Here is a 144,179-nt window from a genome sequence, read left to right as displayed (position 1 = left end):
TGTGATGAGACTGTAAGCCAGAGACATTCTGGGCTCACACTCAGTCCTTTATCACAAGTCACTCTCTCCTAAACTACTTGTGGTTCTTGCGGGGGGGGGGGGGGGGGCTCCAGTATTTCCTGTACATTTAAGTCACTGTGAGTTTGATCTTGTATATGGTATCCAACTTCATTGTTCACACCTAGATAGCCATTGTCTCAACCCATTTTTTTGAAAAGATAACTTTTTCTCCAACACAGTCTGTGTTTGGCTTTAAACTCTCCTTTCATAGAATAACTATAAACAAATGTCTCCAGCCTTCCTATCTTTGAGAATTGTGTTTTGAAGAATTCTCTGATTTTTTTTCATTACTTAATTTCTTCATTTCAACAATGTTCATGTTTTTAATTTTGAAAGGCAGAATTACAGAGGAGGAGGAAGGAGAGAGGAGAGGGGAGAAGTGAAGAGAGAGAGAGAGAGATCTTCTATCTACTAGTTCTCTCCTCAACTGCCTACAACAACCAGGGCTGGGATAGGGCAAAGCCAGGAACCTAGAATTCGATCTGGGTCTCCCAAGTACTTGAGCCACCATCTGATGCCTCCCAGGATGAATTAACATAAAGGTAGATTGAATATAAAGTAACTGGGGCTCAAATCAACATTCCGATATGGGATGTGGGCATCCCAAGCAGTGGCTTAACCCACAACACCCACCTCTTCTCTTACATTCTTTCATTTAACATTTCTTTTTTCTTTTTTCACAAGTGGTATGTCATTAAACTACTTATCCTTATCAAACTGAGCAATGAAAAAAGAGGGCAAATTACCTTGTGTTATCGACAAAAAGAGCTGACCAATTATTTATTCAATCAATATCACCTTTATTTAAAAAGGACACAAGTACTGAAAATCTCTCAATTCTGGTCTTTGTGGCTCACTTGATGCTATATGTGCAGTTACCCAGATTCCATCATCTTGTTTTCCTATGAGTCTATCATGTGCCATGTTCCTATGAAGTAGATTACTTAAGAGAAACATAACGACTCTGAATCCACTATGTAGTGAGAGCACTCTTCCACTGGGAATATGTGCATCTTAGCCATTTCTTACTAAAGTGTGTGCATCTAGGGAAAGCCTAGCTGACGAAAATCAAAGAAAATTCAAGTTATTTGGACATTTAACCATTAGCTTCCTATCTCCTTAAGTCAAATTGTATCCCTGTAAAGCGCACTGTCAAACTTTACTTGCTTGTAACTCTGTGTCTTTGTTTGGATTTCTCAATGAAAGAGACCTTAGAACACAGATCCTAGCGCACATATTTAATTTGTTTGAGGCAATCAGGGGGACAATCTCAGAAAACACAGGAAGGTGAGTAGGAAAGCCAGGCAGTGAAGTACAGGGGCTGACAGAGGTGAGTTATCAAGCAGATTAGCATCACAGATGGCTGTGTTGATTATCACCAGGAGAACATGGTGATCAGTGGCCAATATGGACCTCACAGCTATCCCTGAAGGGCTGGGGAGAGAACTGGGGCACCTCCACACCAATCACATCAGTCACTATGTGAGGGAACTCCCCACCAGGAGGAGCAATAATTCACCAAGACATCTGACCCATTGAGTACTCAGGCAAAGCATGTTCTAGGGATCTGAGAAAGCTTCAGGCAACACAGAGGCACTGTACTATCAGAATTCGTGTGAGATACAGAACCAGTAGAGTAGATATACAGAGGGGGGGCAAGGAATGGACTCACAGAATTAGTGAGACTGACACTACAATTGTGGTGCAGTGCACTAAATTGCTTCTTACTACTCCAGCATCCCATATGAGCACCCCCAATTAGTGTCTGATTGCTCCACTTCAGATCCGGTTCTCTGCTAATGTGCCTGGGAAGGCAGAAGATGGTCCGAGGGCTTGCACCCCTGCCACTCATGTGGGAGACCTGGATGGAGTTCCAGGTTGAGGTCATTTGGATGGAAGATTTCTTTCTCTGTCTCCCCCTGTCTCTGTAACTCTGCTTTTCAAATGAATAAAGATAAATAATTTAAAAAATTATGGAGGCTGAAAAGTCCTAAAATCCACCATCAGCAAGCTTGAGAAGCAAGAAAGCCACTGGTGTAATTTAGTTTGAGTCTAAGGCCAGAGAGCATTTTAAGAGCAGTGTTTTAAGTCCTGTCCTGTGTTGAGCTAAAAGCCTAACAACAAGGAGTGCCTTTGTCCAAGTATAGGGAAACATGCATGCCTCAGCTCCAACAGAGAGTGAATGTGCCCTCCTTTCACCTTATTGTGGACAAACTGGATGATGCCCACCTAAATAGGGGAGAGTCCATTGCATCACTCAGTTTACCAATTTAAACCCTAATCTTTTCTGGAAGAAACCTTAAAGATCACCCAGAAATAATGTTTACCAGATAACTAGGCCTCCCTAAACAAACAAATTAACACAAAATTAGCCATCTCAGGCACAAGTAGCAGTTGGAAGCTGAGAGATAGAAGGCATTGAAAATAAACAGGCTGGGGCCAGTTCCATGGCACAGTAGGTTAATCCTCCACCTGCAGTGCCAGCATCCCATGTGGGCACTGGTTCTAGTCCTGGCTGTCCCTCTTCCAATCCAGCTCTCTGCTATGGCCTGGGAAAGCAGCGGAAGATGGCCCAAGTGTTTCTGCCCCTGCAGCCACATGGGAGACCAGGAAGAAGCACATGGCTCTTGGTTTTGGATTGGAGCAGCTCCAGCTGCTGCGGCCATCTGGGGAGTGAAGCAATGGAAGGAAGACCTTTCTCTCTGTCTCTCCCTCTCACTGTCTGTAACTCTAACTCTCAAATAAATAAATAAAAGAAAAAAAAAAAAGAAACAGGCCAAGGGGATATCCTCAGTGCACCAGTGTGGCCTGCGATGATGACTTAAGTGTTGATTTTGCAGAACAGATTTGGATCACAAAACTCACTCCAAAAGTTATCTGTGAGTAGTCAACACGCTCTGCCTGGTGGAGGATGCCACAAAAGCCCACTTACATGTATGGAGGAGAATTCACACAATCTGAGTGGTTAAGGGCACCTTGTTCCCTACTTCACTGTATCTTTCAGATTAAAAGCAACAGATGCCTCCTTTTGGCAGACATGTGCTAAAAACAACAAAAATGATGGCAGAGTGATGACAACTGACAGTGAAGGAGACTTGAATCCATAAAATCTAGAAAGCAATGAGCATAGATCTCTAGATTAAGAAAAAATTGTGTTATATCTTTATCCTTAAAGGCAAATTATATTAAGTCCCAAAACAATAAATAATGAACATAATAGACATTCATTAATGCAAAAGTTATTGAGCACATTAGTATGTCATTTGCACTGTTATAGATGCAGGGATGTATAATTAATATTGCTATTAAAGTCACAACCTTTATGAGATTATAATTCTTTAGTGAAGCAAGATAATTTTTAAATGCATATTTAAAGCAGCTATGTTCAGAGTGATAGGAAGTAAAACTCGTGCTACAAAAAATAGACTCAAAATCGAACTTTTTTAATTTGGAGGGAATAGATATGGGCATGCTGCTAATAAAATAAAGGAAATTGTTGTTCAGAAATGTTCATCCCCTAGCAGTGACCAATAGCTCGATGCCACCGCAACCTCTTAAACCTTTCTCTGTGAAAATGATACAGTGAATACAGAAATAAACAGAGGAGAGAAAAAAACTTATGGAATTAATATTCACAGAGGACAGCTTAATCTTGGAAAATGTCATGCAATTGTGTTCAAATTTGATATATTGCAGAGAGCCTTGGAGACCAAAAGAGCTAGATTTGAGCCTTACCTCAACTATTAAGTAGTTGCTTAATCTTGGATAAGTAATAGAGCCTCAGTTCCTTTGGATGTAAAATGAACTTTTTAATAATATCTAGCTTTGCACAATTGAGAAATAGGATAGACATATCAAATGAAAAATGCCTAGCTCAGCATTTCTGGGCACACTGGTAGCAGGAACTCAATAAATAGTAATTCCATCTTATTCATATGAATATCATAGCATATTCTGCTAGTGGTGAAGGAAGATTTGTGTTGATCCATCCACGTATCTGAGTCCAAATATGCCCAGGGATGACTGCCCTTGACTCAATTTGCATGTGTGCTGTGTTAACAGGTTTGTTTGGAGGAGCTACTGACACTGGAACTCACTTTGCTGTGCTCCAAGAACACAATGCTCTCTGTAACGGTGCCAAAAATGCTAATGATCCAGAACTTGCAAACACTGATTGAGCTTCTGGAGTCACTATCAACCAGAGGCACTTAGGAGGAAAAAGAGACAGTTAAAAAAGTCTGAACCCATTCTAAACCCATAGCAGGTGTTTAAAGAAAGCCAGTTGCTAACAGTACAGGTCACATCTGCCTAACTAGCTATAATCTAAACTTATTATGACTCACAGAGAAATTAAAAAGCAACATATACATAACCTAAGAGGACTTAATAATTCTATACCCAACAGAAAAGAACAGAATGTCTTTTATAACAACATGGCAAGAAAAATTGTAGGTTAATGGACTTGTACATTGTAATATAATGGGGCACATATAGCATTAAGTTGGAATAAAGTATACAATAGAACTGTACATAATAATAGTTTATAAATAAATTTTGTTAATACTAGTTGCAATTAAATTGTCTTGTTTTAATGTGATGTGTGATTAAGATATGAAAGTCTTGCTACCTTGTTCTTGTGTGATTTGGCACCCAACAAAAATATTTTCCCCAGTTGCTGTTGTTATGAATGAGGGTCCAATTTTTTTTATGTGAATATTCTTTCTTTGGATGAATATTCATGAACAAGAAATTATTACAAGTTGGATAAACTTGTGCCCTCTTAGATCAAAAACACTGTCAGTTCTGATTCAGAATTCTCCTCTAAAAATTGTTTCCAAAGCATAGAAACTTCCATATCATCCAATTTCACTCTTCATCTATTTGCTACACCTGGGTAGATGCTGCTGTGATCAGAAATGTTATAGGAGCTGTGAGCTTGATTCTGCTAATGTGTAACACCTCCTATCCTCCCCCTTCTCCAATTCAGTCTGGGTTAGGTGTTCTTCCTCGGGGCTCCAGGGTGCAGTTCTATTCCAGCATTGTACATATCACATGCTGACCACACATTCATAGGCCTGTTTATATCAGTCCTGAAGAAAGAAGCATAAGTCCTTTGGTGACCCCAGAACTCATACTCTTTCTGAAATTGAGATACAACTTAGATATATACAAAAGAAGTAAAAACAAAAACAAAAACACAACCCCTGCATTTAAGGGACTTCAATTTAATGAGAGGAATAACATACAAATTACTTACATAATACATGACATTAGCTTCCAGTAGTGTTAAATGAAAGAGTTCTAGAAGGTGAATGGGAGGAGCAAGCAATCAGTTGACAAATAATAGGAAAGGTTATGGTGGTGGCATCCTTCTCTCTCTAGAAGTTGAAGGGGGAATCTCCTGCCACGGAATTATCAAGTCTATCTCTTCTGAAGGGTGTCATTTCAGAGTAATTATCAATAGGGAAAGAAAACCTATCGTAGTTCAAGAACATACAACTTCAATAAGAAAAAACCTTTTTTAATAAAATATTTTTAAAAAATAGATTGAGAAGAGAGGATTATGAGAAGAGCTGTCAGAGAAAGAGGGAAGTTACAAGAGAACAGAGAACTTAACACTTCTGGTGAACTGTGACTGGAAAATACGACTGTCAAATAAAATGCTTGGTTCTCCAAAGAAGACAAATTGGTTGGGTACAAATGGACCTAGGAAAACACGTAGGTATTAGTGCACTGCTCTGTACAAATTAGAGAAAAGTAGGCAAGCTTGACCATGTAAAGAACAAGCTAAGTGGATTAGGTTCTCTGAAGATCCAGTAAATAATAATCCTCCATTTCATCCTGGTTGGTGAACTACAAAGTAGGCTCACGGTGTTTAAAATATTATCTTTACGATGATAAAGTCAAAACCAGGGGGCACAGCTTAGAAGCAAAACAAATAGCTCAGCCAGCGCCGTGGCTCACTTGGTAATTCTCCACCTGCGGCACCAGCACCCCAGGTTCTAGTCCTAGTTGGGGCACCGGGTACTAGTCCCGGTTGCTCCTCTTCCAGACCAGCTCTCTGCTGTGGCCCAGGAGTGCAGTGGAGGATGGCCCAAGTGCTTGGGTCCCTGCACCCCCATGGGAGACCAGGAGGAAGCACCCAACTTCTGGCTTTGGATGGGTGCAGCGCCAGCTGTAGTGGCCATTTGTGGGATGAACCAACGGAAGGAAAACCTTTCTCTCTCTCTCTCTCTCTCTCTCTCTCTCTCTCTCTCACAGTCTAACTCTGCCTGTCAAAAAAAAAAATAGTTCTACCAAATGAACCCCAGAAAGAAAAACACTTATCAGTGCATCCAGAAGCATTGGGCCAGGGCCAGCCAGATTGGAACCAGAGTAAGAGGAGAGAGCCACCCGTGCAAAGACAACAGACAGCATCACCTCCTGGCAGGTGGTAACTACCCGAGATGAAAAGCCACGCAAATCTATCAATGCAATAAAAAATTCCAAGGTAAAGCTCATAAATCCTCCTATTTAACAAGTAGTCATTGCTCCTGTCCCATATTCTCATCTCCCTACTCCCCTGCTACCACAATCCCAAGTGATTTCCTTGCACTGCTAACTAAATTGCTACTGACTTCATGTTGCCTCTCTCCAGGGTTCTTTTGTGATGGCCTAAGAGAATGCAAGTGAACTATGCAAATTTTGAATAATCCCTTATTGTTACTGTCCAATACAATTGTTCACCAAATTTTTATTCTGTTTTCAATTTATTTCCCCAAGTAAATATTTATTTTTGAAAGAAATTCTCTTGACTCAATTGATAAATGAAAGTCTAAAGATCATCTTCAATTAAGAAGGTATTTGAAGAGTACTTCATTAAACAGGTCCCCACCAAATTCCAAGATGGCAGAATAGGGAAAGGAGGTACTGCTTTAGGCTAGGAGGATATAGGAGGATATAGTAGCAAAAAGGCAGAGGAATTGCATTTTGACATTTTGAGCTTTGATGATTTTTTATAGGCCTTGTCTCTACCATTGATGAACAGTAGTTTTTTCTTCTATTTGTTAAACTCTTTACTTAGTATAGTGTTAATTCTATGAGAATAAAGTAAACTGAAAGTAGATCATTTTAAAAATTAAGAGAGGTAATAGGAGAAGAGGAGGAGAAATGGTGGAAGTGTGGGTGGTAGGGAGGGTGGGGTGCGAGGTATCACTATGTTCCCAAATCTGCATACATGAAATACATGGAATTTGTATACCTTAAGTAAAATTAAAAAAAAAAATTGTTCTCAAGTGAAAAAAACAAAACAAAACAAAACAAAACAAAAACAGGTCCCCAAACTGCAGCTGTGAGAAATTGCTTTCAAACTTCACTAACAAACAAACAAACAAACAAAAATACTAAGAGGGATAACGTATTAAGTTGTTCATCAACAGTCAGGGCAAGGGCCGATCAAGTCACCAATTCTCATAGTGTTCATTTCACTTTAACAGGTTTCCTTTTTGGTGCTCGGTTAGTTTTCACTGATCAGGGAGAACATATGATATTTGTCCCTTTGGGACTGGCTTATTTCACTCAGCATAATGTTTTCCAAATTCCTAACAGGGATCATTTTTCAGTTAAAACTTAAACACCTAAGAATAATTGTGTGTTAATTACAGAGTTCAACCACTAGTACTAGAACAAAAAAATACTAAAATGGATAAAATATTACATTGTACATCAACAGCCAGGACAAGAGCTGATCAAGTCACTGTTTCTCATAGTGTCCATTTCAATTCAACAGGTTTCCCCTTTGGTGCTCAGATAGTTGTTGCTGATCAGGTAAAACATATGATATTTGTCCCTTTGGGACTGGCTTATTTCACTCAGCATGATGTTTTCCAGATTCCTCCATCTTGTTGAAAATGATCGGATTTCATTGTTTTTGACTGCTGTATAGTATTCCATGGAGTACATGTCCCATAATTTCTTTATCCAGTCTACTGTTAATGGGCATTTGGGTTGGTTCCAGGTCTTAGCTATTGTGAATTGAGCTGTAATAAACATTAATGTGCAGATGGCTTTTTTATTTGCCAAATTAATTTCCTTTGGGTAAATTCCAAGGAGTAGGATGGCTGGGTTGTATGGTAGGGTTATGTTCAGGTTTCTGAGGAATCTACAGACTGACTTCCATAGTGGCTTAACCAGTTTGCATTCCCACCAACAGTGGGTTAGTGTCCCTTTTTCCCCACATCCTCTCCAGCATCTGTTGTTGGTAGATTTCTGAATGTGAGCCATTCTAACCCGGGTGAGGTGAAACCTCATTGTGGTTTTGATTTGCATTTCCCTGATGGCTAGTGATCTTGAACATTTTTTCATGTGCCTGTTGGCCATTTGGATTTCCTCTTTTGAAAAATGTCTGTTGAGGTCTTTGGCCCATCTCTTAAGTGGGTTGCTTGTTCTGTTGTTACGGAGTTTCTTGATTTCTTTGTAGATTCTGGTTATCAACCCTTTATCTGTAGTATAGTTTGCAAATATTTTTTCCAATTCTGTCGGTTGCCTCTTCACTTTCCTGTTTCTTTTGAAGTACAGAAACTTCTCAATTTGATGAAATCCCAAATGTTAATTTTGGCTTTGACTGCCTGTGCTTCTGGGGTATTTTCCAAGAAGTCTTTGCCAGTACCTATATCTTGCAGGGTTTCTCCAATGCTCTCTAATAATTTGATGGTGTCGGGTCATAGATTTAAGTCTTTAAGTTATCCTTCTTAGTATTTTTTGTTTGTTTTTTTCTACTTAATACTTTTGGTTAAATACTGTAATCAATACACAGTTACTATTAAGTGTTGAAACTTAACTGAAAAGTGATCGCTGTTAAATACAAGAGTGGGAATAAGAGAGGGAAGAGATGTGCAATTTGGGACATGCTCAAGCTTACTTGCCCCAAGCGGTAGAATTAGAAACATACCAGGGGAGTCCAATAAAATCCCATCAAAGTGGCATGTACCAATGCCATCTCACTAGTCCAAGTGATTAATTTCTGTTCACAATTGATCATAATGATAGGACTAAAAGCCAAAGGGATCACATAAATAAGACAGTTGGCTGCAAATACTAACTGACAGAATAAAAAAGGGAGAGAACGATCCAACATGGGAAGCGGGATACACAGCAGACTCATAGAATGGCAGATGTCCTAAACAGCACTCTGGCCTCAGAATCAGCTCTTAAGGCATGTGGATCCGGCTGAAAAGCCCATGAGAGCATTTCAGGCATGGAAAGCCAAGACACTCTGGCAAAAAAACAAAAGACCTAAATGAAAAATCTCCGTGAGTGAGATCCCAGTGAAAAGAACAGGTCATCAAAGAAGGAGGTACCTTTCTCTGAAGGGAGGAGAGAACTTCCACTTTGACTATGCCCTTGTCTAAATATGATCAGAGTTGGTGAACTCAAAAGGCTTCCATAGCCTTGGCAACTCATGATAAGAGTGTAGGGTGATTACTGATGCCATAAACAAGATTGTCAAATTGTTAAGTGCACTTGCTCCTCATGTGGGATCTCTGTCCTAATGTGCTGTACATTGTGATTTAATGCTATAACTAGTACTCAAACAGTATGTTTCACTTTGTGATTCTATGTGGGTGCAAATTGTTTAAATCTTTAATTAATATATGCTAAACTGATCTTCTGTATATAAAGAGAATTGAAAATGAATCTTGATGTGAATAGAAGGGGAGAGGGAGTGGGAAAGGGGAGGGTTGCAGGTGGGAGGGAATTTATGGGGGGGAAGCCATTGTAATCTATAAGCTGTACTTTGGAAATTTATATTCATTAAGTAAAAGTTAAAAAAAAAAAAAAAACTCCACCAACGCCCTTCTTTCTAGGGCCCTGGATTTCACACAAATTTCATCAGTTTTCTTGGTTCAGGCACAGTCTTATCTTCCTATTCGTATACTTTTAAAATTCTCTTTCAAATAAAAGACCAGCAATGAATAATTAAACTCTAGTTCTCCTCTTCCTTACTAGGCCAGAGACAGTAAGTCTGCAGAGTAATAGAGGAAGTAGGTTCCAGAGAAAAAAACCACATGCCTTAGTAGTTACACGTGTTTCTCTTGCAAAGGTTTCACAGAGTGTTGCCTCTGTTTACATGTGCTTAAAATGTCAATGGCTGCCTTATTTAACTAATTGCAGCATTATGCTTGATCCACAGTGATAGCCTTTGGAATCAATAACTCAGGCTGTGGTCTAATGCAGTCATTAGCCCCTGGGCTCAGCCTGACTGGTGGAGGAGGACTGTTTCCTACCTAAGTTCTAACCTGTGAATGCTCCTTGGAAAATTCCTTCTGGTTTGTGGCTCCACTTATATTCAGAATTCTGGGAAAACCTTAATGTAAAGGTCATGTGAAGCCCATTCAAAGATGGGATAAACCCTGGTATCCTGAACTGACATCTTGTTCATTTCTGATCAACGTTTATGTTTTTCAGTTCACCTAATAATAACAAAATGAAATTATGATAGCTACAACTTATGCAACATTCCATGTACCATATACTGTGCTCAGTATTATACCTCATTCAACACTCATTATCACTTTGTGAGAATGATTTATTACTAACATCATGTATTTAGGAGGATGAGGAAAATGAGGTTCCACATGTACAAACTGTTTCCCCAAAGCTACACAGGCTAATGATTGGTGGTTCTATAATGAAAGTTTAGGTTTTAAATTACTGAAGCCTATGGTTTTACCTACCATGCTACAGCCAACTAGTACTTTCATCAATCAACAAGAGTTCATGGGGACAGGGACTCTAATGACCTGAGTTCTCTATTGGACACAAGATAAATGAGCCCCTACATGTTGATATGATCTGGGGCAACAAACTACACTCGTGCAAAAACTTCCTTATATGTCTGCCACGGGACAAAGATTCTTTTTAGTGAGGGTATTTTTGAAGTTCAAATCAAATGTGAGGAAGAGCAGGTTAAGGAATGGCCATAGTAACCAACAAGTAATCACCAACAAGGCATGGCAGACGATAAGCAATTAGCTCATGTCCTAGCTGGGTGCCCTAGAAGAACACTTAACACAATGGAGTGGGGGCAGTGCAATGTGGATTAATAAAAAAGCACTGGTTTAATGAAATTCTAAGTCACAAGCCTTTCACAGCAGTGCAAGATCTAGAAATAATGTCATCACTCAGGATGTGACCCAGATCCCAGTGAACTGCAAGTTACAAGAGCAACCCCAAAGCTATGAATCTTATCAATAATTTCCAGCCACATTTGGAGGACAAACATCCTCTTTGGAAGGAACCAGAAACATCCTGCAATGACTGGCCATTACAATAATTCAAACCAAGTAATTTTTTCCTCATTATTAAAAATAACCTGGAAAACACTGATGACAATCCCTACGCCTCTGGTCCAGTGCATTTTATAATGATCTATCAATAGGACCTTTGGGTGTTTTCCAGCCTACTGAATATTATAAATTTGAACTAGAAAATGAGAATTTTGCAATATTTTTTAATTTATTAAACTTTTATTTAATGAATATAAATTTCCAAAGTACAGCTTATGGGTTACAATGGCTTCCCCCCTCCCATAACTTCCCTCCCGCCCGCAACCCTCCCCCTTCCCACTCCCTCTCCCCTTCCATTCACATCAAGATTCATTTTCAATTCTCTTTATATACAGAAAATCAGTTTAGTATATATTAGTTAAAGATTTCAACAGTTTGCCCCATATAGCAACATAAAATGAAAAAACTACCATTGGAGTACTAACTATAGCATTAAATAACAATGTACAGCACATTAAAGACAGAGATCCTACATAGTATTTTTTTAAAATTAATTAATTTTCTATGCCATTTCCAATTTAACACCAGGTTGTTTTTTTTTTTTTATTTTTTAGAACTAGAAACTTTGAAAAATGTTGACAAAATTGAACTAAGGTCATTTTTTTGTTTGGGGAAATCTAAGTAGGAAAAATAATCTATTACTAGAGATAAAACTGTTCTTTGGACTGTTTTCAGATATCCTGTTCAGCCTAGAGAGATAAAAATAGTATGAAGTATAGCACAAGAGGCAAGAAATCCAGATTTTCTGTTCTTTAATATGTCAAAATAGTTACAGGAAAGTTTACCTTTTTCCCTTTTGTTTCCCAGAGACAACAATAATTTCCTTTAAAAAACCAAATACATGTCAAAGTTGACCAAGGGAAAGAGTATTTCTTTATTCCTAAATCACTCAGCTAGCACAGTAGTTTGGAATAATAAAATACTGGTGATAGTACTTACTTGGATCTTATAATTTTACAGAATAGTTTAACATGTGTTATTCTATTCAGTATGTACAATAGCCTTATGGAGTTAAGAATCCTTAACTCCATTATACAGATGAGGAAACTAAGCTCTTTAAAAAATAATTGAGACCAAAAAGCTAAATACTTAGCCCATGGCCACATGCTTGGCAAATAGCACAACCAGTACCACTTGGATCTTCAGATCCAGATATCACATCATGTACACTGACAAACAGAAACTAATTCAAATTAAGAGCAAAATTCACAGAGGAAAAGTTGACAGAGAAAGCTGTGAACACAGATATTGCTCTAAGCCACTTCTTATTTTTCTCCAAATCATATGATTTAGAATGAAAGAAATCCATCTATAACTGTGCATCTCTTGATGTTAAAAGTGATTTTTCAGACACTGCATGTGTTGTGTTGAGTCTAGGGACACACCAGAGCCAGAGACACCCAGGACACACTATAGACACTGTCATCAGTGAAGTACAGGCTTTCACTTTATAATATTAGCAACAAAACACTGGTGATGGTATCAGCAACCAAATAAGTTGGCCTCGAAGATCAAATGGAATAATATAGGATATATTGGCATAATATAATTTATAATAATATAAGAAATAAATGATATAATTTAGGAAACGAACAGAAGAGTATCTGAAATTGTATAAATTATCATAAATATTAGCTGTTAGTGATAGTAACAGCAGCAATAGTACTAGCTTTAGTAGCCATAGTGGTAGTAGTTGTAGCAACAGCAGCAGCAAGAAAAATCTTATAGAAAAAAAGCCAAAAATAGGTATGGTTATATGGGGCTGAAGAAAGTATATGGGAGACAGCATCTCAAGGTGTGGCAGGTCAGATCCAAGAGGACCACATAATATTGCACTGCTAACCCAACAGACTCAGTAGAACTAAGAGTGATACCTGAGGGACCCACCTCTGAGGGGAGCAGGCAGAGGTAGAGGTTTCAGGCAAGAGCAGGACCTAGACCATGGAGTAAACTCGGAGCTGCCATGAGGGGCTGAGGCCTCTCCGTCATCTAGGTGCCCAGCCACCTTCACTGCAGAGGCTGTGGACTATACCACAGGACCACATTGCTCTCCATCCTCCCCTGATACAGCCTCAGCTGACTGGACCATGAGTAGCATCTGAGTAGGGTTACCTTTCTATGGACAGGTCAATTTAAAGCTCAACATTCAGAATCTTACTGGGAATTTGAATAGATTGAAACTCCAATTCCAGATGATAACCTTGAGAGATCTTTGAAGGTAGATATTACCAGCAGATATGCACAATACTGTCATGAATAAATGAAGTCCAAGAGGATGCAGCGCAGAAGAAAATTAATAGCACAGATGTGCAGAGAGACCCAGAAAGATCATGAGAAAGCAGCTGAAGGTGAGACCAGCCAGTCTCCTAACTGTCCTTCTGAGGCTCAGCTCTTGATCATCCTGAGGTTTCCTGGAAGCTAACCAAGGCTCCTTGTAGCTTTTCCATGGCTTCCCTCTTCATCCCATTTTACTTACTTTTTTTAATTTTTAAAAGTTAATAAAAAGCCAAGGACAGTGATAGGAAATCAGAGGCAGAGATCTTCCATCCACTGGTTCATATCCCAAATGTCCACATCAGCTGGGGATAAGCCAAGCGAAAGCTAGGAGCCCAGAACTCCACCCAGGTCTCCCATGTGGCTGGTAGGGACCAAAGTACTAGAGTCATCAGTGCTGCCTCCAGGAAGCACATTCGCAGGAAGCTAAACTTGGGTGTGGACCCAGGAGTCGAACCCAGGCACTGCAACGGGATGCAGATGTCCTACATGGCATCCAAACACTTGCCTTTCAGTCCCTTTTATTTGCACTGTTTTTCTCCGTTTCCCATTAGAACAAAAACCCTATGTTAGTTGAGAGGAAAGATGTGAAGCAATCAACTAGGCAAAGCTTTCTTTTCCTAGTTTTCTTTAATGTTGGTTGATGAGGTTATTCAGGAAAGCCATAAGTGAAAGCACACATAAAAATTTGGGAGGGAGCAGCATGGGCAGATCGCAAGACATCTCATCTCTTTGTGGGATATTCAGCTCCTCTCTGTAGAGAAGCACCCTGGTGACTCAGTGCAGAACTCACAGTCGAGGGAAAGAAGCCAGGACTCTGCAGTTTCATGGAGCAGGATTTGAAGTAAATCTCCCATTTATTGGTTGTCTGACCTTGGATGAGTTTTATTATCTATATAAGGCTCATCTTCTGCATCTGCAAATTGAGGGTATTAATATCCAACTTGTATGAACTTTCTTCAAATTAAATATGATTGTGCATCAAACCTTCAGCATGTGGACACACAGTTGCAGGCCCACTGCAAATATAAACTGTTTTTATGGGAATAAGAAAATTACACATTTTCTTTTGGAAAAGTAACTGGGAAATAGAGTGGGGGTTCTGAAAGTCAATACATAAATGCCTTTCTTAATATTCAGTAAGTGTTAATTATTAAGTTGTGGCTACACATAATTTATGTCCCAGCTTGCTTCTTTCAGAAAAGCAGCATAGCTCCAACTGATAATTTAAGAAATTTTTCAATAGAGATAGTCTATAACTAGTCTAGTAGTTAGAGTAAAAGAAGGGTGCCATCAAGATTACAGTCTGATAGAAAATCAATGTAGCCCCAAGTACTGTCAGTAGCACCAATTACATCTCATTGGTCATGATGGAAAGTGGTTTGCATTTACTTAATACAGTTTTTTTTAAAACGTGAGGCCTGATTATATGTCACCCTAAACACTGAATCAGAGCAGGTTGACAGGAAAATAAAATATATCCCCGTCTTTCAATGGCTCAGTTAGCTGCCTAGGAATGCTTGATCTATCTATAACACAGAGTACATAATTCAAAATGACAATAAAGAAAAGCTTGCATAATTTCACACACATGGAAGGTAAAGACGGCTGACAGATTTATGGCTTATAACCTGTGGAAGACTGTGTGGAAATGTTTCACTCACTCCGCTTTGCAGACAAGCAAATTCTTTCATCTTCAGGCCCTTTGGATAAATTTTCCTCAGGAGTTGATGGACTTTAAATCTGTCAAATAGGATCTATTAAATCTGACTCGGTGCTATAAATGGTAGCAGCCTGAGGCCCTGAGTTGTAGCCGCTCTAAAGATGACACACACCTCTCCATGTGGCATTTTATGGCAGCGGACAGCAAAGCTGTTTGGATTGCCACTCGGCAGATGAGAAACTGGAAGGGATATTTGCAATTCTTGTCCCACTGAACACCAACCGTAGGCAGCTGTAGCAACTGCCTGATTGGCCTGAGCTTGTTCACTCCAATGGTCTAGAATGAGATTTCCTAACCACGTGATTCTCTCATCTCCAGGAAAAGGGAACAGTGAGTAGCATCTTAAAGAAACACTAAAAATTGATTATAGAACACAACTGAAAGAATGGGAGCAAGCAATGCTTTTGTTCCCATATTTTGCAGCTTTGAGGTATAGATATTGGTGCATTCTGAAGGAGTTAGATCTGTGAACATGTTGGCCTAATACAATCTCTTGTGCAATTAAACTGTTAAAAATCTGATAATTACAATGCTTGAGCAAACTGAGTTTTCCACAGTTGGCAATTCATCTGATTCCAGAAGTCGGAGTCTGTATCACCAGAAATTAATAAATGAAAATAGTAATGTGGTTTCTAAATGTTTAGTTAATTTTGTTTATTTGAAATGCAGAAAGATACACACACACACACACAAGGTAGGTAGGTCGGAGTGTCCAAACATTGGTTCACTCCCCAAATAGACACTCAGTTGGGAATGGGCCAGGCCAACACCAGAAGCCCAGAACGCAACCCAGGTTTTCATACAATGGTGTCAGGGACTCAAATACTTTAGCCTCTACCTGCTGTCTCCCAGGGTACAAACCGGCAGGAAGCTGAGTCAGAAGCAGCCAAGGACTCAAATCCAGGCAACCTGATATAGAATGCAGGCATTTCAAGAGGAAACTTTTATTTCTGACGATTTATTTATTTATTATTTATTTGAAAGGCGACATTACACACAGAGGGAGAGACACAGAGAGAGCTTCATCTGCTGGTTCACTCCCCAAAGCCGCACAGTGGCTGATCCAGACCTAAGGCAGGATCCTAGAACTACCTGAGTCTCCCATGTTGGTGGCAGGGTTCCAAGCCCTCGGAACACCTCCTGTTGTTTCCCAGGTGCATTAGCAGGTAACTGGTTTAGAAATGGAACAACCAACACTCCAAGCAGCGCTCATATAGCGTGCTGGCTGTTAAACTTCTGTTCCTCCCTCCCTTCCCCAGCCAGAGGTGTGGTTTCTTCAAGGAAGGTGTGATTTTTGCTTAGCAACAGAACAATAGGTGTTCAGTGAAAGGCCAGCTTCTCACACATCTGAGACTTTATGCTTCTGGCTAAAGGCTTTTCCCTAGCAGGAGACTAGGAGGAAAAGTGAGGAGTCTCAGGGCCTCTTAGTCTGCGTTTTTCACAGGTAGGCGATAAGACACAGTTTGACATGCTTGATACTTTTAATAAGAAACATCTGTGTAAGAATATTAGTAGAATTGGGATAGACCAGAGGGAGAAGTCTAACTGTGAAGCAGGTCCAACAAGGCCTTTACTAGGCCACTGGTTGGTCACTTATTGCGCCAAAAAGATTGGACTTTCATAGCCCTGCCGTAATTTGTCACTGAATATTGTCCACCCCAGAAAGTCCTACCCTCAGGAGAAGCGATTCTGCAGTGAAGCAACTACTAAAGTTGCTGAGAGTTGAAAGCTGTTTGCAGGCAGCTGGAGTACCAAAATGTCCCTTGAAAGAGCCCTGTTCCTTATCTGTTAGGCCTCAGCAAGAGAGATCTCCTTTGTTTGGACTTCTAATCTTCTTTGGATATTAGTCCCTCTGACTCCGTACCTGGTCTTCAATATTTTATGCCAGAGATGAGAGTATCTTTGTAAGCTAATGCTAATGCCTTCTCTCTTTCACTATTTTTTTTTTACATTAAAAAAATTATATAAGGTGAACATATTTCATGTATTTTATATATACAGATTGAGGATCACAGCGATACATATTACAATTCAGAGACTTCTATAACAGTACCTCCTTCCACAAATCCTGGTTTACATGCTATTTAGGGGTCAAGTGCTACCATCTGGACTCTAGCACTTTAATGCTTTTTTATCTTATTGCTGTCAGTGAGTCTCATTCACTCTTTATTCCAGCTACAGCTTCCACACCATGGACAGTCCTAACCTCTGGTAGTTACATGGGTGTCATCATGGATCCTAATGGCTTCAGTAATCAGTGTACATTCTAGGTTCACCCATGCACTATGACCTCTGCTAAGTACTGTGACCTTGTACAGTACATGTACTCCAGCATAGCCACTTCTCTGAATCCTTTAGTCCCATTATTTGCCATAGCAACTTTGGCATTGCAGTTCTATTTAGTGATGGCTGAGGGTCTTCTCACACTTCTCAGAGATACCTTAATAGTGTTTATGTAGCACCTCCCAATGTTACTGCCAACATTTTACATCCTGTGTCTTGGGAGGGTACCACTAAACCAGTTATTTCCCATATCCAATATTATGTCCAGGCTCTCTTGAAAATTTATACTCACATACTCTTTGCTTGGTAAGCTCCAAACAAACCTACAATTAGTAGTTGGAAGGAGAGCTCTGATATTTCACAAGGGGAAAAATCTAGGCCTATTTAAATGCACTGAAAAGTCATGGAACCAAAGCCAAGTTTATAGTAAGAAAGAAACTGTCCAACAGCTAAGCTCTTCCAAGCAGAGGATCCTCTCAGTGGGTCAAATCATGGCAAGGCTTCATTAAATTCTCCACTGACTGAGGCAAATACATTAAATATGTTCACCTTGTATACATTAAAATTCTAGAATTATGCTCCCAAATAGATCTCTCAAGCTTTTGATGGCAGAAGGGGTGTGGGATTCAGATCCTCATTAGAGGATGTTAGAATTGCATGAATAAATGAATCACTAAATCACATAGCACAGTCAGCTGCAGGTTTCATGAGCATTACCTTTGCTTACCATTAAAAAGATTTAAATGTCAGAAATACAAGCATGGCAAACAGAAGAGCAAAATAATGCAACCATTAGAATTACAATATATCTACATGAATGACTAATCATAATGCCCTCTCAAAATAAAGCACTGTATAAATGCTAAATGCTTATCATTTACTAGCAGTTATAACGTATTGCCAAGACAAGGCTACTCCTCAAACACTTTAGGTTTTCTGTTGTTATCAAGTTATTAATCTCATTTTAATAAGGAAATTCTAGGTCCAGATTAAAGATCAGAGGAAACACATCACAATTAAAGGTAAAGTAAATTTTGTAGTTGTAATAGTGCTTTGAAAAATGGACCATCCCCAACTCCCAACATTTGCCTTGGGTACAAATCAATCAACTGAGAGAGACATCGCCACAGTTCATCTAAAGTTTCCTGTTAGACAAGATACACATTTACCAGGAATAGAGAATAATTTAATCCAACTAACTCTGCTAAAGTATTTAGATTTCCCTTTTTAAAAGCCCAGTTAAACGAAACAAAACTTCCCTCTGTATCAGAAAAAGATGACAGGGAAGAAAACTATCCACAGTGTTCCTGTATTCTAGTTTTATTTTATTACTTATTTTATTTTTTTGACAGGCAGAGTGGACAGTGAGAGAGAGGGGCAGAGAGAAAGATCTTTCTTTTCTGTTGGTTCACCCCACAATGGTCGCTGTCCGGCTCGCTGCAGCCAGCGCACCGCGCTGATCCGAAGCCAGGAGCCAGGTGCTTCTCCTGGTCTCCCATGTGGGTGCAGGGCCCAAGGACCTGGCCATCCTCCACTGCCCTCCTGGGCCACAACAGAGAGCTGGACTGGAAGAGGAGCAACCAGGACAGAATCCGGCGCCCCGTCCCGGACTAGAACCCGGTGTGCCGGCACCACAGGCAGAGGATTAGCCTATGAGCCGCAGCGCCGGCCCTAGTTTTAAAACTGAACTCTGAGGATAAGGAGCAGAGTAGAATGGTTAGCAGTGTGGACTCCAGAGCCATACAAACCCCATCTAGACCCCAGCTTAGCTTACAGCTCAATAATTTTTGGGTAATTATTTATTAAATTTAGCCTATGATTCCTTAACTACAGTGAGGTCATGACAGTAGTATCTTTGTCAGGCTTATGAAAAAGAATATTGAGCAGGAAGAAGGAGGGAAGCATGAAAAGAGGGAGGAAGAATAGGAGGGAAGGATGAGGAAGGGAGTTAGGGAAAAGGTGAAGTTCTTCAACAGGTGAAGCTGGAGAAATCCTCTGTTCTCTGCTTAACTCATGAGCAAGACGATAGGAGCATGGGCAAAGGAGCAGCCCTAAGAGCTAGGGTCTAGAGGCAGAATAATCAAGCATCAAGCAGAACAACTGATGGTAGTGGTGGGGAGGGAATTAGTGGCTGAGTCTTCTCATAGCCACGTGTCCAGAAAGAGCATCAAACAGAAGCTCATGCTTTCGCTCTGCACCTGCAGACCCCATTGCAAAGGCCAAGCAGAGAGAGAAAGCCCACAGTGGCGTAACTGCCAGTCATCAGCCTCTGCTTACACACGTCCTCGGAACCCACAGGGGAGGCAGTTGGGTCCTGGCCCTGTTCTACTGGGAATCTTTCTCCCTAGCATTTAGCTGCTGTTTTGAGGCTCCTTCTCCCCTATCTTGCACCTAGCATATGATGGAATGGCTTTGGTCACACATTGACCCCAGTGATATAGTCTGGCCCCAAGATGATAACGCTCACAAAATTGAAAGAGACTGGCTTTGTGGACCTCTACTGTAAGAAAGTGAACACATAACTTATCCCACAAACCGAGACATTACTGAGAATTAAAAGAGCACATCAAAATTCCACAGCAAAGGTTGTAAAGCAGGACTATCTTGAGTCTGCTTATCTATACATAAATGAACTCAGATTAGATAGGGCATGAAACTAGGGCTTCATGCTGCAGGAGCCCATTCAAAAAGCAACTGTTGGAGGTCAGGTATTTTGATATAGTGGGTTAAACCACCAAATGAGATGCCCATACTCCATATCAGAGTGTCAGAGTTCAGCTCCTGCCTCTGTTTATGATACAGCTTTCTGCTGATGTGCCCAGGAAGCAACAAATGATGAATGAAGTATTTGGGTTCCTGATGGAGCATTTGGGTTGCTGACTGAAGTATTTCGGAGACCCAGATGGAGTCCTACGCTCTGGCTTTGGCCTGGCTCAGTCCCAGCTGTTGCAGGCATATGGGGAATGATCTAGTGGATAGAAAACTGAACTTTCTCTTCTCTCCTCTCCCCCCCCACCACCACATTGCCATTACTCTGCCTTTGTAATTAATTAATAATCATTGAAAAGGATCTATGGGATCTTCATTTGTTATAACTCTCCCTGTGTCTCTTTTGTCTTTTTTTCTTTTATGTCAATTTTATATTTTTATTCATTCATTTGAATTTATTTTTAAAATTTTGATTAAAAAGTTACAGCTGTATGTTATGGAGTAGAGTGGAATATCTCAACAGAAACTCATGGTATAAACCAGTAATACCTGGCAATTAGACCATCCATCTCCTCTATTGAAGGAGCACCATTCCATTCTGTGGAACACCAGAACCAATTTCTTGATATCTATTTGAAAGAAATTAATTATCATGAAAGAAACATCTACATCTCTATGTTCATTGCCACACTATTTACAAAAGCCAACATACAAAATCAAACTAGTTAACACCTCTGATCTGCAGTGGAGTGAATTCACAAATACAGAACCCATAGATATGGAAGATCACCTGGAGGTATACAAGGTGGCTGAACAGTGAAAGGTCACACTGACCCCAGCCACAGAGAGATACCAGAAAAACAAGCAAGGATCCCGTTTCCAGGGGTCTGGTTAAGACAAAGTATCAGTGGAGAATGAATACAAACAACAGAGACTCCCTGAGGCAAGGGGAGAGGACAGACAGACTTCTGCCACCTGTACTACCAGCCATTCCTTCACCTTCACAGCTGACTAAGAGAAAATTCCATGGTCTCCACTGGCTTTGCTTCTCCACTGGCTTTGATTCCAATGTGATGGAGAAAGATATGGACATTCAAATCAGGAAGCACATAGAACCCCAAGTAGGCATGATCAGAAGAGACCCTCACTGTGCCACTTTATAGTCAAACTTCCAAATGTAAAATATAAAGAAAACACCCTAAAATATGCAAGAGAGAAATGTCACCTTTAAGATGAACTTTAAATGAACTATCATCAAATTGATAGCAGATTACTCATAGAAATCCTATCAGAAAGGGAGAAAGGATAGATATATAGGTCCTAAAAGAAAAAGAAAAAAACCCTGCCAACCCAGAGTACTTTACCCAGTGAAGATCTCATTCACAAAAGAAGGTGAAATAAGGACCTTCCAAGACAAACAATATTTGAAAGAATTTGTCACTACCTAGCCAATCTTAAAAATGATATTTAAGGAGATACTACACATAGAAACTAAAAAAGACAGCAACATAAAAGAATGTGAAGGCAGGAAATCCCCTGGTAAAAGAACAAAGGAGATACATAACAAATAATTGGAATATTTACAGGAAAATGGCAGGACTGACTCATTACTTATCAATAATAACCTTGAATGTAAATGGACTAAATTTTCCATTTAAAAGACACAGGCTGGCTTAATGAATAAAAGAACAAGATTCATCTGTGTGTTACACACAAAAAACACACTTCACCAATAAAGATAGAAATAGACTGAAAGTAAAAGGATAGAGAAACATATTCCATGCTAATGAACGTTAGAAGTGAGCAGGAGTAGCTATAATTATTTCAGACAAAATAGGCCTTAAGACCATAATTGTTATAAAAGATAAAGGTCATTATGTAATGCCTAAGGGGCCAATTCAACAAGAAGATGTGACTGTGGTAAATATATATATACCCCCAATGCTAAGGCAACCACTTTTATAAAACAAATGTCAATGGGTCTAAAGGGGGAGATAAGCTCCAACACAATAATAATGGGGGACTTCAACATCCCACATTCATCAACAGACACATCAGCCAGACAAAACATTAACAAATAAATAACAGAGTTAATCAACACTATAGACCAAGTACACCTAATTGGTATCTACAAAACATTTTATCCCACAACTTCAGAATGCATATTCTTTTCAGCATGGAACATTCTCTCAAACAGTCCACATAACAGGACATAAAGTAAGTCTGAAAAATTAAAAAAAATTGAAATCATATATTTACAATATTTTCATAAGAATTCTAAATTTAACCTAGCATGGCAAAGGAAACGGAAATGAAACAAAGAAAGAAATACTGAAGTTCAAATAAATGTTTCTTTACAATAAAGAAGTTGAGTTTCTATTCCTGGAAGCTATAGTGTTTACAAGCTTTCACATCCTAATCCTTCTCTGAAATAATCCAAGTTTGATGTAGATTAAAAGTGAAGGTTGGCCCTCGGGTGAAATAGGACAGACAGTATGGCAATGGAACTGAAGGAACACCAAGATACTCATACCAAAATGTCACCTTATGACACTGGTTTGAGGGAAGGCCTCTCATCAAATACATAAATGTAGCTTAAATGATTAGTATGGTACACTTAGAAGAATAATTGGTGAAGACAGGAGATTAAAACCTTTCATACAGAATTACTGCTAATTATCACTTAAGATTTTTGATCTTGGTTGTTCTGCCTTCCCTTAGAGCTGGTGTGAAAATCAAATGGGAACCATTATTGGAAATTTTAAAAATCTGGAATGTTAAAGTATGGTTAGAACAGTAGCCAGTGAAGTCATTCTGCATTTGGAACTTTGATCCAGGAACAAAAAAATAAATAGAAGGATACAGAGGAATGAGTCATATATCTATAATTTTGATCCAGTTTCTTAAACGTGTTGAATCAGTTTCCACGCTTTTTTTTTAATGGAAATGCCAGTTAACACAGCCATGCCCCAAATGGGAAAGCCTGGTTTTGATGCCTGGTTCTGGCTTTTGATTCCAGCTTCTTAATAATGCAAATCTTGGGAGGCAGTGCTAATAACTCAAATAATTGAGCTCCTTCCACCCACTTGGGAAACCTGGATTGAGTTTCCGACTCCCACCTTTAGGTTCCTGTTTGTTGCAGGCATTTAGGGAGTGAATCAGCAGGCATGAGCGCACTCTCATTCTCTCTCTCTCTATTTCTCTCTACCTCTTAAAAATAAATAAATACTTAAAAATAAAATGGAAATAAGGAAATATCTCATAGGTTACTGTGGAAAGGAAATAACGTATCCTGTTAAAAATTACAGCAGGGATTCTAGGTCATCACAAACGTCTTATAAATGACAGCTAACAAAATATAACAAAATAGATTTTCATGAAGAAAATCATTCAGAAACAACACAACAAGGCATTTCCTATGATATGAAGACATAAGTAGGGTGTGGCAATGGAGAGCCAGGATCATGTGAAATCCAGGATAGAGTGATAGCCACTCATAATTGAAACAGGTAGACAAAGCTGCTTTCTCCACACTAGATAGTTACCCTGCCCATCTGTGTCAATCATGGTTTATATTTAACACATGCAATTAGCAAACTCTCCACAAAACACTCGTGTTAAAAAATGCGGCCGTTGGAGGACCACTGGTTCTGCCATGAAAAGTTTATGTGATCATGGGGAAGATATTTAACTTTACTGTTTCTTCATTTGTCAAATGGGAATAATGATCATCATCACACAAATGAGGGTCAGAGTATGTTTGTGATGTGTGCCCTACAGGCCCTGTTACCAGAAATAGATACTTAAGAATTGACAGTCACTTGTTTGACTAATTTTAACAGAGCCTTCCTTTAAAGAGCTTAGAACATAGCTGGAGGGCCAAGAGTAATCAAAAGTATATAAAGTAACCAACAAAAAAGCAAGGAAACTATTTAGAGCTAAGTTAGGGATTCCCTTCATTAACACATATTAACTACGTACTTTGGCAGTAATGGTATTACCATATGCCAATGTGCCAGCTACTGCTTCCAATTACAGAAACGCTGTAGAATAAAATACCAATGCTCCCTGCTGCATGGTGTTTACCATCCAGGTGTACTGGTAACTCAGCATCAGTCTTTCATGTGAGGATCCACATTTCCTTCTTCTGCTCCCCAGAATAAAAATAAGCATGAGTAGAATGTTTCTCTAGGTGTTCATTCATTCACTCACCATCTTCCCTCCTGCTTCTGACTAATACAGTCCAGAAATACTTGCTGAAATTACTGCTAATTTAGATTTGGATATTAGCTTCAAATTTTGAAACCATACAGCCTGTGGTTTGTACTCATGAATATGTAGTAGGGTGCTGCTTTATATATGTAACAGTATCTAAGAGACAATATATACGTATAATACTTTTACAAAACGAGTTATTTGAGATTAAACTATACCTAACCTGGAAGCTTTAAACAAAAAAGAGAGACTGGAGGTGGATGTTTGGTGTAGATACTAAGATACAAAGCTTTATGGGAATACCTTAGTACAAGTCCCAGCTTTGCCTCTAATTTCAGCTTCCTGCTAATGTGTACTCTGGGAGGAGAGTCAGTACCTAGGTCCCTGCCACTTATGTAGGAGCTCTGGACTGTGTTCCCAGCTCCTAACCTGCAGTCCCGGATGTTGTGAGCACTTAGGGAGTGAAAGATAAACGAATGAACTCTCTGTCTCTTTCTGTCCACTATCTTTCAAACAAATAAAAATAAACACATAAATTTAGCAAGAAAGAAACACATCATTCACCAAGGACCTACATTGAGTCAAGAAAGATTCTTCAAAATATAACTTTTAAATTGAAAAATTGGATGTAAGGCTTGTCTCATTATTCCCCCTACACAAATAAAAAGTCTGAGGATTAGAACCATTAAGCGACTAGACCAAGATCACAAGGCCAGTGAGAAGCAGAGGCAGATTACTGATCTGACTCCAATGCCAGGGTTCATTCTATTCCATCCCAGAGCCACAAGGAGTGGGCATTCTGCTGCTAACTATGACACTAAGGTGCAGCCACAATGAACAGAGTATTCATGGGACTCGGTGTCTGTGGATAGATGACTGGTTTGAGTCAGAGGATCTCTGAACTCTGCTCATGGTCTCTTCTTTATCTTCCCGTTTGGACTTGACCAGAATCATCAAAGACACACCCAAAAGCAGGATGTGCTTCTTGTAGGAGGATATGGCTGTATACAGTCAGTCTGATACCCAAGGTATCTGCAGATGATACCCTCATTAAAAAAAAATATTTACATGAAAGGCAGAGTTAGAGACAGTGAGAGAGAATGTGAGACAGATCTCTTTCATCTGCTGGTTCACTCCTCAAATGGCCACAATGGCCAGGAGCTGGGAGCTTCCTCTGGGTCTCCTACATGGCCAGGTGCATTAGCAGGGAGCTGGATTGGAAGTGGAGCAGCCGGAATGCAGGCAACCATATGGGATGCTGGTGCTGCAGGCAGCATCTTAATCTACTACGCCATGACACTGGCCCCGAAGATGCTTTTTTTATCTTAGCAATTTTGGAAGCCGTCTGGAGTATGAGTTAATAAGTTACCCTGCAGAGGTCTCTGTATACTTGAGACCATGCTTATTACCACTTAAGGCAGTGTCCAAGGGAATAAACACAGCCAACAACATCAGGCATAAATTATCTTAGAATTTATCTAACCTTGCTTAATGTCAGTTTCCTCAGCTACAAAATGGGGATGACACCTGATCTTCTCTTCTGGATCTCTTGAATTTCAAATGACAAAACTGAGATATTAAAACACTTTAAAATGATAAAAATGATCACAGCAGGAACTAGAAGAGAACATATATCCAATATAGTGAAAGGAGTAAATATATTTAAATATATATATAAACATTTATATTGAATTTTATAATTTATACCTGTTCAGATTAACATTATCTCTGTGCATTTTAATACAACTCTAATACTAAGGGCAGAGTCCACATTTTCTAGGACATTCATCTATATATACACCATTTCTTATGAAATACAAACATAAATCATAAACACTGGGCATATTTCTTATAAAAGAGGATGCTTGAAGCATCAGCAAGATTAACTGCTTTGGATTTCTAGAAGTAGAGTCTAGAGATCTACATTCTAACTCCTTTATTCCCCAACTATTCAGATCTAGGTGATTCACCTGATTCTGGAGTCTAAGAGAAAGCTGAATACTTTCTATAGTGAAGGTTAACAATACAATATCTAACCTTGCCTGGGCATAGCAAAGTAGCTTATAGAAGTTGTTGGACAGTGACAATTAACAGGGTCCATTGGCAAGGAATGGGTGGACCTTCTTTGTGTTTGAAGAGATGAGAGCCCAGTTAGTCAAGTGCCCAAAATCTTGCATGGGACAATAATTTCCTTTACTTCATATCTACTGACTTATGAGTGTCCCATGATATAAGAGTGGACCCTTGGGTGAAAATCAATAACTGTACTGTCGAGAATTTCAGACTATCTTTCAAGCCATCTAAAAAGTACAGTTGTTAAGAACGTGGTCTGTGGAATAGGAACACCTGGAACTAAATCCTAACTGCAATTATTATGATCTGTGAATGGGGAAAGTTGGATCCCTCACTTCATCTATAAAACAGGGATAATAATATCACCTGTGTTACATAGGTTATATAAATATGACCTGACATTAAGTACTCTTAATGTAGTGCCTGGCACAGAATTAAGGCTCAATATGTGCCAGTGACCTGGAAAAATCATCCTATATGTCATATGTTTGATTCCCAGACACATTTGGGAAATTTGCCAAGTAAGCAATTATAATTTTTGGATGGATATTAAGCACACACACATTTATAAACACACACACACAAACACATATACATGGGAGTTGAGACAGCATACAGAAACAGATGAAGGAACTATCACCCTAGGATTATTGGAATAATCCAGAAGAAACAAAGGCCCTCCAGTGAACTCGTGGTATTATCTTTGTCTCCCTTTGCCACAACTGAAGTCAACACCTCCAACAGGATTGCCCAGATTATTCCTTACAAAAGCATACAGATCATTCTGGTATCTCTTGATCTATAAGAGAAGACAAGAATCACCATCCATCAACCACACATTTATTGAGACTTGCCCCACATTCCAGGGATAAGTGTTCCATACCACAAAAGATTCTAGCATTTGCTTTTCACAGGATCCTAGTTAGACAGATGCTATTATCTCTACCAGACAGGTGGAGCACTTAGGACTGCACAGGCTCCTTTCAGATTGCACAATCTCCTAGAGCAGGAGACGGCCTTATCTAATCAGATTACCCTCACATAGCAAGAAAAGCCTCATACACAGATTCTACTCAATAAACATGGGTGTTGACTTTCGGAAGCTCCCCCTTCAGGATGCAGCTGTGGCCTTCTCACTCCTGCTACCCTATCTGCAGCTGCCTTAGGTGGTGATTTCCAGCGCCTGTTCTGTGCAGTCCGGAATGCATCTTTCCTAATACCAGAAGCCGTTGGGCTCCTCTCGTCTCAGACGGCTCCAATACACCTGTCTTGGGAAAGTACGAACAGCAGAGCCCAAGTGCAAACCTGTTAATAATGGATATCATGCTGCAACTGGTCTTTGAAATCACAGGTGCCTTTTGTCCCGACAGACAGATGCACATGAATCTACTTTGGTTCAGCTCTCCTAACACAAACTGCTTTTTCACACAGTCACAGTCACATGGAGGAGAAAAGCACTCCAAACATATTCTCAGTTCTCAAATTCAAGTGATAGTCGCAAACCCGTCTTTCTCAAAAATTCCTAATTTTATTCACCAGACCCTATCCAAATGAATTCAGGAGAATGGATAAATAGATGGATAGAAAGATAGATACTATACTCAAACTAAGTTCTAACAGTGGCTCTAAACATATCCAAGGACTGCTCTAGAGGGAAGGCAGTAAAGAAATCATTCCTATTTCAGTGTCTTCTTCTAAGTATTGTCCAAGAGAATCACATTATAAACACATGGGTGATTTTCAGAAAGTCTAAATTGAAAACCTCTCACCGATTATTAGGTGATTGGTAATTACTTCTCGATCTCGGGTAAAAATAGAAAATATAGGACTTAAGATTCATAAATCCCACCCTTCCCCCACAAACATGCAGGATGATTCACAAAAAAGATATGCAATTTGATTGATTATTCAGTGTGTTCAAATCCCACAAAGCTCTCCAGGTTTGCCAGTGACATATCTCAAAGATGCGCTGGGGCTATGTGATTGTGCCAAATGCTACCTGTAAAACCATCTTGTGATTTCTTTCTATCAAATGCAAATGTCAGAAAACCAATCTCAACTCAGCATTCAGATAAATGAATTCAATGACTTCCATAGCTCATAAAAATCATTTTAGATAGGGGTGGAACCAGAGACTGGAGTAACATCCAAGTGTTCCTTTCATACACCATCTCTTAGACCAGATGTTTCCATGTGACAACCCATAAAATTTGTTTTAGAATTTCTCCTTTGAGTTCAACAAAAGGGCAGCTTCGTAATATCCTTAAGTTAAGCCAAGTAAAGCAAAACACTCATTCCTGGACCAATCAGTGACACTAGAACAGGTGAATACCTCATGCCTGCCACTCGAATCACAAGGATTGAGTAGAAGGATGTTTCTCAACAGGAAGGCTCCCCTGCTGTTAACAGAAGTATGGATGCATGTTATGCAGACACAAGACATTTCACTATAGTTGGTATTTTCCCCACATAATTTTTTAAATAATATACACTTTCCATGAGTTTTTTGAAGATCCTTCATGTCCATGAATTATGAAGAATTTCGGCACCAAAATAGCGTAATATTTTAATTCTAATTTCCATGAACTTTTTGAATTACACTCGTAATGTATGAGAGGGGATGTGATAAGGAATTGACTCACGTGATTGCAGTAGCTGAGGAGTCCAGTGTTGGGTTGTCTGCTGACTGGAGACCCTAGGATGCTGGTCGCATGGTTCAGTTCAATTCCCAAGGCCTCGTAAGCAGGAAAGCTGATATGCACAATCTCAGTTCAAGGTCAAAAGTCTGGGCTCCTGGGGAGAGAGCGGTTGGTCTAAGTTCTGGGTTCTAAATGCAGAGAATTCTTCTGCTCAAAGCAAGAGGCAAGCATGCCCTAGCAGTTGGGAGAGAGGTATACACCAACTCCTGTTCTGTATCATTTCTGTCTAGGGACCAGCCAATTGGATGTTGCCGCCCATGTTGAGGGTGGGTCTTCCCCCTACTACACTCAGACTCAATTGCTAAGCTCCTCTGGAAACACCTCACAGACACACCTAAAATGTGTTTCCAGAGTGCTAGGAATCTCTAAACTAAATCAAGTCAGCACCTGAAATTAGCCATCACAAGTGGTGCCCTGTTATGGTTTTCATTTGCATTTTCTCTAATGACTAATGATATTGAGCATCTTCTCATGTCCATGTGGCCATTTGTATAACTTATATGTAACTACAGCTTTGCAAATCTATTGTCTGTTTTCAAATTGAATCACACAGTTTTTTCATTACTGATTTATAAAAGACTTTTTACATGCTTTGGATACAAATGCTTTATCAGGTACGTGAGTTGCAAATATTTTCTCCCAGTCTTTTGGTTGTCATTTCACATGTCATCAATAAAGTTTCTAGAGCAAAAGCAAATTCTAATTTTTTCCATTAATTCCTACCTATGGGCTGAAACTGTTGGGGAATAAATCTACATATTTGAGGGAACACCAAAAAAAATCATTCAAATTCCAGCTCTTCTGTTATCTAAAATCATGACCTTATACAACTATTAACTTCTCTGAGACTCTATTTTACTATCTACAAAATAGGAAGACTAAAGTGAATGATTATCAAAATCATATTCAGATATTCATCCTGTTGTTTGATATATGGTAGAATAGAATATGAATCCTGAAAAATGGCTAATTAAATATGAAAATATTCATGAAAAAATATTCTCCAGAGTCAAGGATTATGCAGGTGAATGCTGCCTTCTGGTACCATCTATCATATACTTCCTTTCTTCATTCATTCACTAGTTACTGAACACTTGCTCTTTATGCCATCTCTGTAGGAGACTAAAATTGAATCAGAATTCTCTAGATTCCTTCCTTCAACAAGGGACCCTACTTCAGCACTTAATATCTGTCTTTTTAGAAGTTTCAAAGCCTAAACATTATAGAATTAATAAGAAAAATCATTTCCTCATCAAGAATGCACACCTGTAACATACTATATCATGATGGACTAATCCTTTGAAAATAGAACTTTGGATACAGTAATATAACCAATTATAGGATGGAGAAGGGCTCTCCTAACTTTCCTTCCTTCTTTATTTTCTTTCTTTCAATATGAATTAATTTGGCTTTCCTTGCTTCCCTGAAAAATTTCCTAGCCCTCAATCATATATTAATGTCGCCCATGCTAAATTGACTTCCATGATGTATTACACTTGGATGTGGGGAGAAAATGTCATTCTTCAGGTCATATGCTTTATACCGCAGGTACTGTAGCTGTCACCAGCTTGTACAATGGTTCAAGTTCATTAATAAAACAATGATCAAACAAAATGTCCTCAGGCATAAACACAATAAGAGCAAAGATCTAGATGATGGTTTGCACTCATTTGTAATATCCTATTTTTGCAGTACACTTTAAGCTTTTCACCTTAAGCAAGAAGAAGTTGATGATTTCATAATAATTTTCTTTCTAAATATTTCCCTTTCTATTTAAAAACTGCTGACTCTATGACAGATTCTCATATAATTGCTTGCCAACACACTTCTGTAAATTTCAAAGCTCACTTCACTAATGCTTGGTTAATTACCTGGGCATTTGGTGGCAAGCCAAAGCCACAAATTATTATTACAGAAATGAAACATTCGAATGTCTACCACTCTTCTAAAACTTTTCCTTTAAATGTATATAGTACTTACTTTCTTAGAATTGTCTAAGAAATTTGCTTTGCACTAATTGTGCACTAGCTATTCAGATTAACATTTAAGAGCTTTCTGGTCTGGCAGATCTAGATTCAAATCCCACCATGACCACTGGTAATGTTGAAGCTTTCTATAAATTACTTACATGGTTAAGCCTCAATGTTCTCATCTTTAAAAATGGAATAATAGATAATGATACCTACCTTTTAGGGTTGTAGTGAGGTTTTCTGAGATACATGTTAAGATGCCATAAAAGATGGACCCAATACAAACTTCACAAATGCTTGCAGAGCAGAACTGATATATGCCACATTCTTGTGAAGTATGGCTGGGGCTATACTTCGGGGTTTTGCTACCTTCTTTATATTGGACTTATCATCATGAAAATAATGAGATACTTTGGTTCTAATAGTAATAAATATCAACGACAGAGGGACTATTTATTTATTTATTTATTTATTTTGACAGGCAGAGTGGATAGTGAGAGAGAGAGACAGAGAGAAAGGTCTTCCTTTTTGCCATTGGTTCATCCTCCAATGGCCGCTGCGGCCGGCACATCGCGCTGATCCAAAGGCACAAGCCAGGTGCTTCTCCTGGTCTCCCATGCAGGTGCAGGGCCCAAGCACTTGGGCCATCCTCCACTGCCTTCCCGGGCCACAGCAGAGAGCTGGCCTGGAAGAGGGGCAACCGGGATAGAATCTGGTGCCCCAACCGGGACTAGAAACCGGTGTGCCGGCGCCGCAAGGCGGAGGATTAGCCTATTGAGCCACGGCGCCAGCCATGGGACTTTTTATTTAACATATAAGAAGATCAGTTTACTTTCTAGGCTCTTCTCCTGATCAGGCTAATACATGAGCAATATCCCTGCACTCCTGGAATTTTTCCTCACCTGCAAGCAACAGGGCACCAGAGTACCTTCTACCCCGACTTCTTCTATCTGTTACATGATGATCACTCCTTGTCTCCTTTCCTTTTTGCTCAGATTTCAACCAAACACAGCCCCTATCCATCCTCTTCACTTTTATGAATCCTACATAATAGGTTTTTAAAATCCTTTATCTCACTCAAACAATAAATATTGGATTGTGTATAAATAAAGAGAGCCACTTTATCACAAATATTAGTCTATTTTCCACCTGGGGCTAGAAACTCATACTGTGTTTCTGAAGCACTCTTTGGAGCACTTTCAGAATCAAAGTGGAAAACTGGCTGTAATGGTCTAGAGGGAAAACGCTTTTGATAAATCAGAGATAGCCTCTTCTTGGCACAATACTAGCTGCAACAGAGGGAGACTGGAGTAAAAATAAAACAAGCACTTTTCACAAATCAAATGGATGACTCACACAATGCTTACATAAAGGTGTAAATATTTTCATTTTATAATCGATAAATTAAAATAAATTAGAAAATGATTACCAATATAATGTTTACAGTTTTCTTACAAATGCATGCATTTACAGGCCAGCATTTTGGCATAGCTGGTTAAGCTTCCACCTACAATGCCAGCATCCCATAAGAGCACCTGTTTATGTCTGTGCTGCTCCATTTCTGATCCAGCTCCCTGCTTATGACCTGGGAAAAGCGGTGGAAGGTAACCCAAGTGCTTGGGTCCTGGCCACCCAAATGGGAGACCTGGATGACACTCCTGGCTACTGGCTTTGGCCTGGCCCATTCCGACCATTGCAACCATCTGGGGAGCCAACCAGTAGATGAAAGATCTCAATGTCTCTCTCTCTCTCTCTCTCTCTGGAGCTCTGCCTTTCAAATAAATAAGTCGTGTTTTTTTAAAGAATCCATTTTCCCAACTATGGGGTAGAATTTCTCTGTGACTGAGAATCCATTGCATTTGAAGAAAACTTTTGATTCTACCTTGGAAATGCTGCATTTATACTTGATAATGCCAAGTATATGAGGCTGTCTCAAAAAGTTAAAAGAAAATGTGTCTTGTGAAAAAAATGTGCATGGATTTCAAAAAATTTTGCATCTCAGCTTGTCTTGTAATATCATTTTTCCTGTTCTTTTTAAACTACCCTCAAAAGTAATAAATAAAGCGGTAACAAATTAGGTAATCTCAAAGACATTGAAAAAAACCTTGAGAAGCCAATTCAACCTTCTAACTACACATGTAACATCCCCCAAATTACATACATAATGCTCCGCTCTCCCCCCACTTAAAATATATCACAGGGTGCTGGAAAGAGATAGAAGGACCTCTGAAAGGCTATGATAATCCTGGACTTAAATCACCTGCTTTAAGAGTTTCAGCAGTTATATGTTTCTGTGCTTCTGTGACTTGATTTTAATCTAGGTCCATCTCTGTTTACCCATAGATGGACATTTCATTGACAAAGTCTGCATCTCTTACGTAAAGATGGACCTCACTAGTGCTGATACCTTTTTCTACATGCAGACCTTTCAGCCTATCTCAAGCCATCTGTCATCATTTTGTAATTCCCTGTACTGACGAGTGCTAGAATTTGCAACACATCTACAAGTTTCCAGAAATTTGATTGATTCCCTAGTTTTCAAAATTTCCAACCCTAATGAAAGAATTGAAGCCAGATCTACTTTGTATTAAGTGCATCATTTACCAGGTTTCTTTATCAGGTAGGTGTAGTGATTCGTTTGTTTGTATGATTTTATTTATGAAACCTTTCTACACTTTCTCACTGGCTGGGTAGAAGTGGAAACTAAAATATCATCAAGGAAATACTAACACCCTCTGTTACCTCAACAGCTTTGTTAACACATACCTCCATTCTCCCAGCAATGCTATTCTAGTGAAGTAATGTAAAAAAGAAATGAATACAGATGTCCAGGTACTATATTCAGTTGTCAACTTTGACCTTTGATGGTCAGAACAGCCAGTGACAACTATGATTAATGGTATTCCCAGATTATGAGAGCTAGGAGGCACAATGACCAGTTATAACCTGTGATGAAGAGAAGGTGTGTAGTTACTAGACAGGATATGGAGAGCACTCAAACTCAGTCCTCCACCCTCTTGTCTATTATTTAATTATGCCAAATTTGAAAGCTGATTAGACTGTGGTTTGGTTATTTATTAATAACTATTTACCATATTAGTCAAATTAATTAATTTAGTTTGCTAATTTAACATAATTTAAAATTTCATTTGTAGTGATAGGTCATCCAAAAGTTTTCAGAAGGAAAAGTCAGCAGGGATCCAGATAACTGAGCATTCGCCTCCAGTCTATCTGAAAATCTGTCAACATCTTTTCCCATCCATTCCCAGAGTAGGTTCAAGGGACCATGCAGTTATGGGTATGCCAAGCACCTCTCTTCCAACACTGTGCTAGGATGAACAGGCAGCAACACTGTGAACTTTAGCATGATGTTTATGAGGTACAAAAATGTGGCTGAAATAATTTCAATGACCAATTAAATGTTGCAGCCCTAACAGACTCCAGAACCTTATAATAGAGTACCAGAATTAATTTCACTACCAATCTCCTATTCATACATAATAATAAAGAAGAACACACACACACAGTGCTGAAAGCTCTCTTCCTTTTTATATCCTAGCACAAAATTAATAACAGTTTTCTGAGTACTTCAGGAATGGATTTTAATTCCCATCAATATCTTCAGACATTTGACTGATTTTCATAAATCGTAGTTCTACTTTATCTTCCCATATTCCCAAATTCTGCTAAGATTGTCCCACTTCCTATACACTTCTAAGTCAGAGTCATTCTGCCCAGCTTCTTCCTGTGACCACTTCTGTCTTTCCTCATCTTCAGGAATCCTTTATTCCAATAAAGCTAGACTTGTGGCTGCTCAACTGTCTTGACCTCTGCACATTCACGCACAGAAATCCTTTCTCTGAGTGCCCACCCCACTCTCAGTCTCAATCTTTAGACCTATTTCCAATGTCACTTTCCTCATAAAACCTTTTGTGATCAATCCCCTTTGCATTTCACGTTACCCTTTCCTGCTTGAGGCTCCATAACTCTTTCCGTGTTCCTGACACATGTATCATAGTCAGGCTTTTCAAGGGAAGTACTAGTCCATTTTTAACCCCATGGTAAATGTAAGTACCTCAAAGGAAAACTGTGGCTAAAATGCTTTTGTATGCCATGTAAGGCCCAAGCGAAGAGCCATACACATCACAGATATGCAACACAGTGGTCCCTCCTTATCCATGGTTTCACTTCCTGCAGTTTCAGTCACCCATGGCTTAATATATTGAATGGGAAATATAAAAATAATAATCTATAGGCTCTAAAATGCACACCACTCTGAGTAGCAGGATAAAATCTCACATCTTCCCACTGAGTCCCACCTGAGATGCTGATCACCCAGGGAATCCATACTCTGTATGCTAGCTGACAGCCAGTCCCTCAGTGTCCTTCTCAAATCCGGAGCTGCTTTCAGGGTATAGCAGTGTTTCTTCTCTGGAAAACCCCGCCCCCTTTTTAAACTTAACAATGGACACAAAATAGAATAGTAATTACAGTGGTGGCAATTGAGATAAGTCAAAGAGAACCCATGAAGTTCTTCCTTTAAGTATCATTTCTACCTTCATAGGAAGAGTACGGTACAATAAGCTATTCTGAGAGAGAAATAAGCCACAAAAACATAACTTTATATTCTTGTAATTGGTTTTATTATTGTTGTCATTAATCTCTTACTGTGTTTAATTTATAAGTTTAGCTTTACTGTAGGTACAGATACATAAGGAAAAATTAGCATCTATAGGATTCAGTGCTATCAGCAGTTGGAGAACCACAGGGGATCCTGAAATGCATTTCCCAAAGACAAGGGGAAACTACATTATATATTTTTAAGTAAATTGTACTCAATTTAAAAACAGAAAAAATTGGCTACAATCCATTGTAGATGCAAATTATAAAACAATAATGAGATACATTATTCATCTACTTTTTTTCGCAAAAGCCAATAATGATCATATATATATATATATATATATATATATGCTGGCAGGGGTCTAAGGAAACATAATTATTTATTGATAGAGGAAGCATATATTTTTGGGTCAAGAAACCTGGCAATAGGGAGTGAACCAGTGAATGGAAGATTCATTGTTTCTCTTTCTGTCTCTCTCTCTCTCTCTCTGTAACTGTGATGTTCACATAAATAAATAAATAAATAAATCTCTTTTTTTAAAAAAAAGTTGTAAAATGCAAATGTCCAACAGAGGGCATAAGTCAGAGAAATTATTGCATACGCTTATCACTGAATGCTATCCTGGCCTTTCTTTACTTCTAAGGAAATGACTTTCAGTTGCAGGGGCTCAGAAAACAATGCTTGAGCTAAAGAAGACTGGAAGTCCTCAGAAGTCGCCTCTGAATCAAGTTCTTTCTGACCTCCTCCTGCCTTCAGGAAGAGGCTTTCTCTAAAGTCTTCCTACCTGCCTAAAGACAGACACTCCACAGGGTCTACAATAATGATCTCCACCCTATCCCACTCCTGCCCCAGAGTTAAAGCAGGGGAGATTAAACTCATATCACAAAAGATGAGATGAGAAACATCAAACCCAGCAGACTTTGTCACAGGCTATCACCTATTCTTCTAAAGTCCTATTCTTCTTTGCCTAAAATCGTTTACTCTCCCCTAAACATTGCCTAAATTCTTCCCCTCTCCCTTATGCAGTGGATCTGTAAGCTTTTAAATCTCAGTGGGTTAGTGAGTACTCACTTTCCTTACCTACCATGCAACCATACATGTAATAAATCTTTTCTCCCATCAATCTGTCTGCTGTTATTTTATGTCAAAGACTCAATTATTGAACCGTATCAGAGTGCCTGGTTTCAGTCTTGGCTCCTCTGCTTCCTATTCAGGTTTCGGATAATACACATCCTGAAAACAGTAGATCACAGCTCAAGTAATTGGGTCCCTGCTATCTATATGGGAGACCAAGAATTCAGGCTCCTGGCTTATCCCTGGCCCAGAGGAAATTGTTCCATGCATTTGGGAAGTGCACTGGAAGATCTTGGTCTGTTTTTATATCTTTGAAATCAAGTAAATATTTTTAAAGAAAATTAAGATAAATTTATTTGGTGCAAGAAAATTTTAAAATTCTCACATAGTTTTTTCACAATACAGATTTTCCACCAACTTTTTGAAGGTCCTCAGACTTTATTCTCATTACCAAATCAGATATATGGCAAAAAAACTCCAGGGGTAGCACAAGAAGCAAAGGACAAATTAATATAAATGCTATTTGAATTTGAAAAGTTTGTGGCTTGATGTATATTCAGGATTCCAAACTACAAAACAGACACAATTAATGACACATGTATGGTTGTCAAGGTTGGGCACTGAGAAATGTTGATGAACTCTATAACCTGGCAAAGACTGACCAAGGGATTAAATAAGACACAGTAATTACAGCTGCTCCTCTTAACTGTCTGTTGCTGGTGGTAGAATCATGTCAACCAAGGTACCCCTGCACTCCACTCCCCGTTACTAAGAGTTTACTGGATATCAGTTATTCTGTGACTTGATTCTAAGCAATGAACATTATATTCACTCTATTTTAAAATGAGACAACAGAGGCAAAGAAAAATTGATACATGTGTCATAAGTCACATAGGCAATGATAGGGCCAAGTTTCTAAGTCATATGGCCTGACTCTGGGGCCTGCACACTTAACAACTAGACTACATGACCCCTTTCTATTTTCGGAGCCACTTGAGCAAACACATCCCACCTATCCTTGAAGTGACACCGGTGGAATTACCCACTATATCAAGGTAGAACATGTCTTTGTCCCTAGGTTTTATAGAAACAGATACTGCATTTTCATTTTCAGGGCTCTAACATTTCAGAGATGTCTTTTGAAGGTGTAGTGATTCTCAAGATTTCAGAATTCAATCAGAATCGCAGGAAATAACCAGGGGCTCCATCAGATTAGCACACATATATGATGTTATCATTTTCTCTTCTGCCTATACAAGTAGAAAGGTCTATGGGGGGGGGGGGTGATATGTGAAGCAATGGCAGTAACACCTACACTTTTTGTTAAGATCACGTAGTTTACCCATATCTCTTAGAATGCCTGAGTTTGAGTCTCAGCTTTGCTCCTGATTCTCACTGCTAAGGTGGACCCTGGAAGGCAGCAGGTGATGGTGACGGCTTCAGTACTTGCGGCCCTCTCACCCATATGTGAGGCCCGGATTAAGTTCCTGGCTTCTAACTCTGACCTAGCCCATTCCTTGCTATTGCAGGCACTTGAAGATAAGATATTTTTGTATTTCTCTCGATGTTTCTGTCTTCAAATAAATAAGATAAATCTTAAAAATTAAGATTCAGAAACTATTTGAATTAGGAATCACACAATCATGGTTGCTGAATGATGAAAAAGCACCACTTATCAACTTAGTCATTAGTTACCAAGGTTGCTACCAAAAAATCCAATTTCTTGGGCCACCCACAGCCCAACCAAATCATAATAATAAACCAGGATTCCAGACACTGATGGTTTTTTTAGTAGCCAAAGTGATTTTATTGTGAGGCCAAATTTAAGAAAAACAGATAGTTAATTAAATTTCTGGATTTAGAATCTCTATTCATCCACTCCACAGTATTAATAAGCAATTGTGGCAATATTAATTTATGGTAATTGATTTATATATACATAAATGCAATATACCATTATAATTCTTTTTCCTGTATGTTCTATTCCCAGCACTCTACTTAAGCTAGTGAGTTAATTTCCATGCCTTCAGTTTCTTGATTTGTAAAATAAATGGTTTGTAAGACCCCTTCTACCTCTAAAACTCCAACCTAAGATAAGTGGTTAATCTCCAGGGTTCAAGGCACAAATATATCACATTTACCTAGGGAGATGGTCAATGCAATATACCAAGAGACACTGCCATTACTAACACACATAACAATGAGATTCTTGAACTACAAAGCCATCTTCTAGTTTCTGTTCATTCTTCCTTAATATCTCATGTAAGACAGCTATGAGTGCGCAGGAGGAAGGAAAGCACTTCTAGGTTTTTAAGCCAAGTTTCCCAACATAACAGCTGCTGTATAAGAAACAACTCACTGGCTCACAGAAATCATTATTTTATAGCCTCTTACAAATTTGGGAAACATTCAGTAGATTATTCTTCTGTTCATAGCATTGACTGAGTTCATTTATTGATACCCAGTGAACCATTTGGCTACTGTAGAAGATTCAAATAGCTTCATTCAAATGTCTGGTGCTGTGGCTTCTTGAAAAGCTGGGCTCTGCTGAAAAACACAGCCTCTCCAAGTAATCTCAGAGCCTCTATCAACAGTCTGTCTACCAGGCCATCATACTTCTTACATGGTAGCTCAAGGATCCAAGATTGAACGTCTTAAAGAAAGAGAATGGTCAGTTTCTTAAGATTTTGCCCAGAAATTGGCATAGTGTCAATTCCACTGTGTCTATCAGCCAAAGAAGTCATGGATTCTACCCATATGCAAAGCAAGGAGACATAAATTCCAGCCCCAGAGATTTCATATGATTTTGTTTAATACATAAAGAAGTCAAGGATCTGTCCTTGGTTCTGAGGTTGGCATGGATATAATTCTTTACCACTTTTATGAATATTTTAGAGAATGAAAAGAGAAAGAAATTTCTGCTTGAAGAAAGCAAACCTTTCTGGTGTCTCATTTCATTCATTTAAAATTTCTCTCTTGATGGGTAATTCACACCTCCACCATTAACTGGGAGAAGGAAGCCATCTAGAAGTGTAGCGAATGCACTGATCAGGAGACATGTACCTCTGTGGGGAAAATGTCAGCATTCTTTTGAAAATACAAAGCAAAACAGAGAACCTACCCTGGAATCTGACTCTGGTCCACAGGAAAAGATGTGGCAAGTAAGATAAATGAGACTCAGCAGCCCCTCCACTAGGGAACCAAATGATGTTTATTGTGGGTTGGGAGAACACAGATGAGATTTCTTGGCTCAGAGCAATGATCTGCTACCCTGGATATGCTTCCCTGTGACTATTATGACGGCAAGGATTGTATTTCATACACAGAGTACCCTTTTGGTTTCAAAATGCTCTTAGAAAGTCAAGTATTATAACTCAAAGCCCCACTATGAACAGCAGTAATTATGTGGCAGACACTATGCTGAGTGCGTCCCCTGTGTTCGTTCATTTCATCTTCACAGCAGTTTTGAGAGTATTGTTATCCCAGTTTTATAGAGGAGGAAACTGAAATTCGGAGAGATAAAGTGGTTTTCTCAAGGTGTTATGAGAGAATGATGTTCTAATTATCACATGATGCTTAAGTCTAAAATATGTCTGAAATGAACTGATGTCCAAGAGATGCAGAAAGACCTGTAACAGAGTCCACTAACTGACAACGCCAATTTCTCACAGGTCATGAGATATCAATCTTCCCCACCACTCTCACTCAACACAAGAGCTTCAATTTTAACTTCAGTAGTACTTAGTAGGGAGTAGACAAATCAAGATGTCTCTTTTGACTTTTTGCTTTCTGAATGATATAACTTGTAGTTTCTCACTACAAGTTATATGGGGTGAGGAACGTTTTGTGTTCTGTGACCCATAGCAGGATATACAATCTAGACTTTTAATACACTCCATGCCTAGTGTCTTTCCCCACTTCATTGTCCATTAGAAACCTACTGGGAAGGAAAGCAGCAAAACAAGAAAGTAGTTAGAAACAGTCATTTGATGTTTGCTCTAAGAATGAAATGAAAGCTACCCTTCTACAAGCAAAATCAGAAGGGACTGAGAAATTCAGACAGTGGGTAACAGTAGGTCAAGATGTGTTCCAAACTTGAATTCTGATTCTACCACTTGCAGCTGTGTGGCTTGGGGCAAGTCAGCCTTTGGGTCTCAATTTCTGATTTGTTAATCAAGCACACCATTACCCAGCTTTAAGGGAGTTTGCAAGAGAAAAAGAAGGTGAACTAAAATAGATTCTATACATAGACACTGAAAATCACAAACCAAATGCATATTGAACATTCTTTTATGGTGGATTCTCTGGATACAGAATCTGGAATGGAGAGCTGTCCTTACAGAAGGTATCTGTGGGAATATACTCATAACAGAACATGCAAGGAAGGGGTGTAGATAATATCATCACTGATCTCACAGGAATCTCTGGAGTTTGGATAGGACATCAGCCTTGTCGAAATTGAGGCAAAGGAAATCAGCCTATTTGCCAATATCTGTCTGTCATTGCATGCATTGGAGAGCACTGTAACCTGGGGCAAGGCAGCTCCCTTCAGCAGAGGACAATTCTGGAGAGAAAGACAGATGTGAGTCCTGGCAATTAATAGACTGTGTGCGGAGAATGAGAGGTTATATCCAGAGGCAGGGGTTTGAGCAGGGCACTACATTATGCACCACAGATTCCAGGGCCTCCTTGACAGAATTCTGGCTGCAGGCTATTGGAAAAACTGAAACGGATGGCTAAGTCCACAAAGCAATAGCAGCGCTTCTGACTGAAACCTCAGGACTGGTCACTGCTCTAACGCCTGTCTTCAGCTCGTTGCAGAAAATCAGCTGCATGAGGTTTTGATTACCCTAAAATGAAAACTTCCAGTATGCAAGAACTGGATTAGTTTTGTCACCAACAGGTGCCTGCTGCCTATGACAGAGCTGGCCCATAATAAGGGTTCAATAATTATTAAATGAATCAATGAGTATACATAGTGAGGTAGACTGACCCTGAAGAGAGACAAGACGAAACTGTGAGAAGAAAATGTGAAGTAGTTTATTTATCAAAACTAAATAGGTGCTTAGACATCCTTAAAGTTAATTCAAAATTTGTTTCACATGTTTTTAAAAGGCAAAGGCTTATCATAAGGAAGACAAAGAATCCAAGGGAAAAGTGTAATTCCGGAATGCAGTTTGTTTATATATATATATATATATATATATATATATATATATATATATATATATATTCCATGATGAATATAACAGCAAAGTTGCCTTATTCAATAGTCTTTAAAGTTCATTTCCCAGGATGGCAGCCATAAATTTTCTACCAATCAGAAAGTAGATGCAGAATTAGCTCCATAATATCTGCTATTAAAAATGCCAGCCTAATATTAGCAAGAAGACACATCTCAGGCACAAGGGACAGCTCCTGATACAGTGTATTTCATATGCTGATCTGGCCAATGCTTCTCACAGTAGGTCGAAGGCTGAGGCAATACCCACCCAGAACTTGAGAGGAAATAAATTTCTATAGCTCAAAATTACACGTAGCCTTCCCAGTGAAATATCATTTCTCAAATTTCCAGTTTTAACATGATTTATGACACACAGAACACTTTTATGAGAGCCGGCCAGCACTTCCATGCCTTTGATTTTGAATAATTATTTTTAGGTTGAAAGACTTTTACTGTCTTCCTATTACTTTTGCCCGTAAGTAAGCCAGGTTGTTATTTTTCATTCCCTCTTTGTTTTAAAACATGGAAATAGTTTTCAAAAAATTATTTTCAGAGGCAAACAATTATTCAAAAGCTGATCTGGAGAGAGATTTCTGTTACTGCAGTCTCAGGAGCATCATTAAATCTGATGGAACCTGGCTGGCTGTCCGGGGCAAGCACAGTCCCACAGATGCCTAGGTTCTAAGTCACCTTCAATGCTGGCTGGGAGCTCTCACCGACACCATTCACTGTGACAGTCCCCAACTTGTCTCTCTTTCACCCACACCATATACAACAAACCAAGTGAATTCATAAGCATAAATTAAACCTTGCTCCTCTGCTTAAACTGTTTCTATGGCTTCCTTGATTCATAAAATGAAACCAAAAGCTTATGCTATGTCCTTAGTGGTACTCATGATCTGGCTCCAGCTCTTTGACCAGAAAAATGTGAAAGTTTTCAGAAAGAGCAATTGACAGAGAGAAGTTACTATTTTTCTACATGGTCCTGGCCTAACAGTTCTATCATGGAAAGTGACCAGCAGGCCCCCTTGTACCACCTCTCCCAGTGCTCATAAACCAAGTCCCCTGCCCATAGTCTTCAACCTCCCTCTTAAATCAGCCCCTTGCCTTAAATCTATTATTTGTTTTTGTTATTTTGCTAAACTTGTCTCTGGCACGGGCTAGGAACAATGACTATGGAGCTGAAGTGGAACTTTGATTTGAGACTTTGGGGAGAAGTATGCTGCTCATCTATTCTAATCATATTGTAGCTTTTAATTCAGTAATAAAACTTCATCCTTAACTATAATTCCAAATCAATCTTCTCACATATCAAGAAATGGAAGAAAGCTCCTCTTAAGCGCTTCTTTATGCCTAAGCAATGAACTCAGTGTGAAGCAGTCTTCTCGTAGGCTGTCAGTCCCACCAACTCTGTCGCTCATAGTTTCTTCACTTCTAAATGTTTGCTTCCACTCCTGAGGCACCAAATGTTTGGTGCATATGGTGAGTAGTTGGGACCAAGCACCATGTTGATCTCTCTCAAATTCCTATGGTAATCACCAGTGTAGAAATGTTAGAAAACCTCCATGGTTATTATGCTTACGTCAGGAGCAGGGATATAAGAGATTCTATGCAAACCTTCTGAATTCTATGGAGGTTCAGGAAAGAGAAGACCCTGGTCAAAAATAGCAGGTAAGGATCGGCATTGTGGTGCAGTGTGGTTAGGCTGCCACTTGGGATACCTGCATTCCATATCAGAATTCCAGTTAGAGTCCAGCCTTCTCCACTTCTGATCTAGCTTCATTTTAATGCATCCTTGGAGTATTGCCTATTGCAGGAATTTGGAGAATGAACTAGCAAATGGAAGACTGTTACCCTTATCTCTCTCTCCCTCTCTGTCTCTGTCTCTGTGCTCGTGTGTGTGTGTGTGTGTGTCACGCTGCCTTTCAAATGAATAAAAATAAATAATTAAAAAACAGCAAGTGGTGACAATGAACTTGGAGGAATCAGAGCTGTTTCTCAATATCTCCACAAAGAAGAAAAATGGCATCAATAAAGATGAAGCCCAAAGACCAATAATACTGATCACTGAGAGTCTCACAGTCCACTAAGGAAGACCTCTCTTCCTTTCTCATTTATTCAATAAATATTCATGGATATTTTCAAGTATAATAATTCATTTGGTTGTAGCAACAAGGTACTGTTGCCCTATTAAGTAGGGATATTTATGGTTATTTAATGATATATAATCCTTGTTATTAATTATTGATATTTGCAAACTTGAACTTCTTGCCTTATGACACCTATGAGAACAAATTGCTTATCAATCAACTCACATTCTCAATGCTGGCATACTGACAGAAGCCCAACCATTCTCATCAGATTTATTGGATGGCACCATCATTGCCAGATCTCACATTGAATTATAATTTATAATAACATGAGAGTATTAAATTTATAGCTGATTGATCACATTTGACTACTAAATAAGCAGTGATGAAGAAAACATTACAATGTTCATCATCAGCCATGGATTCAGAACAAATTAGTGTTGATTTTGTGGTGCAAGTAGCTTTGAAATACTTCTAATTCCAAGGATTTCAGATAAGGGATATAAATACATACACATACATATATAATATATGACTACATATATACATGTATGTCCTATGTATATATAAATACACACTTACTTATATATTTAACTCTGAGTAACAGAGTGGAAGAGAAATTAGACAATTAGTAGGGTAAGCTTGAGCCTGCTACCAAAGAATATAATTCATTAGGTCTGGGAAGGAGCTCAGAAACTACTTAAGTTTAAAAAGTACCCAGATAGATTTTAAGCCAATATACAGGGTTCACTTTGTAAAACTATGGTATAGACTCTGTCCCTCTGATGCCACCCCTGACAAATTCTCTACTCACCCAGCTTTTCTGGCAGCTACTGGTTAACCAACTCGACCTAATTCCTCTACCAGTAAATCTGAATCTGTGGTCCTAGTTTTCCCAAGCATATACTACTTTATGTTTTGAAATTCAGGCCAGATAATCTTTATGTTATTCCTAAGCATATAAATTCAAATAAAAAGGATGTCCACTTTTGACATTCTTACTCAAAATAGTGTTGGAAGCATTAACAAGAGTAATTAGGAGAGAAAGATATAAAGGTCAACCAAATTGGAAAAGAGGAAGTCAAAACATCCATGTCTGCAGATGTCATTATTTCACATATAAAAACGCTAAATAGTATACTAAAAAGTTGTTAGAGCTGATAAAGAAATTAGGTAAAGTTAAAGATTTAAAAAATCAATGTAGAAAAAGGCAGTATTTCTTTTTAAAGATTTATTTATTTATTTGCAGTCAGAGTTACACAGATAGAGGAGAGGCAGAGAGAGAGAGAGAGGTCTTCCATCCAATGGTTCACTCCCCAATTGGATGCAACAGCCGGAGCTGTGCTGATCTGAAGCCAGGAGCCAGGAGCTTCCTCCAGGTCTCCCACACAGGTGCAGGGGCCCAAAGAATTGCTTGGGCCATCCTCTACTGCTTTCCCAGGCCATAGCAGAGAGCTGGATCAGAAGTGGAGCAGCCGGGTCTCAAACCAGCGGCCATATGGGATGCCAGCACTTCAGGCCAGGGCATTAACCCACTGCACCACAGCGCCGGCCCCGGGTAGTATTTTTTACACTAATAATATTCTTGCTGAAAGGGAAAGCAAGATAGCGATTCTATTCACAGTAGGCACAAAAATAAATATTTAGTAATCAACTTCACCAAAGAAGTGAAAGCTGTAAAATACTGATGAAAAAAAATCATGAAGGACATAAAAGGAATGGAAAGATGCTCCATGTTTGTGTATTGGCACAATCAATATTTTTAAAATGCCCGTACTACTCAAAGTAATCTACAGATTCATGCAATATCTGTGAAAATACCAATGGCTTCCTTTACAGAACTAGAAAAAATTCCTTATACTTATATGGAATCACAAAAGACCAGAGTAGCCAAAGTGATAATATGAAGAAGGAAGGGAGAAATAAAGCAAGCAACAAGCCAGATGGAGACTTCATGACACCTAACTCCAAAGCATACTACAAAGCTGTAGTAATCAAAATAGTGTGGTACTGGCAGAGAAACTGAAACCTTAAAAACCATGAAGTTGCTTAAAAAAAAATAACAATCCAGGATATAGGTGTAGGCAATTTTTTGGATAAGGCTCTTAACAGAAGCAACAAAATGAGACAAATAAGAATATGTCAAGCACAGATGCTGCACAGCAAAGTATTCAATCAACAGAATGAACACCATCAACACAATGGGAGAAAATACTTGCAAGCTACTTATCCAACGAAGAATTATCACCCAGAATATATAAGTCACTAAAAACGTCAACAATAAGAAAAGAGTCAGTCCATTTAAGAACTGAGTGAAGGTGTGCAAAAAAATACAGAATGCTTCATGAATTTGCATGCGATCTTTGCACAGGAGCCATGCTAATCTCTGTCTTGTTCCAATTTTAGTATATATGCTGAAAATATGGTATACCTGCACAATGTAGCACTACACAGCCATAAAAAAGATTGAAATCCCGTCTTTCAGCAACAAAATGGATACAACCAGATATCATTATGTTTAGTGCAATAAGCCAATCCCAAAAAGATAAATATATTTTCTCTGATATGTGGGTATTAATATAGAATTTTAAAAATGAGAATGAAACTTTCATCTTATGATTTGACTATTGTTTTTAGCACTTGACTATACTCCTGCGGAACAGTGGTCTTTCCACTGTTACTCGTTAAACATTATGGCGAGTGGTGCCATAATCCTGTGATTATAAAGTAAATTGAAACAATGTCATTGAAAACATTAAAGGAAGAAAAAGAAAAGAAGGAAAGAAGGAAAGAAGGAAGGAAGGAAGGAAGGAGTGGAGGGAGAGGAGGAGAGAATGAATTATGATTACTTCATAGAATTTTATATATATGAAATCTGTTTTTTTATATTGATAAACATTTTTAAAAAGAAAAAAGTAAAAAAGAGCTGAGCATAAGACCTGAGTAGACATATCTCAAAAAGAATTAATAAAAATTTCCAATGAATATATGAAAAAAGTTCAGTGTCATGAGCCATCAGAGAAATGCAAATCAAAACTACCATGAGACATCACCAACATAGGTTAGCCATTGTCAAAAAGACAAAAAGGAACAAATAGTGACAAGGATGTGGACCAAGGGAAATTCTTATACACTGTTGATGGGAATGCAAATTTGTATAGCACTATGGAAAACAGATGAAGACACAACAAAAAACTAGAAATAGAATGGCCATATGATCCAGAAATCCCACTAGTGTGTATGTGTGTGTGTATGTGTGTATATGGCATGAAATCATTTTATCAAAAAGATACCTGCAACACCGTGTTTATTGCAGGACTATCGACAATGACCAAGACATGCAACCAACCAAGATGTTCATTAACAAATGAATGAAGAAAGAAAAATGTGATAATACAACATTTCTGAACTTTTTTCTTTATATAAGGTGAACTATTTCATCTATTGCATATATATATGTACACACACACACACACACATACCGATTTAGGAACATCATAATACTTTCCACCCTACCCTCCTACCCACGTATGCTCCCACCCTCGGTCCTCCTTCCTTATTCCTCTTTTAATTTTTATAATGACATAATTATAGTTTATTTTATATTCATATGATTAACCTCCACTAAGTAAAGAATTCAATGCAAAGTAAGGAAAAAAAAACATTGTTCTACAACAGTAGAGATAAGGGCTGTAAACAATAATCAATTCTCAAAATGTCAATTTCACTAATATACAGTACATTTTTGTATTCCATTAGTTACCACAAATCAGGCAAAACAAATAATATTTGCCAGTATAATGGTTTCCAGTTGCATCCATTTTGTTGTAAAAGATGGGATTTCATTCTTTTTTATAATTGAGTAATATTCCATAGTGTATATATAGCATATTTTCTTTTCTAGTCATCAATTGGTAGACTTCTGGGTTGTTGCATATCTTAGCTACTGTGGATAGAGCTGCAATAAGCATGGGGTACAGATAACTCATATACTGATTTTATTTCATTTGGATAAATTTCCAGTAGTGGGATGACTGGTTCATATGGTAGCTCTATTTTCAGACTTAAGAAACATCTCCATACTGTCTTCTACAATGGCTGCACTAGTTTACATTGCAACCAACAGTGGATTCAACAAACTTTTTATCTACATCCTTACCAGAATTTATTGTTCTTTGATTTCTGTATGAGAGTCATTCTAACTGGGGTGATTTCCCTGATGGCTAGTGATCCTGAGAATTTTTTCATGTGTCTGTTGGCCATTTGAACTTTCTATTTTGAAAAATGCCTGTTTAAGTCCTTCAGCCATTTTTTAACTGGATTGTTTGGTTTTTGTTAAGTTTCATGAGCTCTTTGTAGATTCTGAGTGTTAATTTTTTATTAGCTGCAGTTTGCAAATATTTTCTCCATTCTGTCAGTTGCCTCTTCACTTTTTAAGTGTTTCTTTTGCAGTGCAGAAGCTTCTTAGATTGGTGTTATCTCATTTGTCTATTTTTGCTTTGATTGCCTGAGCTTCTGGGGTCTTTTCCCAAAATACTTTGCTTATGCTAATGTCTGGCAGAGTTTCCCCAATGTTCTCCTCTAGCTATTTGATGGTAACAGGTCACAGATTTACATCTTTGATCCATTGTGAGTTGAATTTTGCATAAGGTGTAAAGTTTCATATTTCTATATGCAGAGATCCAATTTCCTCAACAGCTTTCTCCAGGGATTGATTTAGCTCCTTTGTCAAAGATTAGTTGGTTGCAAATGCATTGATTGATTTCTGGGGTCTGTTCTGTTCCATTGGTCTACATATCTGCTTTGATCATAATTACTCTGCATTGTATCTTAAAATTTGGTATTGTGATGCCTCTGGCTTTGTTTGTGTTGTATTGTTTAAGATTGCTTTATCTATTCAGGATCTCTTGTATTTACATATCAATTTTAGCATTTTTTTCCTATATCTGATGGGAATGACATTGATATTTTTAATTGGGGTTACCTTGAATATATAAATTGCTTTAGTTATTATGGACATTTTGATGATGTTAATTCTTCCAACCCATGAAAATGGCAAATTTTTCTATTTTTTGTGTCCTTTTCTATTTCTCTCTTTAATGGTTTGCAATTTTTATTGTAGAGATCTTTTACCTCCTTGGTTAACTGTAGTCCAAGGTATTTAATTTTTTGTAGCTGTTGTGAATGGAATGAACTTACAAATTCTTTCTTAGCCATGGAATTGTCAATACAATCAGCCACTAAAGAAGAAAGTCTGTTATTTAGTTAAAAATGGATTGAACAGGTGCCAGCGCTGTAGTGCAGTGGGTTAACACCCCAGCCTGAAGCGCCGGCATCCCATGTGGGCACCGGTTCTAGTCCCAGCTGCTCCTCTTCCAATCCAGCTCCCTGCTATGACCTGGGAAAGCAGTACAAGATGGCCCAAGCCCTTGGGCCCCTGCACCTAAGTGGGATACATGGAAGAGGTTCCTGGCTCCCGGATAAGGATTGGTGCAGCTCTGGCCATTGTAGCTAACTGAGGAGTGAACCATCGGATGGAGGGCCTCTTTCTCTCTCTCTTGCTCTCTCTCTCTCTCTCTCTCGCTCTCTCTCTCTCTCTGCCTCTCCTCTTTCTGTGTAACTCTGACTTTCAAATAAATACATAAATCTTTTAAAAAATGGATTGAACAAGAAGATGTTAAGTGTAATAAGCCAGAACAAACAAAATACCGCATTTTCTTCCTCATATGTAAAAACTAGAAAACATTTAAAAGCTTACATCTGAACACAGAATAGTAGTAATTTCTAGAGGCTAGGAGAGGTAGGAGGGAATAGAGGAAGACTGGTTAATTAACAACAAGTCAGAGTAAAGTAGCAATAAGTTGCTAATGTACACAGCTTATCGGGTGACTCCGGTTCACAATAACCTATCACATGCTTCGTGAGCAAATCTCCAAAGTTCTAATCATAAAGTAAACAAAAAGAGTGAGAAATGTTGGTTACTCTGATTTGATCTCATTTAGAATGTCGTTCAGGGCTGGCATTGCTGCATGGCTAGTTAAGCCACTACATGTAATGCCAGCATATCATGTGTGCACCAGTTTGAGTCCCAGTCACTCCACTTCCAAGCCAGCTCCATGTTAATCTGCCTTGGAAATCAGCAGGAGATGAAACATGTGCTTGAGCCCCTGAACCCAAGTGGGAGACCTGGAAGAAGCTCCTGGCTCCCGGCTTCAGACTAACACTGTCCTGGCCACTGTGGCCATTAGGAGAGTGAACCATGTGTCTCTCTCTCCCTCCCTCCCTAAGTCCACCTTTTAAATAAATAAATAAATCTTAAAAAATAGAATGTCACAATCTCCCCCATAAATATTTACAAGTATTGCTAATATTATTTTAAAAAATTATTTCTAAGATAAGCAAGACATTCACTATTTGTTGATACTATATTTACATAAAACAGGTACCACTTTTGGGTTCCCTCTTTTCTGTTTCTAGTAGCAAAGCATATTTCCATACTCAGAAATGCTCTTGTTGAGTCATACTCTGCAAATAACCCTGTATTCAATTTTTAATCTTGTTTATTTTGTAGTTGCCTTTGATCAAAGGTAATATAATCTGACATGGCAGTGCTAATGTCTCAAAATGGGTAAAGAATAATATGTCACCAAGACCAAAAAAAGTGAATAAATTGAATAAAGGGGAAGCAGATGCAAGGGATGTGAAGGGATAGCAGGTCATCTTGAGCTTTGGAAGTAGACAAGAGAGACACAGATGGAACGTTCACTAAACCTAACAGTTCTTAAAGATGGATAAAATGGGTGTTGTAAAAGAAAGGGGCAGATATACATGGAAGTGATATCTTCAGTCCACAGGATCTGAGAGACCTCTAATATAAAGAAACCTAGCTTCAAAATTCTGAGCTTCTCTACCTTTCAAAGTTTTATTCTAACTTCCATGATTCACACAAAATCAAACAATTTGGAGCAGGGAAATAAGTTTCAGTCTGAGCAACAGCTCTCTTTCATAATTAATTTTATCACTAAACTCTACGGCTTCTATGAGTGTTTTTCTTCCCAAGACCAATTTCCAAAAATTGCAAGATATCCCTGGTAATTTTCTTAATAAGGCATAGAAAATTTAACCAACCGCTTGTGAGTAAAGATTTCTATTTTCAAGTGACCCTTTCTTCAGGTTTTGCTACACCACATACTGCTCAGACATCAAAAATATAAATACATGGCTGGCGCCACGGCTAACTAGGCTAATCCTCCACCTGCAGTGCCAGCACCCCGGGCTCTAGTCCCAGTTGGGGCACCAGATTCTGTCCCAGTTGCTTCTCTTCAAGTCCAGCTCTCTGCTGTAGCCTGGGAGGCAGTGGAGGATGGCCCAAGTGCTTGGGCTCCTGTACCCAAGTAGGAGACCAGGAGGAAGCATCTGGCTCCTGGCTTTGGATCGGTGCAGTGCACCAGCTGTAGCACCCATTTCGGGGGTGAACTAATGGAAGGAAAACGTTTCTCTCTGTCTCTCACTCTCACTGTCTAACTCTGCCTGTCAAATATATATATATATATATACATATATATAAGTATGTATATTTATATATAAATTCATAACATTACTGAGGCAAATCATATTGCAGAAGTGTTAATGATATATGCTATTATAATGATTGAGGGGGCAGAGCCAAGATGGTGGAATAGTGAGGGCGCACACCAATAGTCCGGGAAAAGATAGTTTAATAAAAGTGGATTTACTGTAGCCTCAGGAAAAGACTCAGGAAAAAACTGCAGAGGAAACTCTTCTGGATCTAGTGGATGTGCCACAGAGGACCCACGGGGAGAGCAAGTTTGCCCACCGCGTGGAAGCCGAGCTGCGGGAGCCGAGCCATGGGAGCAGAACCACGGGAGCCCAGCCGCAGAAGCCCAGCCGCAGAGTCTGCATGCCAGCGCTGGAAGGGGAGGTGAGACAAAAACCTCAGTAACCCAAGACATTGGCGGGGAAAGGCAGAACGAGGCCTGAGGCCCCACTGGGGAAAGTTCATCAGGCTGACTAGGGGAGAGAAAAAAACAAATAAATAATGGGAACCGGCACGGACACTAGCCTCTCTCTCCTCTCACCTTACAAAGCCGAGCAACACAAAGAGCAGGTGCCATTTTACGTATGCAAAGCAGCCCCGGCCATTAGCCAAGCAGAAAAATCTGACTCTGGTGGGGAGAAATAACAGGAGGTTAGGATCTAGTTAAAGTGTGTGGAGCTAACGAACTGAGACTGTGAAAATCTCAAGGGGGGGCGAGAGAACTCACTGAGTACACAAACTCGGTAACCTGGGCAAACCTGGTGAGAGACTGCGGAGAATTTGAGACCACACTGAGGGATGCATAAACTCTTTTTGTGGTCCCAGGGGTAGATTCCATACATTTCATAGAGGCCAGATTTCATACATCAACTACCCTCAATTCCACTCAGCTGTGCAGAAATACTTCCCAACTGAGTCAAAAAAATAAATAAATAAAAGAGAGAGAGAGAGAGAGAGCGTGAGCCCAAGCCAGAGAACAATCTGGATGAGTCACCTTTGGCACACCCTTAACCCTGAAGAACCAAACAGCTCTCTGGCCACACCCATCACAACTCTAAGGATCCATCAAAAGCAGACAGTCCACTTAATCTAGAGTCATAATAAACTGAGAAAAAGCACCACAGTGAAGGAACCAAAGAATATCTCCAATATGCCAAACAAACACAGAAACCAAGGTAACAAGAGCAAGGAAGACACTATGATGCCCCAAATGAAAAAGACACCCCAATTCAAGATTATGAAGATGATGAGATAGAAGAAATGCAAGAAGCAGATCTCAAAAAAATTGATAAGAACATTAAGAAGTTCTCAAAAACGAATTCTTGAACTACAGAAATACTTAATGGACAAAATAGAAAATCTCTCTCACAAAAATGAAATATTAAGGAGGAATCAAAATGAAATGAAACAACTAGTAGAACAAGAAACTGTGATAGTGATGAGAAATCATAATGAAATGAAGAATTCAATAGATCAAATGACAAACACATTAGAGAGCCTTAAAAACAGAATGGGTGAAGCAGAAGAGAGAATATCAGACTTAGAAGACAGAGAACAGGAAAGGAAACAGTCAAATCAAAGAAAAGAAGAAGAAATCAGAAATCTAAAAAATACTGTCAGGAACCTACAGGATACTATTAAGAAACCCAACATTCAGGTTCTAGGAGTTCCTGAAGGCATGGAGAGGGATAAAGGATTAGAAGGCCTTTTTAGTGAGATACTAGCAGAAAACTTCCCGGGTTTGGAGAAAGAAAGGGACATCCTAGTACAGGAAGCTCATAGAAACCCTAGTAAAAATGACCAAAAGATCCTCACCACGACACGTCATAATTAAACTCACCACAGTGAAACATAAAGAAAAGATCTTCAAATGCGAAAGAGAGAAACGTCAGATTACTCTCAGAGGATCTCCAATTAGACTCACAGCTGACTTCTCATCAGAAACCCTACAAGCTAGGAGGGTATGGCGAGATATAGTCCAGGTACTAAGAGAGAAAAACAGCCAGCCCAGAATATTATATCCTGCAAAGCTCTCATTTGTGAATGAAGGTGAAATAAAGATCTTTCACAGCAAACAGAAATTGAAAGAATTTGTCGCCACTCGTCCAGCCCTGCAAAAGATGCTTAAATATGTGTTACACACAGAAACACAGAAACATGGTCATCAGTATGAAAGAAGGTAAAGGAAGGAAACCTCACAGCAAAAGATCACAGGAATCTCAAAGCATATATTAGAAGATATCTTTGGCAAATGGCAAGGCAAAGTTACTCCTTCTCAATAGTCACATTGAATGTTAATGGCCTGAACTGTCCAGTTAAAAGACACCAATTGGCTGATTGGGTTAAGGAACAAAACCCATCTTTTTGCTGCTTACAAGAAACACATCTTTCCAACAATGATGCACACAGACTGAAAGTGAAAGGTTGGAAAAAGTTATACCATGCCAACAGTAATGAAAAAAGAGCGGGCATAGCCATCTTAATATTGGACAACATAAATTTTACCACAAAAACTATTAGGAGAGACAAAGAGGGGCACTATATAATGATTAAGGGATCCATTCAACAGGAAGATATAACGATGATCAATGTATATGCACCTAATTCCAGGGCACCAGTTTATTTAAAAGATTTGTTAAGGGACTTAAAGGGAGACTTAGACCCCAATACAATAGTACTGCGGGACTTCAATACTCCACTCTCAGAGCTAGACAGATCAACAGGACAGAAGATCAACAAGGAGACAGTATATTTAAACGACACTATAGCTCAAATGGACCTAACAGATATCTACAGAACTTTTCATCCTACACATAAAGCATTTACATTCTTCTCAGCAGTACATGGCACCTTCTCTAGGATTGACCACATACTAGGCCATAAAGCAAGTCTCAGCAAATTCAAAAGAATCTGAATCATACAATGCAGCTTCTCTGACCATAAAGGAATGAAGTTGGAAATTAGCAACTCGGGAATCCCTAGAGCATGTGCAAACACATGGAGACTGAACAACATGCTCCTGAATGAACAATGGGTCATAGAAGAAATTAAAAGAGAAATCAAAAATTTTCTGGAAGTAAATGAGGATAAAAGCACAATACACCAAAACCTAAGGGATACAGCAAAAGCAGTGTGAAGAGGAAAGTTTATATCAATAGGTGCCTACATCAAGAAATTGGAAAGGCACCAAATAGATGAGCTTTCAGTTCATCTCAAGGATCTAGAAAATCTGCAGCAAACCAAACCCAAACCCAGTAGGAGAAGAGAAATAATTAAAATCAAAGAAGAAATCAACAGGATTGAATAAAAAAAAATTACAAAAAATCAGCCAAACGAGGAGCTGGTTTTTGAAAAAATAAAACAAAATTGACACCCCATTGGCCCAACTCACTAAAAAAAGAAGAGAAAAGACCCAAATCAATAGGATCAGAGATGAAAAAGGAAACGTAACAACAGACACCACAGAAATAAAAAGAATCATCAGAAATTACTACAAGGACTTGTATGCCAGCAAACAGGGAAATCTATCAGAAATGGACAGATTCTTGGACACATACAACCTACCTAAATTGAGCCAGGAAGACATAGAAAACCTAAACGCACCCATAACAGAGACAGAAAATGAAACAGTAATAAAGGCCCTCCCAACAAAGAAAAGCCCAGGACCAGATGGATTCACTGCTGAGTTCTACCAGACATTTAGAGAAGAGCTAACTCCAATTCTTCTCAAATTATTCAGAACAATCAAAAAAGAGGGAATCCTCCCAAATTCTTTCTATGAAGCCAGCATCACCTTAATTCCTAAGCCAGAGAAAGATGCAGAATTGAAAGAGAATTACAGACCAATATTCCTGATCAACATAGATGCAAAAATCCTCAATAAAATTCTGGCCAATAGAATGCAACAACACATCAGAAAGATCATTCACCCAGACCAAGTGGGATTTATCCCTGGTATGCAGGGATGGTCATGTTTGCAAAACAATCAACGTGATACACCACATTAATAGACTGCAGAAGAAAAACCATTTGATTCTCTCAATAGACGCAAAGAAAGCATTTGAAAAAATACAACACCCTTTCATTATGAAAAATCTAAGCAAACTGGGTATAGAAGGAACATTCCTCAATACAATCAAAGCAATTTATGAACAACCCACTGCCAGTATCCTATTGAATGGGGAAAAGTTGGAAGCATTTCCACTGAGATCTGGTACCAGACAGGGATGCCCACTCTCACCACTGCTCTTCAATATAGCTCTAGAAGTTTTAGCCAGAGCTATTAGGCAAGAAAAAGAAATTAAAGGGATACAAATTGGGAAGGAAGAACTCAAACTATCCCTCTTTGCAGATGGTATGATTCTTTATTTAGGGGACCCAAAGAACTCAACTAAGAGACTACTGGAACTCATCGAAGAGTTTGGCAAAGTAGCAGGATATAAAATCAATGCACAAAAATCAACAGCCTTTGTATACACAGGCAATGCCATGGCTGAGGAAGAACTTCTAAGATCAATCCCATTCACAATAGCTACAAAACCAATCAAATACCTTGGAATAAACCTAACCAAGGACGTTAAAGATCTCTACGATGAAAATTACAAAACCTTAAAGAAAGAAATAGAAGAGGATACCAAAAAATGAAAAAATTGTCCATGCTAATGAATTGGAAGTATCAATATCATCAAAATGTCCATTATCCCAAAAGCATTTATACATTCAATGCAATACCAATCAAGATACCAAAGACATTCTTCTCATATCTGGAAAAAATGATGCTGAAATTCATATGGAGACACAGGAGACCTCGAATAGCTAAAGCAATCATGTACAAAAAAAAAAAAAAAAGCTGGAGGCATCACAATACCAGATTTCAGGACATACTACAGGGCAGTAGTTATCAAAAAGCATTGTACTGGTACAGAAACAGATGGATAGACCGATGGAACAGAATAGAAACACCAGAAATCAATTCAAACATCTACAGTGAACTTATATTTGATCAGAGATCTAAAACCAATCCCTAGAGCAAGGGCAGTCTATTCAGTAAATTGTGCTGGGAAAACTGGATTTCCACATGCAGAATCATGAAGCAAGACCCCTACCTTTCACCTTACACAAAAATTCACTCAACGTGGATTAAAGACGTAAATCTATGACCCGACACCATCAAATTATTAGAGAACATTGGAGAAACCCTGCAAGATATAGGTACTGGCAAACACTTCTTGGAAAATACCCCAGAAGCACAGGCAGTCAAAACCAAAATTAACATTTGGGATTGCATCAAATTGAGAAGTTTCTGTACTTCAAAAGAAACAGTCAGGAAAGTGAATAGGCAACTGACAGAATGGGAAAAAATATTTGCAAACTATGCAACAGATAAAGGGTTGATAACCAGAATCTACAAAGAAATCAAGAAACTCCACAACATCAAAACAAACAATCCACTTAAGCGATGGGCCAAGGACCTCAATAGACATTTTTCAAAAGAGGAAATCCAAATGGCCAACAGGCACATGAAAAAATGTTCAAGATCACTAGCCATCAGAGAAATGCAAATCAAAACCACAATGAGGTTTCACCTCACCTCTGTGAGAATGGCTCACATTCAGAAATCTACCAACAATAGATGCTGGAGAGGGTGTGGGGAAAAAGGGGCACTAACCCACTGTTGGTGGGAATGCAAACTGGTTAAGCCACTGTGAAAGTCAGTCTGGAGATTCCTCAGAAACCTGAATATAACCCTACCATTCAACCCAGCCATCCCACTCCTTGGAATTTACCCAAAGGAAATTAAACTGGCAAACAAAAAAGCAGTCTGCACATTAATGTTTATTGCAGCTCAATTCACAATAGCTAAGACCTGGAACCAACCCAAATGCCCATCAATAGTAGACTGGATAAAGAAATTATGGGACATGTACTCTATAGAATACTATACAGCAGTCAAAAACAATGAAACCCAGTCATTTGCAACAAGATGGAGGAATCTGGAAAACATTATGCTGAGTGAATTAAGCCAGTCCCAAAGGGACAAACATCATATGTTCTCCTTGATCAGTGACAACTGAGTATCAAAGAGAAAACCTGTTGAAGTGAAATGGACACTATGAGAAACAGTGACTTGATCAGCTTCCTGTGTTGACTGTTGATGTACAATGTAATACTTTATCCATTTTAGTACTTTTTTGTTCTAGTACTGGTGGTTGAACTCTGTAATTAACACACAATTATTCTTAGGTGTTTAAATTTTAACAGAAAAGGTATCCCTGTTAATATAAGGGTGGGAAAAAGAGAGGGAGGAAATGTACAATTCGGGACATGCTTAATCGGACTTGCCCCAAATGGTGGCGTTAGAAACGTACCAGGGGAGTCCAATACAATTCCATCAAGGTGGCATGTAACAATGCCATCTCACTAGTCCATTTGATCAATTTCAGTTCACAATTGATCACACTGATAGGTCTAAGAGTCAAAGGAATCACACAAACAGGACTACTGTCTGCTAATACTAACTGATAGAATTAAAAATGGGGAGAACGATCCATCATGGGAAGTGGGAGACTCAGTAGACCCATAGAATAGCAGATGTCCTAAATAGCACTCTGGCCTCAGAATCAGCCCTTAAGGCATTAGGATCTGGCTCAAGAGCCCATGAGAGTATTTTAGGCATGGAAAGCCAAGACATTCTGGCAAAAAATAAAAAGAAGACCTAAATGAAAGATCTCTGTCTGTGAGATCCCAATGGAACGATCGGAGCCATCAAAGAAGGAGGTACCTTTCTCTGAAGGGAGGAGAGAACTTCCACTTTGACTATGACCCTGTCAGAATAAGATCGAAGTCGGTGAACCCTAAAGGCTTCCATAGCCTTGGCAACTCATGACTGGAGCCTAGGGGGATTACTGACGCCATAAACAAGAGTGTCAAATTGTTAAGTCAACAACAGGAGTCACTGTGTACTTACCTCTCATGTGGGATCTGTCCTTAATGTGTTGTCCAATGTGAAGTAATGCTATAACTAGTACTGAAACAGTATTTTATACTTTGTGTTTCTGTGTGGGTACAAACTGAGGAAATCCTAAGTAAGTATATACTAAGTAAGTAAGTATATACTGAATCGATCTTCCGTATATAAAGATAATTGAAAATGAAAAAAAAAAAAAACTTGGTTTTAAATTGGACATTGCATAGAAAATTAATCCTTTTTTTTTAAATTATCATGTAGGATCTCTGTCCTTAATGTGCTGTACATTGTGATTTAATGCTATAACTAGTACTCCAACAGTATATTTCACTTTGTGTTACTATGTGGTGGCAAACTGTTGAAATCTACTTAATATGTACTAAACTGATCTTCTGTATATAAAGAGAATTGAAAATGAATCTTGATGTGAATGGAAGGGGAGAGGGAGGGGGAAATGTGAGTTTTGCGGGTGGGAGGGAAGTTTGGTGGGGGGAAGCCATTGTAATCCATAAGCTGTACTTTGGAAATTTATATTCATTAAATAAAAGTTTAAATCCGGTTAGAGAGAGAAAAAAAAAAGAATATCTTGCTCAAGGAGGATCAGAAGAAAGATCTCTGTTTCATCAATGACAACTAGACAATTGAAGTCTATGGAATTACTTTCATGTAACTCAAAGGTAATAGATAGAATGACTTAATTAAAATTTTGTTTTCTCATTTTAAAGCTAAAGAGAAATAAATATGGATTGGGATTGTAAAAACAAACAAATAAATAAATGATTGAGTTTTACTGTTCTTCGTCTATGACTTCTGGCTATTCTAAGGAGTACGCTATTTTCCTGTCCACTTAAGTAGTATATATGCAAATCACTGTTAGCTTGAGGCCCACACAGTAATCACATTTTTGTTGACTGAATGATATGAGAGCAATTGGGAGGCCAAATCAAGATGTACAGACACTCTTTAAGGTTTCTTCACTAGCTTTGTTCAGCTATTACTTCAAAACACATATCATTAGCCGAAGCCGCGGCTCAGTAGGCTAATCCTCCACCTTGCAGTGCCGGCACACCGGGTTCTAGTCCCGGTCAGGGCACCGATCCTGTCCCAGTGGCCAGGGAGTGCAGTGGAGGATGGCCCAAGTTCTTGGGCCCTGCACCCCATGGGAGACCAGGATAAGCACCAGGCTCCTGCCATCGGAACAGCGCGGTGCGCCGGCCGCAGCGAGCTACCGCGGCGGCCATTGGAGGGTGAACCAACGGCAAAAGGAAGACCTTTCTCTCTGTCTCCCTCTACTATCCACTCTGCCTGTCAAAAATAAATAAATAAATAAATAAATAAATAAATAAAACCCACATATCATTAATTTTGGTTCTCTTATGAGATCAGTTTTAGGATGTGACCATTGCATAATTGAATTCATTCAGATTCTTTAGGAAGAAAGCACAAAGACAAGCTTTTGTATGAGATGGATTTAGGAGGTGCCACTAGGAGTAGCCAGAAGAAGCAGGAAAGATACGAGAAAGAAACCAAGTATGGTGAACTTAGGCATCATGCCAGACTTCAGAACCCTGATGATACAGGGGCTGTGAGGCAAAATCACATTGCAGTTTGTGCCATTTCAAGGCAAAAGAACTTTTTATATGTCTTGCAATACTCCACATGGAATTAAGCTCCCAGGCATTTCTCACTCTCAGGCTGTGTGATCAAAGCAGGTCCAGAAGCTCAGGGAGAGTCATCCAATCAGGTGGCAGGTGTGAATTGTTAGGAGATGCTCACAGAAAGACAGACCTAACCCAAAGAATTGCTAATGGAAATCTGGGATATGTCAACAGCATTTGCCATAGTATTTAAACAACTGGAGGACATGCTATATCCTCAAACATAACTCAGTTTAAGTCACACCTGACCACTTACACCTGTCACATTAGGAAAATTATCACATGTTCTTGATCCTAGATTTCTTCTCATGTAAAGGTGAGCATGATGGCAACACCTAGCCAGTGCATTTATGAAGACCAAATTAGAAAACATCTAAAAAGCAACGCAAAACTGAGTCTCAACCAATGTTGTCACTATCATCCTCACTTTTGCTGCAAACAGAAAATTATTTGGAAACTTCATTATAGTGACATTTCTGGAGCCAGCATTGTGGCATCGGGGGTTAAGAAGCCGCCTGTGAGGCTGGCATCCCATATGCATGCCAGTTTGAGTCCTGGCTGCTCCACTTCTGATCCAGCTCCCTGCTAATGTGTCTGAGAAAGCAGCATGGGATGGCTATGTATTTGGGCCCGTCACCCACATAGGAAACCCAAAAGAAGTTCCTAGCTCTTGACTTCAGCCTGGAACAACCCTGGCCATTGTAGCTATTTGGTGCTGAACCAGTGGATGAAAGATACTTCTCTCTCTCTCTCCCTCTCCCCCCACCCCTTCTCTCCTTCTCTCTCTATAACTCTGCCTGTCAAATAAATAAATCTTAAGAAAAGAACATGGTGACATTACTTTAGTGTCCAAATTCCAAGATGTCTTCTTTTAGCCTGGGGGAATGCCTAAAGTTACACCCGCTTGGCTTGGCTTCTTCCTCTGACCTTTTCTGCTTATTTCACTCTTCTTTTGGCTTCTCTTTGGGGCACCTCCTTAATAATCTCACACACATACTCGTCTGTGAAAATCTGAGCAAAGAAAATTATCCTTTTTCACATCCTAAAATTGATGCCATAAATAAGCCAATTTAGTATCATGGAATATTCTATCCCTCCTCCTCAATTCCATTTTTCTGTCTCTACACATTTTAATCTTCATATCTGCATTCCTGCTGACCTTGAATTTGTAGCCAGTCAATTCACTGTCCAGTCAATATCACACAAATCCATAAAGAGATATAGATCCAAAATTAATAGATAATTTCAATTATCTACACTCTGAAATTAAAAGGATTATCTCCAGCTACTTGAAAGTTCTTCCAGAAATAAAAACTGAGAAGGACTTTTGGCAATAACAAGGGTGTGCTTATCAGGCTTTGTTTCAAAGCAGCAGTAGAGAGATTGTAAAGCAGAACTGCTGAGGGCCTTGGGTAGGGAAGAATCCTTGAGCATGATTTCGTGTGTCATTGTGACAGGTACAAATTCAGTTAATTTCTGATGCATGCAGGCAGGCAGGAAAGCAGTGTGTTTTCAGGGGGAAACTTTCCCTGCACACTTACATTACTGAGATAACTGGAATCTTAGACAGCTTGAACTTTTAAGATTCCCAAAAGACTTGTCAGCTTTGTATTAGTCCCACATGGTTGGATTATAGACATATTTTGTTGTTATGAAAAATCATGAATGTTCTCATTTAACAACTTAAAACCCCTCATTGGGTTTTCTGTCTGTGCTTGTCATTATGGAAGGGTCTGACCTTTAATTGTGAATATAATACCCTTACTTATGGGAGTGCCTAAAACACACCATAAATTCTCAGAACCTGGACTGAGTACACAAGACAGAGGACTCCAGTGAAGCATCTTGGTGGTTCTGCAGGGAAAACACTTTGCCCTTTGGTATTTGTTATTGTTTTTCTCAAGATGTCTAGTGATCCAATAATTTAAAGATAAGGGAACTGACAACCAATTATTCACAAACTTTGACAGACCATGTTCCAGGTTAGAAAGTAAACAGTTCACTTTTCTTTCATTTATTCTGTCAGGGCACTTCAAAATGTTCATGAAAAAAAGATAAATTTAGTTGGGTGCAAAAAAACTCTGAAATCCAGACATAACTTTTTTACTGTCCAAGAGATTTTTTTTTATTTACTAAATATAAATTTCCAAAGTACAGTTTATGGATTACAATGTGCCCCCCATAATTTCCCTCCCACTCGCACTCCTCCCCTCTCCCGCTCCCTCTCCCATTCCATTCACATCAAGATTCATTTTTAATTATCTTTATATACAGAAGATTGATTTAGTATATATTAGGTAAAGATTTCATCAGTTTGCACCCACACAGAAACACAAAGTGTAAAAATACTGTTTCAGTACTAGTTATAGCATTACTTCACATTGGACAACACATTAAGGACAGATCCCACATAAGAGGTAAGTACACAGTGACTCCTGTTGTTAACTTAACAATTTGACACTCTTGTTTATGGCGTCAGTAATCCCCCTAGGCTCCAGTCATGAGTTGCCAAGGCTATGGAAACCTTTTGAGTTCGCCGACTTCAATCTTATTCTGAAAGGTCATAGTCAAAGTGGAAGTTCTCTCCTCCCTTCAGAGAAAGGTACCTCCTTCTTTGATGGCCCCGTTCTTTCCACTGGGATCTCACAGACAGAGATCTTTCATTTAGGTCCTCTTTTATTTTTTGCAAGAATGTCTTGGCTATCCATTCCTAAAATACTCTCATGGGCTCTACAGCCAGATCCAAATGCCTTAAGGGCTGATTCTGAGGCCAGAATGCTGTTTAGGGCATCTGCCTTTCTATGTGTCTGCTGTGTATCCCGCTTCCCATGATGGATCGTTCTCTCCCTTTTTTATTCTATCAGTTAGTATTAGCAGACACTAGTTTTGTTTGTGTGATCCATTTGACTCTTAGACCTATCAGTGTGATCAATTGTGAACTGAAATTGATCAAATGGACTAGTGAGATGGCATTGTTACATGCCACCTTGATGGGATTTTATTGGACTCCCCTGGTACGTTTCTAACTCCACCATTTGGGGCAAGTCCGATGAAGCATGCCCCAAATTCTACATCTCCTCCCTCTCTTTTTGCCACCCTTATATTTAGCAGGGATACCTTTTCTGTTAAAATTTAAACAACTAAGAATAATTGTGTGTTAATTACAGAGTTCAACCACCAGTACTAGAACAAAAAATACTAAAATGGATAAAGTATTACATTGTACATCAACAGTCAGCACAGGAAGCTGATCAAGTCATTGTTTCTCATAGTGTCCATTTCACTTCAACAGGTTTTCTCTTTGATGCTCAGTTGTCGCTGATCAGGGAAAACATATGATGTTTGTCCCTTTGGGACTGGCTTAATTCACTCAGCATAATGTTTTCCAGATTCCTCCATCTTGTTGCAAATGACTGGGTTTCATTGTTTTTGACTGCTGTATAGTATTCTATAGAGTACATGTCCCATAATTTCTTTATCCAGTCTACTATTGATGGGCATTTGGGTTGGTTCCAGGTCTTAGCTATTGTGAATTGAGCTGCAATAAACATTAATGTGCAGACTGCTTTTTTGTTTGCCAGTTTAATTTCCTTTGGGTAAATTCCAAGGAGTGGGATGGCTGGGTTGAATGGTAGGGTTATATTCAGGTTTCTGAGGAATCTCCAGACTGACTTTCACAGTGGCTTAACCAGTTTGCATTCCCACCAACAGTGGGTTAGTGCCCCTTTTTCCCCACACCCTCTCCAGCATCTATTGTTGGTAGATTTCTGAATGTGAGCCATTCTCACAGAGGTGAGGTGAAACCTCATTGTGGTTTTGATTTGCATTTCTCTGATGGCTAGTGATCTTGAACATTTTTTCATGTGCCTGTTGGCCATTTGGATTTCCTCTTTTGAAAAATGTCTATTGAGGTCCTTGGCCCATCTCTTAAGTGGGTTGTTTGTTTTGATGTTGTGGAGTTTCTTGATTTCTTTGTAGATTCTGGTTATCAACCCTTTATCTGTTGCATAGTTTGCAAATATTTTTTCCCATTCTGTCAGTTGCCTCTTCACTTTCCTGACTGTTTCTTTTGAAGTATAGAAATATTGCTATTTCAATCTAAGATTGCAAATTTGCAAGGGAGATTCAGTCATATTTCCAGAAAATTATTTTAGATCTTGAAAAAGATATGGCTAACTTGAAGCCAATCTGGATACACACAGACACACATGATCCCAACCTATACATGCAGATGAGCATTAAATGAAACAACTATTGAAGAACAAAATGGAAAGCACACATTAGATACTGGTGGCCATATGAAAGGGCAGGGTAGAAAGCATCTTCTAATTCACAGAATTGGGATCTGTAGTTGGCCTAGCAACATGGGCTGCAGGAACCAGTGCACAGTTGCTATGTTAGCATATGTTTTCATATATACTTGTCTGTTAGAGAGTGCTATGGTGAGTCTTGCAACCCAAACCCTGGCTTACAAAATGACTGGCAGAAAAGAGGAAAATTATATGGAGATGTGAACTCATGATTCCTGTGTTCTGTTGGTCTTGTGTAAATGTCTAGAAAAAGAAAAATTAAAAAATATCTAAAGAGATCAGCGTTGTGGTATAGTTGGTTAAGCTGTCAACTACAGTGCCAGCATCCCATATGGGCATTGGTTCATGTCCTGGCTGCTTTACTTCCCATCCTGCTCCCTGCTAATGCACCTGGGAGAGCAGCAGAAGATGGCCCAAGTGCTTATACCCCAGCCACCCACATGTGAGACCCAGAAAATTCTCCTGACTCTAGCTTCCACCTGGCAGCCCTGAACATTGGGACCATTTGGTGAGCAATCCAGTGGATGGGAGACCTCTCTTTCTGTATATCCCTCTCTGTGTCTTTGTAACTCTGCCTTTCCAATAATAAAATAAATCTTTAAAAAACAGAAGCATAAGGCCGCGCAGTGGCTCAATAGGCTAATCCTCCGCCTTGCGGCGCCGGCACACAGGGTTCTAGTCCCGGTCGGGGCGCCAGATTCTGTCCCGGTTGTCCCTCTTCCTGTCCAGCTCTCTACTATGGCCCGGAAGTGCAGTGGAGGATGGCCCAAGTCCTTGGGCCCTGCACAGGCATGGGAGACCAGGATAAACACCTGGCTCCTGCCTTGGGATCGACGCAGTGCGCCGGCCACGGCGGCCATTGGAGGGTGAACCAACGACAAAGGAAGACCTTTCTCTCTCTCTCTCTCACTGTCCACTCTGCCCATCAAAAAATAAAAATAAAAATAAAAAAACAGAAGCATAATGTCAGACATTTTCATGAAATAAGAAATCAAAATGTTTTATTTATAATATGCACGCTTCCCACCATGTGTTTATCACTGAGGTACACAACTATCTGTTAACAGAATATTGTCTGTTAGAGAGTGCAAGCCTCTACTGGATGCAGAATAAATAAAAAAGATTCAAATCACAGTCACAGAACACAGGACAAGTGACCGGAAAAACAGTTTGTGGGGAAGGTGTTCGACCTACAGAATGAGACTTCGGTTGAGACACCTGCATCCCATATTGGAGTACCAGGGTTTGATGTCTACCTCCTGCTCCTCACTCCAGCCTTTTACTAATGTGGGCTCTGGGAGGCAGCAGCAATGTCTCAGGTTTTTGGGTCCCCACTACCCACATAGGAGTCCTGGCTATTGGAGGTTTGGAGAGTGTATCAGCAGAAGGGAGCATAATATCTGCCTCTAGGTGAAATCATTTGATCACACATATATGTCTATGTATATTTATACATAATTTTATACATATGTATATATGCATACTTGTATACATATATTATACATTGTATATAGCCATATATCTCTTATCTATACACATATATTATACATTGTATATTAAATATATATACATTAGGTAGAAGAAGATACATGACGAAAGATCTTAAAGACCAGCAAACCCTCTTTCAGAAGTGATGTCATATAAAAGATATTTAGACTCCTGGTTGAACAAAAGTTGGCTAAGCTGGCATCTAGGAACAGTCAAGGGCAATCCCAGCTTTGAGCCCTGAAATTTTAAAATTATAATTACAAAGAATTCTCTGGAAAATGGGGAACACATGCATCACTTCCTCTCTGGAAGTGACGTGCTGCTCTTTGTGCTGAATCTGCCTGTAATGAGTCAGGGGTCACCTGGACCCAGGTTTCCCCCATCTGCTACCTGTTAAAATCACTCTCATCCTACTGGTCAAACCCCTAGTTCTCCTTTCTCCATGAGTCGTTCTCCAATGATGCAGTCTTTATTGTTCATCCATATTTCAAATGTTCATCTTGCTTCCTCCAAGTAGATCACATTAGAATTTTTAAAATACAATTAATGAAAAGCAAAATTATTTTGCTTATCAAACTACATCATTTCCCAAATGGAATAAAAAGAAAAACTCACTGTGCTTGCCTCTAGTTGAAGTCACTTGGTCACTCTTATTTAATAAAATGTGAGAGCAAGTGATCTATACCATTCCCAAGCGCCAACCCCAAAAATTTACTGATTCATGATTTTCCCATACCATTATTTTTCCCACAAAGAATTGTATGTTAAGGATACCCAAATCTGTAGATAGGAGACTGGATCCTACAATCAGTGCTTGGAGAAGGGCTCTCCTGGACACTCCCTAACCAGTGAAATATGATCAAGAAATAAATTTTTATTATAATAAGCTTTTGAGATTTAATGGTCACTTACATAATAACCAGTATTTACTAATTTGTTTAATATAGCATTTTAAAATTACCTTTAGCTTTTTTCTAAATCTAACATATACATACAGAAAAATTCACAAATAATCACTGTACTGTGGGATGAACTTTTATAAACTAAACACATCATTCATCCCACACAAAGAACAAGAAAGAGAAAGCTATCAGCTTCTGAAAACCACCTTCATCTCCTCCCCAAGCCACAGTCTCTGAAAGTAGCAAGTACCCTGGCTCCTGATATCTCAGATTAGTTTTGCCTCCTGACCTTAGAGATGGAATCATGAGTCTGCAGTCTGATGGATCTAGAGGTCTCTTGTGAGGCAAGAAGCAGCCCTCTTCACCCTGGACGTGACCTCCCACACTCAATTGCCTCCCTATGCATTTTCCTTCTTATTTCCTAACAAAGGCAGTGTTCTCACATCACAGAGAGGGTGGAAGAAGAAGGGGTGAACATCAGGACTTATAAGTGACTGAGTCCACAAACTCAAGGGTCTCTGGGAGATTGGAAGGACAAAGTTGAGCACAAAAACAATCTTGGGGGCACTGTTATCACTGCAATGGGACAGTGAGCTGCTGTTGCCTATCTTTGTAAGTCTCTGCTATCCCCACAGCCCTTATTCAAGGCACAAACCCTAAACTCAGCTCCTTAAATCTTACTCTTAGGTGAAGGCACTGAAAAACATACCAAAAAAAAAAAAAAAAGAACAGGGGAAAGAAAAGCAAAGTAGTATGTATAAAGTATAAAGATCAAGTATAAAGGTGCTCTAGTCAGATAAATATTGTGGTATCGAAAGTTTGTTCCCCTCAAAATGACTATGTTGACACCTTAGCCTCAACGTGGTGGCATTAGGAAGTGGAGCGTCTTTCTCAGGAGATTATTAAGTCATAAGGGCAGAGCCGTCATTGATGAGATTAGTGTTCTTTAAAATAGGCCTGAGGGAGATGGCCTGCTTTCTCCTGCCATATGAGAACATACCTAGAAGTTGCCAACTTGGAGGAAAAGGCCCTCAACAGGAACTGAATCTTCCAGTGCCTTCATCTTGGACTGCTCAGCCTCTGTAACTGTGAGAAATAAACTTCTATTGGTTATGAGCAACGCAGAGTGTGGTATTTTTGTTTTAGCAGCCTACAAAGACTGACTCACATAGTGAGATTTTAAATACAACCCCAAGATTTATAATATCTGCAAATTTTTATGCAAACTCATTTCTTAGGGCTTACATAATGCTCCAAAGTGCAGCTGTTCAGTAATTAAGGAAGCCATTGTGCCATTGAAATAAGAGGACGATTACATAGGGATATCATCAGGGAATTTTTACAGAGAACTTCGCTTACAGACACTCATTCTGTGTCCAGTTGTTCCCCCACTAAGTACAAGGCTGTCATGAACATCCTTGCACATTTATTTACCTTTAAAAACCTGGAGCTTTGATTTTTATGGGAAAGTCACAGAGTGGGCCTTCTGGGAAAAGGGTTTTTTGTTGTCAAGTTTTAACAGCTGTTATGCTATTGCTTTCAAAAAACTTATGTGGAAATTTGCATGTGCATTCTTTTACCCAAATTCCTGCCAGCAATAAATGCAGGTCCATCCGTCCTTTCTTCCTTCTTTCTTTCCTTCCTTCCTTTCTTCCTTCCTTCCTTCCTTCCTTCCTCCCTCCCTCCCTTCCTTCCTTTCTTCCTCCCTTCTTGCATCCCTCTCTCCCTTCATTCCTTTCTTTTTAAACAAAAACAAATTAATGAGAACAGTATAAGAAACACCCTTTATACAGCTTCATCAATTGTGAATATTCTATACCTCTGTAGCTTTGTATTTTTACTCAGTATACTGAGGTATAATTTATATCCAGAAAAAATATCTCTTTTAGTATATATTTCTTTGACCCTTAAATAATGTATATCATTGTATAATCACCAATACAGTCATGACACAGAGCTTTTTATCACACTAACAAGATCCCTCAAGCCCCGTTATACTCAAGCTTTCGCCTCAAACTCTAATCCCCTTATTTTTGCTTTCACCAGAATGTCATATCCATGCAGTTATATAGTATGTGGCCTTTTGAGTCTGACTTCTACTAATGCATTTGATATTGATCTAAATTAGCACACATGTCAGTAGTTTGTTCCTTTGCATTATTGAGTAGTGTCCAATTGCATGCATGTCTCAGGATTTGTACATTCACCAACTGAAATTTGGGATGGTTATGAATATAGCTGCAATAAACATTGATGACTATGTTTTTGTGTGAAGACTTCTTTTTATTTTTCAGATAAAAATCAAGGAGTAGAATTACTTATCATAGGATAAGTATAGATTTAATTTTATAAAAACCTACAAACTTGTTTTACAAAGTGGCTACCCTCTTTTAAATTCCCAGTAGCAACCAATGAAGAGTTCTAGTACCTATCCCTTAAAAAACTTGCTATTAAAAGCTTTAAGGGGGTACTGGCGCCGTGGCTCACTTGGTTAATCCTCCACCTGCAGCACCAGCATCCCATAAGGGCGCTGGTTCTAGTCCTGGCTGCTCCTGTTCCAGTCCAGCTCTCTGCTGTGGCCTGGGAAGGCAGTGGAGGATGGCCCAAGTGCTTGGGCCCTGCACCCGCGTGGGAGACCAGGAAAAAGCACCTGGCTCCTGGCTTCAGATTGGCGCAGTTCCTGCCATAGCGGACATTTGAGGGGTCACCCAACAGAGTGGAGACTGACCTCTCTGTCTCTCTCTCCCACTGTCTATAACTCTACCTGTCAAATAAATAAAAAAATAAAATAATAATTTAAAAAAAGCTTTTTAAGAGGTGCCAGTCCTGTGGCATAGCAGGTAAAGTTGCCACTTGCAGTGCTGGCATCCCATATGGACACTGGTTCAAGTCCCAGTTGCTCTACTTCTGATCCAGCTTTCTGCTATTGCCTGGGAAAGCATCCAAAAACGGCCCAAGTTGCCTGGGCCCCTGCACCCACATGGGAGACCCAGAAGAAGCTTCTGGCTCCCGGCTCCTGATCAGCCAAGCTCTGGCTTTTGTGACCATTTGGGGAGTGAACAAGCAGATGGAAGAACTCTCGCTCTGTCTGCCTCTGGCTCTCTGTAACTCTGCTTTTCAAAAAATAATTTTTTTAAAAAAAAAGCTCTAAGGTTTTCTAATAGATATGTAATTTTCTTTTATCATAATTTTAATTTGTAATGGTTAGTGACTTTTTTTTGTATTGTTTTCTGAAATGATCAATCAGGCATGGCCACAAAAGGAGATAAAGAAGCTCATTAAAAAAAATACAGTTTGTTACACTCAAAGGTTCTAGAGACAGGAGGCACAGGCACCCCAAGCAGAACCACTTGGCAAAGGCACTGGGGTGATTAGCAGGCTGAAGACTGGAGCAGTGAGAGCCCTCTGGTCACAGTCTATTAGGTGAGAATGAGCAACATAGGCTTGGCTGGTTTGGATCATTTCAAAGGGCCCTATGCTTCAGCAATGACCCTCCGTGCTGGTCCCTTGCCCTGGGATGCTGAAAGCACAGGAATACTGGCCTTTGCAGTGAAGAGGCTAGACAAAGGAGGTGTGGCTGCAGACTGAGTAGTTTGTATATCAAAAGCATTGATTTGGCTGAGCCCTAGCTATTTCTAAAAATTGGCAAGAGCTAAGAGAGGATTTTTTTTCCGACCTGCTAGAAATGCTATTTTATGATGTCAAGAAAATCATATTATGTAGAACATTAACAAATATCCACAATACAGCTGTAAATAACTTCTCAAATGTACATTTGCTATATTTATATCCTCTTTAAAGAAATACATGCTCATGTCATTAGCCCATTTTTAAATTAATTTTGTTTTATTACTTAGTTTTGAAAATTGCTTATAGCTCCTGCATAAAATCTTTTGTAATACATATGTTTTGCAAATATTTCTCCCAGTTTGTGTTTTTTCATTCTTTTAATAAATCTTTTCAGAATTCACATTTTTAATTTTGGTAGAGTTTAATTTATCACTTTTTTATGAATAATCCTTCAGGTACAATGCCTATGAACTCATCACAAAAACTCAAACAGATTTCCTCTAGTCTTTTTTTTTAAAACTTTTATAGTTTTACATTTTACATTTCAAATAGTAATCCATTTTGAGATCGTTTTTTTAAAAGTGTGAAGTTTTATCACTCTGACCTCAGAATCAGCCCTTAAGGCATTCAGATCTGGCTGAAAAGCCCATGAGAACATTTCAGGCATGGAAAGTCAAGACACTGTGGCAAAAAAATGTTCTAATGAAGGATCTCTGTGAGTGAGACCCCAGTAGAAAGCAGAGGCCATCAAAGAAGGAGGCACCTTTCTCTGAAAGGAGGAGACAATTTCCACATTGCTTATGGCTCTATCTAAATACCGATGGAGTTTGTGGTCTCAAAAGGCTCCCATAGCCTTGGCAGCTCATGGCAAGAGCCTTGGGTGATCACTGATGTCATAAATAAGAGTGTTAATCGTTAAATTAACAACCAAAGTCACTGTGTACTTACTACCCATGTAGGACCTCTGTCCTCAATGAGTTGTACTATGAGAATTAACTGCAAAACTTGTTCTCAGACATCACTTTATACATTGTGTGTTTGGGTGGGTGGGTGGATGGGTGGGTACAAATTTTTGAAATCTTTTATAGAGTTGGTCTTCTGCATAAAAAGTTCATTAAAAACTTAATGAAGAATGGGATGGGAGAGGGAGTAGGAGGTGGGATGGGAGTGGGGGGTGGGAAGTGGGCATGGGGGAGGGAACCACTATATTCCTAAAGTTGTACCTATGAAATTTGCATTCATTAAATAAAAGCTTTAAAAAAAGGTATATCGTTTTAAACAAAGGGTTTTGTTGTTGTTGGCATGTTTTCTGTTTTACTGCATATGAACACCTAATTGTTTTTGAACCATTTGTTGAAAAGGATCTTTGAATAAAGATTTCTTTATTTCTTCCAGTTTCATCAAAAAAATCTTAATTTTATTTATATGAGTCTATTATTGAGCCACAGATCTCCTTGCCAAAAAATACCACAATTTTTATTTGCATAGCGTTACAGCAAAGCTTTAAATTTGAAACTATTCTCTTTTTCAAAATTATTTGTTAACTCTGATCTTTGTCTTTTCACACAAATTTTAGAATCAGTTTAACAAATTTTACCAAAATGTAATCCTGCAAGAATTTTATCATTATTGATTTAAATTTATTTATAATTGTGAGAAGAATTGACATCTTTGTTTTGATGATTCTCCAATTTATATACATGGTATGTTTCTCCATTTACTGTTATTTTGATTATTCTCATTATAAAATTTTTTAGTTAACTAAGTTTTATTTAAAAAGCAGAGAGATGACCAAAGAAACACATATAGACAGAGATCTCTCATCTACTAATTCACTCCCAATCTGCAATGGAAGGCAAGCTGCTGTCAGGAGCCCAGAACTCAACCCAGTAGTTGCAAATGGGTGGAAAGGACCAATATACTTCAATCACCATCTGCAGCCTTCCAGGGTACTCATGTGCAGAAAGCCAGAAACAAGAGTGGAGGACAGAATTCCAAGCAGGCATGTGGCTTGCAGACATATTAACTGCAGCACTGACTGACCACTACAAATCTTTTTATCATTCTCATCAGTGTTTCGTAGTTCTCAGCATTCAGAAATTATACCTTTTTTTAGGAATATACCTAAATATTTCACTGTTTCTCAGTATTATAAATGCTATAATTTTAATCTTTGTTCCCAAGTATATTAATATACAAATATTTAGTAGGTTTTTCTGCATTGACTTTATGATATGACTTCAAAACTCATTAATTATAGGGCTATTTTTCCACCCTAGATTCCTTTTAGGTTCATATAGTCTACTGTTTCTCCTGCATGCCTCGGGTTTGTCTGCCATTTATTTCTTTCCTAATCACACAGGCTGGTGTCTAGCTAAATTTTGAGTGGAATTGGTTAAGTTTGTCTCTTCCTAAAGTAGAGAGATGGGAGGTAAGAAAGGCCACCAATGGGATTGGGCTCTTGGCATTGTCAAGCAACAGTCTTGAAAGCACTGAGAACACATCATCGTGACTTTTCTCACAGAACCTGATGATCTACTGTGGACCCCTGGGTGCCAGTGGTGGAATACACAGAGTAGCAGATTCCTTCTGCCACCACCATCCTGCAATACTGTTGACCAGGGGCAGAACCATATTCAGAACACAGGTGAGGGTACTGGCACTATGGCACAGCAGGTTGAGCCACTACTTGATATGCTGGCTTGCCATATCAGAATGCCAGTCTATGTCCCAGTTACTTTGCTTCCACTCCAACTTCCTACTAATGTGCTGGGAAGGCAGCAGATGATGGTACAAGAACATGGGCCCCAGCCTCCCATGCAGAAGAGCAGGATGGAATTCATGGAATTATTGGCCTCTGGCTTTGCCTGGTCTGGATTGGGCTATTGCAGACATTTGGAGAGTGAACCAGTAAACAGAAGCTCGCTCTCGTGCTCACTCGCTCTCTCTCTCTCTCTCTTTCCCCCTCCATCCCTTGTTCCTCACATCTTTCAAATAAATATTTTCTTAAAAATGAACACAGGTGGTCAAGAATAACTGTGATTTTTGCCCAAGGATCAGTGGTATAGTTTTTATAGCCCAGAGTCCTGAAATTGTCTTGCGTTCACCCAAAATCACAATGGAAGCACAATCTTGTGAAAGAAATAGCATGCTGGTCATCAGGAACATTCCACTTGCCAAGTTGCTTTCCTGAAATCAGGCCCTGAATACGGACCCCTGAGACAATTCATGGTCACCATTCCCATTAAGTCTTGGGCCACAGAGACAACTCCTTAAGTGGTGCGGAGGACTGGAGCGTGCTCCCAAAAAAGAAAGTCCGAGAGTCCACATGGGTCTCAGTCCAGAATGGGGCACTCTGTATGGATGGTACTGCTGCCATTCCAAGATTCAGTGAATTCTGAGTATTGGGATTCTTGTTTCTTGAGCTTAAAGGTGGCTCTGCTTCCATGATTGAAAGTTTAAACAAGACCAAACACAGTGTAGAGCCCATGGTTCCCAATGGAAATTCAAAAGGTCATTCAAAAACAGAGCTGCTAGGCTGTTGTAAACAACTGTAGATGGCTTTGGCATTACACTACTGGTACAACTACTACTGATGATGATGATATAACAATAATGGCTAATATCCTTATAATGAATGCTAACACATGGAGAATACCCATTCTCAACCAGGCACTGTTCTAGACACTTCTCATAGGTTTATCCTTTGAAACAACATTATGAGGGAAACAATATCTATTTTTATAGCTAAATAAATGAAAACACAAAAATGTATTAATTTGCTTAATGTATAAAGCAACCAGGGATCCAAGATGGCTGAATAGGGAAAAGACACATTGATCAAGGGAAGATACCAGAAGAACAGGGGAGGAACCACATTCCTAGAGGACAGTTAAAGAGATGTTATCCGTGGAAAGTTTACAGGAAGAACAACTCCACAGAGCAGCAAAGCCTGTACAGATATGCAGCAGCTGGCAAGACACCTCCAGTGACTCCTGCCATCTGCCACTGGCAGGGATGACATCTATTCCCAGTGAGATGGGAGGAACTTAACACAGCCCACATGCTATTAGCAGTCTTGCCCAAGGGAGAACTATGGGTTTCCACTGAGTCTGGCCTAACGAGATGAGGAGGTGCAGGGCACTCATTTAACTCTATGCAGGAAAGGTACATTGCTTTCTTCCCCTCATTCCATCAAGGCACTTAGTGGCCAGTTAGGTTAGAAGTATCATCTTCCTAGAATAATGTGAGTGGGGGCTGCTGTGGCCCACACACCAGTGCTGTATTTTGTCTGAGGGAGAAATCTACAGACTCCACTGAAGAGCTGGGGTGTGGTGGAATGAGAAGGTCATACCAAGATGGCCATTGGCAACAAAGCCTGCCTGGCAACAGGCTGGGATTGGATGGCTTTGGAAACTGCCTGGCAACAGGCTGTGATTGGTTAGGGCATAGACCACCCCTTGACCTGATTAGCTGCCTTGGCTATTTAAGTTGCTGTACCAACTGAAATAAATGAGTCTGCAGGCTGCTCACCTCTGGCCTTTCACCCAGCTGCTTTCACCCAGCTCCCAGGGTCTGTGTGGTGACTCCGTGCCTCTTGCCCCCACCACAACCCTCCCTCCTCTCAGAATGAATCCACAGAAACATCTGGCACCAACGTGACTGAGAGAGAGACAGCGTGTCGGACTCGGAGAGGTCCCCCCTTGATTTCGGCAAGTAAGCCCCTCGGTGTTTTGTGTGCTGTTTGGTTCTGTGAGGGTGAGCACAGGACCCCCCTCTCATGCCCCTTTGCTTGTCCTTGTCCTCAGTCAAAGTGACCCCAGGTTTGGCACACACAGCCCAGAAGCATAATGCCACTTCTCGGCTCCTCCTTTTACTTTTGGTTCACCCAGCGAATTCACATAAGGGACTGATCATCCCAGAATTCGGAACCAAGTCATCTTCCCTCACTTGAGAGAGGTGACGCTCCAGAGACACCGTATGGGCATACAGCCTTGACCTAATGAATTAAGAAAGTCCACCACTAAGCACAGGACAAATTTACAATCTGATACACCCCTGTCTGTTCGTCTAAGGTAGGGAAACCCCTGCATAATATCATCAGTCACTGAGGTACTAGGAATTTGTTTTGTTATGGCAGCAGTGCTAGGGGTGTCTTTCCTTTGGCTAGAGTTGGCGTGGCATGCTGTGCTTAAGTGCTCAAACATGGGAAAGATACCCCTTCTCAGAATCCCACCTAGATTACCAAACATAATGAATCTGTGAATGATAAGAGCCTGTCACTCCAGGCCTCTGCCTCACAGGCAACAGTTGACTTAGGGAGAGAGAGCTCTGACAGTGAAAATGACATGATAGCAGACAATGCAGCAATGCCTAGTCAGTCAACCCCCAAATACCTGTGGGATGAACTTAGACAATCTCGAGGCGATAACCCATGCAAGGTCATCCCATCTACACCCAGTGAGGGTCCCCACATTTGTGGCAGTCCCCAGACACTCCAGGCTCTCAGGGCAGCTGCTAGACCCCCATCCCACCCGTATGTTTGCCATTAATGTAGGAGCGGATGCAGAATTCAGGCCCTGAATTCCAATGCCCATAAATGACCTTACTATGCTAAAAAAGGCTTCTCAAGAGTCAGGCCCCAACTCTCCCTGCTTTTAACAGGTGCCCATACAATGGGCAGTGAACCTTCAAACTCATTTTGACCGTGTTACACTGTTCAAAGCATGTTTGTCGAGACCAGAGTTCTTACAGTGGAAAGCCTCCTATAAGGAAGAGGCTGAAACCGTGGCAAGGAATAAGGCTGCCTATGGAATTGCAGTAAACATTGATATGCTTACAGGCTGTGGCACCTACATATATCCTCATGAACAGGCCCGCATTGGAGTAGTTGCCTATTTTGATCAGGTCAGAAATTTGGCACTTAGAGCCTTAAGTATACAGTAAGTAGAAAAAACCTCCCTTTCAGACCAAAGGGAAAGAAAGTTTTAAAGTGAGAATATAATTTTCCTCATGGGCATTGTCTACCTCAGAAAAACTACTACAGAACATGCCTGTGACTATAGACTTGTAGTTCAGGCCACCGAAGATTAGAGATGGGACACAGGCACTACTTGCATCCTTTGGTCTGCTTTAACACAAACCAGGAGGAAAAGAAAGCTAGGCATCAGAAGCAATGGGTGGCAGGCCTATTAATGGCTGATCTGGACAGTGATCTGCCCTCAAGGATACCCAACAGGCCAGTCCACTGCAGTGGCTTTCCATGTGGTAAGCCTGGGCTTCAGCAGAAGTCAGCTTGTGAAGAGCCCTGGCAGCTCTGCCAGCCAAGAGTTGGATCACTGGAAATGGACCTGCCCTGGAGTCGAAGGATGCCCAGGTCAGAGCCACAGATCTTATTGGCTCTAAGCTGAAAAGCCCTTCACTCAGCCCAACTTCCAAAGTGACCACTGCAGCTGAGGGGACAGCCAAGCAGGGTCAGCAACATTGCAGGCAGAACTGTAAGTTTCTTGTTAGAGATGCCACCTGCCTTTACTTGGCCAGCTCTCCTCCCAGGCCAGCCAAGTAATGAAAGTCAACAGAGTGCCTTCCCCTAGGAGGTTCACACCTCCCTTAGGATATATCCCATGTGAAGAGATAGATAGGTCTGGGCCTCTTAACTTACAAGGCCTAAAGCCCACCAGATTATTATCAAGCCCCTTCTATCAGGTTCTATTTGCCTCTCAATCAGAAAACTTAATTGTAGCTTAGATAGCACCTTTCTTAGCTCTTCTAATAATGACTCTGTCCTTTGTTCTAGACCCTGTCTAGCGCACTTGGGCCTCATTCCTTTGTAATCATAGCCTCTACTCTACCACCAATGGCTCTACTCCCAACCTGTGTGTACTGATGGTCTTCTTCCCCACTTAATGCTGTATAATTGTTCAGACCTGGTAAATGCCACTCTTAGGATCATTGGTTACTATCCTCACTCTGTCTTTTATGACCTTGTCTAAATATGATCAGAGTCGGCAAACTTGGAAGGCTTCCATAGCCTTGGCAACTCATGACGACAGCCTAGGGTGGTTACTGGCACCATAAACTAGAGTGTCAATTTGTTGGGTCAACAACAGGAGTCACTGTGCACTTGCTCCTCATGTGGGATCTCTGTCCTTAATGTGCTGTACACTGTGATTTAATGCTATAACTAGTACTCAAACAGTATGTTTCACTTTGTGTTTCTATGTGGGTTTAAACTGTTGAAATCTTTACTTAATATATTCTAAATTGATCTTCTGTATATAAAGAGAATTGAAAATGAATCTTGATGTGAATGGAAGGGGAGACGGAGCGGGAGAGGGGAGGGTTGTGGGTGGGAGGGAAGTTATGGGAGGGGGAAGCCATTGTAAACCATAAGCTGTACACTGGAAATTTATATTCATTAAATAAAAGTTAAAAAATATAAATCTTCCTAATTATAGTCAGCTCTTTAGAACTTAGTTCAAGGCCCAGGTGAATGGTTCCCTGATTTCCTTCCCAGAGTCATGGAGGCAGTAGAGAAAAGATTACCATTTGGTTCTGATCAAGACAATTTGGTCAAGCAATTAGCTTAGGAAGGTGCTACCAAAGAGGCAAAAGCTACAATCGCCCCAGTCCATCATGAAGACATTTCTAAATGGATAGTAGCTACAAAGGAGGTAAACCCTGCTGATACACCCATACAGGCCCTAATTGCAGCCATTAACAAACTGAACACAAGGAAGTCTAACGATCCTCCAGTTTGTTGGGGATGTTAGGAAATAGGACACCTTCGGCGAAACTGCCCAAATGCTGATAGACAGGGCAAGCCCAAAACGCTGTGTCCCAGTGTGAAAAAGACTTTCATTGGGCAAAAGATTGCAAGACCAAGCTTTTAAACTCCCAGCAGGGCGGCCCTTAGCCCAGCAAGTAAGAAGGAGTCCCACCACCATTAACTGGTCGATGCCTATCTTCAATCTGAGGCCAAAATTGACCCTATATTTAGATGATATTGCCTTTGTGGGTTTAATTGATTTGGGGGCAGATCCCACTGTCTTAAATGCTAGGGATGAAAGGAAAATGCAACACTGGAAGACAGTGCCTGGGTCCGACCTCCAAGGCATTGGAGGATTAAAATTGGCTGTCATGCCACGCCTGTAACATGGTGAGATGACAATGGAGATATGGGAACCATCTTTCTGCTAACTGCTGAGGTTTCCATGACCTTATGGGGGAGAGATGTGCTCTCACAAATGCAAGCTATCCTTACTATGGGTCACAAATCTCCACAAGCCAACAGCTTTAATGGAGAGCCTACAAGTAAGATTTCACTCCCAATTCTAGGGGCCACTGCTCACCTCAGGCCCAATCTCCACTGAATGGGAAAAAACAGGAAATATCTTGGTAGAACAGTGGCCAATATTATAACCCAAACTTGGCATCCTTAGAGAATTGGTACAGGAACAATTGGAAAAGGGACACATAGAACCCTCCACTAGCCCTCACAACATGCCCATTTTGTGATACCAAAGAAACACGGAAAATATAGGCTACTACAGGATTTGAGAGCCATTAACAAAATCATAAAAAAGATGGAAACATTCCACACAGGGGCCATTCCTAATGGATACCCATAGTTACCATTGATATCAAAGACTGCTTCTTTTCCATTCCTATCACTGAGGAAGATAAGGCCTACTTCGCCTTTACAGTATGGGAGCCCAACTTCCAGCTCCCCACAAAAAGGTTTCAATGGACAGTACTCCCACAAGGCATGAAAAATAGCCCTGCCGTTTGCCAAAGTTATGTTTCTCATGCGACAAGCAAACTTAAAGATCAGTGCTTGGTCATACATTATGTGGATGATATCTTACTTGCTCACGAGAATGCAGCAACTTTGCAACTCTGAAGGCCTAAGTGAGACAGTAAGAAATGTACAATTCCTCCCAGTTACCCCTCTTCCAGTCCAGCTCTCTGCTATGGCCCGGGAAGGCAGTGGAGGATGGCCCAAGAGCTTGGGCCCTGCACAGGCATGGGAGACCAGGAGAAGTACCTGGCTCCTGGCTTCGGATCAGCGTGGTGTGCTGGACGTCGTGGCCATTTGGGGGTGAACCAACGGTAAAGGAAGACCTTTCTCTCTGTCTCTACCTCTCTCACTGTCCACTCTGCCTGTCAAAAAAAAAAAATTTACAGTTCCTGGGTTTTTCTATTGCCACAGAAAACATAAAACATGTTCCTCCATTTCAATTCCTGGGTTATCAAATCTCCTCTCATATATCTCCAATGGGCCCAAACCTAAAATTCAAGCATAAAAACTCGCTTAATGAACTTCAGCAACCATGTGGCCTAATCAGTTGGCTGAAGCCCTTCCTTCCCCTAACACCTGCAGAGCTTAAACCGCTATTCGATTTACTGAGTGAGGGGAACAGCCCTTCTTCAAAAATCACATTGACACCAACAGCTGAATCCACTATAGAAAAGATCAACACCCAGTTGTCAAATGTAAAAACCTTTAGATATGACCCTCAAGTGCCTCTATTTGCCATAACCATATCTACCTTCAAGGCCCCCTTAGGAGTTATTTTGCAACAACACGGACCACTTTTTTGGGCACACGTAGCCTGGAGCAAGTGTCATAGATGCCATCCTATTGATAGGGCATAAATTAAGATATTATGCCAATAAGATATTTAACACAGAGCCAGACATAGTGGTCCTACTCCTGTCACAATTAGAACTGTCCCCATTGATGCAGAATAGCACGCTCTTTCAAACTTTAATGATAAATTTCCCAGGACAGGTTGACAATCACCTGCCAGTGGACAGACTATTCCAGATGTTATAATCCTTAGAAATAGACTATCCAAAACATGCTTTCCCTGCTAATCAACCTAAATACCCATGTCACCGTGTGCATTTACGGGCGCCAACAAGTCAATGTTTGGAATAGTGATTAAATCCTCCACAAAAAAAGATCAGATCCATATAGAACCCCAAGGGGGATCAGTATGGTTGGAAGAAATAAAGGCAATAGTCAAGGTTCTACTCCTTAGCCAAAATGGGCCGGTAAATATATTTTCGGACAGCAAATACTCAGTACAGGCAGCAAAGACGATCCCTTTTGCAGTCTTTAACCTGACCAATAAGCCAATTGACCAGATGTTCACAACACTTAAAGAGCTAACTGAGAATAGAAAACACCCATGGTATATCTCACATGTAAGATCACATATTGGGTTACCTGGCTTTATTTTCCAAGGCAACAAAAAGGTTGATCATCTTATCTCCTACAACACAGCTGCATCGGACACCTAGAAGAAGCCTGTATTCTACACCAAAAATTTCATATGTCAGCAAGCAACATAAAATTGCTTTTCCCGGAGCTAACAATAAGCCAGTGCAAACACCTAGTGTGCTCTTTGAAGAACTGTACCCCCCTCACCCCGTTGGGCCCACTGCAACAAGCAGGAGTGAACCCACGAGGCCTTGCTCCTAATAAGCTCTGGCAAGTGGACGTCACCTACATTAACTCCTTTGGTAAACTTAAGTTTGTCCATGTGGTGGTAGATACTTATTCAAAGGCTGTATTTGCAACAGACCAATCCAGAGAAAAGGCTAGTAATGTGATAAAGGTGGTTAAGTCAGCCATGCTGGTCCTTGGTGTCCCCTGGACCATAAAGACTGATAACAGGCCAGAACTTAATTCCTTCCTGAGGTCTTGGAATATACAGTCTGCCACAGGTATCCCATACAACCCATTGGGACAAGCAATCATTGAAAGAATTCATAGGATGATTAAAGATCTCGTACAAAAACAGAAAAACAATCATATGCCCTCAGACCCACAGCTTGCTTTGACTGAGGTCCTTTTCACTATCAATTTTCTTACTTTTGATTCCCAAGGGGTCAGCCCAGCTTATAAACACTGGGGATCCTTTCCATCCCAGACCCCAGGCCCTATGGTTAGGTGGAAAGACCCCCTGACAGGAGAATGGAAGGGACCACACCCTCTGCTAACCAAGGGCCAAGGATATGCTTGTGTCTTTCCAGAGAATGTGGGACAGTCCATTTGGGTACCAGCCAGACACATCAAGCCTGCAACTGACAGTCAGCCAGAACCAGCTGAACAAGACTGAGAGTCTACCTTGTTAGCAGACACACCTGCCCTATCATCCTACTCTGAGGAATTGCCCATAGCCACATCCATTACTGCTTTATATCCCACTAGCTCTGTTCAGCCGCTTGAACGGCCCACAGCCTGCATGCAGTCACGCCATTTCTGATTACCATTGTTCCTCATTCCTACCTCCATCTAAGCAAGCACTCCTGTGGTCTCCCATTTTGAGCGCTGGTTAGTCAATGACAGGTAAGATCCCCTGGGGGACAACCTAAGACAGGCATAGCCATGTATAGAGACCACAAGAAAATGGGGTCAACAATGCTATAGCCATGAATCATGCCTCCATTGCTCAAAAATAAATGAAAAGGGGGAAATGTGGTGGACTGAGAAGGCCATGCCAAGATGGCCTCTGGCAATTGAGCCTGCCTGGCAACAGGCTGGGATTGGATGGCTTTGGAAACTGCCTGGCAATAGGCTGTGATCGGTTAGGGCATAGACCACCCCTTGACCAGATTAGCTGCCTTGGCTATTTAAGCTGCTGTACCAACTGAAATAAATGAGTCTGCAGGCTGCTTGCCTCTAGCCTGCTTTCACCCGGCCCCCAGGGTCTCTGTGTTGACTCCATGCCTCTTGCCCCCACCACGCCCCTCTTCTCAGAATGAATCCACCTCAACACTGGGGTGGATATTGGTGGGGAGTGTGTCCAGGAAACTCCATGAAAAGAGTGCATACTGCTTCCCTCTGCTACCCTCCCCCTGACAAAGTGCTAGAATCAGCTGGCCATGGCAGAGCAATGAAAGAGCACTATAAGGAAAATAGTTGTCTCCAAGACTGGGGCTGCTGTCTCTGTGAACAGGTAAGCTCACAGGGCAGATAATGACTGTGGGAGCCCTGAACTGTGTGCTTGTGGAGCTCCTGTGACTGCAATAGGCTGGTACACTGAGCAGGTGTGTGGTGTTGCTGGGTGTTTGGGCAATCACTGGGTCTGACTCCAGAAGCTCATAACTTCCTGTGTGCTGGGAATGGTTAATATACAGACTGGCTGAATGGATTAAAAAAGCAAGACCCATGTATTTCTTTTCTACAAGAAACACACCTCACAAAAAAGATACACAGAGACCGAAAGTGGAAAGATGGGAAGATATTCCATGCTAATGGAAAACAAAAATGAGCAGAAGTAGCCATCCTAATAACAAATGAAACAGACTTTCACAGAAAAACTGTTAAAAGAGTCAAAAAGGGCATTGTGTAATGACTGAGAGATCAATTCAACAGGAAGATGTGACTATAGTAACAATGTATGCACCCAATTCTAGAGTGCCCGGATATTTAAAACAAATGATAATAGATCTAAATGGAGACATAGGATCTAACACAATATTAATTGGGGATTTCAACACCTCACTTTCACCAATGGATCTACTAGACAAAAAAATAACAATGAAAAAAAGAAGTAATCTGTACTATTGACCTAATGGATCTAACTTATATCCAAAGAACATTTCATCCCACAGCTATAGAATACACATTCTTTTCACCACTACATGGAACTTCTTCTAGGATAGATCATATTCCAGGGCATAAAACAAGTCTCAATAAATTTTAAAAAATTGAAATCATACCACATATCTTTTCTGACCACAATATAATGAATCTGGAAATTAACAAAGGAACTGTATAAAATATGCAAACACATGGAGAATGAACAATATGACCCAGAATGAACAGTGGGTATAGAAGAAATCAAAAGCAAAATTTAAAATTGTTAGAGAAGAATGAAGGTGACAACCCAATATATCAAAACTTATGGAATTACAGCAAAAGCAGTGTTAAGAGGAAAGATTATAGCAATTAGTGCCTACTAGCTGATTGAATTCAGCTACACATAAAAAATGTCAGCCATGAAGATCAAGTGGGATTCATGCCAGGGATAAAGGGATGGTTCAATATATGCAAATCACTATGATATAATCATGTTAACAAACTGAAGAATAAAAACCATATGATTGTCTCAATAGATTCAGATACAGCATTTGCTAAAATATATTTCATGTTAAAAAGAGGGAAGTTTATAGCAATTAGGCATCAAATAAATGATCTAACAATGCATGTCAAGAACTTAGAAAAACAAGAATAATGCTAAAATTAGAAGGAGAAAAGAAATAATTAAAATTACCAAAAAATAAACAAAATTGAAATTAAAATGATAAAAAAGATCAATGAAATGAAGAGCTGGATTTTTGAAAAAATGAACAAAATTGATAAACCACTGGATCAACTAAGCAAAAAAGAGGTAAGGGAAGTAACAAACTATAAAATCAGAGACAAAAAAGGAAGATGTTGCAACAGATACCACAGAAATAAGAATTATCAGGAATTACTAAAAACAGCTATAGATCAACAAATTGGACAATCTTTAAGAAGATAGATTTATGGCCATATGCAATTTACTAAAATTGACATATGAAGTTCATAGAAAGCCTAAAAAGACCAATAATCAAGACAGAACTTGAATCAGTAATAAAGATGTTAGCAACACAGAAACTCCCAGGAACAGATGGCTTCACAGCTGATATCTACTAAACTTTTTAAATTGTTTTTTTATTTATATAAGGTGAGCAAATTTCATGTACTTCATATATTCAGATTTAAGAACAGAGTGATACTTCCCTCCCACCCATGCTCTTACCCTCCCCTCTCCTTCCTTTAGCACCCCTTCTTTTAATTTTTACAATGACATACTTTCAGTTTAGTTTGTAATTATAAGATTAACACTCCACTAGGTAAATAATTAAACAAAAAGTAAGGAAAAAAATCAGTCTTTCACAACTGTATAGAGAAGGACTGTAAACAATAATCAATTCTCAAAATGTCAATTTAGCTAACATCCATTACAATTTTGTACTCTATTAGTTACCATAGGTCATGGAAAATACATGGTATTTGTATGTTGGAAACTAGCTTATTTCACTAAGTATAATTACTAAAGAATTAATCCTAAGTCTTTTTAAATTATTCAAAACAATTGAAAGGAAGGAAATCCTCCCAAGCTCCTTCTATGAGGTCATCATCATCTTAATTGCAAAATCAGAAAAAGATACAACAAAGAAAGATAACTACAGGCCAATATCCCTCATGAACATACATGAAAAAATCCTCAACAAAATACTAGCTAATTGTATCTGACAGCACATCAAAAAGTTTATCCATCCAGACCAAGTGGGATTCATGCCAGGTATGCAGGGATGGTTCATCATATGCAAATCACTAAACATGATACATCACATTAACTGACAAATAAAAAACACATGATTATCTCAATAGTTGTAGAGAAAGTATTTGACAAAATATAACATAATTTCATGATAAAAACCTTAGACAAAATGGGTATAGAAGGAACATATCAAAATACAATCAAGGCAATATAGGTCAAACCTACAGCCAGCATTTTATTGAGTGGTGAAAAGTTGGACTCTTTTGCAATGAGATATGGAACCAGAAATGTAGGTTAACTCCCAACATTAATACTATACAATATATTTCTGTAAGTTTTAGCCAGAGCCATTAGGTAAGAAAAATAAAACAAAAGAATACAAATGGGAAAGGAAGAAGTTACCTTATCCCTCTTTGCAGATGACATGATCCTATACACGGGGGAACCAAAAGACTCCACAAAGAGACTACTGGAATTCAGAAGAGAGTCTGACAAAGTGGCAGGATATAAAATTGACACACAAATTTCATTAGCATTTTTATACATAAACAATGCCTTGACTGAGAAAGAACTTGTATGATCAGTCCTTTTCACAATAACTACAGAAATTTGAAATATTTTGGGTTAAATTTAACCAAGGATATTAAAGACTTGTACAATAAAAATTACAAAACATTAAAGAAAGACATAAAGAAAAACCAACAAAAAATCTGGAAAAATCTTCCATGTTCATTGATAGGAAGAATTAATATCATCCAAATGTCCATGCCACACCAAGCAATTTACAGATTCAACGTGATCACAATCAGATTACCAAGGACATTCTTCTTAGACATAGAAAAAACTACCGTTGGGTCAGGGGCTATGGTGTAATAGGTTAAGCCTCCACCTTCCACACTGGCATTCCATATGGGAGATGGTTCAACTCCCTCCTGTTCCACTTCTGATCCAGCTAGCTCCCTGCTAATGCCTAGGAAAGCAAAGCAAGATTGCCAAAGGGCATAGGCCGCTGCACCCACATGGGAGACCCATAAAAAGCTCCTGGCTCCTGGCTTCAGATCTACCCAGCTCCAGTCTTTGTGGCCATCTGGGGAATAAACCAGTGGATGGCAGACCTCTCTTTTTGTCTCTCCTTATCTCTGTATGTGATGTTGCCTCTCAAATAAGTAAATAAATCTTTTTTAAAAGAAGAAATTCATACAGAAACACTAAAGACCCCAAATAACTACAGCGGTCTTAACAAAAGTAAAGCTGGAGGCACAACCATACCAGATTTCAAGACATATAACAAAGCAGTTATAATCAAAATATCCTCATACTGGTATAAAAGTAGACATATGGACCAAGGGAACAAATTAGAAATCCCAGAAACTATTCCACACATCTACAACCAACTAATCTTTGGCAAACAAACTAAAATCAATCCCTGGAGTAAGGATAGTTTCTTCAATAAATTATGTTGATAAAATTTGATCTTTGCATGCAGAGGTATGAAAAAGACCCCACTCTACAAAAATCAACACACAATTGATCAAGGATCTAAATCAAATACCTAAAACCAGCAAATTATTATATTAAAATATAATGAAGACAATGCAAGACATGGACAATGGCACAGACTTCCTGGAGAAGACCCCAGAAGCACAAGCAATAAAAGTAAAAAAATAGACAAATGAGATTACATCAAGCCAAGAAGCTTTTACACAACACTGGAAACCTCAACAAAGTAGAGGCAAGTGACAGAATATGAGAAAATATTTACAAACTATATTTATAACAAAGGATTAACATCCAAAATACATAAGGAGCTTAGGAAACTCAACAACAAAACAAACTATCTACTTAAGAAATAGGCAAGGGGCCAGCGCTGTGGGATAGCTGGTAAAGCTGCTGCCTACAATGCCTGCATCCCATACTGGCACTGCTCTACTTCTGATCTAGCTCTCTGCTATTGCCTGGGAAAGCAGTAGAAGATGGTCCAAGTCCTTGGGCCCCTGCACCCACATGAGAGACCCGGAAAAAGCTCCTGGCTCCTGGCTTCAGGTCAGCACATCTCCGGCCATTGTGGCCATTGGGGAGTGAACAAGTGGATGGAAGACCTCTCTCCTTCTCTCTGCCTCTCCTTCTCTCTCTATAACTCTGACTTTCAAATAAATAATATATCTTTAAAAAAATAAATGGGCAAAGGACATGAACAGGCATTTTTCAAAGAATGAAATACAAATGATCAACAGACGCATGAAAACATGCTCAGGATCACTAGCCCAGGAAAATGCAAATAAAGAACACAATGAATTTCCACCTCACCTCAGTTAGAATGGACATTATTCAAAAATATAAAAATAATAAATGCTGGTGAGAGTGTGGGTAAATATGTACCTTAATACACTATTTGTAGAAATGTAAACTAGTACTATCTAAATGAAAGACAGTATGGCAAATCTTCAGAAATTTGAAAATTGATCTATCATATGATCCAGTCATTCCACTCCTGGAATTTACCCAAGGGAAATGGAATCAGCAAAAGAAATAGTTATATGTACCCCCATGGTTTTAGCAGCTCAATTCACAAGCTAAGATACAAGATCAAACCTGGTATCTATTAACTGATGACTGGATAAAGAAAACAAGATCTTATCTATCTATCTAGAACACTATTCAGTCATGAAAAAGAATGAAACCCTGTCTTTTGCAACAAAATGAATGAACTGGGGGCCATTACACTTAATGACTCAAAAAGACAAATATATGTTTTCTGTTATTTGTGATTGCTAATATATAGAGTACAAAAACCTCAATGTATGTGAGTTAAATTGACAGAGGTTTGATTATTGTATATATCTCTTTCTATACTCCTGAAAAAGAGTGATATTTCTATTTTCTACTAGTAGAATTCTTTATTTAATGGAAGATTAAGCCTGTGGTTATAAAGTCGGTTAAAGTATGTTATCACAAATATAAAAAGGAAAAAAAGAAGAATGAGAGGAAACAGGAGGGGAGGAAGGAAGCATGGAGGTTGGGAAGTATCAGTATGTGCTTACAATTGTATAGGCGAGGCCGGCGTCGTGGCTCAACAGGCTAATCCTCCGCCTTGCAGCGCCAGCACACCGGGTTCTAGTCCCGGTCGGGGCACTGGATTCTGTCCTCGTTGCCCCTCTTCCAGTCCAGCTCTCTGCCATGGCCCGGGAGTGCAGTGGAGGATGGCCCAAGTGCTTGGGCCCTGTACCCCATGGGAGACCAGGAGAAGCACCTGGCTCCTGCCTTCGGATCAGCGTGGTACGCCGGCCCCGCGGCAGCCATTGGAGGGTGAACCAACAGTAAAGGAAGACCTTTCTCTCTGTCTCTCTCACTGTCCACTCTGCCTGTCAAAAAAAAATTGTATAAGAGAAATACCTGAAATCTGCTATGTTTATACAAATAAATTAAATTAATAAAACATTTTTAAAAACTATAAAGTATTCAAAGAGTAGGTTTGAGCTTGAGTCCTGGTCATTTGACACCAAGATGTGCATCATTATATTGATTTTCAAATATGCAATCTATGCTCAGAGAAGTAGATGAAATGGCTTAAACTCCTACATTTATGGCACCATTATTCACAAAAGTCAAAACATGGTATCAACATAAATTTCCATCAGTGAATAAACAGATAAGGAATAAAGAAAAATATCTACAGACAGTGTATATGTTAGTGAGCCATAGAAAGAGTGAAACCCTGTCATTTGCATCAAAGAGGATGGAATTGGAGATCATATGTTAAACTAAATAAGCCAGAAACAGAAAGACAATTATCACATATTTTTTCTTCTCTTATGTGGATGTATTCATTTAAACCTAAGATAGTGATTCCTTGAGTATGGGAATGGTAGGAGTGGTAGTGGGATCTGATAATGTGTACCAGAGTACAGAAGGGTGGAGGTAATGGGTTCTGGAGCTATCGACAGATTTTTTTTCCCCCTTTTTATTTAAAATTTGGAACTTCTTTTTGAAAATCAGTGTGATCACTGACATTATGGCACTTCAAGCCCATCATGAAAATACTGAATGAATCCACACAATTGGAAACTTAGCCAAACAGAATGGGAGTTAAGATGAGATTGGTAAAATCAGATACTACCATTAGCTCAGTATCTGTGAACTCAGTCATTTCTTAAGAGAAAGGATTTGCCAATCTCCAGTGGGGCAAAGAGAAAGACGCCTCACAAACAGAGAGCAATAGCTGGAAAATTAGTATATTTGAGCTGTAATCAAGGGTCAGTCCAACTACAGCATACACTAAGAACACATCGGATTGGCCACTTAAACAGAAGTCCAAAAGCAGAGCTGAAATTCACTCATCTTCCCAACAAGAAGCATTCATTATAATTATGACAGGAATTTTCAAGTTGCTACAGCAATTAAAAAAATCTTTACACATGCACAGCACTGAAACTCTTGCCCCCAACCCATAATCTTAACAAACATGTAAAACACTGTTGCTATTTTCTGTAAAAGCTGTTCACTTTCATGCTCTTTCAAGATCATTATATATCATATTCTGCTTATTCTATTCTGACTGTCACCATAATAGAACCACAGCAGAATCTCTGAAGACCTTTATAAAATCAGTTTATTTGAGATGAACGATTAAAAAATCCTTAGTGCCAAAACACCTCCTCAAGTAATTTCCATATCCATGTAAATCTAATTTGAATCCTCCCCATATATACCATAGAGGGAAGAGTCAGAAAAATGTTTAGAAATTAAACATTGTTAGAGAACTGTGGTGTATACAGGGATAACATTATTTTGATATAAGATTATAGAAAAGTTATCTGACATAAAAATTGGAGGATTTCAAAGTAACTGATTTTTTATCATTTTTTGAATATTATTTCAAATATACAAAAGAGTTCTCTGGAACAGGGAGTAAGAGAAATCCTCATTTTTGAAGGAGAGAGCAGATAGTTTTCAAACAAAGTGTATTCTATTGCTCTGACAAAATTCAAGGGAACTACACACTCAGGCTGTATTTTCACAGTTTGAAGCTTCATATATCCTCAGAGTAACTGCCCTGGCATTCATACCTGCTTTCTAGACAAAATAAAATAGGGAGTGAGAGGGGGAATCTTAGTAATTCAGCAAAAAGAAGGTACAAAAATTTTAAAGTAAATCATATTTGCATAACATATATGTTAATTAAAAGAAAATGTGCTAGGATGAAAGCAAGAGAGAGGTCAGGAAGAACAATTAGATAAGCAAGGGATACAAAGGAAAGCCACGTATCATGAGTGAATAAATATTGGAAATGTCAGGCTGGAGATACTGAATGAATTCCCTGAGTTAATTAGCAAACATCACCCAGTTTTGAAGGGCATCTTGAAAATCAAGGAGAAAAACAAGAATAAGATTCCTGAAGGCGCGGAAACAGTCATTGATCGAGCTCACATTAAGTAAATATTTAATATCTTAAGTGACAGGTACTGTGCAATATCCTGAGAATTGAAGACTAGGAAGGGCAAACTGTCCCCTCAAAAGCTTATAGCTGACATTCTGGATCCTTATAAGATTCAGAAGAACTGAAATCTTGATAGTTCACCTAAAATTGGAAAAGACCAAAGAAACGGCAGGATGAGAGAGAAACTACAGGATGGAGTCTACTCTGAGCACAATTCCTCCACCAATTCTGTGAAGGGTGATGCAAATCGCGTCACTTCTCTGCTCCCAAACCTCCAGTGAGCATCCATTTTCTCATAAAGTGTCCTCACAACACTGAGGTAGACAAGAAAGCCCTCCACAGCCTGGTCCTTTGTCACCCCTGTGGCTGTGGCTTTTCCCCTCACTGCGGACTTCCCAGGACTTGTTTGCTGGATCTTCTGTGCATCATTTTCATCACTATCATGTCAGGTAGAAACCAGGATTCTCCCCAGTTCACAGAAGAGAAAACCAAGACTCACCAAGAGTGGATAACACACGCACAGGCACACGGTCATAAAGCAGCACACCTGGAATATGAACTCTAGTCTCTCTGAAGTGCAGAAGCAGATGATAAGAACAACAATCTATGCTGTCTTACTTATGCTACTTTGCTACTTCCATCATCCTTGGGTACAAGATAAACAAACTCACCTTGAATTGCCCCCCAAATAATTTTATTATAGAAAGATGCTAGTATGTCAGCTACCAACCTTCTACACCATGGTAACCTCTTTTTGGTATCCTGTCTAAATAACTCCCTTCTGCCCTTTCATGGTGGATAGGGGGAGGATTCACAAAGCTCACAAATTTCCTTTATCACATCTATCCCCATGCCATAGATAAAGTCTTTACCCAGAGATCCCTCTGGACTGATCATGTTTCTCCTTCCAGTTTTTGACAGCTTCCAGGTAGTGATGCTGAGAGAAGGTTCATGGAGAGCCCTGTCAGGGTCCCCATTTCCATCCGGGGAAAGTAACTAGTGATTTGTTAAAGTCAGCCTCCTACTGTCCTTAAGACAGGAAAAACACACTCTAGAATTCAGTTTGTGGTTATAGTGATGATCACAGATCTAGGCTTACATGAATTCCAAACAAAATAAGGACATGAAGCGTGCCTGAGGCACTTTTCAGGTTAGAAGTCAAAGCACACACAGAGAGCTGTACATACCTAGTGTAGCATATTCCTTCTCAGCAAGAGGTAGATATTTGAATAATGATTACCAGAAGAAAAGTGTACATGCATGCGCGCGCACACACACATACACACACACACGTCAAAAGCATTGCAAACCCCCAAGAAAATCTTCTCAACAGCCCAAGGGTGATACCGTGTGTAAAAGAAAGCAGAATTCTCCCTGGTACAGAGAATGAGCAGGTTTTCACAAAGGGCTCCATGTACTCTCTGAAGCTAGATTCAGCTAAGAAATTCTCCCACAGATAGTTCAAGTATGGCTATAAACAAAAATGAGGGACAAAAGGACTGATAGGGGGCTGAGACCCCAAATCAAAGTTCTAAATATACAATTCATTAATTCCTAATAGCCTTCAGCTACTCAAAACCAATTATTATCAAGTTCATTGAGATTAGAAAATCAAGATACAAATTATTACCAATTAGTTATTTCCAATCATGAATTCAAATCAGATATACATAATTCCAAAACTTTTCCAGTCCCAGCTGCTCTGCTTCAGACCTAGCTCCCTGCTAATGTGCCTGGGAAAGCAACAGAAGATGACCCAAGCACATGGGCCCCTGCACCACCATGGGAGACCTGGATGAAGCTCCAAGATCCTGGCTTTTGCCTGACCCAGCACCAGCTATTGCAGCCATTTGTGGAGTGAACCAGCAGATGGAATATTCTCTCAATCTCTATCTCTCTCAGTGTCTCTCTCCCCCTCCCCTTTCTCTGTAACTCTTTCAAATAAAGAAAACAAATTGTTTAAAAAAAAAAAAAAGAAACAGCCAGAGGTGAGTATTTGGCCTAGAAGTTAAGGCATTCACATCGTATTCCCATATTGAAGTGCCTGAGTTTAGTTCTGGCTCCAGCCGATTCCAGCTTCCTGCCAGTGTAGCAGATGATGGCTTAAGATGTCCGTGCCTCCTACATGGGAGACCTCGGTTCTGTTACAGATTCCCAGCCTTAGCCACTGTGGGCATTGTGAGAGTAAATGGGCTGATGGGAGATCTCTCTAATAAATTAAATTAAGTTACATTAAGTTAGATTAAGGTAAAACAAAATAGAAATGCCAGAAAACAGCCTTCACAGCCTCTGCTTCCTTGTTGGAATTACCAGCCGTGTGCTCGCAGCTCTCATGAGGAGAAATAAGGGAAAGCAGCCACATTGAGCAACCTTGTAAAGCATGAAGAGCCCAGCCTATTTTCAGATACTTTGCACTTTATAGCCACATAATGTGCAGCTACCATAATTTGTTAAATTTCTTCTGAACCAGAAGTGGAAATCCATTTAACTATGCAATTGAGCTTCATTTTTATTTTATTTCTGCCTGCCCCATCAACATACCTTGCAATAAAATAAATATCACATTCAGTTGGCTTCAGAATGTACAAAAATATCTATGTTGGCAGGACAATCTAAGCTTAGCAAGTATGTAAAAGATATTTTCTGTTGTGAAGCTCAATCTTTTCCTAGAATGTGTAGGGGAAGTATGATTGTTTAGGCCCTTTTGAAATTGGAGTAGAATGTGGAAAGAAGGTTTTTTTCTTAATCACATAATCATACAATTCACATAAACTAGAAGCCTCCGGAGAATTTGGCCACAGAAGTATACACTAAGAATATCCAAAATAAGCTAGGAATTTTGGCCTTGGTATTTTTTTAATAATTTCACCTCTAAGGAAGGGTGAAGAGTTTTCATTCAATGAAAAATTTAAGATCCCATTTGGGCAATATTATTTGCAATCCACAGCAATACTTCAGAAGAAGATGGTAGTTTTCTCAAAACTGAGGCAAAATAAATATAAAAGAAATAATCATCACTTGACTCAAGTTCTGTCAACCCTACATACATGAAAAATAAATAAAATTCATTTTGCTACTTGTTTTGCTTGTCATGAAATGTCAGAGATAAGTATAGTTTTCAAAAACTGAAGTAGTATTATCCTCTCTCTCTATCATCATTCCAACTATTCATGGGAGAGCTATGAGAGCTCCTTAAAAGCAAATAATCCTATTTTAAGTTGTATTACTTATATTTCCAGCACCCAACATGGTGACCAACACATAAGAAACTCACAAACATTATCATATGGCCCAATAAATTAATGATTGAGAGAGGCATTGGCAGATTGAGAGAAACTTGTACTGTCATATGCTTTCTGAAAAAAACTTGGGAGCAAAAGTTTTCTGACAGATTACTCTTATCACACCTTAGTTTAACCTACATTCTTATTAAATATCTAATAAATTCTAGGTACAAATACCTAAAATTTATCACATTGCTTTAAAAATCGATTAAATAGCTGCACCATCTTTTGGGGCCCACCTAGGTAGACTAATTTACTGAATGGCAATAAGCAATTATTCCAACAACTACATTTAATTCTCACACATGATTTCCACATTCCAGCATATGCGGCTTATCTGTGACAATGACAAAGAGCTCAAAGACAAGGAGGGAAGGCTCTCAGTAGTTAAGCATCAGTAGGAAAAGAAGGCCCTTGAGAGGGAAGCACAGGTAGGGGAATCTATTGCTACAGGATGGCCACCAAACTGTGCCAGGGCATCCTATGTCACCAGACGAAGCCCTCTCACTCCTGAACCTGGAAAAGAAAAACCAACTAAAAACCATAAAATAAGGGTAAGTAAGGAAAATTGTTTAGTTGTTCAGTTGGGAGAAGAAACATAAAAGGCATAAATATGCAGGAGACTCCTAGGTGTAGAATGAGAGAGCACGAAAGCACAAGCTCCTCATCCTTTTTTTTTTTTAATTTTTATTTATTTATTTATTTTTTGACAGCAGAGTGGACAGTGAGAGAGAGAGAGAGAGAGAGAGAGAGAGAGAGAGAGAGAGAGAGAAAGATCACCCTCCAATGGCCGCCGCAGCTGGTGTGCTGTGGCCGGCGCACCGTGCTGATCCGAAGGCAGGAGCCAGGTGCTTCTCCTGGTCTCCCATGCGGGTGCAGGGCCCAAGCACTTGGGCCATCCTCCACTGCACTCCTGGGCCACAGCAGAGAGCTGGCCTGGAAGAGGGGCAACTGGGACAGAATCCGGCGCCCAAACCAGGACTAGAACCTGGTGTGCCAGCACCGCTAGGCGGAGGACTAGCCTGTTGAGCCACGTCGCCGGCCAAGCTCCTCATCCTGTAGCTGAGTAACTGAGGTCCGGATAAGGCCAGTGATGTGTTCATTTCTGATACAACTGCTTTGGCTGGCACCCTAACAACTTTGTATGTCTTCACAGAGGCAGTATAGACAAAGCTCAACCATGATTAACTGAAAGTACTTCATGGGCATACGCAATCTCACCCTTCCTCTTTTAAAAAGGATCTATGTCATCCCAGAGGATCCTCTAGCAGCTCTCAGTATTATGATCTAGTACGTAATAAACAGCACAGGCATTAAGGATTTTGCTTTCAGGGTCAGAAATCTGGGTTCAAAGTAAAATGTTGGCCATTCCCTGCCAAATGACCTAGGGGACCTTTATTCACTTCAGTATTCCTCAGTGAAGTATCCAAAAATGAAAAATATGTATATTCCGAAGGTTAAATAAGACAATGAATACAAACAACTTAGTGCCCTATCAGGACCTAAGTAAGAACTCGATTGGAGGGATCAGGAATCAAAGGAAATTAATATATATGAAAGGTGTACATTTCTTGAGTACAGACTAGAACTGTCAACTTTCTTTCCAGTTCCTGAGTTTTACTTATATCCATTAACAGAAATGTTAACCCATTTTTATGCCTAATCATTCTTAAGGACCTTTTTCAAACAAATGTTTGAATATCTTAATTCTTGGTAATAACTTAGAAAAATGAAGTGTTTGGCTTCTGTTCTGAGATAAGCAGACCTTGGAAGTTTTCATTTCTGTACCTAAAACTAGGAAAAGATGGGGGCTTTGGTATAGCATTGGGGCATAACAGGTAAAGCCTCCACCTGCAGTGCTGGCATCCCATATGGGCACTGGTTCTAGCCCTAGCTACTGCACTTCTGATCCAGCTCTCCTGCTTATGGCCTGGGGAAGCATCAGAAGATGGTCAGAGTACTTGGGCCCCTGAATCCACGTGGCAGACACAACAGAAGTTCCTGGCTCCTGGCTTTGGATCAGCACAGCTCCAGCTGTTGTAGCCATCTGAGGAGTGAACCAGTGGATGGAAGACCTATCTCTCTCTCTCTTTCTCTCCCTCCCCCCCTCTTTCTGTAACTCTCCCTTTCAAACAAATAAATAAATCTTAAAAAAAAAAAACTAGAAAAAATGAACTGACAAAATCAAGAGCTTTCAGAAAACTCTCACAAGAAAAAAACAGTGAATCAAAGATCCAGAGACACAGCCAAGGAAAGAATCAATGAGCATAAACATAGGTCGATGAAACTTTCCATCTTGTAATTAAAAAAAAAACAGAAAGCAGGAAACAAAAGAATACATCCAGAAATCTGGGAAAATGTGAATAGATATAGCATTTATGTAACTGGCATGTCAGAGAAGAAGTGAGATCAGTAACCTCTCAAAATAATAAATTTTAAAAATTTAAAGAAATATTTAATTGAAATAATGGCAAAGCTTCCCCAAACTGACTGACACTAAACCAAATTGAATCCATGAGGCTCAGAAAACAAGCAGGATAAATATGAATAAAACCACATCTAGAAATATACTCAAACTACACAAAACCAAAGATGAAGAGAAACTCTTGAAAAAAGCTGGGGAGACACATGATCCCGTGCTCACACAAGATCAAAGATAGCTGACTTCTCAGAAATCATGCAAACAAAATAAGTGGCATGAAACATTTAAAATGTTGTAAGAAAAAAAAATACCAACCTAGAATTCTCCATCTACCAAAAGTATTCTTCAAACAAGAAGGAAAACTGGAAAATTTCTCAGCCAATTAAAACTTATTATCTTTTCTTGCTGGCATACCTAACCTGTAAGAAACATTAAAAGCATTGTTTAGGGAAAAAGAAATAGGATGTATGTCAGATAGTCACATTTTTATAAAGAAAGGAAGAGGAGTCCGTGTATGTCGTATCTGGTAAAGTTGCTGTGTAGGACACTGGCATCCCAAATGGATGCTGCTTCATGTTCTCGCTGCTCTGCTTCCAATCTGCTAGCAACAGAAGATGGCTCAAATGTTTTGGGTCCCTACCACTCACGTGGGAGACCCGGATGACGCTCCTGGTTCCTGGCTTCAGCCTGATTCAGTGCTGGCCATTGCAGCCATCTGGGGAGTGAATCATCATCTGGAAGATCAGTCTCTGTCTCTCCCTCTCTCTCTATTTCAAAATAAATAAATCTTTTTTTAAAAAAAATAAGGGGATGAAGCTCAGAAGAGATAGAATGGGGTTAAAATATAACTTTTTAATTTCATATTCTTAATTGATCTGAGAGATAAATGATTGCTGAAATTATAAAAACAATGTGACAGGTGAGTATAGCATAATGGTAAATCATCTGAATGACAACATATTCACAAGAGATAGGCGATTACAATTGGGAGCATCCTGTTATAAAGTGGCTGCATGTGAAGTAAAGTTTTGGAAGAGTGACTTAGATTGTTTCTTAAATTATTCAAAATTATTCTTAATTATTCTTAAATTATTCAAAATAAAACAAACGCAATAAATAGAAAATAATCACAAATGTGGCAGATTTAATTCTGCTATATCAAGATTTACTTTAAATGTGAGTGGTCTAACTACGCTAAATATAAGTAGGAGGTTAACAGATTGTAAAGGAAAAATCCAACTAGAATATATGCCATCTATAGGAAAACAACACAGGAAAGTAAGCGGACTTTTTTATGACTATACCATGCTATCATCAATCAAATGAAATCTTAGGCAGCTACATTAATTTCATATGAAGCAGACTTCAGAACATGGGATATTTTCAAGAACAAAGAGGAACATGACATAGTGATAGAGGTGCCAATTCTGCAAGAAGACATAACAGCTTGAAGCATTCATGAACAGTGTCAAAATGCATGAGGGACCGATAGAAATGAATGTACAAATAGAGAATTTTACTACCATAGTCAGTTCCAGAAGATCAAGAAAGAGGGAAATCGGTGAGAATATAGGGGGCCTGACTGTCACTATCAATTAATTTAATTGACATGTATAGAACATTCAACTAGCAACAGCAGAGTACACATTCTTCTCAAATGTGCTTGATACATTCACCTCCTTAAATCACATTAAGGTCTATAAAACACTGAACATATATGAAAGAGTAAAAATCATGCAAAATACATCCTGAAACTGCAGTGAAATCAAACTAGGAATTAACAGCAGAAACACAGCAGGAAAATTCCAATGTATTTGGGCACAGTAATACATTTTGTAGTAACTTATGGATCAAATAAAAAAACTCTCCAGAAGAACTTAAAATTGAATTGAATTATATGAAAATATGAATACATCTTATCAAAAATTCTGTTATACAGAAGTAATTCCTATTCTAAAATATGTAAAAGTGAATGCATATATTAGAATAAAAAAGACTTTAAAAATAACCTAAACTGCCATCTTAAACAGTAGAGAAAAAACATCAAATTAAGTCTAAAGCAAGCAGAAGAAATAAAATTCAAAATATCACTGCAGGAATAAATACAACCATAAAAAGGGAAAACAATAGAAAAAAAATCAATGAAACCAAAGGCTTGTTGTTTGAAAAGATCAATATAATTAATAAACTTATATTCAGGCTAACCAGATTTAAAAAGAATACAAATCATCAATACTGGATATGAAAGCAGTGTTATCATGATTGAAGCCATAGACGTTGAAAGGATATTAACAATGTACAATGAACAATTGTAATATAATAAATTCATTAACAATTGAACTATTCAGCTATGGAAAAGATGCAATACTCTAAGGAGAAATAGAAAATCTAAATGGCCCTATATCAATTAAATAAACTGAACCAATCATTTAAAAGATATCCCAAAAAAGAAATCATGAAACCCCCAATTTTCTGTTGATTTCTATTAAACCTTTAAGGAAGAAATAATGTCAAATTATCTATATTTCCTTCCAGAAAGAGAACCAGAAAAAAGAAGGCTTAATTTATTCTCTGAGCAGCATTACCCAAACACTAAAGCCAGATAAAGACACTAGAAGTAAACTACAAATCAACCATTCTCATTCACACAAATCCAAAATCTTCAACAAGATATTAGTAAACCAAATCTAACAATGAACAAAAAGAGTTACACAATAGCACTTTTGATAAAAACTGCAATTTGGGGATGGAGAGGGATTTCTCTTTCTGATAAAGAATTTATAAATATTTATATGTGACATCATCCTCAATTGTGGGAGACTGGTGCCTTTTACCTAATACTAGAAGAGAATGAATGTCCTCTCTTATCATTCCTATGCAACCTCATACTAAAAATTATACTTTTAAATTAAATCATGATTGAAGACAAGAAATATAAACAAAATATGCACAAATAAAAAAGAAATAACTATTTGTCTACAGATGACATGAAATACCTATATATATAAATCCAAAAAAATCTAACAAAAATATACTGGAGATAATAAATGAATATGGAAAGTTGGCTAACTCAGCATAAGCATGGAACAATACATAATACCAAAAAGTCAGGGAAGAGTCTTTTAAAAATTAAATATATCATCACATTGAAGTTATTTCAAAGGGACAGAAAATACACTAAAAGAGTTCTAGATGGCCAGGCTGAAACCATTAGCGAATAAAAATGAAGTATCACAAATTGGATGATAACCCAAAATAAAAAATAAATATTCATAAGTTTCTTTTATATCGATGAATGATTGAATAAATAAACCAGTGGCAGAGACAGATAAGTCTTCTATCAGAAGAATGCCAAATAATTTTTAAAGATTTATTTAGTTGAAATGCAGAGTTACAGAGAGAGAGGGGAGACAGATCAGAGGGAAAGGCAGAGGGAGGGGAGGGAGGGGAGAGAGGGAGAGGAAGAGAGAGAGGGAGAGTGAGAGAATCTTTCATCTGCTGGTTCACTCCTCAAATGGCCACAGCAACCAGGGCTGGCCAAGGTGAAACCAGGAGTAAGGAGCTTCTTCCATGTCTCCCACATGGGTGCAGGGTCCCAGTCACAAGGGCCATCTTCTGCTACTTCATCAGGAAAAGGGTGAAGGGAGCTGTATCAGAAGTGGAACAGCTAGGACTTGAAACAGCACCCATATGGGATGCCAGAGTCACAGGCGGTGGCTTAACCTCCTGCACTACCACACCAGTCCCTCGAAATAATTTTTGCAGAAACTTAGCCCTCAAAGAAAAGAAGCAAACTTCTCACTCTTTTAGTGTGGGCAGCACAAGGTTATCTTGTGCTAAAGAAAGGGATGTAAGTCATTTCATGGTGGAGAAAGTAACAGACACTGATCCAGTCAGGTGATACGACTGCTATCAGGAGTAGTATTGAGTTATGTTGATAGAAGAGATCTTTCATTTGATTTAATGAGGAGGCAATGCTTTCACTGTGGTTTCCTCTGACAATCTAACTAGTCACAGCTAGGTTCAAAAATGGTTCATAAGAAAATCATCATATGTTAGAGCACAAGAAGAGCCTAAGGATATCTGATTAATGACTCAAATATGGTTTCATGTGTGGAATCCTGGAGCAGAAAAACCACTAAAAACCAATAAGAGGGTGGGTGAGTGTGGATAAGAAACTGGGACGTGAACATCCCATATTGAAGGTCTGGGTTAAAGTTTTGGCTTTGCTTCCAATTCTAACTTACTGAGGATGAGCACCCTGGCGACAGCAGGTGGGTAGCTCAAGCTCCTGGGTCACAGTCACCCATGTGGGAGACCTGGAAGGAGTTTCAAGCTCCTGGCTCCAGCCTGTCCCAACCCTGGCTATTATTGGCATTCAGGGAGTGAACCAATGGATGGCATGTCTCTGTCTCTGTCTCAGTCTCTGTCTCTGTGTTTCTCTGCCTTTCAAATAAGTTTTAATTTTTAAAAAAAATTTAAAAACTAAAGATGAATGTCTTTGCTCTTAAAAAAACAACAAATGCTGAATAAAGTATAGAATTTAGTAACAATGTAGAGATGCTGCTGCATTCATTGTGATGCCTTTACCCTATAAATATAAAATTCTAATAATAGAGGAAGCTGGGCATGGAATACGTGAGATCACTCTACATAATTTTTCTGCAAATTTTCTGTAAATTTAAAACCACTAAAATAAGACATTAAATAATCAAATGTTTCCTAATGTTGTTATTTTATGCATAAAAATACACAACAGGACTATGTTGGAAATTAACATTTATATTAAGATCTCATTTCCATCACTGAGCAGCCTGTCAATTGCAGTTGTTGCTTGAGAAGCATGATTACTCCCCAGTCATTCACACATTTAAGGAGGCAATCAGCATCATTAAACTGGAGAGCATCTTAGTCAAGAATATAAATTATAAATTTGTCTGGTGGGAGATGAAACTATCAAATTTGATTCCTTGTTGTATAACTAGTGCAGTGCTATTAACTTAGGACAATGTCCTCTAACCTTATGCCCATTAACATCAATAACAGAGAAGTAAACTCCAGAAACCAATACACATGATAGAATTAACAACAAATAAGGCAAAAGAATCCCAGGTCAGCTTTGCCAAAAACTGTACAGAGAGGGAAAGAAATAAGGCCACATGGAGTGTTTTATAAAAATATAGTGTATACTCAAAGAAGACAAATTGAATTAGAATCTAGATCTTTCAAATCACACTGAATTACAATAATTTAAAGAATTAAAACAACCCTTCTCCAAAATCTAATAAAATATAAAACATATCTAAATTCAGAAAAAGTGATATTAACCCTTTGATGTCTGTAGTAAGTTCTCTCTACTTAGAAATACTTAGTGAAATAAACTACTCCCAAAAAGACAGATATATGTTTTTCCTGATCCAAGGTAACTAACAGAGTACCTGCAATGTAATGTATTGGAGTGAAATAGACATTTTGAGATTCAATGATTGTTTATAGCCTTTGTCTCTTCCATTGAGGAACAGCATCTTTTTTTTTTTCCTTTCATACTATTTGTTGAACTCTTTTCCTGAGAGTAGGGTTAACTATACAATCATTAATTATACTGAAAATAGATCTTTGTAAAAATTAAGATTGGGAATGCGAGGGCAGGGGAAGGGTTGGAGCCGGGAAGGGAAGAAGGGAGGGTGGGAAGTATCACTGTGTTCCTAAATCTGTATATATGAAAATTGTATGAATTAAATAACAATTTTAAAAAGAAATACATATAGTATATTATAAGCATGCTATTTTTTTCCATCTACTGACAAACAACAATAACACATTTTTCCTGATCAATAAGCAAAGTTAAACATTGGTATATTCTATTGGATGGATTAAATTTTATTGCTTTGTATATGTTTATTTATCTATAAAAAACTTTTGCCATCACATTTAACTTTTTTCTAGTTTTACCATTAAAATACATACAAGGCACAAAATACCTTGTACTTTTATAATTATGTTGATGATATAAAAAATATCTTTCATCTGAAGGGTAAGATGCAGAAGAAGAACACTAGATTAAGACTCAAGAGATCACTAAAGTACCAAAAATGCAATGTACATGACTGAAATTGACATTTTGAGATTCAATGATTGTTTACAGCCCTTGTCTCCATTGTTGAGGGACAGTGTTTTGTTTTGTTTTCTTTTCTTCATACTATTTTTTGAACTCTTTAGTGTAAGATTGAACTTATGAGTATAAAGTAAACTGAATGTAGATCATTGTAAAAATTAAGAGAGGAAATAAGAGAGGAAGGTGGAGGAAGGGTAGGATCATGGGCAGGAAGGAGGGTAGGATGGGAAGTATCACTATGTTCCTAAACTTATATATATGAAATACATGAAATTTATTTACCTTAAATTTTTAAAAATAGGTTGAAAGTAAAAGAATGTAAAAGATATATCATGCAAAAAGCAACCACAAGGAAACTGGAATGACTATTATAAGTCAAATATATTTTAAGACATGTTAATAGAAATAAAGAGATGCATTTTACAAAGATATTCAGTAGTGAAAGTCTGAAATTGTTTTCCCAAAGACCAGTAATAAGATACCAGTCTTATACAACATTATAAGGGAAGTGCCAGTCACAGCAATTAGGCAATACAAATAAATAAGTAAATAAATAAATGGCATCAAAATTGGAATGGAAAAAGTAAAACTATCTATATCTCTTTGACATACACTTCTATGTGGAAAATTCTAAAGAATACATGCAGGAAAAAAACTCAGTCTAATAAACTCATGCAATAAAGTTATAGGATATAAGATCAACACACACACACACACACACACAGTCAATGAACAATCCATAATAAAATACCTCCACATATAATAGCATCAAAATAATAATATATTTAATTAATGTAAGAGCAAGGAGGTGCGAGACTTATGCCCTAAAAACTACAAAACATTGTTGAAAATAATTAAAGAGCTAAATGGAAAGATATCCACGTTCATGTATTGAAGAATTTGTTCTAAGACATCAATACTACTCAAAGTGATCAATAGATTCAGTGCAATCCCTGTCAAAAATTCCCACAGCCTATTTTCTAGACATGGAAAAGCTGGATCTAATATTTGTAATGAAATGCAAGGGATTCCCCAAATAGCCAAAACAGTCTTGAGAAAGAATAACCAAGTAGGAGGACTAATACCACTTGATGCAGAGCCACAGTAATCAAATAGCAAAATGATAGACACATAGGGTACTGGGATAAAGTCGGGAGTCTATAATAAACCCTTACATTTATGCCCAATTTATTCTTAACAAGGGTGCCATGAAAATTCAGTGAGGGAATGAATGGTCTTTTCAATAAATAATGCTTAGATTACTGGATATACATATACAAATTCCTTCCTTATACCATGCATGAAAATTAACTGAAATGGATCACAGATTATTCCATTTATATATAATGTTCAGATTAGACAAATCCACAGAGTGATAATGTAGATCAGTGGTTGCCAGGGATTGTGGAGGGGGAATGTGAAGTAACTACTAATGCGTACAGGATTTCTTGTTGGGTTGCTGAAAATATTTTGGCATTAGATTGTGGTAGTTGCTAATTAGTGTGAATATACTAAAAACCACTGAATCAAAAACTTTAAAGTGTTATTTTGATTGTATGGGAATGATATCTCAATAAAAAATTGGTCAGACAGAAAGCTATGAAAGCTTAAAAAAAATCAGGAGGCCTAAATTCTGACATTCCATAGACATATATGGACAGAATTTCTTTTTTACAACATTAAATCTTCCAATACATGGACATGAGAAGTCTCTTATTTATTTACACATACTTCCTCAATGAAAATCTTTGTATTATGTAGTTTAAAACTATTGTTCTTGCTTTGTTAAACTTATTCTTATGTGTTCTATCTTTAATAATAGAATTGTGGTGCTGTGGCATAGCGGGTGGGGCCGCTGCCTGCAGTGCCAGCATCCCATGTGGGTGCCAGTTCTAGTCACAGCTGCTCCTCTTCTGATCCAGCTCTCTAATATGGCCTGGGAAAGCAGTGGAAGATGGCCCAAGTCCTTGGGCCCCTGCACCGGCATGGGAGACCCAGAGGGGGCTCCTGGCTCCTGGCTTCGGATAGTTGCAGCTCCGGCTATTGCAGCCAACCGGGAAGTAAACCAACGGAGGTAAGACCTTTCTCTCTGTCTCTCTCTCACTGTCTGTAACTCTACTTGTAAAATAAATAAATAAAATCTCTAAAAAATAATAGAATTTGTCTAAATTTTATTTCTAATCTCTTATTTGTTAATATAGAGAAATGTGACCTATCCTGCATACTTACCAAACTCCTTTTTAGTAGTAGTATGTTGTTATTGTTGGTTATTTGGTAAAATTTTCTTTATAAAGGAATGTATTGATTCCAAGATGATGGAATAGAGAAGGATGCACTGCTTTAGGCTAGGGGACAACAGAAGCAAAAATGGAGAGGAAGTACATTCCCAGGAGAGAATTGGAGATAAATTTGTAGTGGAAATTCTACAGAAGGAAGAGAAAAACTGGATGAGTGTGGGGGAGGCAGACAAGTGCAAACACAACACACAGCCAGAGTAGCTGAGAGCCGCAGGGAGCACCAGCTTTGAGGGCGAGGTGAGAGCAGAAGGCAACAGCCCATGCCACTGGCACTATAACCAGTATAATCTGCCAGGGAGAGCCTGGCAGAATACACGGTCCTTGAGTCTGCCCTGTAGCCTGAAGGGGGACATAGCACCTAACCCAGGGGAAAAAAGGTCATGTTTCTCTCTCCACGTGTCCCTACAACAACATCTGGCAATCCACTAAAGAGGGCAACATTTTGATATCAGAGCATCTGGGGAGGCTTGTGTGCATGAGCCCAGCAACTGGCAGGGACAAGGCACAATCTTGACAGCAGTGATGCCTCTGGCAGCCCGAGTGTGCACCCCAGCAACCAGAAGGGAGAAACCACCATCTTCAAATAAGTAACTGCTTTGGTGGCTCTTGTTTGTATCTGTGATCCAGGGATTTTACCAGAGGGAAAAATGCACATTCCCCACTGACTTTGAGTCTGGCTGGAAGGATTGACAATGGGCTGGGCACCCACAAAGGACTTTGAGATGTATCCAGCCTCTCAATATATCACATCTCAGAGGCTCAAACCACCAATGTGGAGCAACCCCAGAAAGCAGGCTTTCGGAACTTCCCTGTTTCTCCATGGATGGAACAGGCTTAGTGGGGCAGGGTGGATTCTCTGCCCCCTGAAACTGCAAGAGATGTGAGTGCTGAGACTGTGGGAACTCTGTGATGACATGAGAGGAAACAGGGTGTAGCTAGGTCTCTGGGCAACCACTTTGTGTGATGCCAAAGGCTCAGAGCTCCCTGGCTGCCCAGAGTGGACCAGTGTGGCGGGATCCATGTTCACACAAGGACTGCACAAATCCTTCGTGCAGTTCAGGTGGCAGCACAGGTAAGTGTTGCACCCACTGTAGGCTAACACAGGGCATTGATCACCTTGGAAGTGGGGGTGTGATTATGGTAACAGAGGTAATCATACCCTCTTCCCTGACAATAGAACAGATCTACCATACTCAACTTGGGTGGCACCATGGATGATCACCCCAACCAGGAGCAATGACTAGAGCTCCCTGGCCACACCCAGCATGCTCTTCTGGGTATTCACTGAAAGAGCAGACATTCCACCAGGTAACAGAGGTATAGTTAAAAAATAAAATCCCTCAGAAGAGGAATCCAACAAGTATTTGCACAAATGTCTTAGAAAAATGCAGAAAGTCAAGAAAAAGGAATAAGAAAGAAAACATGACACCCTAAGAGAACACAAGACTGAAAAATTAGAGGTGAAGACTAAGAGACTGATTGAATCTCTGAAAAGGAATTCAAAAGATTAATTATAGGATTACTCAGAAGCAATGAAAAGCAAATTCACAAGTTAAAGGAGTCCATGCATGACATGGAAGGAAAATTCTCCCATGAGATTGAGATTTTGAAGAGAAATCAAACTGAAATATTATAAATGAAGAATCCAAACATCAAATAAAAAATACAGTGGAAAGCCTTAACAATAGACTTGGTGAAGCAGAAGAAAGAATATCTAAGAAGGGCCGATGCGGTTGCACAGTAGGTTAATTCTCTGCCTGAGGCGCCGGCATCCTATTCAGGCGTAAGTTCTAGTACCAGCTGCCCTTCTTCCAGTCCAGCTCTCTGCTATGGCCTGGAAAAGCAGCAGAAGATGGCCCAGGTCCTTGGGCCCTTGCATCCACATGGGAGACAGGAAGAAGCTCCTGGCTCCTGCCATCAGATCAGTGCAGCTCAAGCTGTTGCAGTCATTTGAGGAGTGAACCACCAGATGGAAGACCTTTCTCTCTGTCTCTCCCTCTCACTGTCTGTAACTCTACCTCACAAATAAATAAATAAAATCTTTTTAAAAAAAGAAAGAACATTTAAGCTGGAAGACAAATGGAAATATCTCAGATAAAAAATTAAAAAAAATTAAAATACTTAAAAACAGTATTGGAGATTTAATGAATACTGTCAAACAACCCAAGATACAAGTCTTAAAAGTTCTTGAAGGTATGAAAAGAGAGAATGGACTAGAAGGCCTATTCAATGAAATAATAACAGAAAAATTCGATAATTTGAAGAAAAGGACATCCAAGAATCCTAGGCACATAGAACTCCTAATAGATATCACCAGAAAATATCTTCACCAATAAGCATTGTAGTCAAACTTTCAAAAGTAAAACATTAAAAAAAAGATTCTAAAATGTGCATGAAAGTAATGCCAGATTACCTTCAGAGGATCTCCAATTAGACGCATAGCTGACATCTCATCAGAAACCCTACAGGTTAAGAGACAATGGAGTAAAAGCAATGTGATTCAAGCCTTAAAAGAAAAAAAAAAACTATCAACCTATAATATTATACACTGCAAAGCTCTTATTTATGAATGAAGGTGAAATAAAGACCTTCCATAACAAGCAGAAATTGAAAAAAATGTGTTACCACTCATCCAACTTTACAAATGTGGATGTGCTACACATAAAAAAGCACAAAGATAGTCATCATTGTGAAAATACATGGAGACAGAAAATCTCCCAATACAAGTAAAAAGGATATCCAAAGCAAACAATAGGAATATTTATGGAAAAATGGCAGGGGCAAATCTTTATTTACCAATAATAACCTTGCATAAATAGCCTAAATTCTCCACAAAATACAGACTGGTAGCTCAATGGATTAAAAAATAACCCAGGGGCCAGTGCCGTGGTGCAGTAGGTTAATCTTCCACCTGTGGCCCTGCATCCGATATAGGCACCAGTTCTAGTCCCAGCTGCTCCTCTTCCAATCCAGCTCTCTGCTGTGGCCTGGGAAAGCAGAAGATGGCCCAAGTGCTCGGGCCCCTGCACTCACATGGGATACCAGGAAGAAGCACCTGGCTCCTGGCTTTGGCTCAGCATAGCTCTGGCAGTGGCAGCCATTTGGGGAGTGAACCAATGGAAGGAAGGTCTTTCTCTCTCTCTCTCTCTCTCTCTCTCTCTCTCACTCACTGTCTGTAACTACCTCTCAAATTTAAAAAGAAAAAAAATAAATTTGTTGCTTACAGGAAAAACACCTCAACAAGAAAGATAGATGCAGACTGAATGTAAAAGGATGGAAAAAGATATTACATGCTAATGAAAAGCAAAAATGAGCACGTATAGCCATCCTAATAACAGGCGAAATAGACTTTAACACAAAAACTTAAAAGAGACAAAGAAGGGCACTAGATAATGATTAAGGGATCGATTCAACATGAATACTTGACTACAATAAATGCATATGCACCCAATGTCAGGCTGCCTGTCTATTTAAAACAAATGTTAATGGATCAAAGGGAGGCATAGACTATAATACAGTAGTAACGGGTGACTTCAACATCACATTTTCATCAGCAGACAGATCAATTTGACATAAAAATCAGAAAAGAACTAACAGAGTTAATCAACACTATTGACCAAATGGAACTAATTGATATCTACAGAACCTTTCATCCCACAGTTGCAGAATACACATTCTGTTTATCAGTGCATGGAACTTTCTCCAGAATAGATCATATGCTAGGCCATAAAGCTGGAAATTAACAACTCAAGAAACTCTAGAACTTATGCAAACACATGAAGATTGAACAACATGCTGCTGAATGAACAGTAGGTCTTACAAGAAATCAAAAAGGAAATCCAGGAATTTCTGGAAACCAATGAAGATGACAATACAACATATCAAAACTTATGGGACACAGAAAAGCAGTGTTAAGAGGCAAGCTTACAGCAACTGGTGCCCATGTCAAGAAATTGAAAAGTCATCAAATAAGTGAGCTATTAATGCATCTCAATGACTGAGAAAAACAACAAACTGATCCCATAATTAGTGGAAGGGAAGAAATAATCAAAATTAGGAAATAAAGATAAAAATTGAAACAAAAATATATAAAAAATCAGTGAAATGAAGAGCTGAACTTTTGATAAAATAAACAAAATTGACTTACCATTGGCCAACTAACCAAAGAAAGAAAAGACCCAAATTAATAAAAAGAAAGATGAACAAAGAAATGTAATGATGGATACCACAGACATCAAAAGAATTATCAGGAATTACTACAAAGAACTATATGTCAACAAATTAGAAAATATAGAATAAGTGGATAGATTCCTGGACACATACAACCTACCAAATTTGAGCCATGAAGACATTGAAAACCTAAACAGAACAATAACCAAGACAGAGATTGCATCAGTAGTAAAGACCCTCCTAAAAAAGAAAAGACCAAGAACAGATAGCTTCACTGCTGAATTCTACTAGACTTTTAAAGAAAAAACAATTCCAATTCTTCACCAACTATTCAAGGAACATTTCTCAACAGAATCAAAGCAAGTTATGACAAACTGACAGCCAGTATCTTTTGAATGCCAAAAATTTGGAAGCATTTCCACTAAGATCCGGCACCAGACAAGGATGCCCACACTTACCAGTACTATTCAATATAGTCTTGGAAGTTTTAGCCAGAGCCATTAGGCAAGGAAAAGAACCAAAGGGATAGAAATTGGAAAGGAGGAAGTCAAATTATCCCTATTTACAGATGACAAGATTTTATATATAGGGGAACCAAAAGATTATATGAAGGGACTATTTGAACTTATTAAAAGAGTTTGGTAAAGAGTCAAGATATTAAATTAACACACAAATATCAATAGTCTTTGTATTCACAGATAATACAATGGCCAAGAATAATCTTCTAAAATAAATCACATTCACAATAGCTACAGAAAAAATTAAATAGCTTGGAATATATTTAACCAAGGAGATGAAAGGTATCTATGATGAAAATTACAAACTATTAAAGAAAGAAATAGAATAAGACACAAAAAAACTGGAAAATTCTTTGATTTTTGTGAATTGGAGGAATTAATATCATCCAACTGTCCATACTACCAAAAGCAAATTACAGATTCATGTGATCCTAATCAAAATACCAGTGACATTCTTCTCACATATAGAAAAAAAGATGCTAACATTTATATGGAAACACAAGAGACCCTGAATGGCTAAAGAAACTTTAAACAACAACAAAAAAATCAAAGCCAGGATATCACATTACCAGATTTCAAGACATACTATATAGGCAGTTAGAATCAAAACATCTTGGGTCTGGAACAAAAATGGTATATAGACCAAAGGAACAGAAAAAAAAATAAAAAACTCCAGAAATCAATCCACACATCTACAACCAACTAACCTTTGACAAAGGAGCTAAAATTAATTCCTGGAGAAGGGACAGCCTCTTCAAAAAATGGTGCCTGTAAAATTAGATCTCCACGTGCAGAAGTAGGAAACAAGATCCTTAACTTACAACTTACACAAAAAGCAAATGAAAAGTGGATCGAGGATCTAAATCTACAACCTGATACCATAAAATTACTAGCACACAATACTGGGAAAACTCTACAAGACATTGGAATAGGTGTAGACTTCTTGGAAAAGATTCCAGAAGCACAGGCAATCAAAGCCAAAATAGAAAAATTGGATGACATCAAGGTGAGAAGCTTCAGCACTCTAAAAGAAACAGTCAGCAAAATGAAGAAGCAACTGACAGAATGGGAGAAAATAGTTGCAAATTATGACACTGATAAAGGATTAATATCCAGAGTCTATAAATAGCTCAATAAACTCAATGACAACAAAATTAAAAAAAAAAGTTAAGAAATGGATAAAAGGGGCCAGCGCTGTGGCACAGTAGATTAACACCCTGGTCTGAAGTGCCAGCATCCCATATGGGTGCCAGTTCAAGACCCAGCTGCTCCACTTCCAATCCAGCTCTCTGCTATGGTCTGGAAATATAGTTGAAGATGGCCTAAGTCCTTGGGCACCTGCACCCAAGTGGGAGACCTGGATGAAGATCCTGGCTCCTGGGTCCTGGCTTCAGATCAGCACAGCTCCAGCCATTGAGGCTAATTTGGGAGTGAACCATAGGATGGAAGACCTGTCTCTCTCTCTCTTTATCTCTCTCTCTCTCTCTCCTGTCTCTATAACTCTTTCAAATAAATAAATTAATTAAAAAATGGACAAAAGATTTGAACAGGCATTTTTCAAAAGAGGAAATTAAAATGACCAACAGGTACATGAAAAAATGCTCAACATCACTAGCTATCAAGAAAATGCAAATCAAAATATCAATGAGGTTTCATCTCACCCCAGTTAGAATGGATCTCATACAGAAATTTTCAAATAATAAATGCTGGTGAGGATGTGGGGGAAAAAGGCATCCTAATCCACTGTAGGTGAGAATGTAAACTAGTACAGCCATTTTGGAAGATAATGTGGAGATTCCTCAGAAAAATTGAAAATAGAACTATCATATGATCCAGGCTTCCCACTCCTGAGAATTTACCCAAGGGAAATAAAATCAGCATATGAAAGAGTTATCAATATTCCTGTTTATTGCAGCTCAGTTTACAACAGCTAATATATGGAATTAACCCATATGTCCATCAACTGATGATGGAAAAAAATATTGTATAAATACACAATGGAATACTATATAGCAGTAAAAAAAATTAGAAATCCTGTCATTTGCAGCAAAATGGATGCAACTGGAAATCATTATACTTAGTGAAATAAGCCAGTCCCAAAATGACAAATACTATATAGTATCCCTGATATGTGGTAACTATTAAAGTATAAAAAATGTAATATATAGGAGTAAAGTTGACATTTTGAGCTTCAATGATTGTTTACAGCTCTTGTCTCTACTATTGACAAACAGTGTTTTTTGTCTTCTTCTATTTATTGAACTCTTTATTTAATGTAGGGTAAATCTTACGAGTATAAAATAAACTGAAAGTATATCATTGTAAAAATTAAGAGAAAGAATAGGAGAGGAAGGAGGAGGAAGCGTGGTAGCATGGGCAGGTGGGAGGGTAGGGTACAAAGTATCACTCTGTTTCTAAATCTGTATACATGAAATTTGTATACCTTATACAAAAATTTTTAAAAAGTTCATGAATGAAAGGATCATGTTATCCACAAGGACAATTCTACTTCTTTCTTTTCTAAATTAGTATCTTTATTTATCTATCTGACAACTGACTTATCCATCCATTCAACTGTTTTAATGTGTTTATTGTGATGGCTAGCTTTTACAGTAAAATGTTAAGCAGGTGTACCAAGGGTAATAGTCTTACTTCAATCCAAATTTTAAGGGGAAAGGGACTCCAACTTTCTGCTCATACATACCCAAGATAGCACCAGGCACCTGCCCAGAGACTTGGGTCACTGTCACTCATATGGGAGATCCAGACTGAGTTTATGGCTTTGGTCTGACTAAGCTCTGGCTTTGCTGGGAATCTGGAGAGTGAATCACTGGATGGAAGATATATGTCTATCTATTTATATATATATATATATATATATATATATATATATATATATATATATATTGCATTTCAAGTAAATAAAAATAAATATGAAAAAACCTAAGGAGAAAGCATTAAGTGTAATAATATTAAGTATGATATTAGCTAAAATATACACATTTTATCAAGCTGAGAAAGTTTCCTTTCATACTAGTTTGTTGAAACACTTTATGCTAAATTGATTTTGGATTTTCATTAAATGTTTACTCTGCATCTGAAATAATTTTAAGTTTTTTCTCCTTCATTCTATTAATAGGGCATATTACATTGATTGACGCTTAAGCGTTAAGTCAAATCTTGCACTCTTGTAAATTCTACATGATCAAGGTACAGTAGTCATTTTTATCTTGCTGAACTTGGTTTGCAAATATTTGTCTTAGGATTTTTGCATTTATTTCAAAGGGGGATGTCATCTTACACCCTTTGATTCTAATAATGACTCTGATTTAGGATTAGGGTAATACTAGTCACCAAATGAAATTGGATATGTTCTCCCATTTTTGGTTTTCTGGGAGAGATTAAATCATTGATATTATGTTTTCCTTTTTTAATTTTGAAAGAATTTAAACAGTGAAGCCTCCTTTGCCTGGGCTTTAATATGTAGGAAGATTTCTAATTACTAATTCAATTTTCTTCCTTATTTTAGGTCAATTCAAGTATTCTATTTCTCTTGTCAGTTTTGATCATTTGTGTCTGCTTAAAACATATTTGTCTTTTTCATCTCAGTAATCTAATTTTTGGTATAAGATTTTTTATAGAGTAATTCTATATTCATTTTAATTTTAAAGGATTGGCAATACCACCTCCTCTTTCATTACTGATTTTGCTATTTGTATATTCTATTTATTTTCTTTGTCTAAGTAAAAATTCATCAGTTTTGTTAGTTCATTCAAAAAAAAAAAGTTCTCACAAAATTCTACCTAGTCCTGCTCCCATTGTGGAGCGTGGAGCTAGTTAAACTGAATTGTACTAACACAGAGATGTGTATTATTTGTGCACTACTTTGCATATATGTATTAGGTCAGGGTGGGGGAAGGTAGTTGACAGTAACAAAGTAAGTCACCTACAGCTCACCAATCATCATTTGGAGGTAGAATATCTATCTTATGATACTCAGTTATGGCTCCTGAATATGAGACACAAAACAGGAAAAGTGAAAAGCAAAGAGGAGTAGTAGAGGGGTTAGAATACCTGAATTATTCTCTATCTCCTCTATGAACCTGCTTTCTCATTAGGAATTTGGGAATAATAACCAGAGTAATAATTATACATTCCAAGTTTTATTTTCAGGATTATTATCAAAAAACTTTTAAAACCATTAGATGAGATTTAAAATAAAAGAATTAAACAAGTCGCCCAGAAATCAGTTGAACAGGTAATACGTATGGGTACCAAGTCCATTTGCAGAGGTCTTCCCTTAACAATTACAATCCTTTGGTCCCCAAAACTCTACACATGCTGAATGTGTGCACCACAGTGCCTCAGCTGATACAGATTGTATTTCTTCCAAAGAGACAATAATCAACAGAAAAAAGGCCACTTTCACTAGCTGTTGCCATCCATTTTTGACTGATATTTCTGTAATTTCTCCATAACATCTGCAGAAGTATTAAACCAATTGTGTAAGCCATCTGGAATGAAGCAGAAAGGATTTATTTTTAAAAAAGATTTTAATCTGGATATCTGTCTCTGTAATAGATAACATGAAAAGAACAAAGACAATAAGAAATTCATTAGCATTAAGCGAGAAAGGAGAGATCTTCCTAGAGAAAACTCATTTTCACTCATTACCCAATCAGATGGAATCCTATGGAGGCCCACTGCTGAAACAGACTAAGCATCCATCTTCACAACTTTCTGAACCACAAACCAGGACTGCTAGCTCATGCCCCCGGGGCAACAGGTCAGCCTACTGCACTGAGCAGAGATGTACCGCCGAACTCTTCAGACAACTTGAGCAAAGGATTCATCCCTTTAGGACACTGAACTCATTAGCGGAAATATCAAGCCAAACCACATGGCCAGAGATGATGAACGGGACACAGTAAAAGCAAGTCTTCAATGCTGGACCACTGTTGATACTCAAGCCATTTCCAACCTAACCCCACACACCCAGAGAAACAGCTCCTGCAGGAAACACAAATAACATCAAAGGTGAATTTCGTCATCCTCAAGAGATTGAGAAAATAAAGCAAATGTAAAATCCACAGTCTGATTCTTTTCCACTTTAATCCAAGATTTTCTCCAGATATCTGCTGTTTAGTTTCAGTCAAGACACAGTGGATTTGGTGTTTAAGTAAGAGTTTTTGGAGTCTTACTGCTCTACTTTGAACTTCATCTGTTATTAAAGAGCTTTTAGATACTTGAAAAGCATATTGTTCTCTGTAGGCCTCAGTTTCCTCATCAGTAACATGAATATTCTTTTCTTGAAAAGAAAGATAGGAAGAGAAACAGATCAAAATATGTCTCTTTAAATTAAAAAGAAAATTATCGTGAGATTGCTCATAAAAAGCAGTATGTGACATTCTGGCAAAAAAAAAAAAAAAAGACCTAAATGAAAGATCTCTTTGAGTGAGATCCCAGTGGAAAGAACGGGGCCATCAAAGAAGGAGGTACCTTTCTCTGAAGGGAGGAGAGAACTCCCACTTTGACTATGACTCTATCGGAATAAGATCAAAGTCGGCGAACCCTAAAGGCTTCCATAGCCTTGGCAACTCATGACTAGAGCCTAGGGAGATTACTGACGCTATAAACAAGAGTGTCAAATTGTTGAATCAACAACAGGAGTCACTGTGTACTTACGTCTCATGTGGGATCTGTCCTTAATAGGTTGTCCAATGTGAAATAATTCTATAACTAGTACTGAAACAGTATTTTTACACTTTGTGTTTCTGTGTGGGTGGAAACTGATGAAATCTTTACTTAGTATATACTGAATCGATCTTCGGTATATAAAGATAATTGAAAATGGAAAAAAAAAAAAACCTTGGTTTTAAATTGGACATTGCATAGAAAATTAATCAATTTTTAAAAAATATCATGTAGGATCTCTGTCCTTAATGTGCTGTACATTGTGATTTTATGCTATAACTAGTACTCCAACAGTATTTTTCACTTTGTGTTGCTACGTGGGTTCAAACTGTTGAAATCTTTACTTAATATATACTAAACTGATCTTCTGTATATAAAGAGAATTGAAAATGAATCTTGATGTAAATGGAAGGGGAGAGGGAGTGGGAAAGGGGAGGGTTGCAGGTGGGAGGGAAATTATGGGGGGGGCATTGTAATCCATAAGCTGTAAATTTATATTAAATAAAAGTTTAAAAAAAAAGCAGTAACACTCAAAAAATAGTAGTTAATACTAGGAGCTCTTCTCTTCTCCTTTCCTCCTCATTACCCTCCTTCATGAATTAATAGTAGTATTATCTTGTAGTTGTGTTAATTATATCACAATGTCTAAGTCCACTGAAAAAACTTACAAATCATTCTTTATAACCTCTCGCCTATATAAGTAAACAAATAATAAATTACTATAAAATTCATTAGGTAAATTGGTAAAATAAAGAAAAAAAGAAGAAGAAAGAAAAAAAAAAGTAAAAAAAAAGCTCCTAAAATTTCCATGAAGCATTGGGCAGATCTCAGCTCCAGTAAACAGTTCTGTTTCTCACATCTCACGTGACCTTAAATAGTCATTGAATTGTCTACAGTTCAGGTTTTCCATGTATAAGCTGGGGAAATTACAGTTTTTTAATAACCAGGATACTTTGGAATGCTAAATTCTAAAATTTGCAGTATCATTTGTTGTCTATTTAGAAGTTTCTTTGGTGCTCATAGGCTTTCTTACATTCTTATGCACTTTTCCTATGAATTTATCCTAAATATATGTGTATGTAGATATATAAGCTTATGTAAGCATGAAATATATGTTAGTAAATATTAAAGCATGAAACTACAAATTCATATATATATATACTGTTTTTTCAAAGAATAATTAAAATTATATAATGTTCAATAATTTTCTTAATAGTATAATTTTAGATAAGCAAAATTAAATATATAACCAATAACAACATTTTAGATAATCAATGAGTATATGCTTATGATAAAATATCAGGTTGAAAATGAGGAGAAAAATATTTTTCAAAAATAACAATATAGGCTGGCGCTGTAGCTCACTTGGCTAATCCTCCGCCTACAGCACCAGCACCCTGGGTTCTAGTACCAGTTGGGGCACCGGATTTTGTCCCGGTTGCTCCTCTTCCAGTCCAGCTCTCTGCTGTGGCCTGGGAGTGCAGTGGAGGATGGCCCAAGTGCTTGGGCCCTGTACCTGCATGGGAGACCACGGGGAAGCACCTGGCTCTTGGCTTTGGATCGGCGCAGCACACCGGCCGCAGCACGCCTGCCATAGCAGCCATTTGGGAGGTGAACCAACGGAAAAGGAAGACCTTTCTCTCTGTCTCTCTCTCTCACTGTCTAACTCTGCCTGTCAAAAAAAAAAATATATAAAGTATTATACAGATGGAAAAACATTGGTAATGTAAAATAAAAAATTGGTAATTTAAAAAGATGGATTAGTCATGGAATTTCATGCTACAAAAGCATAAGAGATAAAATTAAAAAGTGGTATTTGAATACAGCAAATGCTACACATGAAAATTAGTCACCCTAATCTTAAATAAAAAGCAATATTTCAGCCCATGAAATTATAATTTTTCAAAATGAATCTCCATGTTTTTGCTCCTCTTAGATCTATTCATCCAAATAATCATTTTATAAATATGTTTCCTGAGTTCTGTGAAACAATAACCAGGGAAACAACTTCCTAAATCAAATAATCCAGTTCAATAATCTGGAACGTGATCTGATGTCAGCCTTGCTTAGCCAAGTACAAACATTTAGCTATCAAAAGCTACAGCAACTGTTATCATTTCTTGCCCAGAGCACTGCACATAAGAAACTACTGGCTGAGACCAACCTTTCTTCCGAATCTAGTTCATTTAATGACATTCAGATGATGTAGCTTAACTTCCTATTTGCCAAAATTTCTTGGCCTTAGTCTTCCTTGACTTCTGGTTTTTACTCGTCCAAAATCTTACCATGGTTTCCTGAGTTCTTAAGCACTGTTAACTTTGATTTCTTAAATGAACACACTTCTCCACAGATATCCAACTTCCTAAATTTGAGAACACCCTGTAATAGAAAGTGACTCACTTTCAATGAGACCAGGATTGACCATTCCGGATGAGAACCAAAAATATATTCTTTCCTGGGCCTGACTTCCTATTGCTTCTGAGAAAGAAATTTCAAGCTAACACAGAACATAACCAAGGAATGGGCAATGAAAGATGAAAGAGAAGCTCAAGTGTACAGCTGGTTCATGTGGCCATAAACACTTCCACCCAGAGTGTGCAAGCTCAAATACTACAGAATCCAGATGGATAATGGTAGACTAAAGCGAATTTGCTGGAATGCTAGCATTGAAGACAAAGTTGTTCCTGACTTGTTGCTTTCCCAATTCAAACATTTTGTGAGTCAAATAAATTAGCAGCACAAAACTTATCTGTAGACTACCAGTTTGTCCCAATTTATGCCTACAGTCCATTTTGTTATAGGGAACTTTTTTTTTTTTTTTTGACAGGCAGAGTGTACAGTAAGAGAGACAGAGAGAAAGGTCTTCCTTTGCTGTTGGTTCACCCTCCAATGGCCGCTGCAGTTGGCGCGCTGCGGCCGGTGCACCGCGCTGATCCGATGGCAGGAGCCAGGTGCTTCTCCTGGTCTCCCATGGGGTGCAGGGCCCAAGCACTTGGGCCATCCTCCACTGCACTCCCTGGCCACAGCAGAGAGTTGGCCTGGAAGAGGGGCAACCGGGACAGAATCCGGTGCCCCGACCGGGACTAGAATCCGGTGTGCCGGCGCCGCAAGGCGGAGGATTAGCCTAGTGAGCCGCGGCACCGGCCTTATTATAGGGAACTTAACCCATTGATGCAGCATGCTTGACCTAGAAGGAAAGCCAGCTCCTTAACTTCACCTATGTGCTCTCTCTCTCTCATCACAGCCAGGGCCACTGTTCTCCCATTCCCTAGTCTAAGCCCTGTACTATGTCTGGGATCAATCTAGTCCTCTTGCAAAAAATGTTAAAGTAGCTCTATTCTTCCTCCTTATGCATCTCCCCAAACTTAATATATCTTAATTAATGGAAGGCCATTCTTTTAATTGGACTAATTTACTTGTACACTCCACAGCTATAACTATTGCCTCTTGAACCTTTTATTATATGATCTATGGTTTTCTACTTTTCACAACTTTCCAAGCCACCCTTCTGTGTTTATATCATTCTCCTCACATGGCTCGTATATTCATGCTTTCAAGCCATATTCCTTAATCCAGATCCCCAGGAAGTTTAGTCCAGGACAGGACACTTGTATAAGTCATTGTAGAAATGAGACCTGAGTGCTGTTACTTCTTGAAAGCCTAAATTAAATGGAATTCCTTGGGGAAAATGTGACTTTCTTCTGAATAGAAGCGAAGGGCTCCACCTACAAAGTCTTCCTGTGTCCTAGATACAGATAAGCAAACAGTGTTAGAATAACTAAAGCTATAGTGAATGTATCAAGATAAAGGTTGAGTGCTTTAAGCAGTTTATGATTGAATCTACCTATGAATGGCCCTTTGGTCAATAAATTGTTATGCAGCAAATTAGTATATGATCAGCAACATGTTAGGTATTAACATTACATAAAATGCACATGTACTTACAACCCAAGGCACATACCTATGAAACAAATAGTACAATATATAATATAGCACATAGCTCAACAGTAACAGTTCCCACCAGATGGGTTTCAACTAAAATAGGTACTAGACAAAGGTTTGTATTTCAGTTAAAAGACCTGCAATGACTCCTAACACAAAAGACCCAGAGAAGTTAGGCCAAACTTTGCAGATCAAATCAAGAGCCATCTGAAACACTGCATTCACTTCAGATGCCAACTTAAGTTTGGAGATCCTAACAGTAACTTTTCAGGTTTGATAATTCTCAAAAACGATTCACAGAACTACAAAATAATGAATTTTACAGTTTCACTATAGCAAATGGATATCAGTCAAAACCAACCAAAGGGAGACATGCAGAGGGCGAGATCTGGCAAAACTTCCATCAGGATGTGTTATCATCCTGGAACACCAGTCTACAATGATTGCCAACCAAAAAAAAAAAAAAAAAACCCTACTGTTTTTATTATGTCTTTTATTATACAAGACTGATTGATGGAATTGATGGCTACGAAACTCACTCTCCAGTCCATCCTTCCTTCCTCAAGATTAGGCTGATATCACATGAATCAAAGTTCTGCCCTTCCAATCATATGGTTGGTCTTTCTGGCATGACCAGAGTAATGCTGTTGCATGGATGATGTGTGGTCCTAGAAGTCTACCATAAATAATAGACATTCCTATCACTCAGGAAATACTAAGGGTTTAGACATTATTTCCCAAGCATTGGGCACAAAATCCGGCTGAATTATTATACAAGACTTCAGCTTAAAACCACAAAGTTAGCTGAAGTGCACTGCCTGGTGAGTCTGTCTATAAATCTGATGTTCTTTCTACTAAAACAGTGAGTGACAAACTTTGCTGCCATCAGAATCACTTGGGGAATCTTTTAAGAATTACAGGTCACTGAACCTTGGCCTTAGAGATACTGACTCAACTGAGGCATGAACATTAGCAGTTTTTTAAGCCCCAAGTGGTTTTAATGTGCAACCCAAGAGAAAAATCTTTGCAGTCAGTCAGCCAGAAGGCCATTATGCATCCCAAACTCTAAAGGAGATACATAATCAAAAGAAAGAGCATTTGATAGATTACAATTTATAGCAGGTAGTTCCAAATGTGACAATTTCCTCCTAACAAAAATGTTTCCTCCTAACAAAAATGTAAGTGGTAATCAACTTGGTCCAATGTCACAAAATGAACTTGCCCTATATCTCAGTCTCATAGTCTATAAATTTGCAAAAGCAATAACAATACATATATATGTGAGGACTTCAAAAAGTTTAGAGAAATGGAATTAGAAATATCTGCTTCTTTTTAGTGCAAAAAACTTGAAGTCCATGAATACAAGGGGGCTTCAAAAAGTTCATGGAAAACTTGTATTGTGAAAAAATCATACATGAATTTCAAATATTTTTGTGTCAAAATTAATTTATCTTTGTATTTTCCATTAACTTTTTGAAGTACTCTCATACATTTATTTCAGCATGTGTTTTTATATAAACTCTTTCATTTAAGAATCACAAAGAAGGGGAACTATTTAATGAGAAAACTGAATCACAGAATGTTTATGAGATAATCAAACAACTAGCTATGGTGCCTTAATCCAATTCTCACTACATTACCCTACTTTGATTTGGCTGCTCCAGTGACACTGTAACTTTGTGGCACTTGCACAAAATAACACTGCAGATCACAATTCAAAAAACAGCTAATTGAGCAAGACAAAGGCATGGATACATTAAAAATAATTACTTTCCTAACATGCATTACTAAAATCCCTGTAGAAGACACAATCCAACCTTAAGTGTCAGAGTTATGCCTCCAAATAAAATATTCACATTCAAAATGCATGTCCATTATCTTTTTGTGAAATACAGACACATTTCTTCCCAAGCTACTTACTAAGCACATTAATATGCAATTTCCCCAAATGTAATAAATGACATTCTTGGACCATCAGTAGGTGAAACCTTCAGTAAAAGCCGGTCAAATTCAGGAAAGCCGTGAATTGACTTTTGACAAATCTGCAGGATTTAATCCAGGCTCCCAACATAACTTTCAGAATAAACAGTTTCAGAGAGGTGACTACATACAAGATTATGGAGTAAAGTGGGAAGTCAAAATAAGTGCCCAGCAGTGCTATCAATGACTAGCAGATGGTTGCTTGTGAGCAAAGATCACTGGCTTTAATTCACTGAAGAAAATCATCTTCTGAAATGAGACAAGTCCAGAGTTACCAGTCACTCTTCTGGAATCCCTGCGCACTAGGGAGCCCCACAGGGTGTGAAAATAGCTCCATTCTGTGTAGAATGTCAGTCTCTGTTGCCTGCTGCTGGTAACTTAATCTTTCTAAAAATCTGGAAAATTGGGTTATGACCCAATGACACTAAAAAGTGTTTTGAACTGAGAAATATGGACATTAATGATTCTTGAGAGAAGGAAAGGAAAAAATACTCATAAGACAATAATGTGAAATGGAAATATTTAAGCCTCCCTAAGATTAGTAAGAGCTAAATTGCATTTTATTCTTCAAAACAAGTCAAGTGTTTGTACAGTTTCTTCATCAAAATAACTATTTACATAGGAGACAGAGATTTGAGTTCAAATCCCACAGTTGTGTGTGTGTGTGTGTGTGAATGAGTGTATACATCTTGTTAAATTGGATTTTCTAACCAGTAAATTGGAAAACACACTGGGATACCTCACCAGAGACTTTGGCATAAAGGTATCTCAATTCCCATCCATGGGCTAAGTAGAGTTTATGTGAAGGGCATGCCCACACGCTCAATTCCTTAAGATGGTCTTGTTGTTTTGGTAAGCCTTTCTGTATTTACCATGGGAAGCTCACATACTCAGAAGTGCTAACTGGACAACTTCAGCACCTTGGCTTGTCAGTTCACCAGATTTTCACGAGACAGCTTGTGATGGATGGCTCAACACCATCTCTGTTCATATATCCTTACAGTGACAACTTATTCTCTTACACCAATGTGCATGTGTGTGATCATTTCTAGTCACTCCAACAACTCAGATAAGCACCTGTCTATAAGCACTGCCAACCTCCAACTTCAAAACATGTTGACTATAATTACAAAATTCTCAAGAGAAGCAATATGTTTGGTCCAGCTGGAATAAAAGATTCTCTTCATTCCAATCCACAGTAACCGTACATGACAACACAGAATACAAATATAGACATTGTTCTGCACTATTTTGAGGTCTCCGGAGAGGAACTGGGGTCATCAGCACTTGGGCAGATGCCTTAAAAAATCTTGAGCATAATTAATAAATGTATCCCCCTGTGCCAGTTTATTTATACAATTGATCACAACTGTCATCTACTTTATCTACTTTATTATTTTTCAGTGTCCTCATATGGTATATATTTATTAATGTAAAAATCCTATGTTGTCCTCCTATAGAATGCAAGCTTTGTAAGAAAATAACTTTTTGACTGATTTCTTTATGGGTAAATTCAAAATGTCTTTAAGAAATGTGTAGAACAGGGGCTGGCACCACGGCATGGCGAGTAGGCCACCTCTGTGTAACTCTTTCAAATGAATAAATAATCCTTTAAAAAAAAGAAAGGTACAGAACAAAGTTAAGGACTCAATAAATATGTGGTGAAAAAATGGACTGCTTTACAATAGTAAGGAAGAAAGTTATTTTAAATAGCTGTCATTACGTAAGATGAATAATAAATAGTGGTTATTAATAGTCTATTTAATTAATATTTCCAGAATTTCTTGCACCATTACAAAAATGGGTGCAGTAAACACTTAGATGATGATATAATATACACATGCACTATTCAAAATGTGTTACATAAATTAACTCAGTCTCCACTAAAGCCTTATGACAGGAAAAAATGTTTTCTCCTTTTTCTAAGTGAAGAAAATCTAACTACAAGATTTGCCCAAGGTAATTTAACTACTGAATCAAAGTGTTGGGATTCAAATCAGGTGATTTAAGATTTAAAATCAAGAAAAGATCCCTGATGCTTTTCAGACCCAAACTGCAGGAAATAGAAGAAAAACAGAGGCAAGACTGAACAAGTAAAAATTTGGGAGTTAGAACAAGTAGGATCTTGTACCCAAAATAACAACAACAAAAAAGACAATACCAAAAGAAAAAACACTGAAAGAACATTATATATAGTTACCACTTACCATTAAATGAAAAACTTTTTACATTTAAGCACAGAATTTTGAAAGGTTAATATTATATTTTGATTAGTGCAAATCAGCTACAGTCCATGTCAGTATTATTTTCTTTTTGTTAACACTGACTTTCCACAGACATTCTCATTTAACTAGGCTATTTTTTAAAGATTTATTTATTTATTTATTTATTTGAAAGTCAGAGTTACAGAGAGAGGAGAGGCAGAGATAGAGAAGTCTTCTGTCTGCTGGTTCACTCCCCAGATGGCCGCAATGGCCAGAGCTGCACCAATCCGAAGCCAGGAGCCAGGAGCTTCTTCTGGGTCTCCCACATGGGCACAGGGGTCCAAGGACTTGGGCCATTCTCCACTGCTTTCCCAGGCCATAGCAGAGAGCTGGATTGGAAGTGGAGCAGCTGGGTCTCAAACCGGCGCCCATACAGGACACCAGTGCTTCAGGCCAGGGTGTTAACCTGCTGCACCACAGCACCGGCCCCTTAACTAAGCTATTATACAGTACTGAATCCTTGTGTCCTCATAGATAGTGAGAAGGAGACAAGCCAAGTATTATCAAGGGAATGGAGAAAGTAGAAAAGTGAAGAAAGGACAACCATAGGACATTTTTGCTCCTAGTGATCATTAAAGGAATTTAAGCTGACTCATGCCCAATTGATATGATAATACTATGTATTTTTAATGAAACTCTCATTTGTGAATGAACATGATTAATTACTATAACACAAGAACTACATGGGTAAAGCAATAGTTACTAGTCAAATTTATTTGAGTTCTGTTTTTGCCTCAATGAGCCACAGAGTCCTTGAGAAAAGGAGATTATCTTTCCAAAGCCTGTATCTTTTCATCTGTTTGCACAGGCCTCACCCCTTTGTGGGGGAGCACTTTAGAACCCCCAGAAGAAAGAGCTCATGGGCCAGCCACCCCTGTTCTAGAATAGGACAAAGCCATTATAACTACCAAAGGAGAAGAAATCATTGTGTTGTAACCTTGCATTCTGCCTTTGGAAGATGGAACAATTGGCTTCAATCTGACTTCCTCTTTGTTATCTGACCATTGCAGAAAACTATTTTCCCCACACTCCACTACCAGCTGATCCTCAACTCCTATAACTCATATTTACCTACTTGATGAGACTCAAACTGCTAATAACCTGGAAAATATTGCTTTCTCATAGGTAGTGGCTTTTAAAAACACTGGTATACATAAAACCATAAATAAGACCCTTAAAAATCAAAGTATTGATGGAAAGCAGGGGAGCTATTCCTCATATAAACTGCTCTATCACTACCATCACTATTCCTGATAGCTTCCATTTTTACAACATCCTGTCCTATGAAGATTCCAGATGCTGTGGTGAGAACTTATACTGGGAATGCATAGAGGATCGAAGTCCAGCACTACACATGAAAGCATGAAATACATGTAATTTTTAATGGAAAGAAGTAAAATAAAAAATAAGAAAAGGAACAAAGGATTTTGAAACTGACATTCAGACCTAAGTACAAAGCAATAATGTTAGTCCACTACAAGATTAGGTTTAGATAGGAAAATTGCTATGAAGAAAATGGACACTGAGATCTGAAGCAAGCTTTTTTTCTCTTTCCTTTTTTTTTTCATTTAAAAGACAAAAAGATGAGATGGGGGGAGGAGGAGATTTCCCATCCTCTGGTTCATTCTCCAACTGCCCAAAGCAGCCAGGGTTTGGACTAGCCAAATCCAGGAGCTGGGAACTCAATCTAGGTCTCCCACATGGATGACAGGAACCCAACTACTTGAGCCATCTCTGCTGCCTTCCCAGGTGCACATTAGCAGGAAGCTGAAATTAGGAGCGGAGCTGATTCAAATCTAGGCACTCCAATATAGGATGTGGGTATCCAAAGCAGTGTCCTAACTGCTGCATCAAACACCAGTTTCATTGGGGTGGTTTTGATAAAGAAAGTCAACAGGGATGGAGTAGGAGGTTGGGAACCAGAAAACAAACGCAATCAAGTGAGTGTTCAATGCTGGACATCATGAACTCCTTGTAATCACACTGAGATGTTCATTCCACAGACAAGAAAACTATGTTAGGAAGTAAGAGTTCTCATCTATTTTTCTGATATAAAGCCGACTACATGACTAAAAATGCACATCAGAAAGGATGAATGGCAATGAGTTCCCATGGGGTGGGGTACATAGACATCCTACCAATAGACAGATCTCCCAGTTCCAAGGTCATAGTGGAATAGAGTCAAGGAAGTTCCCCCAGGTGTTCTGATTAGCAAACCCTCTTTCCTTTGTGAGAAGCCCTACATTTTAGTTGAATTCAAACTTGATCATTTTGAGTGCTATGACAGTGTTTTTTGCACCATTAACAGCAGACAAAGGAGTCAATAAATCATTTGACTATACTTGTGGAAACTCAGCTTTGAATTTAGTAATTCAGGAAGTGATCCATTTTCATTAGTACATCCTAAAGGCATGAGGAAGAGCAAACACAAGTATCACTGATTATCTTGTCAGGTTCAACAAACACCATATTGATGGCTAAAAGCCTCCATTGACAACTGAAAATATCATATATTATCAGACTCATAAATGCATGTATTTAGCAGTTATTGTTTGAAGCCTATTTGCCAGTCAGGCTGCCTACTATGGCTATGAGAGATTCCATGATGAGAAAGATGTAATATCTCTAGCCCTAGATACAGGGTGAGCTTAGCCTGGTAGAGATAAAGCTGTTAGATTACAGCAGCTATATGACTCCCAACTAATCATTAATTTTTTCACGAAGATATGAAATAGATAAAATTAACTTCTATACCCACACTGGGTTACAGAGTTCAACTGTGGCCAATGTCCACAGTAAGAAAATAGCCTTGGCATGCATGTGTTTTTCATTTCTCTATTCCCCATTCTGGGAACATACTTCTTTACTTACAACGGTAGTGATCCTCTTTTATTCATGGTCCTACTCAAATATCTGTTGACTAATTCCAGGTCCTGAACGTGTAATACAAATCAATTTGTGGGTTGAAAATAAATCCTCATAACTCACAGTCAGTAACAAGCACCAATTTATCATTGAAAACAAGGGTGTGAATGATGGAAATGATTATGATTTATAATCAGAAAAACTATATATTTTTCTATTATTTTTCACAACTTTTCTCTGGATTGTTTTAAACTCTTATTACTTTGTTAATCTATGCAACATTCTAACAAGAGTGATGAGAGATAACAATGTACCTGCCTTTTCTAAGATTCTTCTGTTTTGGTACTGTTATCTCAAAATAGCAGTTGAAAGAATCTTAAGCAAAGCTGAATGACTCCAGGCTTTGAATCTATCCAATTTTTAGACGTGTTGGTAATAAGAGATGGAATCATTAAGACTCTTCCCTAGTGATTAAAATTAAGTTGGTCTGCAACATTCAGCCAGCATGTCCTTCCCCATGGGGACATTACCATTTCTCCCATACAGAGGATATAGCAATAGGTGTTATCTAGGAAGAAAAGAGTAGCCCTCTCTAGACAAATAAACCTACCAACAATCTGATTCTGACTCCTATGCTCCCAAAGTCATGAGAAAGCAAACATGTTATTTTCTTTTTTTTTTTTTTTTTTTTTTTGACAGGCAGAGTGGACAGTGAGAGAGAGACAGAAAGAAAGGTCTTCCTCTTTGCCGTTGGTTCAACCTCCAATGGCTGCCACAGCCAGTGCGCTAGCGCACTGTGCTGATCCGAAGGCAGGAGCCAGGTGCTTCTCCTGGTCTCCCATGGGGTGCAGGGCCCAAGCACTTGGGCTGTCCTCCACTGCTTTCCCGGGCCATAGCAGAGAGCTGACCTGGAAGAGGGGCAACCGGGACAGAATCCGGTACCCCAACCGGGACTAGAACCTGGTGTGCCTGTGCCAGAGGCAGAGGATTAGCCTATTGAGCCGCGGCGCCGGCCACAAACATGTTATTTATCAAATCAAATGTTTACAGTCATACAAAATGGACTCAGACAATGATGCAGGGGTTTCTGCTGTGCTTCCTCGCTGCCTCTCCCATTCCCTACAGTGCGTCCACGGCTGCAGGTTTTCTTTATGCATGAGCCTCACTCTTACCTAACACAGACATACATTTTACTCACAGCAGGAGATTGAAACCTACAGTTGAAAGACATGGTCAGACTTGCTTTGTCCAACAGAAATCCCATATGGAACATTCCCAGTTGTTCTGTCTTGGCTTATAAGCTTATATTTTAATCATCACCATAACCACATGGATGTAGTTCTCTAACTGAATAACTCTGTCAATATGCTTAGCCTCAAAGCCAAGAAGCAGGTTCCCATAGTAAGTCACATCAAATTTTGGAGGGCTCAAGTAAGAATATATCAGAAGTCTATTAGCAGATAAGGAAATTAAGTTCAGACAGGATAAATAATTTTGTTGAAGGATATCCAAGTTCTATAAATCCAATAAGATGTACCAAAGCAGGATTTTTATTCTAGTTCTAATTCCAAGACTAATTTCAAAGCTCATGTTCTTAAAAAATAATAATAATATGATACAGAATTTTTCAAACTATGGTTTGTTAACCCATTTACAGCTCATGAAATCAGTTTAAAGGATAATAACCATTTTGCACTAAATGCATATAATAGAAAATATCACAAGGAATCACACTGTAAAGATGAGATTGTATAGTAACACTGATTGCTGTCAAAAAAAAAAAATGAAACCACTCAATTACCTGGTTTTGTCCATGGAGATGATTACAGCCTGTAGGAAGGACTATTAACATCACAGTAAAATGTCTTCACTCTCCTAATCCCTGTAGCCTCTAAAAGGACTCACCAGCACATTGGGATTTTCCTTGAATTGCTCTTGTTATTGCTGTTATTATATGAAAGTTTCACTCTTGGCTTTGAAGGGTTTGAACATCCTTTTTCACAAGTCCTTGGGCCCTGCACCCACATGGGAGACCAGGAGAAGCACCTGGCTCCTGGCATCAGACCAGCGCAATGCGCCAGCCGCAGCACGCCAGCCATGGCGGCCATTGGAGGGTGAACCAACAGCAAAAAAGGAAGACCTTTCTCTCTATCTGCCTCTCACTGTCCACTCTGCTTGTCAAAAAATTTTTTAAAAATAAAAAAAAATGCGGAAAAAATAACCAAGTAGTTACATCCTAACTAGTGGCTTTTAACACACAATGAGATTATATTATTACCTTGGGGAAAGATTTCCTTTGTGGAGTTAGTGATATTTGCAAGTGAGTCTTTTTGAGACAACTTGCCTTAAGGGAGTGAGTGTGTGTGCATGTGTGTGTATGTGTGTGTGTGTGTACAATAAACCTCCAGGAAATAAAATGATCTTTTCCAAGAAGAGATTCTAATCAAAGGTTGTACCGAACAAGAAGCCTTCAAAATTCTCTATCCCCAGCAACCCCATACATAAGCTTTATTTTAGAGAGGGGGCAGGATTCACATGATTTTCTCAAGTCCCATCAATCAATTTCACCTCACTCTGATTTACATCCCTCCATTCCTCTGCAGCACATCTGCCCTGCCTTCTTTGAAGCAATTTGCAAGTTAACCCTGTGGTAGTCTGCTCTCACATCTTCAGACAGAAAGCATGACCCTAAGGGCAATGAGTCCATGAACAACAACCACTGAAAGTAAGTGGCATGACATCATCAGGATGAAAGAAAACAATATTTCATACATTTCAAATTTAATCTATATGTAAATTTAGCCAGCCTGCTTTAAAAATAAAAATTTGTGAATATTTATGTCTACACTATTCAAGAGAGATTTATGCCTTTAATTAATGGTTTAGAAGAAGCATTTTTTTTTTAATTTTATAAGCCAGGGGATTTTCTTAGGAGGTACATACTATAGACCCATTTCCTATTTGAAAGAAAACCACTAAGCTTTATCTGAGCTAATATAGAAGAGGATGAGGCTCATCTGAAAGCTGCTGGCTGTCAGTAATTTACGTTCAAAGAGATTTAGGCATCTTAATAAATATCTTCCTTTCAAATGTACAATTTCAACAAAAACAAACAAAAGATCAGTAATGACTGAAATGCTACATTGTATAGATGTGATTTCAAGTTACTATAATCAAATAAAGATCTTTATTCTTTGTATTCTTGGGTTTCACATCAATGAGGAAGTCAGGACGTATCTCCTCATAAGGCTTCTTCTTTAAAGATGAACTATTTGAAAGGCATTATAATAGAGAGAAAGAGATCTTCCACTCAGGGGTTCATTCCCCCAAACAGCCACAACAGCCAGGCCTGGGCCAGCCCAAAGCCAGGAGCCGGGAACTCCATTCAGGTCTCTCTTGTGGGGGGCAGGGACACAATTCCTTAGACCATTTTCTGCTGGATAAGAAGAGGAGTAGCCAGGAATCAAATTGGCACTCTGATATGGGATACTGGTGCCTTAAGTTGCAGCTTAACCCACAAAACCACAACGCTAATCCCCTCATAGGACTTCTTATGCCCATTTCCTTAGAAAACAATTCACATAGAGGAGCAGATGGGATAACCACAGGGCTAACAAGGAGCTTCGATGGTTCTGTGACTTAACTCAGCAGAAATTTCCTGTTCATGTAATACATCATCCTTTTTGCATGCCTTCCACCAGATCCTAAATTCCTTCCATATTTTCAAAATATCATCCTTAGCTCCTAGTTGTGCTTCATAGCCAATGAGCTAAAGGAAATGGAGATTATGGAAGGATCGTGGCCATATTCTAAAAGCCTCTGGCTCTACCCACAGTCTCTTGACTAAAGAAAGTCACACAACGGCCTGACTAGAAACATCCTCACAAGATGGGCATCCATGTCCTTTATAAGGAGAATGCATGTGGATACACAGATATCTCTGACATAGAATCAAAATACGTTATCTCAAAGAGTCTCTCCACACAGGGCTGGGCATGAGCATAAGCAGATGTTTGGGAATTTGCTTAAAAACTAAAGAAATCTGGCATTTGACCTAGCAGTTAAGTCACCAGTGATGATGCCTGTGTCCCACACAGGAGTACCTGAGTTTAATCCTCTGCGATTCCAGCTCCCCAGTGGAAACCCCCCCAGACAGCAGGTGATGATTCCATTGACTGGGTTCCCTCCATCCACACAGGGGACCTGGATTGCATGCCTTTTCCTGGCTTCAAGTCCTCCAGCCCTGAGAGTCCATTTTCTGGGGAGCAAACCAGCAAATGGGAGAGAGCTCTTGCTCTGTTTTCTCCCTCTCTCCCTCTCTCTCTCTCTCACCCCCACATAGAAATAAAAGAGAAAGTAACTTCTTTTTTTAAATAGGGATTTTATAGACACTAGATCCATATTAGTGATTTTGAAGATTTGTATTAAGGTCCAGGAAATAGTCTTTTTAAGGATTCTACCAGGTAATACTGATGTTGCCTCGTCAGAAGCAAAAGATTCTGCTCCATTCTCTACCCTCAGATGTAAACTCAGCCAAACCCATCCTCAAGTGCGTATCCTATCCTGAAATGTGAAGTACATGCAGACCCTGAATCAGGATCCAGTAATGTGTATTTGAACAAGTCCCCGAGACAATAATGATATCTAACATTTATTGGGCATTTATTTTATTGAATGTATATTGAGTTTAAAATTTGAATTAACATATTTAAACTTTAGGCAACCCTATTAGCTTGTTTTATTCTCATTCCTATTTTGGAAAGAAATAAACTAAGGTACAGAGAGGTTAAATAAATGTCATATGCTTACAATATTAACTGGAAGAACTGGAACTCCAGCAAAAGTAGAGCCTTCATGTTCCCCTCTGAAGGTAGATACCCAATGAGGTATGACACTTAAGAAGGTAAGAGAAACAAAAAGAATATGTAGCGGCTCCTGATGAAGGTTCTCCAAGCTACGTTTTGAAGAATTCTGCAGTAAAGAATATTATTTCATATTGATCTCAAATCCAAGTTGCCAGTGCAAACAGTTCTTCTGAATCCTGTAAGGACCACCATACTAGAATTTTCAAACATACTTCTTCAAATATTAGAAGCAACCTACAATATAACCCTGATAATAGCTGTTCTTTTTCCATTTCCAATTGAAATGAACAAGTCCCTTTTTTTTTTTTTTTTTGAGACAGACAGAAAGGTCTTCCTTTGCCATTGGTTCACCCTCCAATGGCCACCGCAGCTGGCATGCTGCGGCCGGCGCACCGAGCTGATCCGAAGGCAGGAGCCAGGTGCTTCTCCTGTCTCCCATGGGGTGCAGGGCCCAAGCACTTGGGCTGTCCTCCACTGCACTCCCTAGCCATAGCAGAGAGCTGGCCTGGAAGAGGGGCAACCGGGACAGAATCTGGAGCCCCAACCGGGACTAGAACCCGGTGTGCCGGTGCCGCAAGGCAGAGGATTAGCCTATTGAGCTGCGACGCCGGCCACAAGTCCCTTTTAACTTGATCACACAAGTTGGAAATCTGAGAATTATGTCCAATTCCTTCTTTCTCCACACCTCTCTTCATTACAAACCAATCAATATGTGTCCTATATGTCTTCCCTGATTAATCTCCCATCTCCCTATGGACACTGCCACCAACACTGGCATCATCTCCCAAGAACAACTACAAGAGTAACTCCACACTGGGTACATGCTCCCCATGTAGGATCTCTGTCCTCAATGTGTTTTACTATGAAACGTAAAAAACACTACTAGTTGAACAATACCCTATACCTTGTGCGGTTGTGTGAGTGCAGCCTGTTGAAATCCTTGCTTAGTATATACTAAGTTGATCTTAGGAGGTATATGAAGGTAATTGAAAATGAAGCTCGATAAAGGGCAGGATGGGAGAGGGAGAGGGAGAGGGGAGGGCCACGGGAGGGAGGGAGGTTGGGGGGGGGGGAGCCACAACAATACAAAAGTTGCACTATGTAAATTCACATTTATGAAATAAAAAAAAAGAGTAACTCCAATCCATTTTTCATACTACAGTAAGAGTGATCTTTCCAAAACACAGTGGATGAAATTGCGTATCTTAAACATTTCCCAGACAACCCCTGACGCACCACCACACCTGCCTCGTCCGCCTTGTCTCAGAACCCTCGCCACATTCACATAGCAGCCAAGCATCCTCCTTGGTCTCCCCCATGCTCCTTCATACACCCCAGCCTGGGTGACAAGAATGCTCCTGCGCCTGCCTGAGGCAAGATATTTGATTATCCCAAGTCTCAGATCCTTCGCTATAAAATAGGAATAAGAAACATTATAGATAGTGTTGATAAAAAGACAGAATAAAATATATGGACTTATTTCATAATTCAAGCATTTTTGCTTCTTCAGTAAAGCCAAGCACTTTAAGTTTCTCCTGTAATCTTCATATCAAAATGATTTAGCTATTTCTTTCACTTCTGTAGCATTTATCAAAGAACCTCAAATGAAATAGAACTGTGTAAGAATTGTTTGCTTCAATTCATAAGTTCATTAAAATCATATTACATACCTAATAATATTCCCTATAAGGTAACACCTTGTATGTGGAGGTCTGTTAGATAATTTTTAAAACTACTACTTTCTTCTGTAAATCTTAATAAATGCATAAAATAAATAATATAATTTATGTTTTCATGAGCCTTGGTGTAAGAAAAAAGAATTGATATAAATAAATGAGCAGATCAAAGAGCACTAATTAACATCTAATTTATAAGGGCAGACTGCAATATAAAGGATTTTGACTATGAAGTGAACCTTTATATAATGTGTAATGAAGAAACATAGCCAAGTGTATATGTCTAAGATAACTGTCACCCTAATAAAAAAGTTAATAAACTGGTTTGTTGACATAACAAATGTTCATTATGTAAAAGAACATTAAAAGCAAGAAATCTATCTCCTATTTTAAGAAGAAAAAAAAAGCAAAATTATTACTTGGGATTACATTGAGATTCTGGAGGAAAAATTAAAAGATTATTTAGTCCCCAATCAATAATGTTATTTAAGTCTTTGACTTCAAAATTCCCATTAATACATCAGCCTAAATATTATTTTATGTTTTATTATATGTATTTTTGTTTCCTATTATTTTTCTATCAATAGATAAAGATAGATGCTACATCCGTCAACAATGAAAGGAAAACCAGCAGTGGTTAAGGGACTTCCTGCAGTTCAGTCCTGCTAAGGTGAGCCCTGTGCCTGTCATAAGCCCAGTTTTCTATCCCACATAGATATTTGTGAGAGAATTCATACCTTATGGGTTGGCCTCTCTTGCCTCATTAGATGCTAATGTTTTTCATCTAAAAGAAATTTTAATAAAAAAAGAAAGAAGGTTAGTTCCAAACATACTAGAGGAAATTGCTAATTTATTTTTAGGATTTATTTATTTATTTTGAAAGTCAACATTACAGAGTGAGATGGAGAGACAGAGATCTTCCATCTGCTGTTTCATTCCCAAGACGGCTGCCAGCCAGAAGCCAGGAGCTTCATCTGGGTCTCCCAAATGGGTGCCAGGGGCCCAAACACTGGGCCATCTTCTGTGTCTCTTCCCAGGCCATTAGCAGTAGCTAGATTGAAAATGAAGCACTCTGGACTTGAACCAGTGTCCTTATGGGATGCCAGAATCATGAGTGGCAGCTAAAGCTGCCACACCATACCACAACTCCAGCCAGAGACTGATATTTTAAAGGTTCTCTGATAAACTCTTAGAAAAGTATTAAATTGTTATTATGAAATGCTTAAGAACTCTCTAGGAGGCTGGCGCTGTGGCTCAATAGGCTAATCCTCCGCCTAGTGGCGCGGCACACTGGGTTCTAGTCCCGGTCGGGGCTCCGGATTCTGTCCCAGTTGCCCCTCTTCCAGGCCAGCTCTCTGCTATGGCCCGGGAAAGCAGTGGAGGACAGCCCAAGTGCTTGGGCCCTGCACAGGCATGGGAGACCAGGAGAAGCACCTGGCTCCTGCCTTCGGATCAGTGCAGTGCGCCGGCCGCAGCGCGCTGGCCGCGGCAGCCATTGGAGGGTGAACCAACGGCAAAGGAAGACTTTTCTCTGTTTCTCTCACTGTCCACTCTGCCTGTCAAAAAATTTAAAAATAAATAAATAAATAAATAACATAAATAAAAAGAACTCTCTAGGATTCTAAGAACTAGAAGATTTTGGTGCCACAATCTTCTATTATATTTATTCAATGGGCATTAATTAAACACTTACTGTTTGCCAAACCCAGAGGACTGAAAATCAGGTCAAACTGCCTTTAGGAATTATGAGGGCCAACTGTATGCTTTGAGTCTAACAGATGATGGGATTGAGATTAAAGGAAAGCAGAAGCTGGTACAGCTCAGAGAACAGAGGGAAGGAGACAGGAGCACTAGCTACCTGGAGAGGAATCAGAAATGATAATGAGGACCAGCTTCCCAACAGAGATGGTGGTTGCCATGAAACTTGAAGCAGTGTAAGATTCCCAATGAAGCCCCTTCAAGTTGAGCAAAGTGCAAATGTATGAAATGGTAGAAAATCTGTAAGACCCCTCTACTCCATTTTCACATCCCTGTATAAGGCTGTACAGTATTTTCATGTCAGACTGGGCTTCACTTGCCAACTATGTGAACAGGAACCAGTAAAATTATATTCTTGAAGTCCTGCAAACTTCCCACTTCATAGCAAGTTCTAACCACTACCCAGCTTTATTTTTCTATTACCTTCTAACATCTACTTGACTTCTAACTACTTGACATCTACTGCCTTCTAACCATCTACTTGACTTAGTTATTTGCCTGATTACCTTAGTTATTTACCTGATTCCATTCACTACAAGTAATCTACACAGGGCAGAAGTCTATGATACTTGCTCTCTGTTGTATCACCTAGAAAAATTACCAGTTGTTGAAATAATGGTTGATTGAATAAATGGGTTAAGTGTAAAATGGTCAGAATAATGCAATTTTATACTGTGCCATAAAGTACATAAGATATGTAGATTGCATATTGCAGTACCATGTACACAGTAAGTGCTCAATAAAGCTAGCTGTTACTATTAATTAGCTCAATGGGCAAGTGCATACTTAGAAGTTAGACTAAGAGCATGGAGCTATTCTTAGGCCACAGGAGGAACTTGTACCAAATCTTAAGATTTAACTAACAGTAAGACAGAATGATGCCATGTTTTTAATTCAAAATTTTCTTTTTTTAAAAGATTTTTTTAGATTTATTTATTTATTTGAAAGCAAGAGTTGCACAGAGAGAGGAGAGGCAAAGAGAGAGACAGGTCTTCCATCCAGTGGTTCACTCCCCAGATGGCTGCAACAGTCGGAGCTGCGCCAATCCGAAGCCAGGAGCCGGGAGCTTCTTCCAGGTCTCCCACGTGGGGAGGACCATCTTCTACTGATTTCCCAGGCCAAAGCAGAGCTGGATTGGAAGAGGAACAGCCGGGACTAGAACCGGCGCCCATAAGAGATGCCTGTGCTTTGGCCGGCGCCGCGGCTCACTAGGCTAATCCTCCGCCTTGCGGCGCCAGCACACCGGGTTCTAGTCCCGGTCGGTGCACCGATCCTGTCCCGGTTGCCCCTCTTCCAGGCCAGCTCTCTGCTGTGGCTAGGGAGTGCAGTGGAGGATGGCCCAAGTCCTTGGGTCCTGCACCCCATGGGAGACCAGGAGAAGCCCCTGGCTCCTGCCATCGGAACAGCGCGGTGCGCCGGCCGCAGCGCGCTACCGCGGTGGCCATTGGAGGGTGAACCAACGGCAAAAGGAAGACCTTTCTCTCTGTCTCTCTCTCTCTCACTGTCCACTCTGCCTGTCAAAAAAAAAAAAAAAAAAAAGAGATGCCTGTGCTTCAGGCCAGGGTGTTAACCCGCTGTGTCACAGCGCTGGCCACGAATTCAAAATTTTCAGTTTGAAGACAGATGGATTAAATGTGCCAAATAAGTTCAAAAAGAAAAAAAATGGTATAATTACTATAAAAGGGTACATAGTTGTATAAATATAAAATGATTATAATAATAAGTGAATATAGAAAGATATTATAATGATAAATTTACATGAGAATGTCAGCACATGCGAGTTCAACAACAGGGCTTGTGAGAATATCACCCACAGGCAAACATCTTGAATCCCAAGGAAAATATCTTCCATAAAAATCACCCACTCTCTTCTGGGCAAACTCTCTCACACAAAGCTCATTTTCATTAGCCCACCACTTTCACTAATGAAATATGCTGAGGGCATGGAATGACAAGCTGTAGACACATGGACAACTTTTTCCAGAATACAAGAATTATACGGTAGTCAACATACAAACCATCCTATCACCCACAGAACTGAATTTCAGTACTAAAAGATTCAATGATGGGGGAAATTTCAGCCAAGGATCAGAGTCAGGATTAGGGTGAGAAAAGTGAGACTTTCATTCCAGATGCCAAATATAAGAGAGCACCTAAAGAATCAGTAATAAAAAATAGTATTTTAATTCAATGTTTTAACAAATAAAATTAATGAAAAATCACTAATGAACAAAATATCATGTTATATTTGAGGCATTTCTCTTTTATTGCCAGTCTTTACTTAGCTTCAAAATCAAGATTATCCTTCTCTCCACCTTCACCTACTACTAGTGAAAGGATACCTAACCCAGGAATCAGAATGCTTGAATTCAAGACGTGAGTTTGCACCTGTGGGTCATTGTCTGAAGCTGTTAATCTCTCTGACTGTATCTATTATTGATATCCTTGAACTATGAAGAAGCATGGTGAGAAATGCATCTCAATGGTACAGATTCAATGTTATACAGAGAAAAAGTGGGCAGATTCTGAAATCAAGTATGAATGTGAGTCTCAGGCATGCAACTTAACAGCTGTGGAACCTAGAAAAACATACCCAAATTTGTTTGAAACTTAGGTTCCACACCAATAAAAATTGTGTTTAATAATGTTCCTCCTATCTCATGGGTTGTTCTGAGGATTCCCACAGGATTGCTGGTGTAAAATGTTAGGAAAATATAATGCTCCTAATAGAGATCAACCTTTTCACATCAAAATGAAACACAAAGGAAACTCATGCATTTAGGTAAACATATTAGACTATAGGCATATATGGACCACACAACAGACTATAAGTTCAGGATGCATCTTCATTCAATTTAAGCAACAGAGGAGGTACAAAATTCACATAGGATTTGATTGAGATAAGCCCAGAGATTCATTTTCACATCTCATTAGGAAATGAGGATCATGACCTTGAACATATATCTGCATTATAAAACTAAGGATTGGGCTTTTTAAAATTTTTTTTATTTTTTTTTCTTTGACAGGCAGAATGGACAGTGAGAGAGAGACAGAGAGAAAGGTCTTCCTTTGCCGTTGGTTCACCCTCCAATGGCCGCCGCGCCTGGCGCACTGCGCTGATCCAAAGCCAGGAGCCAGGTGCTTCTCCTGGTCTCCCATGCCTGTGCAGGGCCCAAGCACTTGGGCTGTCCTCCACTGCTTTCCCGGGCCATAGCAGAGAGCTGGACTGGAAGAGGGGCAACTGGGACAGAATCTGGCGCCCCGACCGGGACTAGAACCTGGGGTGCCGGTGTCACAGGCGGAGGATTAGCCTACTGAGCTGCGGCGCCGGCCAGGATTGGGCTTTTTTTCCCCGATCTGTGGAGAGCTTCACCCATCTTATAAAAGTTAAAGAATGGAGGTAGCTCAGGTCATTGTCCCCCAAAGAGATATTCTAAGAAGATGAAGGGAGAAAATGCCCTCTTTTTCATTTTTATTCATCCATATAAAAGCTTTCAGAAATGATAGGTATAAAAAATTATTCAGTAGGCACAGAAATATGGAACATCATGGAACTTGCTTCTAACAATGCTAATTTAAAAGAATAGAGTTTTGTGATGGTGTTAACTATCATCAATAGTATAAAATCTGGCTAATTTCAGCATAGAAGAATTCACTAACAATATTAGTCACTGAGGACTGGATAAACACTGAGTAGCTACATAGTCAGAAAGGGGATAGATGTGTTCACAGAAAACATTGCACTGCTCTCACTGGGTGCAAACAGCCCACTGGCCTGCTAGAAGGACCAATGCTGGGGTCTCTACATAAGCCTGAAATCACCCAATGCCGAGCCTCAGAAAATTAAATTAACTGCCCTGAAAATTCCTGCAACCCCCAGGAGGCACTTTCAGTGTGCTCCCTGAACATCAAGTTGGCACTTTCTGATTCCTTCAGAAGCATGGGGTGCTAACTGCTCATGAGTAGCACCTTGGATTTAGAGGATGTCCCATGTCCAATTACTAGAGGCAGAGGAGGCCCTGGTAGGGAATTCTCTAAAGGAAAGACAAGGGTTGGCTGCCCTGACTACAAAAACAATGATAAATATCTGACAGAGACACCCAGTTACATTAGGATCTGGTTTACCAGCAAAGCTATAGTCACCAGGGAAAAGTTGAAAGGAAACAAAAATAGTACTACTAACACTTTACCCTGTAGTTTGAGTCATTTTTTAATATCTACCCATTGTTCTATATTTTTCATTATGTCATTAAAACACATATAATTCCGGATCATTCTCCTGTTGAGTGAAACATTAAGCTTCTGATGTCAGTTGTTTATTTCTTTACAATCCAAATATACCATCTCTTTTGGCACCTTGAGTAGAGCTCAGAACATATGGGGCATTTAGTAAAAAGAACAGAAAGAGGAAGAAAAAAAAACTTCTTCCTCTCCATGCTTCTCTGTATCCATTTCTACATTATTTTCTTATCTTCATTTTTATCATCATCACAACCATAATGAGTATCCTCTAAGTCTGACACAGTCAGGTTTATACATCCATGTCTGCGATGATTTCTTACTAATTAGAAAAATAACAGGGCCCAGCGCTATGCTGTAGTAGGATAAGCCTCTGCCTGCAGCACTGGTATCCTATATGGGCACTGGTTTGCGTCTGGGTGCTCCTTTTCTGATCCAGCCCTCTTCTATGGCCTGGGAAAGCAGTGAAGGGTGGCCCAAGTGCTTGGGCCCTTATACTCATGTGGGAGACCCAGAAGAGCTCCTGGCTCCTGGCTCCTGGCTTTGGATCAGCTCAGCTCCGGCCACTGTGGCCATTTGGGGAGTGAACTAGCAGAGGAAGGCATCTGTCTATCTATCCCTTTCTTTGCCTGTAACTCCACCTCTCAAATAAATTAATTAAAAATTTTTAAAAATTGCTAAACTATAAAATAACAAGAATAAAACAGCAGTTGAAATTTTTAAAAAATCAGACATATAACAAAAGTAATCTGTAAATCAGAGCAAATACTCCCTAATTCAAAGTCAGGGTAATATTGATCAAAACTTAAAAAGTGAAAATTCATCTATTTTACTGATAAATAGTCTGCATTTTGAGAAGTATGTAGCAGGACCAACGCTGTGGCATTGGTAAAGCCACCACCTGCATGCAATGCCAGCATCCCATATGGGCACCAGTTCAAGTCCCCACTGCTCCACTTCCAATCCAGCTCTCTGCTATAGCCCTGGAAAGCAGTAGAAGATGACCAAAGTCCTTGGGCCCCTGCACCCACATGGGACACCCAGATGAAGCTCCTGGCTCCTGGCTTTAGATCAGCACAGCTCCGGCCATTGCAGCCATCTGGGGAGTGAACCAGCAGGTGGAAGCCTTCTTTATCTCCCTATCTCTCTCTACCTCTGCCTCTTTGTAACTCTACCTTTCAAATAAATAAAACAAATCTTAAATTGAAAGAAGAGTGTGTAGATAAGTATGTATGCTAAATAGCCAAGTAGATGAGTCAAAAAAAATTTAGTATGGGAGTTAACGGATTAGACAAAATAAGCTAGATGAAATTTAGACAAATAAGTAAGCTAGACGAATATAAGTAATATAATATAATTTAGATTAAATTAGACAAAATAAGTAAGCTAAATGAATGTAAGTAAGCTAGATGAAATTACTGAAAGTCACTGTTTCAGTCTCTGGCTTTCCAACCTCACATATAATAGAAATGATTATTATAAAATGCAAAGAGTCAGAAAGGCTTACCCTGTAAGTGACTGGAGTTTTTGAAACTAACCTTAATAAGAGGCAGAGAAAATTCTTTCAGTCACTGTGTGCTGTCCATAAACATTTTAAATAGCATGCTCCTGCCACACAGTGTATCTTGATTGCTCATCCCCTTAATCCATAATTACCCATCACTGTGTGATACCCTTGATTGCACATAGTAATCCCCCAAACTCCCAGGGAAACTGCTGTTCAGATCCTGGGAGCCTCTTGCCAGATGAGCTGCCCAGCTGTTTGAAAACAAAGCTCAGCAGCAGAGAGCAAAGAGGGCAGACATCAATCAGTCCAGCTGATGTGCTCCTCGGTAGCTCTGGGCAATCGCAATTTTGCTATTAAAGTCACACTTGAAATGCTCCTGGGAAGATCAATGCTAAACTCAGTAGTAATTACTCTTGAATAAATAAATAATGGTCCTAATTTTTTACTTACATGTATACATTAAATATCCTCAAAGTGGGGTGGGAGGGTAGGAGTTGGCTGCTATATTTAAACACAGTCCCAATTTGTACAAGAAAAGATTTCCATTAAGTCAAGAGAAACAAAAAAAAGAACAACTCAATATGGAGTAAAAAAAATTTAAGTACAAAGATATGTACAAAACATTTAGAAAGACCCTTCCTCCCCTTGAGGCATGTACAGTCTGAGATGTACAGGTTTAGAAAAAGAAAACAAGGCAAAGTGCCATACATTTTTAATAATTCAGTGAACATGAGCATATTAAAAGCTTTGATAACTCATGAAATAGTTAAAATCAATATTTCTCAAACAAGTAAACCCATTTTAAAACATCCAATAACTAAATATATAGATTGTCTATACAACAATATCACTAATATCTGAAAATCATACTTTCTTAGTTTGGTAAGTGTTTTCTTTCTCCAATCTCTTGTGAGACAGACGAGGGTCTGATCAGGTGTATAATATGCACCCATGGGGAGATCTGAAAACACCACTGAGAGCCCAGCTCACCACTAGTTTTATTGCATATAAAAATAGTCTGTGTTTATTCGTCCATTCCAATTAGACCAAATAAGATATAAATTGGACTGTGACAAGCAAACAGTCCTACATTTGCCAGTTAAGAAAGCTCCAACAGAAATGGGCTAATTTAACTAAGCATAGGAAAACTAAAAATTAAGCAGCTGGCATCTTGGATGGTAGCAAGATAATAAAGATGAGATTTAGAGAGATTATGAAAATTGGCTACAACCAATCTAAGTTGTGTTTATTTCTTTTTTTTTAACTTTTATTTAATGAATATAAATTTCCAATGTACAGCTTATGGATTACAATGGCTTCCCCCTCCATAACTTCCCTCCCACCCGCAACCCTCCCCTCTCTCGCTCCCTCTCCCCTTCCATTCACATCAAGATTCATTTTCAATTCTCTTTATATATAGATGATCAGTTTAGAATATATTAAGTAAAGAGTTCAACAGTTTACACCCACATAGAAACACAAAGTGAAACATTCTGTTTGAGTACTAGTTATAGCATTAAATCACAATGTACAGCACATTAAGGACAGAGATCCCACATGAGGAGCAAGTGCACAGTGGCTCCTGTTGTTGACCCATCAAATTGACACTCTAGTTTATGGTGCCAGTAACCACCCTAGGCTCTCGTCATGAGTTGCCAAGGCTATGGAAGCCTTCCAAGTTTGCCGACTCTGATCATATTTAGACAAGGTCATAAAAGACAGAGTGAGGATAGTAACCAATGATCCTAAGAGTGGCATTAACCAGGTCTGAAAAATTATACAGCACTAAGTGGGGAAGAGGACCATCAGTACACACAGGTTGGGAGTAGAGCCATTGGTGGTAGAGTAGAGGTTATGATTACAAAGGAATGAGGCCCAAGTGTGCTAGACAGGGTCTAGAACAAAGGACAGAGTCATTATTAGAGGAGCTAAGAAAGGTGCTGTCTAAGCTACAATTAAGTTTTCTGATTGAGAGGCAAATAGAACGTGACAGAGGGGGCTTGATAATAATCTGTTGGGCTTTAGGCCTTGTAAGTTAAGAGGCCCAGACCTATCTATCTCTTCACATGGGGTACATTCTAAGGGAGGTGTGAACCTCCTAGGGGAAGGTACTCTGTTGACTTTCATTACTTGGCTGGCCTGGGAGGAGAGCTGGCCAGGTAAAGGCAGGTGGCATCTCTAACAAGAAATTTACAGTTCTGCCTGCAATGTTGCTGACCCTACTTGGCATTCCCCTCAGCTGCAGTGGTCACTTTGGAAGTTGGGCTGAGTGAAGGGCTTTTCAGCTTAGAGCCAATAAGATCTGTGGCTCTGACCTGAGCATCCTTCGACTCCAGGGCAGGTCCATTTCCAGTGATCCAACTCTTGGCTGGCAGAGCTGCCAGGGCTCTTCACAAGCTGACTTCTGCTGAAGCCCAGGCTTACCACATTGAAAGCCACTGCAGTGGACTGGCCTGTTGGGTCTCCTTGAGGGCAGATCACTGTCCAGATCAGCCATTAATAGGCCTGCCACCCATTGCTTCTGATGCCGAGCTTTCTTTCCCTCCTGGTTTGTGTTAAAGCAGACCAGAGGATGCAAGTCAAGGGAGTGCCCAAGTCCCATCTCTAACCTTCGGTGGCCTGAACTACAAGTCTATAGTCACAGGCATGTTCTGTAGTAGTTTTTCTAAGGTAGACAATGCCCATGAGGAAAATTATATTCTCACTTTAAAACTTTCTTTCCCTTTGGTCTGAAAGGGAGGTGTTTTCTACTTACTGCTACCTTCACTGATGGCGAAGTAAATCTAGCTATGAGATTTTAATTTAAGCTCTTATTTTGGCTATACTATTACAGAAAAATGTTAGCCATCTCTTTTATAAGGTCTAAAGATTAAATTTTGCATCCTTCAGATTCCTTCATAATAGAATTAGTTACCTACCTTGAAGAGAATAGAGAAATAAAAGAACAAGTTGGGCTTAGAATAGAGAAATGAGGGAGCAAGTCCTAGATCGCTTGCTGACAATAGCAATATCACATGAATACTTAGCAAACCGTTTCAACCATTAGATAACAACTTAAGAAAACATTTACCAGAAGGTCCAATGCCTTCTAGAAATTTTAAGAATCATGTATTTGGAAACACCTCTTAAATACCTAACATGGTGTAGTTTGTTTAACCAGTAAGCACAACCATATAAAATGTTTTTAGTTTCTTTCTACCAACAAGTATAAAACATATGATACAGAGATTCAGGTCACACAAATTAAAACTTATCTTTGATTAATTTTAGCAGCTTAAATTTATGGACAATCTTATCTATAAGCCAATTAAAATAAAACTCTTAATAAAATTTTCCCATGTGGATATACAATATGTACACACATATAACATAACATATTAGACCAATATAGCAATTTTAATAATAGCTTTTAAAATCTTTAACTCTTTTTGTAAATTGCCAGTTAACCATACTTTCTCTCAGTTGGTACTCTTAATACATTATTGGCTTCATTTGTTTACAGAGCCACACATTTTAGGATCTATTCTTTATGTTTCACTGTGGTGAGTTTGATTACAACATGTCATGGTGAGGATCTCTTTTGGTCATGTTTACTAGGGGTACTATGAGCTTCCTGTACTAGGATGTCTCTGTCCTTCTCCAAACCTGGGAAGTTCTCTGCAAGTATCTCACTAAAAGGGTCTTCTAATCCTTTCTCTTTCTCCATGCCTTCAGGAACTCCTAGAACCCGAATGTTGGGTTTCTTAATAGTATCCTGTAGATTCCCAACAATATTTTTTAGATTTCTAATTTCCTCTTCTTTTCTTTGGTTTGACTGTTTCCTTTCCTGTTCTCTGTCTTCTGAGTCTGATATTCTCTCTTCTGCTTCGCCCATTCTGTTTTTAAGGCTCTCTAATGTGTTTGTCATTTGATCTACTGAATTCTTCATTTCATTATGATTTCTCATCACTATCACAGTTTCTTGTTCTACTAGTTGTTTCATTTCATTTTGAGTCCTCCTTAATATTTCATTTTCACGAGA

General features: G+C 38.9%; 1 pseudogene; it reads right to left on the bottom strand.

Moving 5' to 3' along the window:
• Window positions 1–46,671: 46,671 nt before the first annotated feature.
• LOC133776484 (U6 spliceosomal RNA) lies at window positions 46,672–46,769 on the bottom strand (annotated as a pseudogene).
• Window positions 46,770–144,179: the final 97,410 nt, after the last annotated feature.

The sequence above is a fragment of the Lepus europaeus genome, chromosome 17 (genome assembly GCF_033115175.1).
Source record: "Lepus europaeus isolate LE1 chromosome 17, mLepTim1.pri, whole genome shotgun sequence".
Classification (NCBI taxonomy): Eukaryota; Metazoa; Chordata; class Mammalia; order Lagomorpha; family Leporidae; genus Lepus; species Lepus europaeus.
Note: the sequence above shows the minus strand (reverse complement) of the source record. Positions and strands in the feature narration are given on the sequence as shown.